The sequence below is a fragment of the Melozone crissalis genome, unplaced genomic scaffold (genome assembly GCF_028551555.1).
Source record: "Melozone crissalis strain CALT ecotype California unplaced genomic scaffold, PUWL_Pcris_2 ptg000018l_1, whole genome shotgun sequence".
Taxonomy (NCBI): domain Eukaryota; kingdom Metazoa; phylum Chordata; class Aves; order Passeriformes; family Passerellidae; genus Melozone; species Melozone crissalis.
Window position 1 is genome coordinate 29,416,538 of NW_026535796.1, and position 144,179 is coordinate 29,560,716.

At 36.4% G+C, this 144,179-nt stretch overlaps 1 protein-coding gene across 2 annotated transcripts; it reads right to left on the minus strand.

Moving 5' to 3' along the window:
* Positions 1–2,428: 2,428 nt before the first annotated feature.
* On the minus strand, positions 2,429–118,549 carry PRKD1 (protein kinase D1). 2 transcript variants are annotated; one of them, XM_054275348.1, is made up of 19 exons: positions 118,253–118,549; positions 61,022–61,160; positions 45,260–45,391; positions 44,410–44,570; positions 41,667–41,690; positions 32,247–32,457; positions 30,527–30,604; positions 27,428–27,632; positions 24,844–24,967; positions 23,993–24,070; positions 23,146–23,425; positions 20,789–20,841; positions 19,639–19,711; positions 18,567–18,673; positions 17,984–18,145; positions 16,557–16,655; positions 15,255–15,522; positions 5,600–5,685; positions 2,429–3,392 (listed from the first exon to the last, which is right to left on the minus strand). In XM_054275348.1, the coding sequence occupies exons 1-19, from the start codon at positions 118,439–118,441 to the stop codon at positions 3,174–3,176; spliced, it is 2,688 nt and encodes an 895-aa protein (XP_054131323.1). In that variant the 5' UTR covers positions 118,442–118,549; the 3' UTR covers positions 2,429–3,173. The 2 variants fall into 2 exon arrangements, with proteins under 2 accessions (XP_054131323.1, XP_054131324.1); XM_054275349.1 differs by lacking the exon at positions 41,667–41,690.
* Between the last annotated feature and the right edge of the window lie 25,630 nt (positions 118,550–144,179).

Sequence of the window (144,179 nt, forward strand, 5' to 3'; positions counted from 1 at the left end):
ATAACCACTGTTGGTCTTGCTTCCATGATGCATGTGCAGGAACTGTTGGCCTAATGGAAAATGGTAAAGGCCATGGAAATATTGCCACAGAGTAGCTCACCATTCCTTTTTCCTGAGTAAAAAACAAAAAAACCAACCAAAAAAAAAAAAAGGAAAATAATACAGAACAACACAACCCCAGATTTGCTTCAGTACACTTTGATGCTGATGTGTCTGTTCCATTTAGGCTACGAGTTAGGAATCAGTGAATTCATCTGTCTGGCTCAAATGCAAAGAAATCAAATTTCACAGTGTAATATTTTTGAACAACAGCAGGGAAAAAATTAATGTATTATATTGGCTAAAGGCAGATTATTTTTGAAAAGCAATGAATATTGCACAAGTTTCTTAAAGTGATGAAGCAAGCTTCAGCACTCAAAAACCTTAACAAAAATAAAACAGGGATGGAGAGGAAAAAAAGTGAAATGTGTCCCTAGCAATAAGAGTTTCTTGGAAGCCATGTTTAGTGACTACTCAGAAAGTTTCTTAGGAAAGAAATTTATTTATACTTTTGTCTCTGCTCCACTGGCAAACAGTTTATTGAAAGTGCTCCATGAGATTGAAAAAGTTGATTAACATAGGTCTGTGCTGAGCAAAGACACGTGCATGACAACCTTTGTTATGGAAGAAATCAGCAGACACTGGGATTTAGTGGAAGTACTCAATGTTCTCCATTTTTCACTGAAAGTTGCAGTTTTTGTCACCCACCTTGTTAGACATGCTATTGAAAGTTATAGTGTTTTGCTTTCTCACCTAATTTCTACACTACTGTCCATGATTAAGAACAGAGTGCCAGTATGTTATTTCATATTTCTGAGAATATTTTGTTGAAAACCACCTTTGCTCAAGAGTTAGTACATTAATTGTAAATTAAGCCAAGTCAACTACTAAAATCCCAATTCATCTAAATTGATCAATATGAAAGCAGAACTTTAAATCTGTTAATGGTTAATACCAAGGGAATGATACAACACAATTAATGCACTTCTATGATATGTGGGCTCCTTATGAGCAGTCATGATAACAGCATCTGAAAAAAGTTTATATAACTCTGGTAATTCTCCTGATTTCCTCTTAGAAAAGTTAGTTTCTTTGACTTGACCCCTGGAGTACTCATAGAATGGAACAGATATAATCTTCCTACATCCATGAGTCCACCAGTGCACCTGTAAGTGGACTTACTTTTAAATATACTCAAGCACATGCACTTTTACTAACAGAAAATTTGATGCTTAGCCCAACTCTATTTTCATGTTTACTTTACTGTCAATTGACGATTAAGCTTAAGGCTGAAAGAAAAATAAACAATGGCCAACGATTAGCCAATACTTAGTCTTGTAAGAACATCCTGACAGAAAATATAGATATGGTAAAAAATGCAGCATGGCAGAATAGTCGACACGTTTGACCTTGCCCAACAAGAACTTCATCAGAACATGTCAAAAGGCCATGATTATGAGAGACCTTAAGCAGAAAAGGATTTTGGCTTTTTTGGAAGTGGAAGTAGCGAAAGAAAGTGGGGAGGAAGGAGAAGATATTTATAAATAATTTTTCACAGTACTTTTTAATTTTCTAGAATATAATTTTTTCTGTTTGAACAGAGGTACCTTTTCTTCATTTCCTCTATAGTACATACTAAACGTCCAGCAGAGGTGTAAAATACAGAGGAAAAATTCTTCTGGTTTTAGTGATGTTGGGTATCTGGCAAAAATTTTCTCAGGACAAAGCTCTTCTTCAATGAAAGAATGAATTTATCTAATGAAGAGCTCATGACTAACATAAAGCCAATATTTGAGCAGTGGAGCTTTACCATATGTGGCTATTAGCTCTTATCTTTGCGTACTTCCACCTCTAGCCCAATGCATCTTTACATTTTTAACCTCAGTCATACATTACAACCTATACATTAACCGGTTTTTTTTCCAAGACAGAAAACGGCGTAGAATAAATTTCAGCTTTTCAGTGAATTCCTCTGTCACGTGTTTTTATAGTGCAGCCAGAATATCTCTCACTGTTAAAACTAAATAGCTTAGCATTGGTAGTCTAAGTAATAGTTAGAAATGAAAATTAGCATCTTTAAAGTTTTCAGGGGAAGAAGAGCAAGATCTGCAGTTCAGCGGAACTCAGTGGAAAAGCACAAGCAGCGCATTTCTCAAAAAACTATAATTCTTTTAATGCATAAACTTCCCCACTCCCTCAGTGTGTTTCAAAACTGAACAAAATCAGACCCATTAGGTTCTCATAAAATATGTGTGAAAGGAACAGAGGTTGTCCAGCAGCATTTTCCCACCTACCTCCACGCTGTCTTCTTAATGATGAATTAATTTATTCTATATACTTCTGATGCCACTCCAGGGTTATTTTAAACAAAAAGTTTCATCAATGAACCTATTTTAACAAGACTTTTATTGAAAACATACACAAAGTCAACACGTTATTTAGTTTTTGAATGTACATATTAGAGAATATTCATAATAGAGAAGAATATTTTAAGAAAAGGGGAAATACAACTGACATGCTGCAGTTTATATTTTACTAAGGCATTTAGGCTTAAGAACAAGTTATACTGTGTGTATGTGTATCTATATACATTAACATACAAATACACAGGTTATCTGAAACTGTACAATTCTATGCAATTCATTATTTTTTGCCTTTTCTATTTTTAGAACACTAAATAAAGCTTTTCTCCAAATGGTAGAAGTTGTTCACAGAACAGCAGTTATAATCTACTCTTCAAGAGTTTGCTTACAATTACAATACTAACGATGCACAAAATACCCCCGAGATCTTCCCGGGAAAGTTCTCTCTTACCAAAATGAGGCTCAAGTAAGAAAAACACTAGTTTGCAAAGGCACCGTGGAGACAGGTTTTAATACATTAAATACAACATGAATCATTCACAATAACAAGTTTAGTGTTTCTGGGAACTTTTGTAAATACAACACAGTTGGTCACACAAAAATGTTTCTGTTGATTTGTCTTGGCAACTCAGATATATCAACAGTGTAACAGCATAACAGCTTTGTTCCCATCTGACAGAAAATAATGGCAGTTCTGCAAGGCAAACGTTAAACCTGACCGTATGTATTTATTAATTCCACAGTGTTTTGACAGATTATAGGGGATGTAACTTAAAGGATGCTGACACGCTCACTGAGGGCTTTCATTTCTGTTTCTTCTAGCTTGGTGTTTTCGTTATGGTTAGCACTTGGACTGATAAGGTGTGCTGGATACTGCAATCCATGTTCTTCTGAATACTGTTCCCACCGGGAGTCATCACTTTCATGGGTGATGTAACGTTCCCCCATTTTACATTCCAGTTCCCTTAAATCTAACCAGGTTTGGTAGTCCTGGAAAAGAATAACAGTATTACTTTTAGATTTCCTGAAATAAAGTATACTCCCTTTGCTATCAATAACACTCAAAGTGCTATTAACTCAGCTATCAAAGGATCATCCCTATTGCTCTAGAATGGAAAAAATCTTATATAAATGTGAAATCTGCCTAAAGATATACGTTTCATCTCTAGAGGATTTTTTAATAAATTAATTTAATTGAATTGTCACAATTATAGCATTGAGCTTTACAGAATTACAGGTTGTTTTGCGAAATGTACAGATATGTATAGATTGCCATAATATCTAACTGAGGCATGGTGGTAAAGCAATTCCTCCTTCTAGTCACAAGATGAATAAGGAAGAATAAACATCTTTAAATCATACAAATACATTCTAGTGATCTGTATCAGTCAAGACAGCTAAGTCTGTATCTCAGTATAATAATGCAGAACACAAATTCAGCTTGGGCTAGAAAAATCTCCTTTTCTGAACTTGGGCAATTACTGGTTTCCTCAAAGAAATGGATACATCTAAACATTAAGGTAGTTTGGAACTCCATGTTGACAGTCAAATGTAAGGATGGAAGTCAGTGTGAGTCTCATGCTGTTTAAACCATTATGCACTGCAGCCTCTCATCTGTCCAAAGTATGCAAGTTTAATAATTTCTTTTCTTATTCCCACCTAAAGAACACATGAAGCTGCAGTAACAGAGCCAATCCTAGCCCCGTGCAGAGTAACCCCTCCTCATGATCCTATATCCAGTTTTCTTTTTTCTCCTTCCCCTTGTCTCAGCCTAAGACACAGCCCTAACCACATAGCCAAATCATCAGAAAGCCTAAACAAAGTAAATGCATAAAGCTTTCATCTTTAGTATCACATATACTTTGGCCCATTTCTTAGTGTCATCCTCTCAGAGAACACCGCTAAGTGTCACTGCCCTGTAAGGAAAAATAACCACTGTTATACTTCCTTAGCCTGCAAGGCAGGACTCTTCTAGACAGAGGACTCATCCCATGCCTGGGGCTAGAGCTGCTGCTGAACTGCCCCATCCTAGTTCACCTCCACTCACTAGTACACAAGCAATAAAAGTGGATCTAGAGGAGAAGGACCCTGTCCTGTCACATGAGACAGCCAGCATCCTTGCTGTAGACCTCAGCCCAGACACTTCAGGCCCCCACAGACTCAAGCAAATGCGTTCTGTGATGGCTGCCAGGCAGAGGAGTGGTCTTGGAGGAAAAAACTAGTGAGGGACAGGAAATCTGAGGGTAAGAAAGCAAGCTCCAGATAAACATCCCTGAGAAAGGTGGGGTGCAGCATGGGCAGTTACAGCCCTTTTCCTCCTATACCAGAAGGTCATCATCTACTTTGAGACACAGTATCAGCTATAACATACTGAAGTAGGACTTAGTTTTCTGGTTTGATAAAGATTCCTTTGGGATTGGGGATTATGCATCTGGTCTATGCCATGCCTGTGCCATGATTACTTTCCTAGACACAAACAAAGCTCCCTTGGGAGATCCGACAGGCTGATGCATCTGTCTGGCCTCAGCCTGTCCTCATCTCCAGGGAGGGACACAGTGCCCTGGCCTGGGCTGCCCCCAGCCCTCCCTGCTCCTCGGCTGGGGATGCTGGCCCTGGCTCCTCACTGCTTTGTCTTGGGCCTTGAACTTGCAGTGATTTGGCTGCTGCCAGGATAAAAACAATAGTACCATATCATATGGTGAGCACAAGACAGAGACTGCTAGCATCTTAAAAATTCCTTACATCTCAGTTTTTACTTGAAAAATTCAGTTGAATGTGGTTAATGTATTTTCCTGGCAAGAACACAATTTCATTAGCTTTTGTGATGACTGTAAAGTGAAAAACCATTGAATAATTTTAATAAGAAGTGAATTAGAGTAAACCACAGGCAATGAAATAATGTAAGTCAAATGACTACAAGGAATTTTTTAATATACGTAATTTTCTAAGCAGACAAAAATGATAAAATATTTTTTGATGTATTCTGACAGCATGAGGCTGTTTAGTATTGAATCTAATACTTCAGAAATTAATGAGAAACCATAGGTAAATTGGTGAACAAGCATGAGCTTCTAAGGACTTAAAATCATATTCAGGTTAGTAGATTTTTTTAGATTCTACTGTGCTTAAAGATGAAGATTTTTTTATATGTTTAGAGTCCAAATGCAAAAGTAAAAACATGGAATTTGGAGAAGTACCTGTAACCATGGGTGGCTTAACGTCTTGTCCACACTGTAGCGCTTTCTCATTTTCACTTGCAATAAATTATTTATGAGATCAATAGCTGAAAAGAAATAATATTGGAAAATGTTAGTTCAAATGTATTTGTCCCAACTAGGACATGCAAACAGAGAGCTACACAGACATGGTGCTTGTAAAAAGAGGGCAGTTATCCCTTGTCACTCCAGCTTTTTACAAATTGCAGTCAATGCCGATGTACCTGCAGGCACCCATGCAACCCTTCCTAATGGGATTAAAACTGTTTTACTAAACAGTTGCCTGAAAATAATTCTCACAAGTATCCTGCTCAAGAGAAAAAAAAAAAAAAACTCATGTGAGGTCTACAGTTGTGTGATTTGACACATGGAGGCAACCAAGGCAACCAAGGCAACCACCAAGCCACAGGTGAAATGCAAGGAGAAGGTTTATTCCATTGCACAGGCACGGAGACACCAGCTCTGCTGGGCTCAGCTCATCCTGGCAGAAGGGGGGCACTGCCTGCCCCGATGTATCACAGGGCTGTGGCACCCCCATTCCATCTCAAGGCTGTGCTTCTGTGATCTCTCTCCAGCACGAGGCTCAAGCCTGTCTGTGAGAGTGTGCTGTCTCTACATGTGAATTCTACTTCTCAAAAGAGGCAGAGGATGAGCAACACTAGGCATAATAAATGGAGCTTTCCTACACCAACATTTTTAGCAGCAAGGTGCAAGGTCACTTCGAGTAAAAATATTCCCTCGTTGCCAAATCTTCCAGCTTTAACATTTTCCTCCCAAGAATAGCATTATTCAGGTATCACAGTAAACAATATATATGTATTTATTTTTCGGAGACTTTCAGTGTCACAACTGACAGCAACGCCTTCCCAGTCCCTGAGTGGAGAAATTAGGTTTTGTAAGTCATCAAGTCTTGCAATACTATTCTTTTGAATTGAGCATTGCTTCTACTTGCTAATCAACAGTTGGCAGTGTCAGAAAAGTGAGAAGGGCATCTTTAACAATTTCATGACTTCTGTGGTTTTGGAGTCAATGATTCACTGAGGTTCACAGAATCACAGAATAGTTTAGGTTGGAAAGGTCCTTAAAGATCCAACTCTACTACCAAGGGTAGGGAGACCTTCTACTAGACTGGATTGCTCAATTGGTCTTGAACACTTCCACAGATGGGGCATGCACAACCTCTCTGAACAACCTGTCCCACTGTATCATCACCGTCAGAGTCAAGAAATTGCGCCTAATAACCAACCTAAACCTGCCCTCTTTCAGTTAAAAGCAATTACCCCATCACTACATGCCCTTGTAAAAGGTCTCTTGCAGCCTCCTTTAGGTAGTTCAAGGTGCTCTATGGACTCCTCTGGAAACTGATCTCCTCCAGGCTGAACAAAGCCAACTCTTTCACCCTGTAGGTATGTGTGCTGTGGTGCCTGAAGGGATGAGACCCATGAGCCAATGACCAATGCATGGCACTGCAATGAGTGACCCGTTTGGAAAAATCTCTGTAATGAGACTGCTGAGCTTTGAATGCAATTAAAGAAAAACATTAAAAAAAAAAAAAAGAGGCTATAATGAAAGGTTAAATCATATTAGGTGGTGCTAAATGTTCAGCATGAGTTCTGGTGGAAAGTTATTGCTATTCCAGAATAACTGACTAGCCACAAGGAATGACAATATTCCTGCAATTTTTCCATTTCATCACATTATCCCTTGGCTTGTCCAAAGTATGCTGGTTTACATCTTTATTTCTCTGTTTATATCATGGTGACAGGGAAAGATGGTCTCGAAAGTAACACAGACCCATGGCACCACTAAGGGGCACTGGGTCTGAAACACGCCAGATGAATATTGTTGCCAGCTGGGTATTAAAGGAGCTGAATAATCATCTTGTCTGTTTTAAGAGTATGAGATGGGACAGAATTCTTTAAACCAATTATCTCTGAGGTTGTATTTTGTACAACAATATGGAAAAGCTTTTCTTTTTCAACAGAGACTTCCTCTCTGCAGGCTCGATTTGCCATCTAGGGCTTTATGTGTGCTTCTGTCAAGGGGCAGAAAACAATGAAAACAATATCCAGGAAAATGGGAATGCACATGGCAGTCCATCTGAATTTATGCAGTTAATTTGATAGACAAACCTATTCTTGGCAATGGGAGACTATCACTAAAGCAGCCCTGACTTCCTGGTGATGAATACTGTCTTGGAAATCAAAGCAATCATGGGAATGACAGAAAATAAATCTCAAGACTTTTGACAAAGAAAGCATTGCCAGAGGCTCTGAGCCATTCTTTTCCTGGAACAGATGGTCCTAATTTTACTTTTCTATTGTGGACAAACAGATTGTTATCTACTGACTCTTTTAGCATCAAGTACAGTTAATGCTAAATTTTCTAACTCGTGTTTATTTTGTTCCCTCTCAAAATGCTGGTGAACTGTATGTAGGATAAGAAAGTCAGTGGATATCCAGTAGGACCATTACTGACAGATGGCATCATTCTTAAAACTCAGTTGTTTTCCAAAATAGTGGGGTAATCCTCTTCCTCTTTATTCATATGAGACATTCTGAGGTTTCAAGCTGTGGGGAAGAGATGGGGAAGTCAGTCATACACAATGGTTTTGATACCACCATTCAGAAAGTAGAGATCATTGTTTTTATCTGATGTTTCAAGGAGGAAAACATAGTCCCTTACCCACTGCAGAAGATCTGGGTATCAACAAACATCAGCATCTTCTGCAACACTGTCCAACTTACCCTTAAATTCAGCAGTATTCAAGTAAGACTTCAGTCTGTCTTTTGATATATAAACCAGTGCTGAATATGAATTTAGGAGACTAACATTTCTTTATTATTTTCAGTGGTGTTTGGGTGTGTATGATCTTCAGGGTTCATTTTTCAATAATTTACTATGAATCTCAGTTTGGAAAATAGGTCAAGAATGGCTCAACCCTTGATGAGAGGTTGATTGTCCTGGTAACTGTTGTGATGTAGGTGCACATATCCCAGCATGTGCCTCGGTAACTGTCAAGCACCCACTGAGGGTTGATAATGTCTCTATTACATTCCTTCTGTGCAACCCACTGGAAGCAGATATGACTGTGAGCCTCACAAGTGAGGATATCATATTTAGCTATTCAACTTCCCTCAAGTTACAACAGGACGAGGGGCCCCTTTTTTCACTTCAGGACAAGGATATATAACGTGTAATAACATATTTCTTTGTATTCTTGGGGGAAATTACCAATGGCTTGTTGAACAGACCAGAAAGGCACTGGTCTAGAAAAAAATCACTAGAGAAGATGCACAAAAAAGAGAAAGGGAAGAAAACTATGACGAGGGGGAAAAGGCAGTTTCCCTGGATGGTTACAACTGTCAGCACCAAGCACTTGAAAACAGTTTACACAGACAGGCTGCTTGTTTCACCACTGCAATATTGCCATCTCTGTAACCAGTTTTGCCGTTTTGTTTTGTTTTTTATCTAGAGTTGTTTTTGCCAGGAAAGTTTTGTCTATCCCTTGCCTCTTAAGAAATAAGCCCAAATAAATAAATAAGCGGAAATTCAACATGCCTACTAGAAGTACACCTGAAGTAGAAACTCAAACTATTTGATACAATTTTATTTGCTTTATTACTCAAAGTTTTCAAACTTAGGTGGAAGAAGAAAATATGAGCTTCAACAGCAAAGAGTCTTTGCCACTTTTTATCAGGAAATCATGCAATTCAAGAAATGCCACTTGTTGAAACCTGTAAGAGTTCTGTCTGAGTAACAGTAGCCAAGATGCAAGTGATAGATACAGGCAGGGCAACAAAAGAACAGGGCAGGGTAAAGCAAAGAAGAATCTAGGAAGTCTAATAACGACATTGTGAGTGCTGGAATTAAAATGCTTAAAAGACTTGTGAAAAGTTCACTGTTTTTCTCTGTGTTTAAACTCACAAAACCCCCATCCTGTTCTGACAGCATCCTGACAGCCACTATCTTACAAAGCTTAGTCTGGCTGCAATTCATGTAAAATGAATGAACAATAAGATGCATGTTCACTCAATTTCTGAATTAAAAAAAAATACACATAATTGTTTGATGATTAAGTTTTGAGTTGTACTGCTTAAAAACAATGAAGATAAAAATTTGAAAGGCATTAACATTAATTTTCAATATACAACTTCAGGGAGCAAAATTTGGGCATCATCTGTTACAAAATTAAATACTCTGTCTAGAAAGATGAAGCAGTTTTGAGGAGAGGGTAGTAACTATATAGTATTTTTAAGTATTTTCATTAATTTTCACTGATTTTTTATTTTAAATCAGGTTTTAAAGTAATCCTTACCAGACATTTTAGGAGCTTTATAAAATTTTATAGTATTCCTCTGTAAAATCTATAATTAAGTAAATTGAGAGCATTAAGAAAGACACCTCTGCTCTACACACAATCTAGGAGAATGCACCAGGTTATCACCAAGAAGGCAACCTGAGTGAAAGTTCTGAGAGGATTATGGAAGTGCTTTTTCTAACACTTTTATGGACTCCTGTTTACCTTTTTATGGGCTCCTGGCTTACCTTCCATAATAGTGCAAACAGTCAGTTGAAGACTTATAAAGTTCTAGGAGCTGGAGACTTTGTTAAAGGGAATAAACTAGCCAACTTCTCCAGCAGAATGAGTACTGGCCTTTTAAACAGGTGATCATTCAGCAGAATCCCCGACAGAAAAATTCAAATGCAAACTTTAGAAAGCTCTGTATCCCTTTGATTTTAAGAAAGATAGCTCTTTCAATTCACTGGAAAGAACCTCCACAGTCAGGAGGTTCATGGCTCTATACTGCTTATGCAAGTTTATTAATATGCCAAAGAATTAATTGTAGTACAGACAAAGTCACAATTTTCACTCTAAGTATCAAATAAACAGAATAATTGCTTTTCACAGGAATGACTGCTTTAACTCAGCTAGGACGTGCCCTGCACATAAATGCAAAAGTTTACAAAATATCTTAAAAACCCTATTACAAACATATCATTAATTTAGTCCTTCCCTACAGATTGAAACTTTTTACGTAAGTTATAAACAAGAAATCACCTGAAGGATATTAAAAAAAAGCAGTCCTAAATTAATGATAAATTTATAATTGATTAAGAATTTTAAAATACACCTAGAATACTACCTACTCTTCCTGCCATCATTTGTACAAATTTAAGCTGCTTCCACTAATACAGGATGTCCAGGACTTCCCAGATCCTGGATTTTTCTAAGAATAGGTTAATTGATTAGAGGTCATCATTATTATAATTTTTTCATACACACACATCCCTTTCCTGCTGCTAGTCAATACAGCTTTGTTGACAAATGCTACAGCGTACATGCAGTTATTTTAGCATACAATGATCTTCAGTTGGCTGAGATTTTCAGGCACACAGATTCAGCTGTACTCTCAAAAGAAATCCTTATCAATTCTAAGCTGTACCCTACAAGTGAGGTTTCCTAATACTACTTTATCCAAGCAAATGTGTAAGAAGAGCCAAGACCTCCTTTTCAACAGCTAGCTAAACATTTACAGAGGCAGAGAGCATCTTTGACCTATAACATGCATTGACCTCCTGATACTCAATGCTCATTCATTCATGTGACTTTCTCATTAATGTGTGAAGCACTCAGAGTTTCTATTCGCATTATGCTGGAAGAAGTATAAATAAATACTGACTCAAAGGCAGCCATGGTATTTATATATGACTACAAAGCATTGTAACAGGGACACCATGACCAAATTTAATGCATGATAGGAATGGCATTGTTTCTTCCCAAGTTATTTTAATAATATTAAGTAATACGAAGCACCTAATTAACGAAGCGTGATGTACATCACACAGCCCATCAGGTTGGTAGCAATAGCTGTGCTGGTGGTAGCTGATGAAAAAAGAATTATGAATACAATGTTTTATGAAAATAGGACAGCAGAATGAAACACATTATGAATAATTCCAGTCTTGATACAGCACATTTTAGGACCATACAGTTCAAAAGAATAGCTACCACAGAGAAGTCATAGTACATAAAATATACTAACAGATAGAGAGAAAAACTCCATCATGGAGTTCTATTTTTATATTTACCAGTATTTATTTCTTGTGTCATGTAGTGAAGTAAAAATAAATCTCTTGAGATGATGCAAATTTGGTAGACTGGAAGGTTAAAACTGGAAACAAACAGCAAAGCTGTTGAAAACAGGTTCCATGTTTGAGACATGTGAAATTTCAAGCTATAAAATAGACAGGAATTCTGCAAGTAGAGTCCTCTATATCAGCATCTAGCAAAATGCCACAATGAGGACTGAATTAAGTTCAAATTCTCATATAGCAATTCAGTGAATTTGGAAATGCAGCCTGGCTTGACAAACATTGAAAAGAGAGCAGAAATAGACTGGGCAATGAATTGCTGAATGGCTCTGACAAAACCTGGTTTTCTAAAACATACCAAACATCTACCACAAAAACTACCTATCTCCAGTAATGTGTTACAATCTTATTTAGACATCCCAAAGCAGGATCAGATTTTGGGATGTGTTCTTTTGAAAGAGTGAAGTTAATGGAAAAATATGGAAAAATGCAGCCACTTAGGCAAAAATCAGAACTCCCTATGGAGAAACCTACAAAACTGAAAAGTCTTCATTTTCTTAAGTAGGATAAAAGGATATCTTAAATGGATAAAAGGAAGGACAAAGCATTACACAAAAAAGCTAAATTTCTCATCAGGAAGAGTTGATGAAATTAATCTAGGGGCTATGACATCAGACAGACACATTATGGAAAGAGAGGACTCAATGAATGACTAGACCATATAAATGACTGGCAGAGAAGACAACTGTTGATGGTGACTTAAAAATATTAAGCATTCAGAAAATATTATCTTCAAATAAGTTCTGTCTTTTTTCTTGGCTTGTGACTGCAGATTTTAAGAATTGCTATAAAATGCTACAGAAAAAGTTACTATCAAGAAAATTAACGCTGACCAGAATATTACCCAATATGGGTAATATTGGGTAATATGGGTAATATTGGGTAATAAACACTTTTCCTCCAAGACACAACTTAGTTCCATGTGCTTTTCCTCTGAATCCATTAGACATTAAGTACATTATTTATATTACCATGCAGTTTAAATTGTTATTGGTCATGTGGTTTTTATTAATCTATCACCTCATCAGTGCAATTTAAAATCTGAAAAGCCAATTTTACTTAAAGACCAGTAATTGACTAAGAAACATATATTGGGAATATTAAGGCTACTTTATCATTGCTGTTACTTTTCCAGACACATTGTTTACATATGATGAGTCTCATTTTTTTTTCGTTTAAAGTTTTGCTACCCTCTGCCTTCTAGCTCACAAATTAATATGCTGTTGTTTAGGAAGTATCAGGAAAAGCATGTGGTGTGCACTAAAGCCAAAGTGGTGCTAAACACAGCATAATTCACTCTAACTGCTGTGCTATCTTTTGAATTCAAAGAAATAAACGCTTTTCCCTCTCTGATTACAATAAAAATAGAAGATGGGAATAATGAAGTTTAGCCATTCTTAAACTTTTTACTGAAGAGAGCAGTGGAATAGCTACAGTTGCAGGAGGTTTTAGGCATTTGGCTCTCTGAGTCACAGTAATAATCATGGACATGACACAAAAGGTTTAACTGCTGTTCGCCTTTCCTTAGCACCAATCTCCGCAATAGGCATGCAGAAGTTCCTTCATAAAACCTTTAAAATAATCTGTGTTTGTCCCCTAAATGATCCAATCATTTGTGGCATTAATTAACATGGCACAGTTCAGAACTGCAATCAGATCAGATGCATTAGGACACCAGGACAGGTTTGCATTTTAACCATGCCGCACTGTCAGAGGTAACAGAAACTGGATGGAGCCAGCAGGTCCACAGGGGCAGCTCCTGCCCTCTCACAATCTGTGCAGGAGAGTGAAGCAGGACCTGAGAAAAACATTCCTTTATTTTCCCTAAGTAATATGGAATCTGAGTTCAAAATTGAGCTCTAAAACTCAGCCTTATTGAGTAATATTTGTACAGAGATCTAGACTTTAACTCGCTCTGTTAGACATAATGGAATCTCTTCAGACATTTTCCAGGTTTTCATTTAGCACAATAGAGTGGTTAATCACTGAGCAATCCAAAATATGTAATAAAATCACAATGTATAAGCAGATTTTAATTTAGTAATTAGTTAAAGTGCGTTTCCCTCCCTTCTGCATGCTTGCAGCCTGCTATCCATCAACCCTTAATGAAGGCTGCGATTCTACAAATGGAGAGATAACACCCAAGTAGGTGAGTTTTCTGTAGGTGCTCTACTGAATCTTCACCTCTGAGTGCAAAAATTGATCTTCTGTCTACCACAGCAGAAACTTGTGGGAGACAATTTCTTGCAGCTTCCCCTGTGTTGATTGCTGTTTGCTTATCTCTAGCGACAGATAAAGCATTGCTGCCAACAGATTCTGTCAGCTTACATATCAAAGTGTGTGGAGGTTCAGGAGAACTTCAGTGTGTAATTGTGCAGATTTATAGCTTTTTTTTTTTCCAACAGATTTCAAACTTCATCTGCCACTGAGATAAAATAACAAACAATGCTCTCAGAGCATTTTCAGAAGAGAATCTCACATGGCTGCAATATTTAGTAAGCATTAGGCACACTACTCTAAACTGTGCTTAACCAGTATGTTAAACACATCACCTGAAAAGCAGAAAAACGGTACTGTAAATACCAGAAATTATAAAGGCTAGTATTGTAATTCAATTTGGCACATATTACAGTTCAGAAAAGGATATAAGATCTGATGCTTATAATGTTTCTTTGCTTTAAGACTTACAATCCTGTAGAACTCTGGACTAAAAAAAAAAAAAAATCCCCCAAAAAAATCAAATTGCCTGAAAACGCTGCTTACGTGAAAATGTTAGTGAAACCAGAAGTGCCTGTTTTTTTAAATGGCCTACTTAGTTGTGTTTGGACACATTTTTAATAGAACTAATTTACTTTCTTTAAAGATGTTCCCAGTGAATTAGTCACATTGTTCTTTTGTTTTTTATCAAAAGCCTTTGATGTCATTGACCAGAACTTGAGTTTCAAAGGTCTCACAGTTATCTCCAAGCCTTTTCCCCCTGCATAAAGTCTCTTGTATGACATTTTCTCACACTGTTCCTGAAATCTCGTCTACGGAATTGTTCACTGTTATCTTCCCCACACAAAGATATCAGAGTGCAGCATCCAATTGAAACCAAACTCAATTACTGGAACAAGTAGAACAAGAAACAGACTGCAGATGCAATAGAGCTGAATGATGAGGCACATAAATGAATATACACAAGACCAATTACAGCAGCTTAAGCTCCCCACAGATTCTATAGCAATCTCATCTGTAGGTGGTTATGTGCCTCCTTCAACACCTCCTGGAGCGATCCCATGCTAGGAGATTATGCCATATGCAGTCTACACGTGCTCCGTAGGAAATGCCTATAGCAGCTGATAGCACATAACAGACACATTACATTACTGGAATTGTTTTTTTCTTTTTTAAATTCTATTATGAAAAGGAAAAAATATAAAAGCAAAATACATTTACTCTTTTGAGCACTTAAATAAGAGCAATCACAAACAGGTATTACCTTCAAGGGAAATTTCCTTCCATGGATTAGGTGGATACATGAAAGCAGCATTCTGGATTTGGTCATGTATGTCTTCATCTTCATTGAATGGAAAGGTACCACTGAGGCTTACATAAATGATGACACCCACTGACCACATATCCAGAGATCTGTTATAGCCTTTGTTTCTCAGAACCTCTGGAGCAAGGTAGGCTGGTGTTCCCACAACTGAACGCCTAAATGATTTCTCTCCAATGATTCGGGCAAAGCCAAAGTCACAAAGTTTTACCTGTTTAATGAAAAATCCTACAGTAAGACATACATTAATTTTATTATCAAATACACAGTTGGGGAATCATCAGTTAGTTGCAAGATGCATCTCTACTGCTCCTTCAAGGGTACTTTTTTTTAAACTCCTCTTTGAGAGGAATATTCTTATTCCACTGAAACAGTAGACTGGAATACCAGTCCATTGTATCTCTTCTGTTCCTTCATTCCATGAATAAAACACTGTTGTGGATAGGCTCAACAGCTCAGGTTTGTGATAAAAGTAGTAATAAATAGTAATACTTTTCATTCATAGCATAAGAACACAGCAAACAGAAAAAATGTTTTACCTATGGCTTTCTCTTAAAACAAGTAACAAAAGTTAGTTCTTAAACTTCCACTTTTATTTTATTATGGATCTAGCCATACTCTGCTTCTCTGCAAACTTCCTTGTCTGAGTTCTACAAAGTAACAGATTAGGCAGCTTGAAAATTCTCACTTAAAACAACTCAGTACAGATCCTTCCCTTCCAATTATTGATACTGACATTATCTAAAAATTATCAATAGTACTCATTTTGAAAATGGGTGATAGATGAACTCTGTAGACTGAAGGTAACAGAAGCTGATAAAAACACCTTTTAATGAGAAATATAAACCAGTCAGAATGTGTATTTAAATATCCATGATCTACATGGCATTTAAACGTATAGAATTAAAGAAGAAGCTCTTGTTCTTCATGAGCCCTATTTGAACTTTCAGAAAAATAACTTTCTTTCTGGAGCAAATCAACCACCCAGGTAATTTGTGCTTAATGGTGAGCAAATTAGAAACGATCACACAAGTAGCTATGTCACACTTGAAAATCTAGTTCAATATTTTAATTATATCTAGTTAAACAAATGACAAGAATCAAGGATTTTCAAACATAACTTCTTTATGATGTAGCTTGAATAAGTGATCAACTTTTTCTTACCTAAAAATTCTGTGCAGACAGGTTACATAAATACTTATTAGTTACAACAATTTATCTTAAGAAAGGGTATTTTCTACTTGCCTGTGGGAAAGGATCAGCTGATGCCAATAATACATTTTCTGGTTTGAGATCACAGTGAACAATATTTTTGAAATGAAGATGTCTTAAAGCAACAAGGATCTGTGAATAAAGAAATCAAATTATGGTTGTTTTATATTGTTTGAACAGTATCAGTGACCAGAGAAGCAAGGACAGGTGTGAAGAAAAACAATTCAACAAGAATGTACCTTTTACAAGAATATCAACAATGAAAAAAAAACCCAAAAAACTTAAAACCAAAATGCTGTGCCTCAAGTTTTCTTGATGTTTCACTGCATCAAATATTTTTCCCTCTCCAAGAGCTTACAGTATAAACTTTTTTTAAAAACTGGGTTCTAAGTACTTGTTTGCTTTTTTGTGCATGAAATCTTTAAATGTATCAACATTTGCAGAATGACCTTTCATATCTAGATTAAACCAAAAACATTTCACAGAAATATTATATGATCCAACTGAAGTGTTTTTGATGGCAGAAAGAATGGAGAGTGTTGTATGTATTTCTGTTCTGTTACAAACACATAAATATAGTGATAGTGTGACATATCCATCTTTTTTGTGTGGCTTTAACTGAACTTCTGTTTGGTCAGGGGCTGACAGAATTTGCCACTGCATTAGAGCAGTGAACAGTGAGGAGGCTGAATGAACCTGTGAACGGAAGAAATCAAATTCTAAAGCTAGTGGCAGATTTGCCCATTAAAGCCTGGAAACTAGGAAACCTGTTAAGTTCTACAACAAATAAGGCATTTATAATATTAAACACCATAGTACAGTTGCTCCTGCTACTTTCCTTTTTCCTGACTGCTGAAACATGGGCTTCTCTGACTGTGAGGTGGCTCACTACCAATGTGTGTATCTAAATTTAAACCAGTATTTTGGGCAGCCAAAGAAACAGTACGATAATATTACAGGAAGCTCAAATCAATCCCATACCAAATTGTTAACAGAAGTAATAATGGAATCCAGACTCAGACACAGGTAGCACTGAGATCCAATCTCAGCACAGAAAATAGGTTTAACAGTGTATAGTATGAACTGCAGAGGTTTGATATCAGGCAGTTCAAGAGGCTCAAATTTCTTTTTGTAGTTCCCCAATGGTTTGCTTTTAGTGCTTTCCTTTCTTGTGCTTAATTCTTCCATCATATGAGAAACTGTAGGTTGATGTCCCCTCCATCCAGCAGCCAACAGCTCTATATGTGTCCAGTTTTAAGTCCTCTTAATGGGTTGCTATCTATAATGTAGATAGTGACATAAAGTCATGTAAAGAAAGCTGTTTTATCACCCCTGTTTTACTCAGATTTTCATCAACCAGCCAGGTAAATTATGTCAAAAGGAAAACAGAAGAAACATAATGTTGATAGTGATAATAATTGACCTCAAATGTCCTTCCAGGTCTATAATTAATTTCTTACCTGAGTAATTAAAAACTTAGTTATTCTCTCTGGCAATCTGCCCTTTTCACTTGACAAGATCATCTCCAGCATGTCTCCATGGAGTTTTTCCATAACAACAAAGACTCTCTCTGGTGTCTCAAACATACACTCCAGATTTACAACCCCAGGATGATGAAGATTCTATTAAAGACAAATACAGCACTGGATTTCTCAATATGATCAGTAGCTTTTATCATTGCATATTCAGACTTCACACTGCCACCAAAACCGGACAATGTTTCAGTATTCAGTAATTTAAACTGTGTGCCTAACCTGTAGGCCACAGGGACAAAATTCCTATGGGAAGTACAGGAGCATGTATGAATTTCAAATTAGTTTAACATACATTTTCCTTATTGCATCTGGTGCTTAAAACTGCAGATATTGTAACTCCTCGTGTGACATTGCTGACCCATTTGGCTTTTTATGGAAAATATACAGCAAAAATACTAATATTTTTGCAAAGGCAGTAGTGATTATAAATTAAAATCATTATATTACCATCTGGTATCTACAGAAATAAATAATGGACCTAATACAGTAAAAAAGAACAGAAAAGTACCTGTAAAATGGCAACTTCATTACGAAGTTGACTTTCCTGTTTAGTTGGAAATCTTAGTTTATCAATTATTTTAATGGCAACATCTCTTCCAGTTTTGCGATGCTTTCCTGCATTAATAAAAGAAAAGCTCTCTATCAATTAACATGATTAATTATGAAAAGCGTTCCCTTTTCATGGGTTGTACAAATGGCCATAACCAAGTAATCCTCAGACCTGTTTTGCAGATAAGACACTAAAAGTTTTCTGTCATTTCTCTTCTTTCTGCCCTTTGACAACAGAACTTGCTATCACCTGACAAAGCCATTTAAACATGTAAGAAACAAACATATGAGAAAGTTAGCTCTATATTTCAACAGTATAGATGGAAAGTTAATTTTCTCATATATGTGTAAGCTGCAGCTGCATTCTGTGCAACTGGCTCGTTGTAGGCTTAGTCCTTCACTGGTAGCTCCACACTAGCAAAAAATGAAATATGTGATAGCCTTCAGGCATGTTAGTGCCTGTCCCAGGTTTATCAGAGAGTCAGAGATACCTCAGTGAGAAATTTGTTGTTAGTTCTCACTTCACACTGTCTCAAACAACAGCTGTAACTAAATACATCCCCCAAAAAACTGCAGAAAAAAAGGAGAAAAGAAGAGAGGAAAAATTAATAAGAAAATAAAAAGATAAACAATTCTAACAAGCTACTGAAGAAACAAAAAAATGCCTCACTGGAATATGTAAAAAAACACAGAGGGAGAAAAATGTTTTTTTCACGCATTACATTTCTCAAAAAGAACAGCTTTATTAGAACTTACAGAGAATATGAAGCTATTATAGACATTGACCCACCACTGGGCAGAAAACGTCAATCTACAAAATTACTTCATCAACACAAAATATAAACACATAAAATATAAACATATATGCAATTTCTGCAGTATAGCTAAACATATATTCTGTTGAATGTACATGTCTTAAATGAAAAACAGACAGTTAGTTTCTGCAACAAAACATTTCAGAGTCCAAGTATTTTCCCCATTCAAGAAAATTTTTATCTTAAGCGCAATTGTACAACACACCAAAGCCTTACCTCCATAAACAATTCCAAACTGTCCTGATCCCAAAACTTCATCTGGGAAGATCTGGTATACAGTGCTAATATCCTGTTTATACAAACAACAGATATTAAGCCCTAAGAATACGGAAAGAAAAATTGCATTTCATTTGCTTTTTCTAGTGGGAAGTAGCATCCTTTTAGTACAGTACATTTAAAATATATCATCTGCCAAAAATTTCCGGTGTGTTTTCTTACAAGCCATAGTAACTGTAACTGCTCTAAAAGCTGATGAATCTTCAACAGGTTCACTGAGAGGGGTAAAATATTCCATTTGTGCCAGAGAGGCAGTCTCATGTCTCACTATTTCTCAGTGCTGTAACACAGGCTAAAGCACAAGCTGTTAGCAGATTCATTTGGGAGACTCAAACAAACATCAAATCTTGCAGCTCAGCTTTATTTTCCTGATAATTAACCAGCAGCATATACAACAGAGTAAAAGAGGGTCTAGTTCATAATTAAAGGCTGTCTTACTTTTTAGGAAACAAATGGACACATCCCTAGCAGGCAATCTTTTTGCAATCTTTTTCTGACAACTATCAGAGCTGTCCCAAAGCTTTAGCTGGCTGCAGGGAGAATCTATTTTTTCCATCTGCCATGAGATAGAAAGCAAGCAGTGTGACTGCTTAACTTGACTACATGACCTATGTCTAACTGTCCTAGAGTAAAAGAAACCCAGAATTCTCTGTGTTTTGATATTTGTATGCAACTCTTCCTTTGCATACAGAGAGTTTCATCTTTGTACAACAAAGAATATCTGATCTCTCAGTTATGACAGGAAATGGTATATTTATCAAGTTTTGTGGTCAGTTTTACAAAGTTCAGTTGACAAATTCCATGAACCAGTATTTCTACACCTCGCTTTTCCATTTGGTAATTAACATCCTACACAGACCCACAGTTAAAGCCTGTGAAATTACCCACACATAATTCTTGCATCTCGAGAAAAGGTGCCGCGAAGATGGTTTTTGTCAAAAGTTAAAAAAGCTAATTGTTTGTTAATTTCTTCAAAGTAAATGAGAAATGGCTGATGGGAGCTCCCCTAACACTCCTCTTGAAAATCAGATCAATGACTTTGCCAGCTTAATAGTAGCATGTCTAGCACCAGCATCAAGAGAACACTCACCACATTTTCTTGGACTTGGCAGTTTGACACAGAAATACTGATGGATATATCCCCTGGGGAAGAAAGCAAAGTATACTTTAGATTGCTGTGCTTTTAGTTCAAACATGTAGTAATAGGAAATGACATTCATATTACATCAGTATCTGCTGACAGCTCTAGAAATTGGACCAATTAGGTCAGATCATTCGTCTACCAGCTAATATAAAATTATACCAGCCCACAAACACGTGAATTTAACAACAGCTTTGCAGTGTGGGGAAAAAACCAGAATCATACAGTCCATTAATAAGTTTTTTAATAGTGGAGCCTCATAATAAGCTTCTTATTGCTTTTTCCTATTTTATTTTGAGGCTTTGAATTGCACCCAAGTAACAACTGCAATTAAACTGGTTTTATTTAATGATTTAATTTAGGGATTTAATAATAATTTTGATTTATTTAGTCACCTACAACATATTTGATGATATTGAGATGAAGGCAAATACAAATTCAAATTAAACTGCATACTGTTACAAGTAATACACATTTCAACTGGCTTAACAGACATTATTAAAACTTAAAAATTAAAACAGACATAATGGAAACAAAACCTTGTACCTGCATTGTAATACAAGAAACACCAGATCCAACTTCTATCCAACTTCTGTCAATGTGGAGCTTAGGATGCTATAAGCATGTCATAAGCATTTGAACTGCAAACTTACTGAGGCAAAATTCAGCATATGCCTACTGCTAACTGCATTACACAAGGACAATACTTTGGGAAGGAAAGCATGCTTCTGTGGAGCATGGTCACTTATGTCTCCTACTTCTGTGTAGAATCCCATTCATGCTGAATTTCCATTTGTTTAAGTAAAAATTTCAAAACAGTGTCCCCTACTATAAGGCCTATACTACACACTGAAGACACTTGCTACTTCCCATCAGCACTAATCCTAGTTGTTGTAAGTAACATGAGTAACACGGCCTATTCCCTTTCCTTGGGAGGAGTGCTTTTGGCATAGAATGTTTCAGTTATGGAGAGGCTTTTAATCATTGCCAATTTGTCTTCAAATATATGTACTGCTGTGTTTACATGAAAAAAAGCATGGACAAGGACAAGTCTTAGAGTTTGAGCAAAAGAAAGAAGGTTGCTATCATTCTCATTGTCCACAAGAAATTGCTCTAAAGGTCTCAAACAACCTTAATTTTTGCACATATAACCCAAAGATAGCTACTAACTTGTAAAGAAATTTTTCAAACTTCCCAAGAGGGAGATAAGACAGCTGTCATGCCCAGTACAGCATTTTTGGTGATTTGTTTAGCTATAGTGGATTCAAACCAGGGGCACTAAGCAACTAGTCTGACAGAAATGGCATCCAGAATTTGACACTATTTTTACAAGATCCCATTTGAGAAAGCAAAGGACATTGCTGATCTAATCTGATGTGTGAGCTTTTGTGCCTGGAGAAGCAATGCCACAGCCTGTTGTATTACTTGGTTCCTGAAGGGCTTGTGGTCTCATTAGCATTTGTGCTGCATTAATAGCATCCAGATGTCAAGTGCTAAAGTGGGTGCATATTGCAACAAAAGGTCTAATCCAAATTATGTAGACATATCCAAATTCTCTTTACACTCACTAGGCTGAACAGAAGTACAGAGCAGCCACAGCAACACACAGCTAGTGGTGAGGAATTGTTTCCTCTGTGCTACTTTATTATCAGTACCCAAGACAAATTTAAACAGGTCTCATATTTGGTTTACATAAAGTGTCACCATTGCTAGAGAATTACACTAAGGTATGTAAATTGGAAACTAAGATATATTCAATTCTTTTGGTCCTGGATAACACACATGCCTTGTGCCTAGAATAGCTTTCTTCACACTTGAGCTCTTTCCATCTCAGCCTGGGACAATGTTTGAGGCAGCTGTACAGCCAAATATGATGAAAGGGAGCATATCATCTGTGCTGCAGTGACCTAAAGACTGAAGAGCTGCTTCTGCAGACAGCTAGAAACATTTATTACAGTCAGGATGAGAAAAAAAAATCTATCAGCTCTGAAGTGGAGCTCAGAAAATTTCATCCCTCGGAGGCTATTCCTCACACCAACAACATAAACTTGAATTAGAAGTCTTGCTAATTCCGTAACTATTTGCTTACTAAAATATCTATATCTTGTATATCAATACAGATGTCCTACTGAAAACACATGGATGAGAAACCGTGGTGTTTAAAATACGGAAGACAAGTGACAACCCATGACAGAACAGCCTTTACCAGCTGCGCAATACATCCTTTCAAGGTGTGCAGAGGACTGAGCCATGCCATTCGAGAGGTGGTTCTCCTTATGAGAAAGGGAGGAAATGAGCAGACTTACTGTGCAGGCTGGCTCCTGACCCAGAGGATGCCCCTTTGGGGATGACAGGCATCAGGGCATGCTGTATGGCCATCTCCCACATTCGCGCCACATCGACGCCCACACCGCTGCTGATAACGCTGTTATTCAGCGGAACGCTTGAGAGGTTGTCTACGTTTTCTCCAACATAATAGACTATATTTGCTGTGCTTATTTCAAAACAATGAGGATTGGCTCCTTGAGGCAGCAAAGTGAAAGTTTTTGCAGGATCCAGAGACAAAATTTCAGACAATGGGATTTCCTAAAATGAAAAAAATATTTTACTTTCTGTGCAAAGATTATCAACATAAAGAACTTCAGCATGAGCTTTACTTGATTAGTTTATGGTATCAGTTGCTGCTTTTTGCCACATGCTTCTTGTACAAACAAAAAGCCTCTTGTAACCTGAAACTCTGTGACACACACAACTGTTGATGGTAAAATACTAAATGTTTCTTTCCAAGACTAAATAGAACTTTAATTATTTAACTGAACTTATCAAAGACAGTAGAGAGGTACCTTCAGAGAAAGAGCAGGGCCATCCATATATTAAGAAAACTCCTTTAGAAAATAAAACCTTGTTGACTTCTCAAACAAAAACTTTTCATTTCCACAACACTCACATAGGTCCTTGTGAGCTGATACCTTTCTGATCAGACTTGTTTTCGAAAAGCAAAACACACGTACACAGCTTAAATAATAAAAAAAAACCAAAGAACCAAAACCTAGATAGAAGTTACACTATTATTGTACTTTTAGTAAGCATCAATTTAGCAATTTAGTCCTTATATTTTGCTGGTATGAAAAGAGGTTGAAAAATATTTCTTACTTTGTAATATTTGCTTCCAGTATCATTTTGAAAAAGTGTAATGCATTTGCTGTCCAGCCTCCAGTAGTGTCGCTTTCTCTGCAGTGAAAAACAAGTAAATTAATGAAATGTTCATTTTGCAAAAGCACCACTGCCAAAATGTTTCCTTAGTTTGAAGAGATGTCCTGTGAACGATAAAAGACCCAATTACTATTACAAGATTTTAATGAAAACTTCCTAATTGAATTTAGAATTTATAGACCTCTTCTTATGCTCTGCTATTTCAGGAATAGCTGTGTTAAAATTATACAAGTTTTAAAAATTTAAAATGTCGTTCTGTTGTCTGCATTACATTCAGCACAATTTGCTGATATGCATGATACTAATGCAACTGAAATTTCTTCTTGTATCCCTTCTAACACCCCAGTTCAATTTTGAAGGTCACATACTGAAGCCTTTATTCATTTTTTAGCAGGTTAGAATGAAAATAGGCTTTTTCTACACTAAACCTACTTTACAAAAGTCTCAATTCAACTGGAAGTAAGGTATCAGAGAAAGTGCAACTGGAAAGTAAAGCTACTTTACAGAACCCCTTAACATTAGGTTTCACTTCCTTAAGAATGATTTTACATTTGGCTGCCTATGATAATGCAACGGATTTATTTAGATGGTTTTTGCATGTTTTAACTGTCTCCTGTTCTTACAAGCAGTGCCAGTCCCAGTTATGGTACGTATTGGGACTTTGGGAATCATAAAAATTGCAAAAAATGCCTTACATGAGTGACTGTAAATTGTCTGAGTATTGTTAGAATTTGATTCCATACTACAGCATAACATTTACTGGAAGACAGGTCTTCTGTAACATTTCTTACCAGTGTGTCCTTGCTTGTATAGTGAACCATCCAACCCTCCTTCATTACTGTGCTACTTCTCCTTTTTGTGTGCTTCACAGACTGTACCACTCTCATTAATGGAATATTGTTGCTGGTTGAAGGGCTTAAGAATAAATCATTAAAGGCTTTTAAAAAGAAGATAACTTTGGACAGAAAGAAAAAAAACCTTTAAAATCAGAATACACGTATACACACACATAGAAAACATCCACATTTATTTTTATCATTGTTAGCCAACCTGGCTTGTACACTATTTTGTTTTGTCATTCAAATTATCTTGATATTACAAAGAAAAAAGGCTGTAATGCTACACCAAGGGAACATCAGAGACCTTCTGAAGGCTTACATACAGTATTCCAAAATATTTCTAAAGATGAGCTAAGAAAATGGGCAAATGACTAGGGCCTTAGCTAGGCTGTGGGAGCACTGATCAAGCTTGTGCTGTGCATGATTCAGAGCAGTACTTGATCTTGAATCTCTCACAACCTACACAGACACTGTCCATCAGATTACTGTCCTGTGATCTTGCCTGGGCTCAAACACACAATGGAGTGATGCCACCTTACAGAGCAGAAAACATGTCAGCTGCCCAGCTGCACACACCCTGGCCAGGCACAGCAACGAATCTGCTGGAACCTCTCAGAGAAAGAGATTTAAGCTACTCTACGGCCAAAGACTTAAGGTGAAACCTTACTGCCTGGTAGGGTGTGCACACTGCAACTTTCTACCATTCAGCCAACACACAAACAGCAAGCTGGGAAGCCATGGGAATGTGACAGCATGCCTGATAGCACCAGCAGATAAAATCTGGTAGTAACCAGAGGCAACCTAGCCCATCATCCTTGCTGTTAGAGTTAGCAACTCCTAAAGCAGATTCTGTGTAATGGAATATGGACTCAATCTGCTCAGTCCTAGACATGAATACTTGGCTGTTTCTGGCAGAAATTTACACAGTGATGCTGCATTGTGAAAACAGAGCACAGCGCTGCTTCTGTATTATGCCCTGCTAGCAAAGCTATTGGTGCAACAACGCCAACAAAAAAGAGCTGATAGTGGTTAGGAAAAGAATAATATGCTAAGTTCCCAAAGTTGTTGTGACTGTAGATGTCTGCAGGTGGCCCTGCTTCGCTGTAATGCATCCTGGAAATAAGCTTTATGAATTGGTAGTTTCCCATCAAAATACAGAAAGCACTGTCTGAAAGTTTAATTAGGTATATAACATATACTTAATATCTCTTTTCTGCCTAAAAATGATTTAACCATCTGCAGTTTCTATTCAGCTATTCTTGTCTGTGCTGACAAGAGGTTTATTTTTTATTTGTCTTATATAGATCGCTTAAAAAATATCCATGGATACAGAAACTACCCTTAGAAATAAGTGCAGAGAGGTATTACTGGAGGAATCTCTCTTACATAAGTAAAACATGGACCTTAGTCATAAATGCTTTATTAGCACAATTGGGTATTTTAATTTTGAAAACTTGCAATGCTGTCTGCTTCATAAAACTTGGAACTTTACGATGTTCTGTAACAATGATTTAGTGATCTAAGCACAGGCTCATATTCCAATGCTACAAGGTGTCTATACATCATACATATATCATACCTATCTATGCAGATAAATATGGAAGTAGTTTACTGCTGCATGAAGTAAAACTGCATATTGTTGAAATGGATTGCCTTCTATTAGTGCTACAGGTGTATGACAGCAACACAGAAATAAGGAAACAAAAATAAGAAATAAGAACATATTACTGAGAGAGACTCCCAACAAGCAAAATAAAAGAGGAAATTGCAAGTCAGACATGTTAAAGAAAAATTTTTTATAAGTTATAGATCATTTGCATCAAGGAAATTACAGTTGAAATTTCCTTAATTCATTTTAGGTTCCCTAAATTTCCTCATTTATGTTCCTAATTTAGGTTCCTCATTAATTATAAGGAATAATCCCTATTTTTTCCATACTATTTGGACAGTTCCAATAAGTCAATGTTTCTTCTTAATTCACTTCTGAGGTACATTGCACAACTCAGTTCCTGTTTTCTTTCCTGAACAGTCATTTCAAAGCACTAATCTATTTTTTAAGTTGCTTCAAATTACTACTTTAAGTTTGTCAAACTTTCCTTTTTAATAAAGGCATCTAAAAATACAAAAATCTAGATCCAATTATACCATAGCCATTTATACTTTTTGTTTGTTTATCTAAATTTCAAGGTACTGCACTGTTAAACCAGGGAAAGAATGCCTTGGAAATTAAGTAAACAATAAATAAATATTTTACTAGTAATTATGTACAAATAGTTTCACATCATTTTCATATGAGAACAGACCTGTAAGAACTACTTTTGCATAAGTTTTCAAATGCTACTTCAACTTGACAATAAAGCTTCACTTAAATTACAAATGCATATAATCAGTGAAGCAGTCTCACTACATTTCACCAGCATTTGCCATTCTAAATGAGTGAGAACAGTGACTGTGTACATTCTCCCTTGAGCCCTAGACATGATTTGCACGAATAAATACAAAGGAAGATGGAAGGAACACTCACTGCCCAGCTCACCTGATCATCCTGTTAGATTCATCGTGATCCAGATCAGCATCCTGCATTTCTCCATTGTCACTATGGCATCCTGTCATTGACATCTCTGAATCATGAGCCATAGATTCTTCCATGTCATCTATAAAGCCACTGTTTCTTTCACTGTCATTGTCATCACTCCCTTCTTCCATGACCACATCAGACTCAGCCCCAGGACTAAGAAGGTCTGGAATACCATTTCTCAAGTTATTATCTAAAAACATGTGATACTCCAACTATGACATCCTGGCACATTTTAAGCTTCCAAAAAACTCAAGGTCTCTTTGCAAGTCTATTGCCTGCATCTAGACAATATAGGTAGACAATTACTTATCACGTGAACCGTATATTCCTTTGCACAGAAACAGTGTTTTCTGTGAAGCCTGCACAAAACAGCACAATCATCAATATCACTGAAACACTGTTCCCTGCCATTAGAAAAGAAATACTAAACAAGCACCAAAACTAAAGTATTAGGGTTTAGCTGATTTGACTATGACATAGCATTAATAGCACCATCCATCTTACATTTAAATTATATTTAACTTTCCTGTTTCCAAATTAAATATGCCCAAGCAAGATCAGAGTAAGAAACAATTTTTTGTTGCATTGTTGCTTATGAATGGATTTATTTGGAATATAAAATCATTAGTCCAGTCAGAAGGTAAAGACAGCATTACTTTCTCTGGGATGTTGCAATGTTTCAGAAATTTGAATTTAGGTTAAAATCACATGGAACACATCAAATAGTTTCTCCTAGCAACTTTTGCCTAATTGTGTGGAGGAAGGTTCTTGACAGCCAGTGTAGGCAATGTAACACAGGAAGAAGCACATTGAATTGTCTGACAGAAAAATGATGGGAATTGATGGCATTTCACTGAAATTAGAAGGGCACATCAGAAAAGTTTGTTTTCATGTACAGTAGTCTTAAGATATTTGGATATAAACTACTGATGTGTGATTAAGAGACACATACTTCATCTCTAGCAGAACCAGTCATTCAGTCATAAATGATACTCCACAGTGCAAAGCTCTCTCTCTGTCATTCCTACAACACTTTTAAAATACTTATTTTTAATAAACCTACAATCAGTTAAAAATGACTCCTTACATTTTGTACATAATGCATTTACTAAAGAGACCACACTTGAAATTTCATTACTCAACTCTTCTTTCACTTACTATTTTAGGGAAGATGCATCACACAGCAGATGGACAAAATGACAGATACTGTATTTTGTTTATTAAGTTTGAAAATAATGTGAACCCAATTACTGAGGAAATACTAATGGGATACAAGATAAAATTGCCTTTGCTAATCACAGGGACCCTCTATCAATCATTCAGGACACAATTCAGAGTTCTATGAAGATTCTATGTATACCATACTAAGAATATTATTTGGTGTATAAAAGCCAAGTTCTATAAATTTTAAGATTGCAATCTTCAAGGAATATACTTGGAATAAGCCCAGAATATGTGTTCTCAGCCCAAGTGACTCTGCACAGGCTGTCCTGAGACAAACTATCACTTCCCATCAGCTCAGCATCAGATTCACGTGTCAGGAGGAAAGTTCAAACAAAAGTAGTGTGCTGCTTGTGAAGCAAAGGTGGGGAGAGGGCAGAGGGGGTGTGTTGTAGGGATGAAATACACCTGCCTCAGATGGAAAGGGGGAATTTGGAGGAGTAATTCAGAAACAAATGTAAATTTTGTTCATTTAGTTCCATTGTGCAGAAACAAAATTTATGTTCCTTCCTGTATTTTCACAGCACTTTAGATCAATCGCTCCTCTCTAAAACTGCATCTATGTGGAAAAATGTTTATCATTTATGAGCAGATTTAGTTACTTTCTCTGACTGCAAATCTCAGGGCAAACTTTACACTCCTATCAATGGAATTAACATTTCATAGTGTATATTTTAGATTTGAAAACCAAACCACAAATTTCCATTAGCAACATTACTTGCACTCCTGAAGAAATAGTTGTGTTGTGGGATGGTTGATGGTTAAGTGAGGTATAAATGGTGCAAGACTAAAAAAAAAAAAAAGTGACTCCAAGAGTCCAATGAGAGGTGCACCAGAAAGGACATTCAATAGGAAGACATCATCTACTTTCCAGAAAATCATGCACTTTGTCACATCTCAAGTGGAATACTTAGTACCTGTAGGAATTTTCCTATTAAACATAAAAACTTCACAGTAATACAGTAACCCTACTATGAGAAATATGGTGAAAAATATTAGTTAATGTTCCTAATTTTGGAATTTCTTGATATGTCTTCAATAAAGTAGACCACGGATTTAAAGGAAAAAGAAGGCATCATAAGGTAATAGTTAACCTCAGAAGCAGTTTAGGCTGACATTACAGTAATATACATTAGAAAGTGAGCACTTCACCACACTTCTCATTCCCTTATCACACAGGAAAGTGACATTTTCAAGGCAATGAAAACCTCATCTACAGCCACTCCTTTTTCTCCAGTACTGTCTGTCAAGCCTATCCATACACCCTTATACTTAACTCAAACACCAGCAGCACATGCATGGGAAAATTAGCAGACAGTCAAGACCTGATTTGTGGCAACTGGTATGATTAGTTTTATGCCACCAGAGAATGGTAGATTTTTTTTCTGAAGGGCATTCCTAGTTCTTCTAGGAATGTTCTTCCTTCTCAGGAAGATCATCCATAACCACTTTTTTCTCACCTCACAATAAAAGAAAATGTTGTGCTTCTAGCTGACAGGTGAGCGCCAACTTCTCACATGCTTGGCTTTCCTCTGGCATTCTGCATTTACCAGTGTTATCACGGGGCCATTTTGCTGCTGACACCACCTCTGTGGCAGAGCTTAGCCTGTCTGCCAGTGCTCCCTATTTGGAAGAAACCCTCCTAAAGGATGGTGTATGAGCTACTCACAGCATTCCTCCCACACTTCATCTTCAACATACAACAGAAATATTGCAGAGGAAAGGCCACTCCCAAGCAATGGAAAAAATGTGTGTTTGTACACATCACAGTTTTACATTTCTTTTGTTTAACTGATGGTTTAAACAATGACAGGAACAATTGTCAATGCAACTTACCTCCATTTATGGCAACTTCCCCCAGGCAGTTATTTGGCACTTTCGGAGCACAGCGTTTGTGACAGTTGAATCTACAGTCTGATAAGTGAAAAAGGGAAACAGCCAAATTATTTCTTTTTCTGTGACACAATTATATTTCCCCTGCTACCCAGCCTGTAGCTATTAGGGCCTATCATTTCACTAATACAAGTCGTATGTTCAGAGAGTGTGCACTAGCCCAGCTCCATGCTGCCTGTCAGTGGAAGGGGCAGGATGAAGATGCTAGAAACACATTTCTGAGGGGAAACAATGCCTTTCCAAGGGTAGCTGGGTGCAGCAGCACTACAGCAGCCGAAGTGGTGCTCAGCTCATCTAGGAAAGTGATGAGGAGACACAAGTGCTTGGCTCCAAAGCCAGAGCTGCCTTTCCAGTGAAAGAAGCAGAATGGGCTGCAGTGTATCAGCTGCAGTTTAAGGAACTGACTACATAGGAAATACTGATGACTAAAAATTGAACCAGGAGAACCCTAGCCAACAATTTTAAGTGAGAAAATATTTGGTTTTTACATCACAAGGCAGCTTCTGAACAGTTTCCAACTATGTGTTCCTTCAGTCCTTTCCTTATTTTTCAATTTTTTTTTTTTACTTCTTTCATATGTGTAAGTAGCACTTCATTATATGTCATGGGAATTGTTTTCTTTCAGCTTATGAACACATTTTACTTAAACTAAGAGGTGTAAGTTACTAACACACCAGGAAAATCAAAGACAGAAAGAAAAAAATATTCTAAGGCTGTCCATACCTTGCAATTATTTAAGATTGATCCAAACACCAACTAGAGGTACAGGAGTGCCAAACTACAGATAAATATTAATTTTTTTTTAATTAGGTTAATATTTGCTTTGATCACCAGGATTCAAAATGAACTGAAATAGGTGATGCTTTGATAGATATTTTATTTTAGTTAAATTGCATCAGAATCACACCTTAAGTTAAATTAATGCAACGTTGAATTTTGCAGGGTTTAAAGAAGTAACACAAAGTATACTGATTAATTTTATGATAGTTATTATTTATTGTAATAGAAGGAAGGTGATTTTAAGCCTCCATTAGCCACCATTCCAACCCCATAGCATGCACAATGCTTTGTATTTACAGGCTAAGGCTGGCTAAGGTGAGTCAGCAATCTAGGCTACAATCCAAGGGGCCTGACTCACTTCAGCACCTACTAAGGTGTACAATGCCATGACACTTGAGAGCACATTAGTCACACTGAAAAAATGTGGGTTTAAATTCTCATATAACCCCATCCTATTTTACTTCCATTACAACCTCCCCAAAGCACTGAGCTGCTGAGGCTCAGGCACATGCTTCTTCAATTTACACACAGGACTTGGTAGATCAACAACAATGAAGATAAGAATATAGTCCAGTCTGTTAACTATTCTCCTGTGAGCACAGGTTCCCCTATGCCAAATACAAGATCATTTACACCTGAATGAAAAATGAGAGCTACTGCACATACACCAAAGGGTAAGAATGAACAGCCACGCAGCCAGCTCCTACAGAACACCAATTACTGTAATTTTGACTGCAGCTTAATCCAGTGTAATTGTACATGTGCCTACACACAGACAGTTTAGTGAGGAAATGATGAATAAAGCTACAGAGTAACCACTCAAACACTAATTCATTAATTTTATTATGCTTAGCTTTTATGTTCCTAAAGGACATTTACTTACCTTTGCACTGCAAACCCTGTCTAAAAAGCCCTTTGAGAAGCTTCTTGCAGTACTGGCAAACTGTTGGACGTGTGTAGGAGTGGATGACAAAAGTATGAGGCACTTTAACTTTAGACAGTAAAATCTTGTCTAGTTGAATAGGCCGTCCAATGTAGGACTGTGAATTCGACCTCTTCTCTCGCCCCGTGTATGATTCTGATGGTGTCTTTTGCTGTAAAATACATAAAAAAGAGGTTTTGTATTAATTTTTAAAGAATATAATATTAATAAATTATCTCTCTTCAATAATACTGTCATATGTCATAAAAAGTCATCTAAGTGTCTTTAAACACTAATAGAACTAATAGAACTAATGCATCATGCCCCTCTCAGACTGCTTTTGAAAAATGTGAATGGCACTGAACAACCCTTTTGCCAACACTACTATCATATACTTTGTGTTGTGACTGAAACAGGTTTTTATAAAAAAAAATTAAAATGCTCATCAAAATTTCTCAGAAAAGAATTTTACATTCTGATAAAAACCATTTTTACCTCTTATTTTCTATTTTACATCACAAGTAACTTTTAAAGGCTGCATTTTTGTATAAACATTAAAAAATTATTACGTTATTCTGTGTGCATGAAGGATGTAGGTTAATGATAGAAAAACAATTTCTTCATAATTTTTGCTATTTCTAACCTTACTACCTTACTACATTTAGATTATGCACAATAGATCACAACAGGTATTTAAAGGTGTGTGTGTATATATACACACACCCCCTTTTAAATACCTATTATGTATATATATATACGTGTGTATCTGTGTGTATATACATATATGTGTATATATATATATATATATATATATTTGTGAGACACACAGTTTAAGGCATGAAATCCAAAGAATTTCTGGAATAAATGAGTTACCATATTTTCCCTATTAAATTTAGATGTACTTATGATAATTAACCCAGAAAACAACTCGCCTAGAAAACTGCTTTCTTCTAATACATGCTGTTGAGAAACAACCAAACTACACCCACAATTAACACTGAAAGGAGAAAAAAAAAAGAGAAAATGTAGCTTGATTATTTAAAACACCTTCTCATTATCATCCACAAATAATCAGATAACTGAACACCAGAAAACAAATCACTCAGAGTGAGCCTGCACTGTTCAAAAACTGTAGTAGGTGAAGCTTCATGTAGACATTAACTTGAAACACTGCTCAGATTCAAACACATAATGCTACAGAAATTCCTCCATCTGATTACGATTTCCCAGTCATGAAAATATAGAAAAATACATTTTTGTATGCTTCTTTCTTTTGGAGTAAAGAGGAATTGAGAAGCCATTTTAATGGTAGAATCACTTAAGGAATTAGTTTCCGGCTTTGCCTGCACAGTGTATTTGCCATGGGGGGAAAAAAATTTCTTCCTTACAAAGTTCATAAAGATTTCTTGCTGCAAAGATGAATTCTTTGATTATACTGTAGAATTAGGTGTCTTTTCCAAGAGGCATAAAGATCCACTGTACTAACCCAGTCCTTTCAAATAAAGGAAAAATATGCAAAATACATTGTATGAGCCAGGTACATATGGCCACCACAAAGAAACTAGATTGAAAGAAGAAAGCATCTGTCTTTTCTTTATCACAAATAAAATTGGAAAAATTCTGAGTACATAGTCTGATATTATGGGTTTATTACTTCCTGAGGTTTAAATCTTCATGCTCTGCAAAGCACTTGTGCATATTAAAAAAATCCAAACAATTAATTAGTCTCAATTTGAGACAACATTTCTTCCATATTTATTACCTACTAATAAAATTTGCCTAATATTTCTAAGGCAGGTTGCACTAAGTTTTATGAAGTCAACATGGACAGGCTGCAAAATGGAAGGCAGAAGACCATCAGGACAGAAGAATGAGCCACATATTCTGCACAAACTGCATTGCTCAGCTAGTAGGAGCTGCCTGGAAATTACAGCCCTCAGTGTCTGTGGATGGGGCAAAGCTCACAAGGAGCAGTGAGAAACAGAAATGCAGTTCTGACAGTTTTACGCCTGTGTAGAATAGAAACAATTTTGGTCCAGACTGATGCTACCTCATAGTCCTACTTCAGTGCCTTACAAGTTACAGCCTCAACCCTACCCGATGACCAGAAAGTTAGCCCTGAGTTTGCTCTTCAGTGTCCACAAGAAGAGTTTTACTTGTGACATACTACAATTTAATGTACATAATTTCTTTTTGAATTAAAAAAATCCTAAAGGGCTCTTACTTCTAATCACTACTTGCAATGGACATTTGGTCGACATGTAGTGATGCTAGTCTCTTAAAATGAAGCTTAACTGAAAAGGAGTGAGACAATGAAAGCAATCATTAGAACTCTTTTCCTTACATAATGTCACTGCAACAAACTAATATTTCAGTTTGCCATTCTTATCACTAGAGCTATTTCTTGACAAACTTACCCTTGCCTGCAGTAAAAGTGATCCAAATATCTCCTAATGCTATAATCTCTCTTAGAATCCCGACTAATATAATCTAAATTAAACCTATTTTCTATGATCACTCTTTGTCTTAATTCTCCAAATTACTGCCTAATCAAAAACTATTTTGGCAACCGAATACTGCAAAGTCCAAATTATTTATACCTAGGTGACTTCATGCTTAAAGGATTTTAGAAAACTGGTTTGGCTGTTTTCCTCACCAAATGCCTTGCAGACTTTAGAAATTTCAACAGTGTTGCTGAAATGTACTGAGACTAATCTTGGGCAGTTATGATTAACAGAGAGAGACCGTCTTCCCTAAAGCTTTGGCTCTGACCTAGATGTCTGACCAAATCTCAGGTGTGGTACAATACAAGTATGGGACAAACTATTTGCTTTTTTTGCTCAGATTGATGGCAAATTTTTCAGTTTTAATGTGCTTATGTATGTTTCTGAGAAAATGTCAGGTTGAACAAAAAGTGAATTCTAGATGCTCTACATTGAGTTGATTGTTTCTGAGATTACTCTGAAACAATTACTCATCATGTCATCAGCCTTGATCAAATAGAGTTATGATTAATAAAGCTTTTGTTGTGTTGCTTGGTAGGGTTTTTTTCTCCAAATTTGTATTAGTCAATGCACAGTTATAATTTCTGAAATAATTACTTCAAGTCTCATTTCACATGTCTGCAAAGTTGTGTTCCTGAACAGACAAATAACTAAGCTTTTGTTAGTAATTCATAAGAGTTCTCTACAGCTCAAGCAGCAATGCATACTAAACAAAATATAAAACTCTGGAAAACCTACTGCTAGATGTCAGTCTTCAAGTCAAATTTATAGAGAAAAGCGTTTCAGCTTTTCTTTGCCATTCCACAAGTGCTGGGCTGCTACGTGCCAGCACTGTAGCACACCATGTAAGGCACCAGCAATTCTCAACTTACAGTGACTTAAGGTCAAGAGGTAAAGCCAAGTTTCACCTTCTCCCATGCCAGAAAAGACATCAGAATTCATGGATCTGGTCTCACTCCTGTATGCCCAGTCCTGATATGCCTGACTCCATTCCCTCCCTCCTGCAGCCAGAGGCAATGTGCCCCCTGGGTCCCACTCAAAGGTAGCAGGGGAAGGGAAGCTGCTGACAGATAACTCATGGCAGCAGCAGCTGGAGCATTCCCACACCCTCTGATGACTGATTGATTAGGTGGAGCATCTCCTCTCTCTTGCCAGATAAGCTTCTCCTCCCAATACTGTCCAAAAGTCCTGTCAAGATCCCTCAACTCCTAACTTCCAGCACTCCCAGCATCAGATGCCACAATGTTAAGCCCCTGAAAGCATAGGAAACCAGGAACTATACTATTTTCACTGGAAAAGCAAGAATCTCCTCCACAAAGCACCTCCTTCTTCAGCTGGTGTGCCTGGTTTGTCAGAAAGATAAATGAGTTTTTCCTGGTAGCCAGCCAGACTACTGACTCAGCAAGTCTGGAAACTTCCCAGGAAATGATTGCTTAACCAGATTACACCATGGAAACTAACAGCCTGCACAGTTCCAAATACTAAATAGTCCTTTAGAACAATCATCCCAGCAAGGTAATCTATACTTTAAGAGCTCAAGAGTATGATTTTTCAAGTGACAACAAACACCAAGAAATGTGTGCATATACTGAATACTGGATTGTCCGACTAAGCCAGTGACACTGATCACATCCAGACACTTCAGTAATGTTTTAACTGTGACAGTATCTGATAGAATCCAGTTTGCTTACTCTTACTTTGGGGGAAAAAAAAGAAAACGTTTAGGTTTTTTTTGGTTTTTTAATTCCAAGAAGGCAGATGCGCCAATCTTTTCCCCAACATGGGGCATTCCCCATGACTTTTATGTAACTGATGGCTTGCTTCTTCATCTTCTTGTTCAATTTCTTTGAATTTTTGGAATATATTGAAACCCCTCATGTGAGTTCTGGTGAGCTTTGTTGAAAGCTACTAGAAGGCACAACAATTTGTCGAATTAGCCAGAAGCACAAAATCATTGTACAGTCATTGCAGGAAGAAGACAATCCCCCAAAGGTAAAAATAGCTCAGCAGATCTTTCCTGTCTTTTCTACCACGTCCAAGTACACTGCAAAATTACACTGCAATTAAGAAACTGAAATAAATACTGATTTCCCCACAAATGGATTAAGCTGTTCCTATTACCTGGATGAGTTTGACCATCATGCAGCATTCACATCTATTCCTTCCAGGCACAGAAGTGAAAGAAACTGCAGGGAGATGCTGAAGGGACTAATGGGAAGCAATAAAAGCTGACTGCTTTTATTGCTCTTGGGAGGCTCTTGGGAACAAAGACAAGGACCAGCTCTGCAATCCAGCTGCATGGACTAGTCTAAAACATAAGAGAGACTGCTGTTTGCCTCACCCCTTTTAAAAGGTTTTGACAGTCCCACTAAATACATCCCAGGGATTCTGAAAAGCTTCACCAAAACATTCATGTTCTGTAAGAGTCAGAAAGCAACTACTTCCATCTTGGCAATCATGCTTGTGGAAACATGCTCAAGTCAGTAACCTTCACTCAGAAGAGAGCAGGCCACACAACCTATACTCTACTAAATATTTGGTTTTTTTCCAAAACTTACACAAAGAAGTGCTAACCTTTTGCAGGCTCAACATCTAAGACGTGTTGCAACATTATTCCTGTAGTTTACACTGAGATATTCAATCAGAAATAACAAAAGTATTCCTACAATATTGAAACGTTTGCCTCAACAAAAGAATAAATTTTTACAATCTAGGGATTTTTATTTACTTGGACAACAGAGAAAACTGATGTCTATTTTAAAAAAAACAAACAGCAGTAACTGTTTGGATGAAGTTTCATTTTACGTGTTGAAACAGACTTGTTGAAACATGCATTTCCTTCCCATATTAAAGGCAGAGGATAAAGCCTTAATATGTTCACACACAATTTCCTCACAGGAAGCTACTGTCAAGTGAGATGCTAGATATCTATGTAACCACAGGAACTCTGTTTTTAATGCCATGCAAATGTTGACTTTCTTTTACAAATTAAACTATGTGACTGCAATTAAGTGAATTCAAAGAAACAAATCTTCAGTTAAATATACTGAAATACCACACTTAGACTGCAATCAACTGTGTTGTCTTTCAAGGCTTCTTGCACTCCTCTCCAAGTCAAGTGTATGATTTAATCCCACAAGCACCACAGTTAGATAGCTATGGTCTGAAAAACATTTCACTTTCCCATGTGTAAACACATCAAAGAACTGACTTCAGTACAAGCTGTTTAATATTAAACTATCCACAGATGGCTATTATTATACACACCATTCTTCTACTCAGACATCAAGAGCAGCAGACAGTGGTTTGAATGCTCTGTCTGTAACCTGCCTTATTTTGGAAAGTACCAATAGAAGATTACTGGGTTTTAGGAGGCATTGTAGGACCATGCTGACTCCTCAGAACAAGGGGGTTCCCAAAACAAAAGCCCTTTCTTTTTGGATTTGCTAGTACCAGCAGCCATAGTAAGACTTACATAGCACAAAGCTTTTTTCCCAGCATCTTACAGACACAAGTTCATTAAAAAATATTAGGTTTAGTTTGATCTTGTATCATGTACTTCATAATTTTAAGTATATTAATTAATAAGTTATTTCCATGGAAGTATCATGCAGTATTAGAAGGCCCACATCAGAAGCCAGACCTGGCAGCTTCGTTATGCTTGCTGAATAAAGCTAATAAAAAGGGGAGACAAAGCACACATGATGACTCAAAGGTATCACTGCCAAATTATAGTTCAATACAAAACCCTTAAGATAGTCTTTGCACCATTCTGATTTGTCCTACCATATAAAATCTTGGGGTTTTTCCCCCCCCAATGCCTGTATAAATGTGACCCATCTGTCACTGTCTACATACCATCCTTACCAAATCGGGGATAACTGACATGTCTTTAGGCTTAACCATAGACACTGGTTTGGAAAGTTTTGGGTCTCGACAGAGGAGATATAGACAAACCTACTAGATGAGGCCTGCAGTAAGTCTGGGGGCAGTACTATGTTACCAAAACAAAATAACAAGATAATATATTAGAAGGGAGGGCAAGCACCATTGAACACACCTAGACCAGGTAATGGCAGATAAAAGGTTGTGCTGATTCCAATTATTCCTCAAAATAATGTTTTGAGATCTTTTACCAATCCACAATAACCCCAATAATCATGAATGATGTCTCAGAGATACAACAGGGAAGTGAAATGTGTGCTGCAGCATTTGGCAATTTTCAATATTGCTAGTACTTAGAAACTACAAGAACCTAGCTCCTAATTTTCCTTAGATGTACCACTTTGAATATCATAGATATGCACCACTTCAAGAGAATTACATTTGAAATACTTCTTGATTTTGACTTTTAATTTGTTTAACTATTTTAAGTTATTGTAAAAAGGCAAGAAAATTTAAAAATACATAAAAGATTGTGGAATTAATCAAAATTCCTATATTCAATTTTCAGTGACCGATTCACTGAGTTCTCGATTCTTAGTTCTGTTTAGTGCATGACCCTGCATTCACCTGATGCATCTGACACTAATCAGTTTAATTACTCAAAGCCTCTATTTCACCTTCTATTATATTTAAATAAACTCTAGATTTTGGAGCAAACTCCAGGAGCTCTATCTTTAGGGGTTTTTATTAAACATATGGGCACAATGAAAGCAAATTCCCATTCAGACACAGAGGAATGTGCAGTGTGTATCACTGGAGCATGGAAAGATAACTTGAGGGTGAAAAGAATAAACATAACAGAACAGTATTAATTCACAGTTAACTCAAGTGCCTTCAAAAGAAAATATTAATTTTGCCTTTGAGGATCTTTGGTCTAATGAACTCTACTTCAGCCATTAGAAAAGGACTTATAATTAGAAGTGGTTTAAGGCACCAAGATGCCCTCAGCTGCAACACCCCAGCTCTTTCTTATTCCCTCCCTCAAGGGCCTTTTTTTTCCAGTTCAGTGAGCTGGGGAGGGAGTCCCTGCACAAGACTGTAGGGGCTGAACTTGGAAAAGGAGATGCATCTTCTGCAGGAGAGTGGAAAACAAAGGCTTCTTAGAGTGGCTATTTCTGAGTCACTGGCAACAAGGACTCCTTATTTCAGTGGGCCAAGACAAAAGGGCATCTCTATTAAGTGTTGTGTGTGAGGGAAGAAAGAGAAAATGGCTACCCACGACTCAAGAAAATTCCCTCCCAGAGCATCTTCTGTCCTAGTTCTGCAGAATCACTCTTCTATATATAGCCAAAAAGCCTCAAGCCAGCTCTGCTTATAACAAATCTACAGAGGCAAGCTGCACCTGGTGCTTTGTATTCTGTCAGTGATACAAAAGTAGCCTTTTCAACTAAAACTATATACATTTTAAATTTTAAATTATTTAGCAAAAAAGAACTGTAAATCCTGATTCTTCATCAAAAAGCAAAGATAATATGTAACATTCCACTTACCTATGCCCCATGAGACACATCACTCCTATTTTAAAAACAAAGCTCAGCTAGACTTTTTCTGAAAAATCACTTCAAGTGTGTTTATAAAATGACCTTACTATGTTTGTTACTTCTAGAACAGAAAACTTCCCAAAATAATGGAAACATATATTAAAAAATAGAAATAAAATACTATTGTGTCATATAAATATAGTTTGAAGCAAAACCATAGATAGCTAACATCTTTTCACAAGAAGAATACAATTTTGTTTTTCCTCCAAATACCTTTTTTTTTCCACGCCTATCTTTAATTACTGCTACTTTAGGGTAAACCACCATCATCCAGATTGGTGGACTCATCATTTATCAGACTGTATTTAGAACACAATTATCTTAGATGTTACAAAAACTGGTTTATATATACATGCTTGTATTGCTTTATGGATATTCTGTGGAGCTGGAATTCTGGGCCACACAGTAAGAATGTATGTGTTTTAGGAAGAAATAGAAACCTCATCCCTGCAAGTGTTCAGTCGGGCTTTGAGCAATTGCTCTAGTGGAAGATGATCCTAACCATTGTAGAGAGTTGGAAACATAGGATCTGTAAGGTCCCTTCCAACCTAAGCCATCCTATCATTACAGGAAATAAAGTTATTTACTTCAAAGAAATAGTTGTTTGGCCACGGAAATCTTCATTTTAGCACAACAAAACATTCCTCAGACTAACTATGTTGTATTTCTAAAATGTAGTGTTTTTAACATGTGCATCCCAAATACATGCTGCAAGGGAAAGATGCCAACACTTCTTAGTTTCGAAAGCTTTTGAAACTTTAAACAAACCAAACTTCTTTAAAAAATCCAAACTGAAAGTCAAAGAGAGCAACCTTTGAAATGAATCACCCACTTAAATTTTTTTTTTTATTTAGACTTGATACTCTTTTTATATAGAGCTGTAACTTATTTGTACAATGTTCATGGCTATTTCCACAGAAATATAGAATCCCGCACTATTTGTGGTTTTTTTTAAATTAAAAAAAAAAAAAATTTAATTCCACCACAGTCTGAAAGAAAGAGCTGTCCCAGTGGTAGTATGCTGTATGCTGGTGAGCATTTGAATGTGAGGTTTGTTTCAGCTTAAAAATAAAATGTTTATTTTCTACTCCAGCAAATTACCAAGTCCCGAAAGTGAAGGCAATTTTTTTCCCCGTGTGTTACTACAATATAAAATAAGGCTTCAGTCTAACCAATGACCTCTTTGATGCCAACCAAATGCAAAATTCACTTTTCTATTGAAATATTTTAATGTTTACTAATTTTACTGTTTAGCATAAGAATTAAGATCTTCACTCTGGAATCTGGACTTAAGAAATCTGATTTAATTCCTGCATGCCTTCAAATTCATACTGATAATCATAAAAGAGGATGCTGCTAATAGCATGGTAGGGAGTAAATTCAGTACATACCTCATAGCCAGGGCTGACAGGAGACTGACAGGTAGTTGGAAAGAAGAAAAAAAACAGAACAAAGAAATAAGGGGGAGAAAAAGACAGAAAATAATGTTATTTTAGAAGCAAGCATGAATGTGGGAACATATTATACTCTCATTCTTTTTTATAGAATAAATGCTTAAAACAGCATTTGAGCTGAGACATAAAAATCTGGGTTGCATTGTATCCTCCTAGCTCTACTTTGTTTTTAGTATTTCTTTTGATGAGTATTATACTACTAAGTTAAGAATCAAAAGATTTTATTCTTTGGAGGTAGATTTTTAAAGCTGTACTAAAATATAGTCCCCATTCAATTTTCAGCTCAAATGAAACTTTTTTTGGCTAATGAAAACATTTATACCCAAACTTAAACTGTTTCTGTGGTTCCCTATGCAAGGATAATTAAAGTATAGGTACATTTTACATTATTCCACACTACCCTGCCTCAAAGATTTTTAGATTACAAAATTTCAAACAACAGGACATAACTTATTCACTTTATACATGCTATTTTTCCAGAAGGCAGGTTTACATGCTGTGTCTCCTATCAGGTGCACACAGCATGAACAAAAAAATAAGAAACAACTCAGTTTGATAATTACATCTTCTATCAAAGATCTCCAGAAATTATTCTTTCTCAACTGCTCTGACTCTACATGGTAATTAGGGGTAAAAATACATTTATTTTAGTCCTATTTGAAGAACTGATAGCTATAACAGAGATTATAGTTTGTTAGCAGTGATTCAAGTAACACATCAATATTATTAATGAATGGTACACTTTTATGAACAAAGCTGATGTTTTTCAGTATATTCACACAGACTGTAGAAAAATGAAAGACATTCCAAAGTGCATGGTTTGTTTGGCATCACCATATGAACTGCCATAAAACTTATAAGCACTGTAGAAGAAATGAGTCCAAAGGACAGACTTGGTACATGAGAACTGACAAAGCTTATGCCAATTAAAAAAAGCAGGGTGGGAGGACAGGAATGGAAATACATTTAAAGGAAAAAAACTAAACAGAAAAAAAGACATATAGAAGCCATGTGTTAGAGCATTTCCAAAAACCTGGTAAATGATACCAGGATTTCATGAAATAAAAGTGAGATAAGAAAACTACTTGATTTCTCCAGGCCCATCCCTTCACCTACTACAAATATATTTTCTTTGGGCATGCATGTGTGTGAGCACGTGTGATGTTCTGAATCATCAACACAGGGACTCCAATGTTTACAAGGTCTCAGAGAAGTACAGCCTGCAGTATGGACAATACTTACTGCATCTCTTCACTGGCAATTTTAATACTGTCAAACATTTTGAAACATATAGCTTTGCAAAACAGGTGTTTTGTATAAGAATGTGTCAGCAAACAAAACAGTCATACATCTTAAAATGTTTTCAAATTGAAAAATTTTTGCTACATTTTAACTGTACAGTGAAGTGAATATTTATAGACGGTATACCAGGATGCTCACTCATACAATTGTTAAGAAATTTTTTTTAAAGATGAGATCAGAATTAGGGCCAGTCTTCCTCAAAATTTTCTGTCTTGGCCTAAGTAATTTCTGACACAACCTGCTGAGAATTATGATTAATCCGTAAACATTTGTTGCTGTAGTTTGCAGAACTTAAGCACCTTACTCATTTATGCAGCTTTTCAATTAAAAATAAAGATTCATAATGTTAACCTTAATTTCCAAGTAGCTTTAGACTAATGATAATCAGTAGCATAAGTACATAATTATGGTTCATAGATGGTACTGCATCTAACACCATGTCTACATAATTTGCAATAGTGTCCTTTTAGTATGTCAAGTTTAATAAGTTTAATATTCTAATTGAGAGGAAAACATGATAATTGTTGTGTGTACTTATAAATTCTTTCCTCTCTTTTAAACCTTAAGGTTTTCAAAACCTTCACTTAGCAGTGGATTCATTTATATACTATGTAAAATCTTAACTATTCAAGTATATTATGACCATAAGTGCTAAAAAGAATAAACATGGTATAAATAAAAAATAGGTACCATTGTCATTTACTCCAATCAACATTTTGCTTTCCTTTCAGAAAACTAACATATAAATGAATATACAAGTACACCATATATTTATGTGCTTTTGTGTATACTGTATACCTATATATACCTCTACACATCTAAATACAGACATATAAATACATTCACCACAAAGAGCCATTTAAGGATCTAATGGAGATTTCTGCCACTTTCTTCTGAACACCCAGAAATATGCGAAATACACAGGCTCCAAGTAATTAATGACAGACCTGACTGTGACAGACACCCAGTTTAGTGCTGTGGTGTCTGGGTCACAGTGCTCTAATGAGGCAAACCTTTCCTATTCAATAAGCCAAGGGAAATAATGGCCCGATACAGAAGAAATTCAACAACTAGTTCCAGAAGAGATTCTTCAAGATCCAGCTACTTATTTAGCATGGGTGGCAGCTTTAGGCCTTTAAAAATAACCTAATTCTTGACAAGTGAGGAGACTCCTGGGAGTATCAGAAGTGACACATACCTTAAACCCACATACCTTAAGGTGGTGACCTCCCTTTTACGTCAAGATGCCTTCCCTTAATTTATAATTTACATACCACCCTCCTCTGTAGTCTGTAACAGGCAAAACCAGATTCTACAGCACCAAATATCATTGTTTCTCAGCTCCTCCCATGGCCTCTACAGCTAGGGAATCCCATACCAGAAGGGGTTCATCTGAGGCGCTGAGTGAGGGCTCTGCAGACACTGTCCGAATGGTGCTGGCCCCTGTCAGGGACACATTTGACAGGCGTCTTTTCCGTACACCACTGCAGTTGTTGGGGATTTTAAATGCACATCTCTTATGGTAGTTCAGACCACATCCTGAAAAGAGAAATTTAAAACCATCCCATTATGGTTTACTAATCAAAAAAGCAAGTAATTTTGGATTTTTCAAGAACAACACAAATTCAAAACCATTAGCCTTAAATTTGATGAAACTTTTCCCTCTACCCTGCTCTTTTATTCTACACATTGTTAGAGAGACAATCTTATCAGCTCCAAATAGATACATCTACAACCAGTGGTTTTTCTCTGATTTTTCAAAATCTATGGTCTCAAAGTGCAGGAAATTTCCATGACCAGCACTTGGAAGGTAAGGAAGTCTCACTGCAAATGGTATATTCTATTGGATTTAGTCTACCAGAAGTCAAACAGGTGTGGCAAAGTGAGAAAACTTAGCTATTACAACTTCATATGAATTGACAGTAATTTCAGTTAAATAATCTGAATTACTGCGAGACACAGGCTCATTAAAAATTGTAAGGAAAGAGTAAGACATGCAGCCTTTTCTTAAAACTACATATCAACCAAAGATTTTTACACTCAAGGTTACAGAGCCACATCTAAGATGCCTCAGAGCAGTCAAAAAGATAAGTTCTTTAATCAGTTAACTCCTTTGACAGGTCTTACTGTCTCCAACTAATTTAAAAGCAGCATTAGACACAACACAGAGAAGTAGAATGGAAAAGTCTCTTCTTTAGACTGAAAAATTACATCTCACTGCTGCTTACCTTCACATTTGAGTCCCTGACGCACCAGCCCCCAGAGCATCTCTCCACAATGGTCACAGAAGGCTGGAGCCCGGTAGGAATGAACAAACAGAGCATGGGGCCGGATTTGGAAGTCTTCAAATGTAGCAGAAGCTATAGCAGTAAGATCATACACAAAATTAACATAAATAAGAAGTAACATAACTACTCTTCTTCACTTATTAGGTACTTCACCACAGAACAATGCAAAACTCCTTTTGGCCACTATGATGCTGAACCTTGGATTTGGAATTGTTCACTGCATAATATTTTGAAGATAAAAAGAGTGAAGATATGCCTTCATACTACAATGACCACTGGAAAAAGCTTAAAGCTGCATTTACAAACCTGCAGCAATGACATCTCTGACAACATTTTTCCAATCAAACACAGGAGTATAACAGCATATCAACATTTACCAAAATTGTCACAGTTCAATCAAACGTCAGAAATTTTTCAAAATACTCTTTTACAGGCTTTACTCACTACACTTTCAAGGTGCATGTACATAAAATAAACTGAACACATCTAGTACAGAAATACTGCAAGGTTTTTTTGACAAATGGAAGTGCATCTAAAATAGTCTGTTTCTGCTGATCACTTGGTATAATTACTTCAGCAGGTTATGTTGGTATCAGTGAATTGATCACACAAGTTAAAAAACATATATTAGAGCTTAAGAACAAAACATGTAATGATATACCCAAATTTCAATAGAGAAAAAAAACCTTGCAGGGCAGCCTGGAAGATGGTTGTGCCTTTCTTACAAAGTGACATGAGCCTGCAACTCATGGTGTAACAGCTGCAAAAGTTAGAGGGGCTAGTTAAAGGCACTAGCAAAACTTTAAAAATAACCAAAATGTTTTTTAAACTATTTATAACACAGAGACAGTACCACAACACTTTTAAAAACAGACTTAAATGAAATATTTTCCTTTTCTTATTATCTTAAACATATGTTAGATAGTCTAAAGAAATATCTGTCAAATGTTGTAAATACTAATCACATATGCAAACATTTGATCTCATTTAGATTGCCATTTAAACAAGTTATTTGTGTGCTTACTCTTCACTGATATCAGAGTGAATGCAATAGGCATGTAGGCATTTAACAGCAATACTTACTCTTTCAACAGAAATATATTCCTGATTTGCAATTGACAGAAAGAGAGAAAAAACCCCAACCAAACTAACAAAAAACAACAACAACAAAAAAACCCCACCCAAAAACCAAAACAACCCTTCCCCCACCCAGCCCTGGTTTTTAATGGTTCAATTCAGAGGAAATCCTAGAAGACACAAGTACCCTGGCTTCCTACTTTGTCTACTAATGAAAAGAGAACCAAAAATCTGCATACTGATCAAGAAAACATTTTTAACTAACAAGAAGAGGGCATCAATAAAGACTTATATCCTGGTCTCAGTTGCTTCTCTGCAAAAACCTGCTACTCTTTTCCAAAAGTGTCCACAGAAAAATAAGTTTCTAGTCTCAACCAGTCTTGAGATCTATTAATAAAAGTATTCAGAATACCACCCCAAAAGTAGGATCCAATCATTCTAATCATATCAAACTTCACTTTTTCAAAATGTTTTTACTAGAACAATGCAAGTCATTTAACAGTTTGTTTGCTTCAGGATTTCCCTTTCTTCTCTCAGCATTATATCATAAAAAGCTATATTACAAAATTTTACCTAATTCATAACACTAGGACCTCATAAAATAGTCCAACATATTAGAAATATCCTGAAACGAAATTAAATAGTTTTGTATTTATCTAAAAATGTTAGGTAAGGCATATTTTCCACTCAAGGGCTTTCAAACATTTGTTCAAATATATTATTTTTCCATTTTTTTTTCCATACTACAGTGGTCTACTATAAAACACAGCTCCATCACAGAATGGGTTGGGTCTGGAATACACCACAGTAGGTCTTCTGGTCCAACTTCCCTGCTCAAGCAGGGTCATCCTAGAGCACATGGCACAGGATTGCTCCAGATGGTTCTTGAACATCTCTGGGGTGGGAGACTCCTCAGTCTCTCTGGGCAATCTGTTCCAGTGCTCGGTCACCTGCACAGTAAAGAAATTCCTCCTTATATTCAGGTGGAACTTCCCATGCATCGGTTTTTGTGCATCACCTCTTGTCCTAATGCTTGGTACCACCAAAAAGAGCCTGGTTCCAGCTTCTTGACACCCTCCTTTCAGAACACATTTTAGATGTTGAACAGATTTCTTGTGATTTGACTTTAGGACTTAAGAGTGAATCATCTTTTTGTGGACAATGACAGATATTTTTTTGCACTCCAACCAAATCAAAGAATATTTTGGAAGGGTCAAGCACTCAAAGGTTCAAAATATATTTCGATGCTATTAAAATACAAACATACATTTGCATATTTCACTTGTACAAAGAAAACAAAATACAGGCATATTAACTTCCTTCTTTAATTTCATATTGAAGATAGGAATTCAGACAACACCTTCCCAGTAGATCACTGATCCATAAGGCTCAAGAAGGATTTCTTTTTCAGGGCCTCTATTACCACCAGCATGCAGCCACAGGAGGAAAAGTTGTTCCAGTCAGGCAGCAGACACCTCTCTGGTCCTACCACGTACGGGTACCAACTGAGCTGTGAGAGGTCAGCAGGTGGGTAAGATCAAACTATAGATGCAAATCATACTGACCCTTGATAATTCACTTCCTCTTCTCTAGTCTGGTCTATGAAATCATGATATATATGAGATGAAGACATGGTCTTCATAATTTTGGAAACTCCTGTCACACAACACACTACAACACGCTACGACATCTGCTCAGGAACTCAACTATAAACATATCACTAAGCCTTCCCATCTCTCCACTTATCTCCTTCAGACTTTCCATCTGGAGTTTCGAGCCTCATCTCTTCTGTTCCAGGCTTTTGTTCATGGATTTTGCATAGCATATTTACCTACAGCTTTATGAACAATATTGTGATTTACATCTCTGATTCTTTGCAAATGAAATGATCATGGAAAAAATATGTACACATGTACATAGGAGCCTTTTCAAGGATACAGACCAAAACTGGAACACAATGCACTACCACCTTCCAATACAACTGCAATGCACCCTTCTTTGCTACTGTGTCTCTATCTTAAATTTATATGTGGAAATATAAAATCAAGAAGCTGATGGAAACAAGATACTCAGTGAGTATGCACTGCTCTCCTAGGAGAAGACAAGGAAGACTCTACTATTAACACCCTCAAGACATGATAGCCATGAATTTTGATAACATTTATGTGCATTTTAGAGATGTACACTTTTTGCTCATAAAAACAGATTTTCCTGAGGTTGTTTCTATAAACATACAAGTAACAACCAAACCACTATTAAAACAAGAGATATGTACAATGAAAATAGTCCACATTTCAAACTAGCAAAGGAGTTACGTATCTAAGCTCATGACAATTGCATTGAATAACCTAACATTATGCCTGTATTCAAGTTCTATTTTGAATCAACAGTGCTTACTAAATTGGAAGACTGGAGAGGAGTTGTACATTGATTTACTGGGTGGTTTTACAAATAGTATGAACAGTGCACCAAAACCACAAAAAGCCTGATAAAAATCAGTAACTCAGTTAACTTCAATTAGTTTAATAATTTAGATAATGGATTAAAAACATATTATCTTGAAACAGCTTTAAAAAACTGGAGATTGTGAGAAGTATATATTCTTTCCCCTGTAGAAGCAAACCTGAAATCAAAATCTCCCATGAGTAGTTTTGCCCTAGAAAGTGATTTATAAATTAAGTCCTCCTTTCAAACTTCTTCCTATCATCTAGTCAGTCAACTTTTTTAAAATTACATATCTAGGAAACCTTTCATATAGCCATTAATGTTCAAAGCTTCAAACTTCAGAATATTCCTGTTATTCACTGAAAAAAAACCCTAAAACAAAAGCCCTGCTGATGAAGAGAAAGATATGGGGTTTTTTTTGCAAATTAAATTGAGGCTTTTATTGGTAAAAACCTTCTGTAATCAGGCTACCCTTTTGCTTTGACAGTGTATTGATGGGGTGAAGACAATATTGTGGCTGTATGTAAAATTGTGCTGTAAAAAAAGGGAGGCCTCCAAATATGGCTATAAGCACATCCTAAAAAACTTAATTACTCTGCAGAAAAGTTTTCAATTTTATGTCCTTAATATGACACTGTTGCACTGTTAACTCTCAGATTACCTTATCATCATTGATTTAAGCTTTCCTAGTATCACCAAAACACAGGCATTGAAACTGCAGCAGTTGTGACAAGACTATTTCATCAGGTCTGTTAATGACCTGGCTGTTAATGGCTAGTACTCCTTGTTCTGGGCTCGGTAGCAGACCCATCATTCAGCACAGCTGGAAAGTAAAACACTGCAAGTCAGAGAGGCAAGGTCTTGCATTCAGAAAGAGGCAAATGATTTACTTCACCATTCTGTGCTCCAAGTCCAAAAGCACTCTGAACTATAAGCAGAGGTGAGATCCTGCTATTATCAGTAACAGAGCTTCACATAATGGCCACTGTCATCTTGCATCCCTGCCTCTCATGGCAGAAGAAACCATCAATAACAAGACTAGCAATATCTTGCAGCTAGAAAAAGCAGGCATTCTCCTGCTACCTTCTCCCATTTGGAATGCATTTAAGAGTAATGTATTCTGTTGAGTTCCTGCAGGCATTTGTAACTTGAGTCCTTACTTACAAGAAGTGCTGGCATCCATCACTTAAAAAATTAATATAACTCACAACTATACACTACTAAACTTCAGGCACTGGTTAAACAATAACAATTAATGACTGAGTATACAGCTCAGCTGGACTAAGAGAAAGGAAACCATTTTATTTTTTTCAATGTTCCAATCCTGGCAATCAAATACAGTTTGAGTTTCCAGAGTCTCATTTAAGTTAGCAGAGTTCTGGCAGTTCATACAGACCAAAGACTCCATATCTGATCTTCATCCTAAAATGTGAATTAAAAACTAAACTAACTACTTTCTAAATTATATACATGTGTACATTTATAATAATTCTGTTTCTTTATTTGTTCTGCTTTGAAGTAGGGCAACTTTAATATGGAAAATTTGAATCCTTTCTGGATACAAATGTGAGTTTTTTACCACTCTAGATCTTACATACAGGGAAAATCCTTCTAATACAATAAATTTCATTTTGTTTTCTTTACCTATTATTGCTTTATCCCAATGCTTTAGGTAAAAACAGTTCTAATTATGAATGGTAAATTGACATGCAGATAGGAAGTGGGGACAGAGGTACATTTTCAGAACTGAATTTGGAGCTCTTGAGCAGAAGCCTGCTACTTTCTATATGCAACTAGTACAGGCTGCCTGCAATTTTTTCATAATACCCAGACTAACAAAAAGCTGCATGTCCTCAATCCTCCAGTGACAGAGATGCAAGAAACAGAATCACCTGCTACAAGGCTGATAACATGCTGTGCTGCTGCACCTGGACCATTTAAGTTGGAAACATGAGGGGTGCCCAGAAAGCCATGGAAAAGGAAAATAAAGGTCCCAAAAAGAAACAGTAATGACAGAAAGAAGGGGAAGATGCTGGAAATAGGGGAAGATCCCAGAGATCAGAGAGAGATGGAAGCCAGAGAACCTCCACAATAGTTTTGATCAATGATGCCCAAGGTTGGTAGCTGCAAGTGGTGGCTCAGCACGAACAAACAAGACTTTGTGCCCAGCCTTCCCTGGCCAGCAGCCACCTCCTTACTGAGGGGCAGTGGGAAGCTGGCAAATGTAAGGCTGAGAAGGGAGCAAATGAGCCAGCATGGGAGGCATCCAACTAAAGCTCTCATCTCCTTCCTTCTTAAGTCCCAGTATCCAGATTCACTATGGGCTGTTGTTTACACTGTCTTATCAGTGACGTGAGATTTAACTAATAAACTGAAGGGGACAATAAAAAATTTGCAAGCATTTGTCCAGTGCTAGCTGAGAATTTAAAGGAATGATAATAAAAGATTAATATTTATGAGTCAATGTGATTCATCTGTACACTCTGAATTTTTGAAGTTCGATTTTTATGTACTTTTATTTGTTTGTGAATGATTTCACAGTTTCAAATCTACAAACTATATAGCTCACTAGGTTTAAGTTCATTTGAAATCTCATCACACAATTCTTTCATTATGGATTTACCCATTTCTCATCCAAGTGGAAAAAACAGCAATACCTTACTTCACAGCTTCAGGCCCTGTTAATCACAAAACACTGCAAAGGTATCAATTTAGCATAGGAAACAAAATTAAATACTCTGCAGGTTTACTAGAGCTACTGATGCAGTGTTAAAAAATGATTCTGACTACTGGCATTAAGGAGCAACCCCAACTGAAAAAAAATTAAAAAGGCTCTTGCTCCTTTTCCATGCTCTGACTAATCTATTATCTTAAAGTAAATGCTGTGAGTCTCTTACATTTTTATTTGCTCTGACTTTTTTTAAATGATCTTCACAGTTATTTTCCAAGGATTCTGAAAAAAAGCTCAAAAAGAAGAGGTGCTCAAAAAGAATTAACAGAACTTGTAAAACATATTTAATTCCCACAAGTTTCTTCCATAAAAGGTTAAGATTTTTTTTGTTATATGGTGAATAAATGCTACTGGCTAAAAGCATAGCAGAATTTAAAGTACAATCAGTACAATCTTATGTTGAACTCAGTAAGGAATGAAAGAACCACCTCTGCATATATTAAGTTATTTTTAACTATACTGTTACCTATCTGCAAAGGTTTAGATATCTTTTAGAATTACCCCAAGAATTTATAAACATATCCCATTACAGAACAAATACAAGTGGGTTGTTTTGGGTTTTGGTTTTTTTTGCATAGTTCTATTGGATGTCCTGATGGGATGCACCCAGCAGTACTGAGGGAAGTGGTTGATGCCCTTGTGAGGCCAATCTCAACAACCTTTGAATGATCATGGAGATTGGGAGAAATGCCCAAATCCTGGAAGAAAGCAAATGTCATTTCCACCTTCAAGAAGGGAGAGAAAGAAGACCCAAGGGAACTAAATGCCAGACAGCCTCACCTGAAGCCTCTGAAAGGTGATGAAACAACAAATCCTAGTATGATCATTTCTGGAATATGCTTTAGTGTGTGTCTGATTAATAATGCTTTCTTAAGGTCTCAGATCTTTGATGAGACCATCAGAGGTATGGAACAGAAGCATGACTGTATATAACAATCCAATTTTCTCAGCCCCACTTGAATTTTTCTAGGATAACACTAGAAAAGGAAAAAGGGAAATTAAAAATTATAAAGAAATGCACAAAACAACATAACCTGGAAGAAATAAATTAATTATTTTTCTGAATTGTGGTTGATTTTTTAAAATTGTTTACAAAACTTCAATAATGAATCATCCTAGAAACACCTCCAGTGCCTAGCCAGGTAGATCAGAAGGTCAAAATTACATAAGTAAAATGTTTAGTTCCTCACTAAAGACAACAGAAGTGTTCGACTCACAACATGTTTACTCAATATTTCACCCATGCACATAAATAACTAGAAATTAACACTAGGAAATGGTGATACTAACACTCCCCATATGACATTCTGTGTTCAGTTGCTTTAAACAGCTGTGACAGATGAGGAAAACCTTTAGAGGCATGGAAGAGACTAACATATAAAGGGAGATTAAAAGACTGGAAGACTGGAATTGTTTTGTTTGGAGAGGAAATGAGTAAGAGTTTACTGGACTCAAGAAGCAGAGGAAGCAAAAAAAAAAAATCCAAAAAAACCACCAAAGAAAAAACCCCAAAACAAAAAAAAAAACCAACAAACCAGGAAACAAGCATAACTGCTGCGGAATAACCTTCTGCACTACCAAACTACAGTGAGAGGAGTCTTCATGTCCTAAGAAGCAGGAAAAGACTTCCAATCTTCTTTTTGGCAACAAGTCACATCTTAGCTATGTTAACAGAAACATTCTTGGGGCCTCTTTAAAAGTCAGAGCGAGCCAGATTTCAGCTGGAATGACAATATCTCCAGGCTTGAGTCACAGCTATCATCGAGATACAAAAACCAGCAGATTGCAATCTGTGGCAGTTACTGAGTTCCTACTCCTTGGTTGCCATTTCAAATTGTTATATTCCCCAGGGGAAGGAGGATTGGTTGTTTGTACTCAGGCCACTTTTAGCTACAAACCTCAAGCACTTCCTAGAAGATGTGTATCTTAGCACAAAGTGCTGCAAACACAATTTTTTGGAAATTACTATGAGACTGTATATTTCTATTTGCTCTTTCAAAATCAAAGCCAGCAGTCAGCCAAAGGAAATAAATTCAATTAGTTTAGCAGTGATATTGAAAGATATATTTTTTACATAAGCCATATTTGATTTGAAGCCTAGTGAAGTACTGAGTTATTGAGACAACAACTTCATAAAAACTAAAAAAAGCAGAGAGATCCCCCAAACACTAGATTTTTTTTCCTGACGTACATCTGAGCAGCGTAGAATACAATGTTGACCATGTATATAAGTTGTCTGATGCTATTCCAAGAGGGCAAGTTATTCCAAGTGGGTTACCCATTATTTTTCAATGTATTGAAGCATTTATAGCTACTCTCTCTGCAGGACCACTACTGTCATTTAACAAACACACTGATAGAAATGTTTCATCAAGCACATACTGGTCAAACAAACTATTGAATAAATCAATCTAACAAAGCCCTTTATGATAAATCAAAGAGTTTTCTGCTTAGCTGAGGAAAAGCTTGCTCCCCATTAAATTAGTAGCTAGCAAGAATTACCTACTGGGGAGGTAATTATTTGATGAAAGGGGATGGCGGCTGGTGAGGAAAAGAGAATTCTTTGAATAGTGGCAGTTTTATAATTAAAATCTGTGTTAGTAGCAAAAACAACTGGCAGAATATGAAGAACTGTGAAAAGGAGAAAAAAAGCTTATTGAAGGTTTCTTACCCAAATAGTTTAAAATATTTCAAAAAGAGATGATTTTTTTTTCCTTACATAAAACTTCAACTGAACATATAGCAGTGGTCTCCAAAGCAAGGTGCACACACCTCTGGGTGTGCAAAAGACAACCCATTAGGGTACAGAAAGAAAATCTTATAACTTCAGCTACATATATAAACTTTAAATAAATAAACACACACATATTGAAGGTATGTGCTTGAAGATTTTTAGTGATGACGTGCACAAAAAGAAATTTGGACTTTGCCACTGTATCTTTAAGAAAAGGTCAAATGCTATTAAAGACATATCCAGTGAAATAATTTATAGCTATATGCAAGTTTCACATACCATAGATGTGACGAAAGACTAAATAGTAAATAAATTTATAAAACAATAAACAGAGTCCTTCTATGAAAATATGGCTTTTATTACCATGCACTTTTTTCCACCAATGCCTTTTTAATTATGAGCCTTCCATTTGATTCCGAATGCTAATCAGATTATAGGATTGCATTGTAAATCTAAATGAGCACACAAATATCCATTAAAACATTGGACAACTTTTGCAGACTCCAGGTTTCATTCATCACCTGAAGTCTTTTGAGAAAGGATCAGCTGACATGGGGGCTTCAGCTGCTGAAGTATTAATCATGAATAACATATTGAGCTACTGTTACTAAGTGGATTGTGCTAAACTCAGTCAAAATTATAGTATCTAAAATCTTTTTTAAAAGGGTAAATGTGATATATATCATATTAAGAAAACTGAGAAAAAATTAATAAGAAAGGCAAAAAAATTGCCTCACTGAACTAAGAATACTTTAAGGAGAATAAAGGGTTTTTTTAAACTCCAGAGGCTTTGAAATAAAGACAGTATACAAATAAAATCAAGATTTTATTTGGTCCACTTTGGAAGTTGACAGGCTTATTTTTAAGACCTTAAGTGCAATTAATATAGCCAATCAGCTTCAATTACACCTTTCTTGAAAAGCCAGCTGTACAACTTATTGAGGTGAGGCCTGTTAAAGTGGGGTGACATGAATTATGTCTCTTTTCAGTGAAATCACATGACAGGAATACAAAAGGATAAGAATTACTGGATCAGACAAAAATGCAGTAAGCCTGGAATCCTATTTTGAAAGGGGAGTTCTCAAAGCAACATCAGCATTCTCTGAAGCAGAGAAGGTGACAAAGGTAGATGACACAAGGGCAGTGACATTACAAGCCATTTTCTGTTCCATTGCTACACCTGACACTTTACTCGTAATGCTTTCCAGATCATTCATTAATGTATTTAACAGCACAGACTTAAGTGCCTTGCTGGTAACCTACTTCCACTGTGAAAATAGCATGCACATCTACCCTTTGCTTCCTAAGTCATAAACAGTTATTTATCCATTTGAGCATTCACCCCGTTCTCTCATGAAAACATCATTTCTTTATGAGCATTTGGACTGAAAGTGTTTGCATTAAATCTGGAAAACCAAGTGAAATATCTCAAATGAACCAACAATTTAATTAAAGACCACACAAACCAAAAGTGTATTCTCTCAAAAGACCAGACAATTAGAGATGTATGAGGTTGGATGTTTGATCTATTAGGTAGCAGTGGAACAGTGACCTCTCATATACAGGCATTGTCCAGAAACTAACAATTAACACAGTTATATATGGAAAAAAAGACAATGACACCAACATAAACAAAAAAAGGAAACAATCTTTCAACTTCTGACAACTTCAAACAGTCATCTATCTGAAATTCATGACCCAAGAACAGTATTAGACTAATGAACAGTGAGGGAAACAAAATCAATCAACTTTAACCTAATCACGAATGAGCCTTACCTCTACAGAAATAACAAAAATGACATATAGAGAAAATTGAAAGGACACAAAGGAAGAATAATTGCTAAAGATTTAATCGCAGACAGAATAAAGATATTTGTATTTCTCAAGACACCAAAAAACTGCATGCTAAGATAGCCATGAAGGCACCAAGAGAATGATGCTCTCCAATCACAACAAAGCAAAATCACAAACTGCGACCAACTATATAAGTACTATAACATTATGTTCAGAGATACAATATCACAGTGTTTCATCTCAAGTTGAACTAACACTACTATCAACACCATGTGTTGATAAATGGCATTTTCTGTAATTCTACAGCTATAAACAGCTTTTATTCAGCCCAGTATATTTTATCATAGACAGTATATACTGTACTGAATCGAAATAAAAGGTCCACATCTAACAACCAGGTGATCTACCATCTATGTGGTATTAAAACAGAAACAGCTTCTTAACAAAAGCACTGGATCAATTCCTGCCCTCATCAGCTCAGCAAGGGAACGTAAAATAGCTGCTATTTGACTTTCTTGCTTCAGGAATCCTGCCAAGTTGAGCACAACTGGTCACAGCAAGCAGATGAAGTACATTCCACTAATTCACACAAGATGCTAACGTTTCCCTGTCTGCTTCCCAGCAGCAGACAAAAACCTCTTACATCTCAATGGAACTTTGCCCAGTAAAAACAAGATAGAATTTTTATAAACAAACCCATCTTAAAACTGTAAATATACAATTTTTTCCCTCTATGTCATGAATAGACTTGGCAAATTTACACAGCAGTTTTTAATAAACTTCATGAACAAGGTACAGAAGAGGACATACTATGTTGATAAAAACAAGTCTAAAGACATCTAAAGTAATTGTGTCCTTGAAGCCCTCAAAATCAAAACTCAAAAAGAGAATACAGATGTACAGAAGCACAGCAATCCTCATCTGTCAGCTTCTCCTACAGAGTCTGTGCCTCCATTTAAAAAAACAACAAATACAGTTATTCTGAAAAAAGTCACAGATACACAGATGGAGGGTGGCAATTGCATCTACAAACAGCTTTAAATAATATCTTCAACACCTCATTCATTTAAGAAAGGGGCTAACTGATCTACTTTCCAGATCTCATGTAACAAATTAAAAACTTGTTAACTATTTACCTTCTCTGCAAAGAAAGGGTACATAGGGCAGCACCTATCATTAATATCAATTCATTGGCATCAACAAATTGCAGTTGAAATAAGTTATTTTTATAAGCTAGTCAAAACAACACTGAAGATCTCCAAAAACCAAGGAGTTAAATTAAAGAAGTGAGTTTATCACAGCAAAAATAATCTGTTCTGTTCAAATTTATTGCGAATTTTACATTATGCTGTTTTGGTAATTAATGTTTGCATCCTTTATTTCATGAATGGAACATGAAAGTTAACCTCTCAGAGGTCCAGCTGAAGATTTCAGCAAATACTACTTGATCACATCAAGACTGAAGGACATTTTTCAGCTTAAACTCACTTTACATAAATATGTTTCCTTCTCTTGAGCAAACAGGAAAACTACATTTGAGAGAGAGAGAGATCTAGAAAGATGTAACTTCCGGTTTCTATTCCTTTAAGTGTTTTTTAATGACTGACAACTCATTTCCAGCCATCTTTTGACTGTAACTTAAACTGCCACTTCTGTACCTTGCTTCCTACTAATTTTTGATGGTATTCTAATAAAAGGAACCCTTCCTACAAATACACTTGGATAAAATCCTTTCTCCATAGATTCAGATCCTTTTCATCTGAAATGCGGAGAACTAAGTATATATTGGATTGAATGAACACATTAGCGGAGATTTCCACAGAAGTAGTAAAGAATTTTCTGCCTTTGGGCATTCTGAAGACAAGATGAACTTTCCAATATTTTGAAGAAAAAATAATATAGAAAATACACAGCTAAGAAAACAGAAACATGGTGAGTTATATATTACAGCCAGAAGGGTATTAGTGATACTGTTTAATGAACGCCCAGGAGTGCTGCCTAATAAACCAAATGTATTCAACATTTCCAGTTCTAATACATTCTAAAGTGTTCCCATATTCCTATACAAACTATCAGAATCCCATAATAAAGTGTTCAAACAGATATTTTTAAAAATACATAAAATTAAAGGAAAAAATAATAGAAGTAAAACTATTTATTTATTAAGGTTACTACATTCATAATAAAATTTCCATTTTCCTCTTTTAGTGTGCAGCTAACCAAATCTCATACACTCAACGCACACTTTTGCTTCCACCCTTATAATAATGTTTGACCTTTCAGTTCCAAAATGCCAGAATCTATATTGGCACTGAACCACAATTCATCTGGCTGACTGCAACAGCCTGTGCTCATCTCCTCTGGAGGAGTCAGCAGACAGACACACAACATTTGTTCAGCACATTACACGATTCTTGCAGTCCATTAAAATACTACATTGTATTGCACCAATGCAAATAATGATTTTCATTAGGAATAAAAAAGCACAGCAGGTGCTGCAATATGAGCTGAGTAAATTTCTTGTGTTTCACCAGAATTTTTTTGCTCTAACACAAACTGTTTCAGTTACATTGCATGACATCTACAGGTACAATTTTCTTCACTAAAACAGACTAAGGTGCTTCAGCTACAGTGAGCAACACCTCTAAGTTTCTGCAGATAAATTTCAGCTCTTTCAAGAACTTTTAATATAAGCTCTAAACCAGCAAACAATCATGTTTACTAATCCTTAAACTGCCAAGAACATATGCAGTAGGAAAAAAGTCATGGGTGGTCCAGCTTTATTAATAAAGTTTTAAGTAAACTACAATGAAAAAAAGAAAATGCATACTAATGAATGTATAATCCTGAATACAAGGACTGACAGTTCAGCTTTCTGTACTCTGAACAGTATTGACCCGAGCAATAAAAAATGAATGCATGGATCAGTACAGCTTTTGACATCAGATACCAGTGCCTCAGGGGATGCTGACCCAAAGCACAAGGAGTTTTAAGCAGAAAGCCATAGCAGCAACAATGTGTTCTACTGCCTCTTTTGGACGTGATACTCAGAAACAATTACCATAATATACTTTGAATTGACAAAACTTTAGAGTATATATTCTGTTTAGTTCTCTATAATGAAGGCTAGAAATGAAACACTTCGATCAGTTCAGCATATGCATCTGTACACATATTGTATTTCATTTGTCCTTCCACCACTCAAACACTCAATATCAAACACTGTAGTGCTGAAGGCCAATCTCTTCTGTTTCCAGAAGGTTTTTTTTAATCCCTTCAAAATAAATTTTCAGTACATATTATTAAACATCCTGAAAAAGACTTCTTATGGCCCTGTATTTAGATAGACTTTGTCCTTTAATTGAAAAGGAGATAAACCATTACAGCTACTTTCATATGCACTATTGTCAAAATCCATAATAATTTTAAACTATTTTAACTGAATATTTTTCAATATAAAACTGCCTGCATTAGTTTGAATAATTCCTTAAACATTACAGATTGTTTGTACATTTGTTTCTCATTTTCAGTGTTGCAGAACTGGGAATACTTCCCCTGCTTTACATGACACAGGAGTTGTCTGCAAAAATGAATTGCTGCATTTAGTTTAATTTGAGGGAAGTATCTTCATTTGAGGGAAGACACTAATGCTTTCAAGTGTTTATTGAGGAAATGTGTTTAATTTGAGACATCTAACTGAAGGTTTTAATTTGTAATAGTGCCATCAGTCAGGCCATGACATATTAGAAGTTTCACTTGCTGTCCTTTGCTCCTAAAGATTTAAACAGTTACTTGCCTGATTTTGGCAAACTAGAAGGTGTGTGATCTACACTTCATATAAACAATATATCAAATAAAGCACTAAAACCCTTGTTAACTTTTTTCACTGTATCACAATTACTGAAGTAGAGTGATTATGTTCTGTGGAAAATATTAAGTTCAAATTACTGGTATCTTTTTGAAAGTGAAAAGCTCATTTCCTGATATGGAAAAGGTGAATGACGACTTACAGGAATGACAGGCATTACTCCTTATTTCATTCTTTCCTATTCTAAACAAAGAATATGGAATAGGGTCCTACACAAGAAATCTACGTTTAAAAGCTCAGTTGGCTTAGATTATATGACCTAACTTCCACTCTTTTCAGCATCCATTAGGACTTGGCCTTTCTCTTCACTATCCTACACCCTTCTACAGTTGCAATTTTTACTTTCATATGGCATAGATGTCTCTGTACTTAAGCATCTTTCCAGATGCTCTAACTGCATGTTCCAACTGCAGAAATTCAGCCCTTAAATCATCTTCCAAGTTTTACTTGCCAAATAGCAGCTTTACATCTTTAAGGTTCCAGCATTCACTCTACTGCACACCCATGCAAACTCTGCACCATTCCAAGTCACAAAGCTCATATCTTACATCTAAGCTTTTGACAAGTCCTGTTGACACCTAAGGACACCCTCTGACTTCTTCTGTATTTGAGTCACATTATTGTGCTCTCCCCTTACTCTCATAATTCCAAAAAAGAGATCATGTAAAGAGTCGGAGCAGTCTTGGCAAGCAAAACTACACAGGGCTTTGAAAAAGTAATTCCAGTGGACACTTGCATGGCACTCTAGCAAAAAGCTTATTAATGTTAATATTAACTAGTTAACTAGCTTATTAACACTATTAACTAGTTAACCTGTTGCTTAACTAGTAATATGGGTGAAAGGAGTTGTTACAAAATACACAGGGCAACAGAAAAAAAAAAAGTAAAAGGCATAATATGTCTAATATACATCTGAGAAAGGAATCAAGAAAAAGGAAATTTTGGTTGTATGGACTCTCACCTATGCTGGGTTAAAATCCAACTGGGAGAAAACTACTCTGGATATTTTCATTTGCAAAAGAATGACAGTAATTTTCATTGGTTTTTAGTTACCTGATAAGACAACTTCAACTAGGTCTCCTTCTTGGATATCTGCAGCTGATTTCACCAACTGGAGAATGTTTTCAGAGGTAGGGTCATGGCGGAAGAGCAAGATTTTGTCGTACATTCCATAAAAACCACATTCGGGAAACTGCAAACACAAACCCATGAGAATTCACTATGCTGTAAAACAAATAACTGTAAAATACAAAACTGCAAAACACAATGAATGTATAACAAAATTTTGAGGGCAGACCGGATCATTTCTCGGACTAGTATCAAATAGGATATATATTTTTTCATCTATGAAAATATATATCACTATATTCTGAAATGTTTTTACCACCAAGCAAGTAAGCTCATTTGCCTTTTTCTTCCTGTGAACAATGCAGTATCCACTAGGAAATGAGAGAAAAGCAAATGTATCTTGCAGCCACTACTGGTAACTTTTTCCTCACACGAGTTCCTGAGTAAGATAATTTGATTAGACCTGGAGCAGCTGTTTGGACTAGATGTTCTTTGGAGTGCCCTATATTATATTATTCCATGATTCTATGATCTCTCCCCAGATGTCTGCCCAAAAGATGCCTTGAAGCCAAAAGAAATATATTTTAGCTCTGCTTAAGATGCAATGCTTAAATGACAACTCAATGTGAAATATCTGTTTTTTTACACTGAAGTTACCAGGCACATAAAACAATGTTTCAAAACAATATTTCAAAACGTAATCATAATCTTTTGTTTCGATGCAGAGAAACTGGAGCTTCAAAATCGTATTAAATCATATTTAAACTAAAAAAGGTTTTTTTAAAACTTCCGAGATTATACACTGGAGATTATCATCTAGGTAACTGTTTTCCTTTTCTTTTTTTGTTTTCTGAAGCAAAAAAAACTGTGCTTTTTTCATACTTCCAGCCTAAAGAACTAAGACTTTGTTCTGAAAACACAACCAAGAAACTCTTTCTATGTTACAAGAGAATCCACTCAATTTTACATTAATGCACTACTCCATGTTTGGGCAACATACAATGAAAAAAACACAATGACAAGTACAGCCAGAGAAATAAACTGGTATGTTTTGAGGTTATACACAAACACAGTGGCATTCCTAAGAATTTTCTTTGTAGAGGCAGTGAAATATTATTCTCAAAATGGGAACTGCTGATCCTTTTCAAAAACTGCAAAAATTTTCTCATTTCGCTGGATTTCAGAAATACCAGAGGCATTTCCCTCTAAATTCATTATGATTTAAATTGCTTGCTCTCTCTTTACATTCCCATTCCATTTGCTTTTTTCAAATAGCTCTACTTTTTCTACCCAAAATAATATTTGCAATATTCCACATTCCATGTATGTATGTAGAAATATGTGTATCATGAGGTACAAGTCATTATATTCTGTAGAAAAAAGTAAATTCAACCACAGCATTTTTTGATAAATTACATACAAGAAATCTTCTGTTTGAATTAGTTTTCCCCAGACACACTACTCTCATGTCAAAACAGTAATTTTGATGGTGTGATTCTCAAACATTGTATAAGGACCAACTGTTGCAACAGTGACAAAAATTCCCTCAGCTGAACTTATTCTTGCCAACAATAATGCTGATATGCACAGACCAAAGTAAACACAAAGAAGCCACGATGCTTGGTATTACACCACCACAAACAGCATTCGGTTCTGCTGAACAGCAGACAAAGCAGGGAATTTATGGTATTGGAGCTGAATTCCCCAATACCAACAGAAGGCCTTGTTTCAGTATAACAGCTGCTTAAAGCAGAATTACCAGAGCTAAATGGTCATTATAATGGCCATAGTGAGGAAATATAGTGAATGCGTAAGAAGCAGGAGTGAAGACTTGCTTACAGGTTCAGAAACACGATGTATTCCTGGCTGCTTAACAAGTCATCGGTAGCAATTAAGACATCAAAGCTGTCCATAAACACCTTGTTTGCCTACTCCAAGTGAGAAGCAAAATGCATCACTTTAATGGCCTTTCAGTGTGCTTCAGTCAAAGGTGCTTCAGTTTACAAGTGGAACTGGGTAAATGACCTTTACAGCACAATAACTTGCTTAAACTGCCACAGTTTAGCTGTGTATTTCAAACGTCTCCTGCCTCCCCCTTTTTAGAAACAAAAACATTAGATTTTAAACGTGATCACTGACCAGAAATTCTAGGTTCCAGATTTAAAATTTAGCAAAATTTCTAAGTCAACTCAAGTCTATCCCCAGTGTTATTTATTAGATACCTTCCTGTCTTGGTTTGAGAAAATGTGAAGGGAAACACTCTAAAATGAGTTCTCCCCCTTTGTTTTAACCAATCCCTTTCCACCAATAAGCAGAAACAAAATATGAACAGATATAAGTGAAAAAATAAATTTACTAACAAGTAAAACTGCAACAGGCAAATACCAGACTTCTATTCCAAACATTGAGCATTAAAATAAATGCTGTCTAAACACCTCTATAGAAAATATATGATATTGTAGTAGCTTTTATGGTAAAAAGAGGAAGTGCTACTATCATTTGAAGTCACCTGTATGCTATAAGCACACTGAAACTGTGTGCTTCTTCCATTTTCTAAAAATATTACATCACGATTATCTACCCATAAGATTTTAAAGAAATACAAAATAAAATTATGTTTTCAGATGAAAAAGACTGCTGACCAGGATCTCAAGTTACTTTAAGTCCATTTTTTATTGCCCAGATTGTGGGCACTTTGGCAGCAGATCATCCATAAAACAGGGTAAAAGGAGCCTCAGCACTAATCTTTCCTCAGCAGATACAAGCAATGAAGCAAGCAATGAAGTGTTTTTACCCTTAGCAACTGTAAATCTCAAGACAATCCACCAAAATATTTTACCAATAACCAAGTAGAAGACAAGTGATTATGTAAATACTGGATTTTCAATTAAAAAGCCTTCAAGTGTTACTACAAAAAAAACCAAAAAGTACACTCAAATTTCAATAACTAGAATATCTAATTTTAAAGATTCATTAATTCATTTAATCCACTATCCATCACATCAGTCAGTAATTTCAATGGCATTGGTCCCTCCACATGCAAATATGAGCTGAATTATGTACAGGCATAACTGTGCTGTTATTGACAGTTTTCCTCAAAATAAGGATCAAAGAGGGGCTGACAGAAGAAAATGCTGGTTATTTTTAAAACTCTATTTATTGTGACAATCAAATGGTTTTATTATTAGAGACAGAAACTTTACAAGACCTGATATATCTTAATGCTAACACATTTCCAAATTGAACTGTTAAGCTTTCAAAAATTAATTAATAATAACAAATCATATACACGGTTATCTGAATGGAAACCTACTCTGCCTCCTTCTTTTCTGGTAAACCACAATTTAGAATGGAAATTAACTTCAAAGAAAGATAAGACTCTCTAAGGTGAGACAACACTTCACCAGTTTGGTTTAATAAATATGTATTAGAAAGATTAGCATAGTAGCTATGTCAAATGAAAACCACATGAAAAATAAATTTCTTCCACTGAAGAACTTAACCTAGAAGAACTGGAAAACATATACTCTAAGCAATGATGATGCTTCATTTCAATTAATAATGTGGTCCAATAGTCAAAAAAGTCTGTTGCTGTCATAATTTTGCAAAAATACTTCTTTTGACATAATAAAATTGAAACATACAGGCAGACAGTTTCTCACTGCTAAGAGTGAAAAAAAAGTCACCTTCCTGTTTTTGTCTTTTTATATGTTACTACAATTTTGCACATCTTCTGTAAGGGTTAGTTTCTGTTGCTTTATTCTAGGAAGTCATGACAGTTGTTTATTTACTTTTTTCAGTCATCATTGAACTTTTCCTTAAAATTAAATGTAACTGTCTCTTTTAGTGATTACTATTTTTTTCTTCTAGATTGGTTAGATTTTTAGAAGCCCTTAGTGATTTTCATATCAGCACCTGCAACAAAAACTTTGATAAAACCTGGAAGCCTTTTACAGCACCAAGATATTGATCCAGCACACATAAGGGCTGTGGGCTGAACAAGGTCTTCACAGCATGTGGAGAAGCTGAGTCACACTGAATGTTTGTTAACTTAACTGGCTGAAACACAAGTAACCTTGATCTAACTTGAGCAAGAGTGTTGATCTGACCCTAACATACATAAATAAATAAGCAAATAAATAATCTTACATCAATATTCCTGTTTTAGTATAAAGATATACACATACAAAACTTCAACAATCATATCAATCAAACTGAAACATAAAAATAAAATAAGAGTGCATTTTATTTTTAGAAGTCAGAATTTCCTTTCTCTACAAAGGTCAGAACACAGCAAAATCATGACACTGAAAAGCCAATGTTTCATTAAGAGGACTGCCTAAATTTTCACTTGGTTGTGGCAGTCATTATTAACTCTATAGCAAAACTCAAGAGATTTTTAAAAGGCTCTATTTACCGATGCTATCACAAAAATACTAGTCTTATGCATAAAGAAATACCACAGACTACATGCTTTTGTTGCAAGAAACATCAGTTAGTGTTCAAAGACTTTCTCCACACTTACACCGCTACAGTTGCTAGAAAGGAACACAAACTCTGGAGTTTAAACAGAAGTTTACAGGACGTTATACATAATATATGTAGCAACATCTGAGTACAAACAGGAGGTGGAGCTTGTTCCAGCAGCAGTGGCATCTCCACCTCAATCCAGGATGTCACATTCCATGCTTAGGACATCTCAGAAATTACTCACCCTAGACCTTTCCAGTAACTTCATTTGCACTTGCCAGGCAGACAGACAGCAAGGACAGGCAACAAATTATTTCCTTATCTTTTTTTTCCTTCTTTTTTTATTTTTCCCAGGCAATCAGTCTTCAGTTATATAGGGAGGAAAAGGAAAATATAAGGAGTAGTACCAATCAACTTGATGCTGCCTATGTTGCAGTACTACCCAAGACAGGCTCAGGTCAAACCCATTTGTCACAGGTTCAGAAAAACAGACAAATGATACATCTATCCCTATGCCTTTCCAAATCAAGAACAAATATCTTGATTTGGAAAGGCAATGGGGCAACTGAAGAAATCTGGAAAGGTGAGGAAGAGATGACCAGAGCAAGGAAAATACACTTAGAAGAGAGACACAGGAAAGACCTTGATTGTCTCATGACCCTTGAGGATCGCCAAGATTCACAAGGGTTAAAGTAGTAAATGGGAAAAGAAATATAGGTCTTCAATCCCTTTTTGCCTTTGCTTTCCTAAAAATGTATTAGCAATTTCCTTCCAATCTAACTGCTAAGTGAAACAGACAAGTTACTAAGAATATACTGACTATACCAGCCAGGAACCATTCTCTGGATGCACAGCTAAGTGGCATGGAAGTGGCTCACTGCCACACAGATGACCTCTTTCCCCAGAAGCAGGGAGATGACATTGCCACTCCCTATTTTCAACAGTCTCTTACACATGCTAGGACCCAAGCTGTCTGATCATCTGAAGGAATGCGATTTGGCACAGATCAAACCGTATCAGGAAGCATGCAATTAAACAACTGAAAAGTTTACGTGATTTTGGGCCAATGCTTGAGCCTGTATTCTCATTTCAGTTTATTTATAAATATATTTTTAGATATAACCTCAGAGAGCTATCACCATGTGGTACATTCCAAACATCAGTTAAGCTTCCTAATGCTTTACTGTGGGCAGCATCATTCCTTACTTACAGTATTCATTATTCCTTTTATATTTTTACTACAATGATTGATGTACAAACATGTTTTATAAAGGACTCATCACCTGCAGAACACCAGTTAGTAAGCAGCTTCCAAATGGGCCATCTGAAAACACCAAACTTCTTATTGACTGCTTTATGGTGTAAACAGTATTTTAGATAACAAATACATACATACATACAAACATTTTTCTATCTCTGCAGCAGTAATCTGCTGCAGAAATCAGATTCTTTCATCTCTCTTACAGCAGGAAGAGAATATGTTGCCCACACACACTGACTTGGACTGGCTGTGGAACAATGAAGATCCACAGAGCTAAAACACAGCTGAGCTCCTTGACAGAACTACTCATGAAAAAGAAAAATATGGCAATGGTGAAACATAAAAATATGGCTTTTCTGGAGAGAGCCTGAACTCTGAACAATCTATTTGTCAGCCTTTTTTAGTACAGGTTGTTTCCTACCCTGCCCATTCAGGGTAGGAGTTATTTCCTTTGCATTTCTTCAAACAAACAGGTTCTCTTGCTACCTATGCTTCCTGTCACTGTATGTCAGTTTGCCTTCTGTCACGCAAATTGTTCACTGCCAAAATTACAGAGTATACCCCACACTCATGCTACTTCCGTGCAGATTTAAGAACTCCCAGTTCAGGGCAACCAGACCTGACTGAGTCTCTTCTCACTGCTCCTGAACTGTGTCTGGCAAGTGGCTGCTGGCTGGGGTCAATCCACCATGGCAACTGAACATGAAAAATCTAAAATAATAACACTTTTCTTTCAAACAAAGAGAACTTTAGCATAATTAGTGTTACTCTATTTGTTCTATCCCAAAATACAAATACATCTCCATTTCCATTGAAAATATTGGTTATATTTTTCACTGAAACTTCTATGGAAGTACTTTATTCTGCATTACCACATGCAATAGATTACCAAAAATATGTCGATTATTGTCAGAAGTTGATTTTCATTGACAGCATACAAAGGCTACCTTAATTTAAAATAGCCTTTGTCTCTCAGATATAATGTGTCTTCTCTAAGACTAATAATTTTTATTATTATTTCCTCAGCATTTTGTGAATATTCTATTAAAACTCCCAATGTAATGGAGACAATGCAGAATAAGTTCAATAACTGAGATATTGAGAAAACACTCAATTTTGTCACATTAAAATCCTATAAGTCAATGTGCCATGCAAATCAAAACACACTTGCATAGCTGACTGCTCTGTTACGTAGATTAAGAGGGTAATTCAATATAAATATTTAGTGAAATAATAGTAATTAAATCACAAAGAGACTCAGAATATAAACTGGTCTTTGCATCCTGTTGGTGGCAAAAATATTATCACATCTACCACACCTGTATTTACAGCATTATTGAATGGAAAAATTTCATGGGCAGAAGCACTGAGGGAGACCACTCTGAGTTTGTGTCTTCTCAGTTGTTTCGTGCTGAGAGTTTGAGATCTACGCTGATCTATTAATCCACATTTCTCTAAGACAACGGGGACCTCAGCAGAAAGGCTCTCACAGTTCCTGTACACATTCTCTGTGCAGCTCAACACTGTCCACCCCAGTGCAGAATCATGGAGCTTCCTGTGAAATGTTTAGGAGAAGAACGTGACAACAAGTGCCAGATTGTTGACAGGCATCCATTTATGTAGACACTTCACGAACAGATTGCATTTCTCACCAAGGAGGTTGAGAAATGGAGCAGAAACTTTCATGCCCTTCAGCAAACAGGCAGAAAAAGGATGATGAATCACTAAAAAAATCAAGTGTTTTTTTCTACTTCCATTAACATGAAAACATCTAAAGAGCCCCTTGCTCACAAGTACTGACTGCTTCTGAACCTGCAGTCTTACTAGTTCTATGCCATATACTACATCTGGGATTTGTAATTTAAGAAAGATTAAGAAAACAATTCAAAAGCCAATTCCATACACTATTAATAAAATAACCAAACCAAACCAAAACAAACCCCAAACCCCCCATTTCTGTGAGAGCCTACCACCAGATGTGTTCCAGCATCATTGATGCATTACATCAATTCAGGAGACTCAGACACCAGTCACGTACCTCACTCAACAGACTACACAGATGCAGAACAAGTGTCTTTGATCTTTTTACAGATTGCACAACACAAGCTGCTTACATGCAGTCAAAGCTTCTGTTTCTGAGGTAAGAGATCTCAAAAGATCTAATGAAGGTAAGAGACCTTTCACTTCCTTATACCTCTGCTGTACTTTCAAAATCAACTTCATTTCCTTCCAGATAGATGCCAGTCCACATAACTGCTTAAAAATAATTTTTTGTTTTGCACAGTAACAGAAAACAAAATATCTCTGATCAAGAGTACTATTTTAAATAAGGTATTCCCAAGTATGTGGTTTACCCCTGAAAGAGTAGAATTCCCACACACTTTAAATAAAATATTAAGAGAGAATCTGAAAATTAGTTACTCTTTCATCCACTCCCAATATTAATTCTGTATTTCAGGAAATACACTAATAGTCATTTGAAAAATACTTGTAAAGGGCACTCTCATACTGAATGTGACAGAAACATGAACGCTTAATGATTATATTGGTTCAGTTTTTAATACTAATAATTTGTTTCCTCCTTAGTTGTCAGTTTGGCTTCCATTTATTACTAATTATTAGGATCCTTATTAATAAAGGAAAAAACTTCCATTTATCAGTAACTAGTATCCTTTTTAATAAACCATAAAGTGACATCACCAAGAAACAGGATTACTGGGCTCCCTAATTCTCTAAGACTATAGTCAAGAGGGAATTCTAGCAAAAGAAAAGGCTGAGGGCACTCATGTTGGACACCAGTTTAAGCATGAGCACACATACCTAGAACCAGGTCTGTATTGGGCATCAGATGACTGACTTAAAAAAACAACTCCTAATGCCAGGTTATACACACTAATTCCCCATTCCAAAACATTACAAGGAAGGTGTCCATAAGAGCTAGGAAAAAACATTGGGACAAAAGTGCCTGTAAATTATTGTTTTATGCAGATTTAGCATTGCTTTGCAGCACTGAGTAAGCCATGTCATAGGACTTTTGAGTTTCATTGTCTCCAACACCCAAAAGGATTTCCCTTGCCAAACACCTGTTTAGGGATAGGAAAACAACATGAAGTTTCTATCTTTTTTTAACGTGACAAGAAATAGCAGCTTTTATATAGTAATACAAAATCTATATCCAAGCTTCTAGAGAGTGAATCACTTGGGAAGAGGCCATTTGGGTTCCACACCTTCCTACCTTAACGTTTCAAAGGTGGAATGTACAACTTTTTGAATGGACTCCCAATCATGATACCAGGACACTGTCAGTCAAGAAGTGGAAACCACTGAAAGGAGAATGGATCACAAGCAGATCACAACGAAGTTTCTCTCTCTGTAATTGGACCAGTCACACCCAGTGCTTCCTTTAGTTGTATGTATTCATTGCAGGAACACACAGCACAAAGAGGCATAAAGATTCAACATATGTTTAAGCCTTCTGTTAATCTCGAAACACACAAAAGATAAGTATATGAATGAACATTAAGGATAATTTTCTGGGTTTTTTTATTGCTTTCAAAAAAATAACTGCATTAAACACAGAAATTGCCAGGTCACAAAAAGGAGCTTTTAAGGTATGTCCTCCATATATCTATACACATATATAGAACTATAATGTTCAAAACAGAAACTTGATAGCAACAGATATAAATAAAAAACGTTAAGAGTTTAGAAAACCAAGGAAGAGGCCCAAAGTAATGTGGAAATATAACTGTCAGCACACTTAAAGGACACTAAAAATTTTGCTAATACTTTAGGAACAAAAAAAACTTTAACAATTCTACCATCCACATAGATTTATCAATCACTTTCCCATTTGGGGAAAAGGTATTACTGAATATTAATGATTAAACACTTTGTACCCTAACATCAGTTGATATGGATGCTGAAGAGGACTCACAAAAGCTGCACGCATATTTTCAAGTCCAAAGAGGCAAAACTGAAATAGCTGAGAAGTCAGTGATTGGGTTCTAGAGTAATCAAAACGAAGAAAACAAAAAAAAGGACTTATTTGGTCCTCTTCATAAAGGGGCACAGAGCTGTAGGCTCCTCAAAATAATAGAACAAATGAAAATATGACAGACACTATTACTATTTAACTACCTTTCCTTTCGGTTATGTAATGAAGAAAATGTAAGCAGAACTTTACACTGACACAGATTCAGTCTTTCCAAAATATTATTTCAGACACATGGAAACATGGAATATAAACTGCTCTGATGTAAAAGGGACTCTATTCTAAAAAGCAACAATGAAATTTAGTCAGTGTAATAGATCATTAGGTGAACATGCACTTGAACACATGTAGTGAACATAGTTTTTGCCATAAATTGGGGAATATCAAAAGCATATGGATTTACTAACTCTGCTTTTGGCAGTGATACAAATGCAATCAGAAATCTTCTCAAACCTAGCATTTAAAATTTAAAAAAATTTGGCCATTGGCAAAAGGATTCAGGAAGGACTAATAGAATAATTAAGGAACTGAAAGACATGCTCTCCTGTCCATGGCAGCAGGGGATTAAACTGTTTAATTTCTAAAGGCAGGTCAGGATTTGATCATCTTTGATAAGCATCAGTCCTAGAAAGTGAAATCTGATTTTCTATTGATTCATCTGCCTAGCAGACAAAGAAACTGCAAGTTCCAATTTCTAGCAGCTGAAGCTATGTAGAATTACATTACACAACAATTATTTTGCTGGTCCAACTTTTCTTGCTTAATTTAAGTATCTAAAACAAATGCTCACTGAAAACAAATATGGCTGTGCTATTTCTACATTATAGGATTATTGCTTCTAATAGAGACACTCTATTTAAAAAGGAGTTAATTTAGATAACTCCTATGGCTTTCTTATACAAAAAGGTATTGGAACAAATTACTATAATGTCTATATTTCTACTAATTACTATATTCTGCAACAACACTCAGTGTAAGGCTAAATTGGAGAGATTGGCTAACAGATTTCTTGGGACTCTTCTCAAAACATCCTTTGCTTTCAGTCTCGGGGCATAAAAAGAGGCATTTAATACAACAGGTACCTGAAATTATCCTGACACTCATTTTGGCATTGATGACACCTCAAATGTCATCAGTCTAGTTCTGTGTGTCCAAAGACAGTCCACGGATCAGCAGAAAAAAATTTGCAGAATGTGCTACAAAAGGCAAGACGTAAAGGTGAGGTGAAAGAAGACAGACAGAAGGAAACTTTGACAGTCCTTATTTCTGCCTCTAGATAGGCAGCAATACAGGCACATAAGGTGAATTAAAGTTCAATATTAAGAGAAAAGGATAGTTTAAACACCAGCAATATCTTTTGGAGGGTGTGTGTGATATTTCCATCCCTGGATGTTCCCAGAACAGGTCAGACAAAGATAGGTGCAGACAGAGCTTAATCTGACTTGAAATAGGAAGAAATCCTTTTGGATCTTTGAAAGTCTATATCTCTCCTGTAAGACATAAAAAAACTCCCAACTTTCAGTGCAAAGTAAGGAAACAATGCAATATACATTCCTACAGTTTAATGTTCCTTTCTGTGAATCACATTCCTGTGACTTTCCTTTCTGATTATCTAAAATTCCCATTGTAAGTTCAACTGGATAAATACTTCCCCATTTTTCACTCTGAACCGTTGTGCAGAGCTGCCACATTTCACAAGGGAAGTATTTGCATCTCAGCGTGGGTGAATACATGTCCACCCCCATCCACTAGTACTGACAGATTATTTGACAGTTTAGTTTCAGTCAGACCTATCTGCCTCAAGAATATTTTTAAACATCAAGACAAAAGTTGTCTTGGAGTTTAATGTGTCTGGGACGTGCATCTTTGAAAACATGTATCTAACACATTAAATGAGCACACTGTCAACCCTAAACTCCTGCATGGGTTTGGTTGCTCAAATATCCACTTCCATATTGCCCTACTTAAGTACTTAATTTTTCCAGTACAGAATTTCACACTCATTAAATTTCACTTCTTTTGCTACCATAAAGAAGATATTTGACACTATTGTTCTCAGGCACAACAGGGGACCTGAACTTCTCTCGTGGCTCTTCCCCTCTAATTTTAGACTTTAGGGAGCTTCCTCCCTATTGTTTCTGAAGAGATGGAAGTTCTGCTGCTAAAAAAATTATAAGTGCCTTTGTGAAAAGACATTGACTTAATCATGTCTCTGAACATTTAACTTGAACTGTTGGCTCCTGCCTTCCTGAAAACTATTTTATAAAAGTCTTTTTTAATGCACTATGCATTCATTGAGCAGTGTTACAATTTTCAGTTGTGGAACTGTGTTCCACAACTGATGCTAGAACTTTTTAAGAAAGCTTCTTTTTTCTTCCCTTATAGTCATCTTCCTAACAATTTTTTGAACAAGGCCATAAAATAAAGATTTTCTTTTCTTACTTAAAATCAGAACAGCTAACTTATAAATGATGCAGAGAAGAAATTTAAACTGAGAACAAAAAGGTGAATCAGCTCCTTGAAGCATCTTGTTCACAGGGTATTTTCATACATTAAAAATATATCACTTAGAGCAAGGAAATTATGGCTTCCTTCCTTTCATAGAGAAATTGAAGTCTTTGGCATTAACCACAATATTTGAAGAGCACTACAAGCAAAGTCAAAATTCTATTCCTGCCAGGGAAAAAGCAGCTGTCACAAAATAAGAAAACTTTTTAGACCTTCATTTAACATATAAAGAAACCCTTCTAAGTTCTAAAAACAAACGAGTCATTGTAAAATAATCTTATTTGCTTGAAGTCCCGGCCATTTGGCACCCAGCCAGCCAGGGTGAAAAGACAGACACTTAATATACAAAGATCCTAGCAACTAGTAGTCTGCAGGGAGCAGGGGATTGTATTGCCAGCAGCTGAGTGATCAAGATCTCATACACTGAGAGGGAATATACAAAATTATGTGTTCATGGGCCACCTTTGTCTTTTGGAATAGATCAGAGGCAGGAAGATGGGCAGTAAAGTTCATAGTCAAAGGGGGCAGACACCCATATGTCCCATAAGCTGTGTGACCCTACAAATGTGAGTAAAAACATTAGGAGTTTAACTTCTGATGAAAGGAAAACAGAGGGACCAACACAGCTAGCCTCTTTCACCACCATTTTAAAATCTAGTAACTCAGATAAGATGCTTGAATTTTCCTCTCATAGCTGAGACACACATCTTTCCTGGCAAGACAAAAAAAAACATTGAGAAGGGGCAACAAGTAAAGTGACTAGTTAAAAAAAAAAAAAGTGCCATTTTTTAATTCAAAACCAATGGTGGTTAATCCATTTAGTACTGACCACATGCATTTTACTTGTGTGGCAGCAAGCCACAAATTCTCAGTGCCCCTCACAAGGAGACTCCTGGCCCACAGATTCTGACAATATGCCAGAGTCCAAACCAAGCCAGCCTGGCTGCAGCTGGGTGCTTCTGCTCTACACTCTGTGTGTGTGAAACCCAGCAGTGTTTCACAAAACTGAATTCAAGGTGCTCCATACAAAAACACCTACTGCCACATGCTACCTAACACCCTCCATGCCAACCAGCTCCAACACTTTACTCTCTCCACAAGCACTGAAAAGGTCACTATTATCACAAAAACATTTTAATAATCATTTGGAAGTATAAAGCTACGTAGTTTCCCATGACTAGTTCAACAGTTTTGATTCTCTGTAAGTGGCAGTAATCTTACTATGCACAATCAAAGCATGAAATAATGGATGGATGTGTTATTATGACAAACAGATCTGTTTAGCTGCATCAGATCCTCTGTACCTGAATAAACAAAATTTGGGGGGTGTGGGGGGGTTTGTCCTTGCAATGTTTACCAAAGTACTGTGGAGGTAATATTTGTGCTTCGTGAATGGCTTCTCTTTTTTTCCCTTCACACCAACAAGTACTTTTACTCAACTAATAACATATTATCAGCAGGCAATTTTGCCTCAATTATTTTTTGCCTTTAAACCCAGCAAGTGCACAACTGTGTGAGAACAAAGCTATAAACATTTCAAATAAGCACTGATCTGACTGCAGTGATCCAGCACGCTGAGCTGAACTGCCAACATGTACAGCTGCAGCAACAACAAATGACATTTCAAAACCCCAAAGCAGTCACTGAAGAATGTTTCATGGGATATGTCACCTTTGATTCACTTTATGCAATGTACCATTAGAAACATACAGTGGTCATTAATTACTATGCTCCAATAAGGTAAATGAGCAGTTGAAACTGGATACAATGCACTGACATACCAATTTGAATTTCTGGAATTTTCAGCAAGATAAAATAACAGCTGAGGCCATGATTTTTTAAAGCATCTGGTCATTGCTCCTATGTATGTAAGTGGAAATTGATCTTTAGGAAATAGATTAATTTGGTTTCATTTATTTCTTATTGCTGTGCTGAGCATTTGTAACCTGTACCACACTAAAACTTAAAATGTAATAAGAAAGTTAAAAAAAGTCAAACCTGTCCATTAAATGGATGCATATAAGCAAAGGTTCTATGTATATTGGATCACATTTTCCACACCAAAAGATTCACCAGCATCATCATTTCTCCCATTGATAATTATGCATGGAAGGAGAAAGGGATTTTAATTATTCACATTCAAAACCCAGTAAAAATGAACAAAAATTAACAAGTACCAAAAAGAAGTCACGTAAAGCCAAAGCTGAATATAGGCCAATTTCTAGGGCCAGGAATAATTTTGCATGCACAGACGTGGCACCATGGCCAGGTGCATATTTAAATTACAGGCACATGAACATTGTGCTTCTTGTTTTCTGACCACTCCCTCCCTTCCTGCCCACTGCTCCCACTTTGGAGTGATCTGATTAGAGACTGAAGATCATCTCAGCCCACAGCCACAAACCTGGCTGCAGCAAAAAGTTCTGTTTGCAGCCTACGGAAGTCTGTGCAGATAATCTCCCTCAACATGCAAAAAATACACCACAGAAAAAGGAAAATTACAGAGAAAACTCTAATAACTGGATGCTTACAATGATACAGCTGAAAATATAGATATAAAAAGGTTTGAGTAGTCTAGAAATAATCTAGACATATTCTTCGCAACTGTGTATTTTTATTTACTTGTAAAAGGAAGAAGACAAAATGTTTTATGTTCTTTAGTGCAATAATACATCTGTCATACCTCACCACCACTCAGGATGTTTCCAATTTGCAAACTTACCTATATTTTGCTAAATCCTATCCAAAATACAGTTCAGTTTCTTTTTTGTTCTAAAGTTTTTATAACCATGTAAGCGGAGGAAAGTGACCACTTTGCAGTGGTTGTCTCATGAAAAAAAAAAAAAGCTGGCCAAATCACTCATAGCTACTCTGCCCACTCAGTATAACAACCAAAGAGTCCATGCCAACTTCCCCACATCACATCAGCCCCCTCCTCCCTTCCCCTGAACTACAGCTGGATCCAAGAGAAAAGCATTTAATTTCACCCAAAAGCCCACACAACCAAAACAATGGAATCATCCAATCCTGAACGGAACTGGTTGTGTTTATGAAAACGCAGAAGCTAAAAAAAAAAAAATCTATGCTGTTAAGATTAATTATGAAACAGAAAGAGAAGTCTTCACACTGGTATATGAAAAAGTAAAAAAAAAAATAAAATAAAATTTGCCAACGATTACTTCTGCCAAGCTAGAAAAAAATTCCTTTTTGTTTAAAATGAAATATGCATAAATATACAGGAGTGACAAAAGACTATTTTTTTGCTTTCAGAGCACTATAATTTTACTTAAATGGTAGGTGTTCTTTCAAAACAGAATGGCATTTCAAAGAGACACCCAATCCTGTATTTTAAATGCAGCAGTCATCTCTGAAACAGGTTCCTGAAGAAAATTTCAAAATAGCAAGAAGCAAATTAGTAAAAAAATAAAACTTATCAACTCTTTTTGAATAAAAACATAATCATAAGGAAACAAATGAACCTTTCCCTCCCTCCCTTCTCCTTCCTCCAAAGTCTGTGCCTGCACAAAGATATAAGAAGCCACTAAACCACAGGGTGCCATGTCTGCCAACCACAATGGCTGAACAGCTCGCCATGTATCAGCTGCATTTTACACAAATGTACTCCCCTGAGATTTTGAAATAAATAAAAATGCATACAGCAAAATGATGACTGAAATTATATGAGAAAATTTTAAATTCTTTTAACAACTAATTGTTCTTTACTAAAAAAGGTGAGTTGGTGTCGTCATACAAGCATACAATGCATCTCTTTACAGTGGCTTGAGTAGGTAATCAGCTCAAAAAGCTTTTTCCATAATAAAAAGCAAAATTGCTACATAGATTAATTTCACTAATTGATTCTGATGTTTAACCTCTACAACTATGATTAGAGGAAGAAGAAAAACAAAGGAATATTGAAGATTCATTTAAACAGCAAGAGCATTAGGTTTGGTCAATGCCAGTAAATGAGTGTGATACAAGGAGAACAGCGCACAAAATTCCTTGACCACAGATTTCAGAATTACAATGAAGAAAGATCTTAATCTCATATTCTACAACCATCCCTCTCCTACCCCTAAAGAAAAGTAGAAAGAAACATTTCAAACTCTGTCATCTGACTGGGGTTGTTTGCAGGGCCTGACAATGTAAAACAGCATGTATTTCACATTTCTATCCACAATTATATTCTATCAAAGGCCACTGATAGTTCAAATTCAAAAACTTCTAAGGTTGATACTTTTGTTTAGCTGTTCCTTTTATGCCATGCTTACTCTTTTTAATATATTAGTGATTTCCTTTACACTTTGCTACCTACTATATGAGCCAGTCTATCCTTTCAGCAATAAGACACAAAAATACTATTTGACTGTTTGTTAATAAGACTGATAAAATCCCAGCACACCAGACCTGATGAGGCAGTGGTATCTTTTGTATGGCTACTAGCAGCTACAAGGTGTAGCAAATATTCTAGGAATGAAGGAGACACAAAAAGTACATAAAGTGAGACATAAAAGTACAAAACAATCTACTACTGTTATGGACTGCTCAAAGGAAGCAAAATGCTAGGCTAGAAACTGGGACAGACATATGTATGGACTAAATCCAAAGACTTCCAGCACCTGTACCCTGACTTCTGACACATGCCAATTATAATTTTTATTTCTACCATTAGGGTTTTGTAAGTTTCATAATTTGTATAATTTGTGAAATGCATTGGAAAGCTCTGCTTCACCATATTCTTGTTGTCATCTCATATATTGCACGTGTTACCAGTACATTGCAGAGACACTGTTGCCTCCACTATCAGGAAAAACAGAAGTTATAAAATTCTGATTTAGACTGGCAAATCAAAAAAGAGTCAGGTCATGTCAAGTAACCTCTTTAACCCCCTTTTGAACACATCATAAACTCCTTCAGAAACAACTTTTGTGTTCACAATCTCTTACTAAATTAGACATCAGCATTCAGCCTAGTATCCAGCAGAAATTTATTCTTAAACAATGGCCAGCTGATCTCACCTTCAACAGAAGCTAAGTATGAGAATGGAGATGTGCCTCTAGACATGTAAATCTGCACCTTTGACTATAAGTATATTCAGTAGAGAGATCTGTTCATGCTTTAGTAAAAAGCACTGGTAGAATTCAATGTAGGTATGATGCATCATCCCTAAACTCCTCTGCAAATAAATAAATAAATAAATAAATAAATAAATATCAAATAGATTATTTGGAAATAAGGTAAAATTACAGAATTAATGAAATACATAATGTATCTTACGGGGTGAGAAAAAGTTTTGCTTGGTTAATCTGTCTGAATTAACTTAAAAGTAAGACAAGTTTCCAGAGGTAGCGATCTAGAAAAGATGAAAAATAACAACAAAACCCAAGATACAGTCAACAAAAGTGACTATCAGGTGACCAGGAAGAGAATCATGCTGCATATTTAAAAATAATTGCATAGCCCCAAAGAAATTTATCTTTCGGATAAATTTTTCCAAGTAAAGCCCCAGGACAGAAACCCAAATCTTAAAAGTCAAGTTTGACAATTTTATGACAAAGTTAAATGATACAACTGTCTGCAATGGCAGACACTAACATAGGAGATCCTTGCCAGTTCTAGAATCCTATTTAGAGTTTAAGAAGGAGAAAAACTCAAAAAACTCCAAGACATCCACATTGCCATTAATCTTACCAAAATGCTAAATTATTACTAATCTGTTAATCAGTTTTATCCTCTTAGAAGTAGGCATAAAGAATAAGCTGCTGAAACAATGTAAAATCTTTTGAACCATGCCAATACTAAAGCTGAAATCTCCCAGAGCTAAATTTACACGTTTTATACTGGCTTATGACAAAGAAATAATGTAGAAAGCATTAACTTTTGCTAAGTTTTAATATGTACAATAATAAATCAAATAATGCAGCTTTTCTCCAGAAAGTTCTTGAAGATTAATAGAAATATAAAACCAAACTCATTAATTCTACTTTCATCAGTCCAGAGACTCTTTCCTACTGACCTGAGAACTTTTGTAACCTTTTTCTATATACCTAGCTGCATTACATCATAGTAATATAAAATATATATAAAATATGTCTATTATATTCTCTCTGTTGTTTCACTGTCTAGATACTAAATTAAAATTTTGTTTAGGTATTTTTACAGCAAGCTACTTCTTTCAATAGTAATGCTCAAGTGAGTTTTTTGTACACAGATGATTTATGTCTGAGGTGCCATCTCACCAGATGAACTGGAATCCCAAACTGGACTGACTTATCAGTCAGCTGGCAAATGAGCTACTGGCAGGAAGAAGCGAAGAAAAATAAATTAGTGCTGCAGCTGTGATGATGTAGAACTTCAAACAGTTCTTAGTGTTGTACAAGCAATAATTACTTGTCTTGCTACCTTTTTTTACACAGGCTGACAAACTTACTGCCACTCCCTTTGCTAATATTGCTCTCTGCCCACAGGTTCCAAGCTTCTTTTCACTGAAAACTGGATTAACATAACTAACAAAAGTTCAGAGCAGATGTCAGTTCTACTTAGCTGTACAGCCACTTAGACGTAACATCATGCCAACCCTAATGAAGGGTTGGCATGATGCTACCAAATATATCAATTAATGCACGCACAAAAATGTTACCACTTCCTACCACAGAAGTCAAAGATCATAGCTTTCTGACCTTTTTTTAATTTCATAATGAAACAACATAAATCTTCTCTCGTTTACAACAGAGGTGCTATCTTCACCAGGCTTAAGTAGTTACTTTCAATAAAGCTCCATTGCTACCACTGACATCCATTCCTTCTGTGGTATCTCAAATATCATTCAAATTGTCATTACTTCTTGCTTTAAGATTTATTCTCTTCTAGTGTGATAGTATGGCTTTTTCAATGGGCTGGATATTGCAACTTCCCATACCAATGGGCAACTGTTACAAAATTCTGATTAATGTTTTCTGCATTCTTCATATGAGAATTATTAAATCTGCTTATACAATTTTCATGGTTTTATAGTTTCTTTTGATTTTATTATAACTGTAGTAATTTTCAATTCCATAACATGCATTTATTTAGTATTTTAAAATAATTCATTCCTATCGTATTTTTCATAACCTCATATCTTTCATCTCCATCAAGTCTACTGACAACTCCCCACACATGCTTATCAATTTTAATCTAAAGAGACTCAAAGTAAATATGAAGCAAATTAATTGGGACTCAGAGTTGACAGAGCTGCATCATTGCATTTAGTTTCATGTATCTGGTCTTAACTTTATACTTGAAAAAAGTATACAGTGCTAAAGAATGATCTACTGTTTACTTTTTTAAAGGCAGTTTTCCGCATTAACACCATCTTAGTCATACCTCTGAAAACAGTCAAATCAAACTTAAAGAAAGAAGCTACAGTAGCACAACCACATCCTGTATTTATACCATAATGAATGCAGACATGCTTAGCAATACCACAGCACAGAAACAACAAGCAGCATTTTGTCACAGCTTGAGAAACAATAAGGGGTTTCAATCAGTCTTTGAGGGGTTTACACTTCTCTATAGGAATTCAGTTAACACTTCTGCGTTTTAAGCACCTCAAGCTAAAGAGGCTACAGTAACACCACACTACTTTTGATTGCCCTCTGAATAAACAGTGTATTCCTTTGCCTTCTAAAGCTACCTGACACAATACCTAATCACTTACTGCCAGAAATTCCTCCCTGTGGGAACTTCAGCCTGGAAGCAAACAAAAGGCAAAGAAACGTTGCATTTCAGTCTAAGAGACTAAAACCAAAATCGAGTTTGAATTTCTATTAAGTCAAATTCCCATTTCTCTTTTAAATGAATATGATCTCTAAAACATCCATGGTGGTTTAAGGAATATTCATTTTGCTCTGGCATTTGTACATAGTCAGCATCACAAGGAAACCATGGTTATACAAAGTTCTCCCTGTTCATTCTCCTGCTCCTCAGAACAGCAACAAGTGAACATCTATCCAGCAGCTAACACCATCAGTGGATGGGTGCCATTGCAGAGCAGAGTTCGCTGACACTACATCAAATACTTTAAGTACCATCAGACACCAAGAGTTACAGGAAAAGTAAAAATAATTTAGTAAGAACTTTAGCTGATTGACTACATGATTTCACCCAAGAGACTTTCTAACAGCAATCATTCCCAGCGGAATGTATGTGACCAGTTTTGCCATCATTCTCCCCAGCCCTCTCTAGCGGATGACAAAAGTTTAAACATTGTTTTATGCACATATAGACACATATGCATGTATTTACATCTGAATGCATGCTCGTATACACAAAATAAAATATGTTTAGGCTTAGTATTTGTAAGCATGAAGAGAGGGATGAAAGAGATCCCATTAGCACAGGACTAGAATTTTCCTTTGGCAAACCACTACAAACCAGAACACAATGCACAGTCCAACCTCCCCAAGACACTGACGTCTTTCTGGTATGCCAACACTTAGGTTTTACTTCACACACCACCATAAAAATTTACAGTGAATAGAAATATTAATGCCAAGAAGTCCAAGCCAGAAAGTTCACACAAGTTTCCTTAAGAGCAGAAGGATGGAGCAGTAGCAGAGTCCTGTCTAGGAGACAGGCTGCAGCCTGCAGCTGAAGCTTGACAAAAAGGAAATGTAACACTTCTTTAGTCACAGAATACTAGAGGAAAGCACCAACTCTGGTCATTCTGTCTCTGCTGTATAAAAACACCACAATGAAGGCACTTTCTGAAGTGTCTTGCTTGCCACATCTTTGTAACAAAAATGGACCAGCACTCTCACACCTCATCAAAGACTGCAGGAAGGAGAAGGGTAAAGGTCATGGGAAAGCACTTGTGTTATCTGGGCAGAATATTTTGCTGATGACCCATCTACCAGCTTCTGAGAGACCATAGTATCAGTCAGTATGCATCTTGGTAGTCCAGTCCTTTCTCTCCTATCCCACCCACCCTGTGCACACCATAAAGACCCACTGAAGTTATGCTTTACACACAATGATAAATACTTGGACAGTCAGATCACCTGTTTTTCAAGTTATTATATGAAAATAGATTGTCCTTCAACTCTATTACATGAAAATACAGAGTCTTTCAAATCTAAAGCCATACAAGAGCTCATGATCCAAGCTAATAATGTCCACAACCTCACATCATAACCTTCTGTAATATATCTAAGTCTCCACAGAGGATTATCAGACACTTATCCACAGGCACTTATCAGAGGCATCTTTCAACAGCGTGACAGAGATACAAAAAAAGAACACTAAGCATGATGGAATGGACAAACAAATTTAATTACCTGTTGGACCACCTGGTCCAAAACCAGTGCAGCAAAATTTTAAAATAAAAATCTATCACTATCACCTTTTTAAGATTCATTCTGCTAAGACAAGACAAAGACATTTTTGCACAATACTAGATTTCACTGTAAGTCATCATTGCACTATAACATTTCTGTTTGTATTGGTAGCTGGGGAAAGCATTCATCTCTCATTTTTTGTGTCAATGACACAGGTTACACACCTCACCTGTAAAACAGATTTTGAGTCTCACAACAGTACAAAATAGCTTGGAAGAATAAAGTCAGTTCTACTAGCCAAGAGCAGAAAACATGGACTGCCAAAGCACAACATTTTAAAGCTGAATACACAGGCAACACAATGTAATTACTCTGGAGGAGGAAAAGAAAAATTCTTATTTCCTTTACTTACCAAAGTCCCCTCTCAATGGTCTGACAAATACTAAAGTATTATCTTTTTGTTTTCAAAAACACAGTCCAAGATAAATTATGCATTATATTGACTACTTCTCCTGTAAGCTCTTCCTCTGTATTCCTTGCTTACAAGTTTTAACCTAGTATTCTTGCAAAATCAAATGCCTAAAGGTATCAGAAAGATGTTTACTCCAAAGTAATGGACATAAATCGAAATATATATTTTCTCTGTGGCAGTCTTGGAAAAAATTATAGTATATTAGTGATTACATTACATTACCAAATCTAGAACTTGTCTAAATTTTCAGGTTTATTAAATTTAAGGGGGCCATTAAACAGGAATGTTTTATAATCAATCATCCCCCTTCTTAGATATCTCTTATTGAAAAATTAGAGGCAATTTTTGAGTACTTTTATGCAAAGACAGGGTACACCTGAAGAACATACATTCAAAATCCCCATGAGTATATGCCATTAAATGTCTCTTGTAATGAAAAGTACTGGAAATTGAAAGGCTAAATACTACTGACTTGAAGGTGTGAATACGTGATGTGTTATCCAGTTATATAACAAAAAAATCCCAGATGCTTTCAAGGCACGTGATCTGACATCTACTAAAAAAACTATGCATGTAATCTATAAACATTAAAAAAAAAAAAACAAAGCAAACAAAAAACCCAAGCACATAACTTCACATTGCTTTCTCAAGGGGGACAAGGAATAAACTCTTTGCTCAATTTCAGTATCTTAACAAAAATCTCTTCTTGCATTCCTGCTCTAAAACTGATATGGGAAAAACAAACTGCTAAAAGAAGCACTAATAAAGAAGCACTGTGTAAAATGTTACAAAAAAATTGAAAAGCTATAATAAATATTCATGTTGGACTATCCCTTGCCACAACAAAAAGAAAAAATATAAATATGCTTTCAGCATAAAACAATCATTAATTTCAAGTGGTACTTAATTAGTGAGTCTGGAACAAATCTACATGAATTCTCATTACAATATAAAGCACATGTATTTCCACCTTCTAAGTAAAGCTAACTGTGAGTAAATTAAGGGTTTGACCTTCCTATGTCAGCATGGTGGTTAATGCTTCATCTCCTGTTTTCCAAAGTTTCAGTTTCCTGACACTCCACTTTCTGCAACAACTCACAATTTTATCTAGCAAAACCAGCTACATTTTGACAAAAAAAGTGTCACTGAATTCCACATCTCTTAATAGAAACAGTAATTTTAGAAACTAATGATGATTCTATTAGTTACAATTTTCACAAGTTTGCATTTAAAAGCTACGTGATGCTATGCAATTCTACATTACTCCTCCATCCAGGATAATTTAACACAATAGATGTGTATTTATAGTCCCACCATGCAACATTCATTTTTCACTTGCTAATGTTACCAGACAGAGGATTCACAGACATGCCTTGTATTTTAATATCTGAAGCATTTTATTGCACAATTTTAACAATTTTACATCTGTGATAGGAACCTGTGCCTCGCCTTGCACCGTCCAAACTGCAGCTTCAGGCTACTTCCATATTCCCCAACATTTTCATTCTTATTACTCCATTAACAATTCATTAGCAATTAGACAGAGCTGCTCCTTCCACGTGTAATGACAGAGTTTACCAGAACAGCATTCCTCTACACAGCTTCCATCACATGCTGAGCATTGGCTGCATCTGCCTCCCCACTGGGATGGGCCGGGACCGTGCTGCCATCTGCCCTGACCCACCAGCTGCTCTGTCAAAGTTCCTACTACACTATACTCCAGTAACAGCATAAACCATGTATATACACATAAAATAATGTTTCATTTCTTGGTTTCCTGGGGTTTAAATTTCAGTTATCTCCATGACACCAACCCATATTGTGAGTATCATTGGGATATTTCAGGATATAAACTAATATTAAAGGGTAGCATCTTCCCAAATGCAAGTAGAGAAGGAGCACTAAAATCCAGAGCGTGGCTCTTCCATCTTTGCTGATCCTCGTGGAGCAAATTACAGCTGGAAAGGGAACACACTGCCTGTGATTTGGCATATCATGGAAGTTGCCCTTTAACTCCTCTACTGCAAAGAGGGATGCAACATTTCAGATGTCCTCAACTTTTTTGTCCTGATGTATTATATTACAAAAGAAACTTATATACAAGTAAGCACAAAGAGCTCATAGCACTAAACTTTATTTTGAGGCACATGTGTTGCTAATAGACTCATTTATCTGTGCATGTGACAGAAATCCAAATTTCGTCTTTAGAGAAAGTATCTCAAAACAGAAAAAAAAACCCACCAAAAAACTCACAAAACTAAACATACACAACAGAAAAAAAACCCAAACACCAAAACAAAAATCAACGCCATTAGTCTGATCCTCATGTTACATAGAATTGTTTGGGATTTCTCACTTGCTTTATTTTTATCTTTTTTGAGCATTTCAACAACTATATCAAGATATCAAACCCTAAAATAAAGCCAAAGCTTTGAAGGAAAGCATGGTCACCTTGAAAAATAGCTGGCCTCTGAAAGAGAATTATAAATAAGCAACATATTCTAGGCAGTGATTAATATCCGTGTACTGTGTGCTTTCAATACTTGAGCGGCTAGTTTACTTTTGTACTTTGGCCTATAATAAACCAATACAAAATTTTGTCATTTGTTTCCTCATAAAATTTTCCGTTTCTCATCCGGCACCAAGGACAGCTCAAAATTTGATAAACTGTTTTGCCAGATTTTGTACACAAAATCCCATCTTCACTGACACAGGTTTATATCGACTGATTTTCACCTCCTGTACAGCTATGCAGATTCTGCTATATATGTAAATGCATCTTGTGACAGTTTTACACTTTGGCAGATTGCAAATGCTGTCAGATTAGAGTTGGTGTCTTTGGTAAAGTAAATAAGTTACAGGGAATTACTACAGCAAGGGGCAGTGGGTATGAATGCCCACATTAGTACCTAGTGCTGAAGCTCTCAGCAGCTGAACATTCATGCCTAAAGGCTAGGTGTTGCTGTTCATCATACTAAAACTCTGGTTTACATAAAGCACCAACATATTTGACACTTGCTTTTATCACTTTTTTAATCCCTGTACAAAGGTTCCAGTAGTCCCCCAGAAGGTATATAAAACAGAGAAGAAAAAAAAAACAACCCACAGTATAAAAAAAACCCATGCATGCATGCAAGGGTAGGAAGTGATACTAGATCACAAACAAGCTATTTCTGGAGCTCATTCTTTATTCTTTTAATACCAAACTCATTGTTAGCCCATAAATGTAGCTCTGAGAACACTTCTGCAAACTGGCGAATTTTGTATCATTACAGATTGTTGTTAAGATTATGACAGAAATATTTATAGCAACAGACAGGAGACAAAGCAACCTCCTGTGACAGATCTAAGCATTAGATCTTCAATGGGTTAAAAGCAATAAAAACACAAAGAGAAAAACTATATATATGTATATTTATGCACGTGTGTATGAAACTAAACATTTGGGTGACAGTTTTGTACTAAAATTTCAGGAAATGCATCTAGCAATTTCAAATACTGCTTAAAGGTGGCTGCTATGAACACATTCCATGCAGCTGTCACTGATACACACTAACATTTACCTTCAGGAAATGCTGAGGAAAACCCCTAAAACCCACTGGGAGTAAGCAAAGCTGCAGACTTAGAATATGGACAGACGGATTGGTGTAGTAAGAAATTAGTTTTCTGCACTTTTGAATACCAGAAATGGTTCTACTAACACACAGAAGGGCCTGAGGAGAGGTCTGCATATAAACAACTTTGGACTAGCAATTATACAAGAAGGCCACATTGGGGAAGAAGAGTTGTGAGCATGTGCAGTATGAAGTAATGGTGACAACTCAGTATTCCCAAATGGTCTGTCTTCGTGCCTCTTATCTCCCTCTACTTCTGGGGCTCCTTTGTGGGCTTTGTCTCTTCTCCACAATACCTAATATGGCTTGTTTCATAGACAAAAATAAAACATTTCAGAGCTCAGTTTTTTGTACTTCCTGTAGCTGTACACCAGCTTAACATTCCTTACCATCTTATTCTCAACTTACATGACTCTTCCTTTCTGCTTCTACTTCTCCTCTCAGATTTCTTTCAAACAGTTGGCTCCCTGACCTGGACCCTATCATTTTACCTCACTTAAATGTCTCTTAAGATCAACTTTCTTCTATTCTCCACAAAAAAACCCCATTTCAGGTAGAAACACCAAGCTCCAGATTTAGGTAGACCCTCAGATTATCAGTAGGTTCTTTAATTCCACCATCATTTCACCCAAGAGCCACAGCAACACCACAGCTTCCACAGCCAACACAGCTTCCTGTATTTCTACTTTGCAGAAGTAACATTTAGAAGAAAACCTTGCTGACAGCGAGGCTGAAGATGTTTCAAATCAGTCACTTAAATTCTTCTCATAGGAGAATTCTGCTGTAATTAACACCAGTAAAGGATCTATGGAAATTTTATGGTGTGGTAGAAATACAGTTCTACTGCTCACATTGTCTTTTTATCCATCAACAGTTAAGACATGAGCCAAAAACATCATCAGATTAATCTGTCCAAGGAGCACAATGGAAGTTACAAAACTCTCTGTAATAGAACATAATTGCAAACCATGTGGGTTTTTATAGAGCTCCCCAAAAAGCAACACCCTCCACTGAAACACAGCAATATTCATAACAGGCCAGCAAACCCTAACCTGCAAATCCACCTCCCTAATAACTGCAATGCTTTTCTATATTACAAACATCTGGTCACTGATGTTCTCAAGCAATGAACTGTAAATGCTGATTTTCAACCAAGAAAATTTAAATTTAGTTTTAAAGTATACAATTTAATGTTCTGAGAAAATTCAAGTGGAAACTACACCAAATTGGAGAAATCTATTTTTGGTCCTGACACTAGTTTTGAAATGGAACACCTAAGGAAAACAAGATGTGCCCTGTATGAAAACAAGAACTTTCTAAGAACACATTAATTTTAATGCCAGTGTTTGCCAGTGTTCAGGCAGAGCTACAATTAGCATTTGTTCACTCCAAGTAAATAACTGGACAGGGGGGAAGAACTGGATGAAGTCACTTTAACAGTCGACTTTGTCACTGCTTTAGCAAAATGAGCCTGCCAAGGAACTAGAAACAAATCAGTTTTTCTTTTATCCAGCTTTATAAATTCTCAAGTAGTTTTTCCTCTCTGCAGGAAAATAAATTTCAGATGTTAGAGAGTTTTACAGAAAGAAAAAAATATATTTCAAACTAGAACACCCAGCTATTCACCAGAACTTTTAGGAGGGTTCAGAGTGTGTTTCAGCCTTTGTGCTCCCCAGCTCAAATAACAAATTCCAATTTGTTACTATATGCCCCCAATTTTTTTTACAGTGCAATTCCTTCTTGCTGAGTACCATTAATTCGTGGGGTTTGTGTCTGCTGCGTTAGGGGGAAAAAAAGAACAAAACAAAAAAAATCATACCCTCCCACAACAAAAACAAAACAAGACCAACAAAAACCAACACACAAAAACACTCAAAACCCCCACAACCCGCAACACAACTCTGTCTAAATCAGTGTAAAAATATCCTTAAAAACAGATATTAGAGTGCAAAACCATCTGTCAATTATGGCAAAATAACAGTTTGTATTGATAACTGCAAATAACAGCTCTGCATTTGGGTCACTTCTCACACATTTTGATGCCTTCTATCACACACACTGGCAGGCTCGAAAGTTGAAAGGTACGACAGCAAAGCTTCAGTGAAATAAGAGCCATCTTTCATTCTGCAGTTTTAGGCCTACTGGAGACAGTACTAAATGGTGATCTCCAAAAAGTTCATCTACCAATAAGGAAACTGCAAGCAATTTTATTGAACTGCTGCTAGTCTCAAACCCATTTTTAAGTACATGAATTTTAAGTCATATATGATCATTATAGGAGAAATCTGGGGCTTCAATTTCATTACTAGCTTTATTTGAAATCTAATTTCCTTAAGAATTAATAAAGAAAGTGGAACTATTACTGCCAGCCATTTGCTAGCAAGAGGGTTGGTAAACAGTTCTTGAATAGAATATTAATTTTAACTACTTTAATTTCAATGTTAAATTCACATAGAAGTAAAAATAAAGTCATGGAACAGTTACCAGATTTTTGATTGTAAGTTTACTATTCATTCAGCATTAACACTGAGAAGCTTATTTAAGTGAAAAATCCAACCCAGTGTTGGTGAGAAATCGTTCACATTTCAAAACAGTGATTCTAGCCAATAGCGAGATTTTCTAAAAGAAAAAAGCCTATTTAGTTTGCATAACAATTCTTTCTTTGTGGGGCAACATCTGAAATATGTCTGTACTATAAAAAATAAGCCAGAAAATTCTTAGCTGGAACCAAACCACATGTACAAACAAAAAAAACATACCATAAAATAAAGGACCACCCTTAGCTTTCTTCACTCACATCTCACACCAATTTATTGTCAGAATCAGTACTTACACAAGTATATACTTGTAATCAATTACTGTGAACTAGCGCTGAAAACTCAGTGAATCCAATTCTCTGTGTATTTAAGGATATTTATTCCTTGCCTCTGCTTCTAGTATCTAGCTCATGGATTACACTCACAGTCACTCTTCTCCCATCAGCCCAGAAAATGATCTAGTTTTCTGGATGAAAGATTTGAATAAATAATACATAGTTGCTTCATGCTAAGTATTCATTACGTTCAAGATGAAGAGCTCAGTCACCAACAGATCAAATTTAGAAACTCCAACAATTAACACAATGGCTTCACTACAGTCTTTTTGACCTCCTAAGTCTCACAATGTGATGATCTGGTATCACTGATAGTCACCTGCCCATCTTAAATACCAGCAACATAGTTTGCACCTTAATAATAAAATATGATAATCTATAACAGGATTCCTTCTGTAATTTCCAATTTCATAGTAATGATTAATACTAAAAAATAACTAATATTCCTCCTTCAGAAACTGCTGTCATGTTGCCTTCAGTATTTATCAGTAAACAAGAATGCAAATAAGATCAGTCCAGTAAAAATAAAAAAAAAAATCTCACAAGATCTTACAAAAAATTAGCCTTGACAGGCAAAATTGTGGAAAAATTCCACTATGACAACAGGATTCAGTAAACCATCTAGTCTGTGCTCTAAGTTATACAGCTAGCATTTATATATAGAAAGTACATGAAAATTCAACATCTCCACACTGATTTATGTGGTAATGCCAGGTTTTTCCTTTTCTTTCAGAAGGCCATTCATACCTGAGGACATTAAGCCCATTTTTCCCCATTCCCAGTTTTATTACACAGCGAGTATTGAGCAGGGTTAGGCCAAATGCCTGCCAGTTCTCCATGAGCAGGGCTCCCAGCACACACGGTGAGCAGCAATCAGAACGAGCACAGCTGGGAGTCAGCGCTCAGGGCACTTCAGCACTTCAATCAATCCACGCGCATTTCAAGTGAGTTATCTGCAGCAAGAGCAGTCCTATAGTCCCAGCAGCGCTTGCAGTGATATTCTGAGCAAACAACAGAGAGCAAAAAATGTTTTCATATTAGAGAATGTGAGGTATGGAAAAAATGACACAATCTTTTTTTTTAAAATACTCTTCAGATGGTTATCAGTACTCCACTGATAGCTGACACTTCAGTGCCTCCAACTCCTCTGTGCATTTAACCCATGGTCAGTACTGGATGTGAGATACAGTTGGTTGCAAGACCAGCTTATAGGCTGACAAGACAAATCTGATGTATTTGAACTATTGTTTTCAGCAACTGCAGCTGGACTGCTCAACAAACACTGAAGCTTAGCTTTCAGCATGCTGATATTACATAATCTTAAATTCAGAACTGCAAAAAATGTCTTAATTATCATCCTCTTTTTTGCTTGGAGATACATTTTTTAATTTCTATTTTGCAGTGTCCCAGATACTTGGGCAAAAATTCCCCAATAGAGGCAAAAACATCAACAGTACTAACCCACAAATACCCATACTTGAGTACTTAAAGGGTGGGAACAATGAGGACACAAACTCCCCTCTTCACAAGGAGCCATGCAGAAAAACATGGGCAACAGGTAGAAGCTGCATGAGGAAATGTTCTGCCTCAATCTAAGTGCTCTCATGGTCTGCTTTTTGGAGCTGGGGGGATACAGCGGTGGCTTCTGTGAGAAGCTGCCAAAGCTCCCTCCGTGTCCGGCAGAGCCAATCCCGGATGGCTCCGAAGATGGACACGCCGCTGGCCAAGGCTGGCCAGTCAGAGATGGTGGTGACACCTCCGTGATAACACATTTAGGAAGAAATCATAACAAGTTTTGCACAGTTTTAATTCCAGTCAGAGAAGAGTAGAGTGAGAATATGTGAGCAGAACAACATGCAGACACCCAGATCAGTGGAAGAGGAGCAGAGATTCATTCCTCTGCAGCCCGTAGTGCAGACCATGGTGAAGCTGGCAGTTCCCAGAGAGGTCCACATTGATGCAGGGATCAGCCTGCAGCCTGTGGAGGAGAAGCCCCATGCTGGAGTGAGTGGATGCTTGGGAGGAAGCTGTCACCCCATGAGATTTTTTCAATCTAAATATTTTAAGAAGCAGAGCTTCAAACTTGATTTGCCTTAAGTTGACTAAATCAGGTAGCCCAGCAAGACACAGATCCAGCAAGTACGGTTTGTTAGTAAGAAAAACATTTAAAGCAAATTATCTTAAATTAAATAAACATATGTTATCATTAATTTTAAGGATTAAAAATTACATGCTACAAACTATTCAATGAAAAGATATTTTTGCAAGAGTTACAATTACTAAATTAATGCAAATTAAAAGTACTGTATTTCACTTTTCAGTAAAATAACCTATCTGCCAAAACTGTAAAATTCTGAGCATCTAAACAAACAGAAAGAAGCTCTACTTAAAATTTAACTATGTTCATTATTGTCCAAAATTTGCTAATCAGTCTTTGGTGATCACAACTTGTACTGCCCTCCTAGTGAAATAAACAAACAAAACCGGCCTCTCATTTGGATACTCTTTGTTGTTGACAGAATACACATAAAGGTTTTATTTATAGATACACACATATGTATCTAAAATATTAATGAAGTACCAGTGTTACATGCAGACACAGCCTACTTTGTCTCTTTCCCTGATAAATACATTTTAAATGAGCTAATGGAGACAACACATTTGCAACTGCAACTGCTGTTGCTTTTTCTCAGCTTTTAGTCACAATTCAAATCTTAAAATAGCTAATCTGCAGCATTCTGGGGATAATCTATGGATACTGTACTTAAGAGTGCATTGTTTGAGCATCTGGAAAGCTAAAAATCTGCTAAATAGCCAACCCTCTAAACATATGATTAGAGAATAAAAATCTGTCTTAGTCTGTTCATAGAAATTGTTTGAAACAGTATTTTTGTTGCAAATTGCACTTATTTCTGCTGAACACATTTTTTTTTAAAGTATTGATTTCACTTAGTCTTATTTGAAATGTGGTCTGGAAAAGGCATTCACCTCATCAAATCTACTTATTGAAGGCTACCAAACTATTCCTGTTAAGAAACTATTTAAAATACGTGATTTTTAAATATTAACTTAGCTCCAAGAGATTGTACGGTATCAGTCTGCCTTTGTAATCTTTTTGCAACAAGGGGCACCAATTATTAATTTAAGGGGCACCAAAATATCCATTTCCAGACATCAGCCTATAGTCAAGGTTCAACTAGTTCTCAGTAAAATAGTAACAGTGCTTAATACATATTATAGATAGATTGTTTAAAGGTTGGAGTACATTTTAAAGAAAAAGCATATAATTAATGTTTTATTCCTTTGAAACAACAATGTTACTGGAATTACTATGGTGAATTGGGTTAACATTGAAACACAGCTGAAGAGAAAAATCTCTTCATAGAGATCATAATGACAAGACAATATACATTTTATTTAAATTTTTCTTATTGGGATAGCCTCATGAGATGCATATCTCATTTAAATGAGGACATTTGAATGACGATTGTAAAATTTGACTACGAAATGCAATGAATAAGCTCTAAACTGCATGAATTTACAGACATAATTATTCAGCATTTACCATACAGTATAAGAAAATTAAGTCAGGAGACATATTAATCAAGTTTAAATACAATGATAATGTGGCACAAATGATATCCAGCAAGTTAGTAATAATATTCTGCAAGCAGTTCAAATTAAACTGTTCTGTGATATAATATCATCGAAAAAATTCTCAATATATTTAAAAGAGCCCCCAGTCATTCGACAGGACTTGGTCCCACCACTGCCAGCTGCCCAGGAGGGTGACTCTGTTAGAGGTGATACAGGCCATAAGTGCAAATCCTAACAGAGGTACTCTAAACTGTTTTCTGAAACTTACTTACCCCCATCACTAGGCACAAGAGCCCAATGTATTTTAGGTGTATCTCAAATATCCTCCCAACCCTACAGTGGCCCTGCTTACAGTGCTACCAGGACAGCAAACCTGTTAATTGTACCACTATTTTAAGGTATTTTAGCTTATTGCACCTTAACATTACAGTCTTATCTCTGCAGACATGGAAGGGATTAACTTCATGCTAAGCAAAAAACTGAGTTAGCCTCATAAGAGAAGCTTTGAAAGTCTTACCAAAACCTTTTTCGTTTTCCCAATGTATACTAATTCTAAAGCATTGCTTCTTGGCTCTCATCATGCTAACTCCATTTTACAACAGACAAAAGCATTGAAGTCCTTATCCATCTAATCACAACTGAATGTAAAGAAGGTACCTATATTTACTATGTGTACAAACATATTTTTGAAGAACATACACAAAAAAGATTGGAAGACCTGTTGACTGACTTGCTGACTGAACATTTGCTTAACTGTTTACATAAACCATAGCTAAAAGGCAGAGGAATCAGCCAGCCCAGAACCAGCCCAAATCTTACAGCTAACGTCAGCTTCAGTGATAGCTGGTTCTAGGCCCTATGGGGACAAGCTCCCTGCAGCAGTCACAACTTTCAATTGACCTGCAGCATAATTTTATGAAGCAATGTTGGCAGTTTACCTCATTTCTTTTTAGACATACAAATAAATATCTTCATGATTAAGGAATCTGCTGCTAAGAAGCTGTGAAATTAGCATATTTAGTCTCCACTGAAAACATTAACATGCAAATTGATGAATATCAAATGAGAGGAATAATGGAGTTCACCTTTGTATAATCAAGCATTCTGGGAAAGACATTCTTTTTCTCCTCAAAAATTGGAAAAATAAAAGGAAAGGCAAATAGGAACAAAGCTACCAGTCCTCCAATAAAAGTAGAAACTGTAAATCAAATAAGTATACTAGTGATCACCTTCAGCTATATGTTACATGCAAATGATAATATCAAATATGTGCAAGATTGCAGTTCTGTAAGATAATTTTAATGGCAAAATCTGTGAAAGCAGTTAAGATTTTGAATACCAGATTTGAAATCCAGTACAGTTACAAAGCAAGCCATCAGTAAACAACATACTCAACGGTTCCTAGTCCAAACAGCACAAGCAATGACAGCTCATACTCAGAAATTCTGAAACTGTTCCTTCTAGAAAACCAGGAAAAACAAGACAAGGTAGTCAGAACACACCACCACATAAAAACCTAGCAATACATAAGCAGAGAAGTCCACACAGTGGGGGGAAATCTCAGACATTCTTTTCACTATGCAAGTAAAATTAATACTTAAAATTAAAGTTATTGCTCAGAAAATAAAAATGAAGTTGATCAAACATCTTTGAATATATCTCCATCCTGAGTTTTGCCTTTAGTGATAGCTCAGGCAAGAAAACGTGCCCTTTACTTCCAATTTTTCTCAGCTCTGTTGACTATGAGTTGTTTTTCAATTCAGTTGACTATTGAGGTTTCCCTCCTCAATTCTCTCACCAGAATCTAATTTGCTATATATGAATGTAAAATGCCATACACCATAAGCTCTAGTTATAAGAAATACTGTCTCTCTCTTTACACACACACACATTTTGTATCATGTTCTACCATTTACACTTCAGGAATCTAGAAAAGCACAATAAAATGTCTTCAGTAATATCAAAAATAAACGCATCTATAATTTACCCATACCTTGTACAGGTACAATATAACAGGTGTGTACATGAGAACAACAGTATTCCAAAACTATTTTCTTCAGTGAATATGGCTGAGGATGTGTAAAAATATCCTAATGAGTCATTACTTCCAGAAGAAAAAAAGAAAGGTGATTGCAAGGAAAATAAAGTAATTGCTGGGAATGTGATCAATGTTTAAGTAGTGAAACTGAAGAGCATCCAACATCCAAAATCCTCACTATCTACTGCATCTTTCATTTTTCACAGACTACAAACTAAAACTACTGTTTTGCCTGACAAGGTAATACATACCTTTCAAACTTTTATCAGTATTTAGTGAAGTGGGGGGCTGAAGGGGAACAGTGAAAAGATAAAATGAAAGCAAAGACTGTTGTTTGTACACATGTTGCTTAGCAATACACCATGGGAAACAAGCAAAAACCGTGACATTGGCGCCCATATCTTTACATAAACGCTCAATTGTGTGTCACTGAAAGAGGTGTGAATGCAAGGAGCCAAGTACATGACCTATGACAGAAAGAGACACCATAGCACAAAGACACATGTTAGCATTCCAAAATCCTAACAGAAATGTCACTTCTTTATAGTAAAGTCTAAAGCATCAGTCATTGTCTTTTATGATTTCAGAACTGATATGAACTAAAATTCAAAGCTTTTTTTCTTGATATGCACTATAACAAATTAATTGTATTCCTCCAAGAATGATTAAACATACACCTATAAAACACCCATATTCCACATATAAACTTTGTCCTCAGAGCACTAGTTGTTTCTATACCCTTTATTAATCACCCATTCTTATTCTGAATATAAATAATTTTTAATAGCTAATTACTAGTACTATTAGCTACTACTAATAGCTAATAGTACTAATAGCTACTAATAGTACTAATAGCTACTACTAGTACTACTAATAATACTATTACTAGTATTATTACCAGTAATGCTCCAGTAAGCTTTGCTCATTGATCTCAAAATGCACAACTGAAAAAAGACTGAAATATAAGTGTCCTTTCCCAACAAGGCACAGAGTGATGTAATGACTCTGTCACTTATATGAAAGCATCAAAGACTAAAATTTTCACAACAGAGACAAAATATTGAAAGTAATAGTAACTTAATGTCAGCACTTTCATGCCACATTTGACATCACAGTCCATATGTAAGGCCAGTTCTATCTACAGCAGTATGTCAAAACAGAGAGATCAAAGACTTAGGGAAGAAAGGCTTATGTTTTAAAATTTTTACAGTTTTTAGACACACTTTGAAACACATTAGCTAGATACATATAAAACAAGTGTATGTACATTCTCTTCTTTGTTTACGTGCAATCTTTAGAAGACAGTTAAGGAAATTTCCTAAGGAGTTTTGTAAAACACAGTATATGAAATAAATATTTTTTACCAAAAGAGAGAAGAGATAAAGAATCAGAAACCAAAACATTTTTAAGAGATTTGATATAAAATAGTATATGTTTTGACCTCATTTAAGTGCAACAGCCAAAAAAAAGAAACCAACCAAACAAAATACAGTCATTTTATATTGAGATGCCTTGTTGCTACATAGCCAAACTTCTTAGGAATAATTATTTTTCAAGCAAGTAATGATGACCTTTCAGTTTTTGAATCACACGACAATAATTCCACTTTAAATATACAAAGAAAGAATGTAATCTACACCATAAAAAAAAAAAATACCACTCTATCAGTAGTTAAAATCTTTTTTTTTGTTGTTGGTGTTTTTTCTAAAAAACAATGTTTGAGTAGGGGCTTTTATTTCAGGATAATGAAAATTCATATGTTGTACTTCTATTTCCCCTTACTGTTTTTTACATACACAGCAATTAGTCAAACAGCTGAAAACCAAAACAACCTGCCAGATTGTCTTTTTCAGCTGTGGAACCATATCTGTACAGCGCCATGTCACAAAGTATTCAGTCTGATGAGACAGATGTCAAAATTAATTGGTGACCTTTTTTGGGAGATAAGGGGAAAGAAAAATGCAAAAAATCTTGACAGCCTGTCCATTGCCACTTAGAGTGTACAGTCATCCTACCACCTTGTGAGCACCATATATCCTCACTGGCCTTCAGGAGGCAAATCTCTACATGACTGCAGTGCAGACATTCCCTCTAATTCCTCATCTGGAAAAGCTGTAATTGTCCAAGTCACTGGTTTTTTAACAGCAGATCATCTGAGTTGCAAAAATAATGCAAACATCAAATACATCAGGACACAAAAAATGCTGCAGATCATTGCTTCATCCAGAAACTTTTCTATCTGAACTATTCAGTCTCCATTCTTTACCTACATTGATAACTATAATTTTAAAGCAAGCATGTTTTCTAGTGTATACATTCAGTTATATCTCTTTCTACATCTTTTTCTGAATTAGAATGCCTTAGATATGCATAAGCAAACTCCAAAATTTAAAGAAACATTTAATATACAGCCAGGAGAAATGCAAATGAAAAGGAAGAACAAACCTTAGAAAAAAACGCACGACAAATTTCAAATTGAAAACTGTTGTTTTCCTGTATGATACCCTCACCTAGCCAAAAACGTAAGGTGACTTGTCATAATTTGTTCAGAAGCAACAATTATGGTAAATATACAGGAGGCTTCTATATAGATTATCACAGTGAGGCATTACATGTATTGAGTTTTTCATGCTTCCTGGGATAAAAAAAAAAACCAAAGCACTGAAAAATCTATTATTCTTGCAATATTCAATTCAGGACCAAAGAACCCAAGTCATGATGAATTTTGATTGATGGAGAAACAAATTTTCATTGATGCTTACATTATGGCTAAAACATGTTTTACTTTGAAACTGAGATGAGCCAAAAAGAAACAATTACAGCATCAAATGTGGCTGTAAGATAATTCAGCCATGCTTCATTAACTCTCCAGTTAGCTCATAACAAATGAACCTAAGCAGATTATCCATCACAAGGCAGAGGATGACTGCTCTTTTCCTCACATTAAAACTGCACACACAACTCTTGAATACCTGCAAGGAACTCATGAAACAGGGGCAAGGCACAGTTGTGACACAACAGACCAACTGATTTGGCTGCATCGATCATTCACTTTATTCAGGCCCATAGTTCCAAAACCTTCTACTGTATTCCCAGAATACAGTGCAAAATACTTAAGAGGAATATGAGAAATGAGAAAATGGGAGGAAAAGATTTACACACACTGCTCTCAGAATGTTCCATCTAACAAGTACGGATATGTCTTTCCCTCTAACTGGAAATACCACTCTAGCAAGAAAGGTTCAGTTCCTCACACAGAGAGCACACAAGACTTATTGAAAATTTCTAAGCTCTTTTTTTACAGATCACATAGGGATCTTCAGGAAATCATATGAAAAAAGTGTGGAAGCAGAAGTATCAACAGAATCAAGAACACATTACACAAATAAATGGACCACAGGTCCAAAGCTGAAATAAATATGGATATGCTCCTTAAAATCCTTAATAAATGACAGGAATCTTGGGGGCAGCATGAGAAATAACCTTATAAGAGGGGGCCAGGCATGAGACAACTCTTTAATGATCTAATTATTACTGCTGGGAACTAATGTACTAGGGTAGACAAACAGCCACTCTGACTCCTGAGATCTTTGATGTACTGAAAAACTTAGATCCAAGAGGCAAATTGGTGCAGCATGGAGACGAGAAGAAAAAAAAAGTATCATTTAATAAAATTTAAAAACCCAAAAGAAACATTTCAATTGTTCATCACAAGAGCAACATATGCGATGGTCACTTGAATCCATTTCCTGTGCTCCTCCCTTGAGCAAAAATAAACTGAGGAGAAAGGAAGCAGAATTCCTGCTGCAGATGTTCTAAGTAGAAGAATGTCGGTAATAGCATCCACACTTAACGTCCTTCACAAGGCAGGCAATTCTTTAAACCTTATTCCTAGTACAGAAAGTAGTTGCCTCAGGGTATCCATTCTGAAGGACCCTTGAAGGCCTGCACAGATTTGCAGAAGGGACAGCTGACACATCTAATCTCCTAGAAGAAGCAATGTTAACTGCACCATGCAGTTCCAAGTCATTGGAATGAGTGATGGGAGGACTTGATCTAAGATGATGAGGCTGGATTCAATTTACTATGCCACTCATCAGCATTGGATACCACGTACTGGGAGAAAATTCTATATAAAATACATTCATTTAAGATACTAGTGCTCTTAAACCAAATGCATACAATATACTTTTTTATTAGAGAACCTAAGTACAAATTAGAATTGTTTATGAGTATGAATCTGTCTAATGTACAAACAGTGCAATTCATAAGAACCACATGACTTGATCAAAGAGTCTTTTTTTCTGGCACTGATTTTCTTCTGCTATACTGTTCATAAAGTGATTGTAAGGGAGAAACAAAGTTTGACCACCTGAACTACTTACCCAAAACCAATTTGGCAAAAGTATTTAACTACAACACTATCTCAGAATTTCTCTAAATGTGAAGCATTTACAGATATTTTCTAAACATAGAATATTTCATCACTGAATGTGATGATATGACCAGTTGCAGGAGGAAAACAAAAACATTACACATATTTCTCTGGATTATTAGGTCAATTGGCAAACTGTAAGAAGCATTTCAGTTTTTCAAACCCAGTGATAAAGCACATGAACATTGGTACAAATAAATTCCATTCTCTTTGTATGTTTCTGAATCAGTATAACAGTATATATATCTCAATATACACAAAAAGATGTTTAAGTTTGCAAAGCCAGACATTCAAAAATTCAAAGTGCCAAAATTAAGGCTGTCTATGAAAACTCCATCTGCTCTGCAGGACCATACTACTGAGTCACTACACTTATAATTATACTACTCGTGATGCCTCCATCAATCCATGCCTGGAATTAATTGGTTTGTTTTCCCTTTACTGTTTGGATACAGTATGGAGCAACTTATTTGAAGATGCTGATCATTTTTGTAAATAACAATTGAGAAAAATTTTCTTAACTGCTTTTTTATGATACTGTTTGCTAGAGTATATCAATATTTTTTCAAAATATTGTTGTGTTAACAGGCACATGAAATGAGAAATATGATTAGGTCTGTGAATTGTCAGGAACTTAGTCCAAGGAAGAGAAAGCCAAAAGTAGCTGCCTGTGCCTGGTTTGATCTTACATGTTTGTCTGCCTTCCAAAGTACTTCCCATTATATGCAGCAAATACAAACCAAGAAATGAAGGTGGCACACCCTCTGTGTCACAAAATCTAAGGAAGGGATGTGGTTAAAGCCACAGCATGAACACTAAGGGAAAACACTTTTTTATACATTTATATAAATGTACACAGTTATATATACAGTTATAAAAATACATACAGGTATATAAATATATATGGCTATAGACATGAAGGGTGATGGAAGGTAATTGAGAAGATAAAGCCCCAATACCTTCTTCCCTTTTGCTCCTTCCCTACACCCAAAATCAGTCTGTATTTGTTATATCATGTTTAATTCATTCAAAATGAAGCACTTCTTGAAGTAGCAGTTGCAGGCTCTGATGCTTTAGCAAGTCAGGTCTCATGGACTGAGCAGACACAAAGCAACAGAGCAGTATTAGTTACTTGACTTGCTCCACAAAGCAATTTGGCAGCAGGTATGGGAAGAAATACAAACACAAAAAATGGCACATAACTTTATAAACCATGCCATTATCTCTTTTCTTTTACCAGTTTTCTCCCTGCCTTATTCACTAGATACACTTCAAAATCTGCAACAAATTAGACTGGAAAAGAGAAAGTTGCATGGAGAGCTCACAGCAACCTTTCAGTATCTCAACGGGACCTACAGTAAAGCTGGAGAGGACTCTCCATCAGGAACTCTACTGATAGGACAAGGAGCAATGGGCACACATTGAAAGAGGGGAAACTTGAGTGTGATACTAGAAAGACTTTTCACTGTGAGGGTGGTTAGACAACCCACAGTAGTGTTAGACAATCCTGGCAGTGCTCAAGGCCAGAGAGGACAAGGATCTAGTGATCTTGGTGTCCCTGCCCATGGCAGCAGGGTGGGACTGGATGATGATGATGATCTTTAAGTTCCCTTCTAATCCCTTAACATTCTATGATTCTATACTTTCATGTTGGCCTTCTCTAGCATGGACCTATCACTTTAAATCTACTAGATATTCACTACTTCAATGTATTTGTGCAGTGAGCTGTACAAACATGATTTCCTGCTCTACTATTGCAAATAACTTAGAACATAGCATGTAAGTGGTTCCAGATAGAGATGTTGCATAAATAAACAGATGTCAACAGTTTTACAGCTCTGCCCTAATTGTCTTCTACTTTTTCAAAGGTCAACCTCAGTTTGAACATTTTATAGAGCATCTTATTCTCAGGTTTAAAAAAAAAAAATAGATATTGTTAATTTTTTTAAATGGGTACACTTCTTCCATTATTTCAGTCAGTAAATTCCACTATGTTTTTGCTCCCTAGTTTTCATTCCAAAAATCCTATTCACTCATGTAATGTTGGGGAGAGGCCCTGAAAATTTGTTTCTTCCAAGGGCCGTTTCTTGCAGCTAGAGTAGCACATGCACTGACTAGTAAGAACTCACTCATCACTTGTGTCTCCTAAAACTGGTATCTAAGTATTTCTACAGCTCTGAAAGAATTGTTGGGCTTGCACAAAAAGAATTCAAAATCTAAAAGAAGAAAAACCTTCAGGTTCCCCAGGAAACAGATTCCTTTTGTAGATACACAATCTCAAGTGCCCTCAAGTGCTGGCTGACATTCAGGGAGCTATGCAAGAAGCATGCATGTGCAAACAGTTGATGGAAAAACAAACACAAAACAACCTAACACTGGAAGTGTATGGCAAATTCAAAAGTTCACACGCAACTATTTCTCAAGGCTTTTAGATCAGATCTAAATGACCACTTCCATCCAGGCTCAAGTATTTATTTTACTGTTGCTTAATTTACTTGAAGGAATGCAGGTGACTATCCTCATCTTGACAGAAAGAGAAAATCTGTGGCAGCTACAGAGAGCATTAAGGACATTACTACCTTAATATTCAGTAAAGGCCTTGCTTTAAATATAATTATATTCTTAAGATGTAAAGTCAAATCACATTAAAGTTTTACAGCTTCAAACTCTAAACAAAGTAAAAGTGCAGTGTTTTTCCAAGTCAGTTTAAATCAAATTTGTTCTCCTTGGAAGAACACAGTCAAGATTAAAACACAAGATTCATTCTGGGCTAAAACTGTGCACAGCATTTCCTTGTATGTTTTTTAGCATATTATTCCTGAGTTTAATTATACATTGTCCATTGCATAAAATGTAATATTTATGCTTGTCTGTGGGAATAAATTACATTCTCTTAACAAAAAGCTGGAAATAAAAATGTAACTGATACTTGTCAGTTATGCTCGTCAGATTAAGTTGTAAAGGCTTTTTGAACTAAATTAATTTGGCAAGCCAAATCTTCTGTTTTGTTAAAGAATTCTTCCTCTACAATCCCCTCTGGAGAGGGGACAAAGACAAACCAAAATGTTCCAAAACACTACATATCTCACCTAGACCTGTATTTTTGTAGTTTCTGTAGTTCAAAACAAATTGCCCTTGCTCTCAGTCAAATATTCCCAAAACATAAACACATTTCCAGCTATTTTTTCTCACCTTGCCCCCGACTTTTCAAATTGATTTACCTATTCTAATTGCATTGGTCATTGCTTACTCAACTGATTTCCTACATCATAACATCACAGCAGATTAAATCGGGAATCTGCTTCACGATTATCCCAAGCAGGTCACACAAAATGTAATTCCATTTTTAATTGGAGAGAGAGGAAAAAAATGGATGCAATCAACAAGTATTAGAACTCCAGTTCGGATTTCCTCCACATTTCATGAGACAAAGACCAAACAAATTGGGTTTAGTGTATGATGAGCAAGAGCACACCCATTCAGCAGATCACCCCTTTTCATAAGCATTCACGCATACTAATATCATAACAACAAAATGCTCAAATTGAAGATAACTTCAGAGGATCTAGTTTTTGCTCAGATTTATGGCTGTAAGCAGAAATAATATGACCAAAGGTTTTAAATGTACATTTTACTGCTATATCATAAAGTTCCCAATATATGTGAAGCATGAACAAATTTATCCTATTAAAGCATCGCAATTTTCTACAAGTTTTTAGATATGCTGGTCAGTTTAGACCACAAGATTCTGGAAAATCACTCCAGCTTGCTGCTTTCAACCAGAAGGATTTTCCAACCTTTTAAGAAGCAACTTCACAAATACAAAAAACTTAAATCAGTTTACAACTGAAATACAGTATGTCTTCCCATATGCAACATATCTGCACCTGCTACCGTATTGCAAAGTCTAATTGATCTTGGAGACATCCTAAATATTTTAGCAAAAGTCAAGGCTGCACTTTTCTGAATCTCGTCCAATATGAAAGAGGAGACCACTTAGGATACTGAGAGACAGATTTGATAGTTTTAGGCTGTAGATGTTAAGCTGACTGAATAGGCATTGTTCAACAACCATCCCTTTACTTAACTCCTACAGAGAATATTAGAGATGGATAAGAAGTCACTGAAATGTCTTCATGTAGCCCTCAGGTTCATTAAACTGATTTTCACTGTCTTGATTTTGGGGAGGAGAGATCACATTATAATTTTCGTATGTATGGCTGGATTTCTGTTGATAAATCCTAATTACGCTACATCTATTTTTAAAAGGCCTCTAGAGAGATTGCACAAAATATCATTGAGAAAGCCTGTAAAATTAGCACATTTTCAAATTTCATCAGTATGCATAATCTTTTTTACAAAAAAACCTGTAAGGTAGAGGCATTCTTCAGGGAAAATACAACTGATTTCCACATAACCCAGACAAGATAAACTACTGTCTCAGATGATCCATAACTTCACTCAAATCCTTATATAAAACCAAGTACTGGAAACACATAAAGAAAAATACAGAATTCATCATCTTTTCTTAACTCTCTCAGGCTCTTTTCTTGGTCAGTTACAGTGAAATTGAGACTTTCTTGATTATTTTTTATCAAGAAACGGGGTCAGCATAGCCATAATGACACTTGAAAAAAATTGCAACATATATTCAGTAGGAAAAATAACACAAGATAAACTAGCCATTTATTTCCTACCTGCAGCAAGCTGGTACTTGCTGGTAAGAGATAAAAATACATAATTAATTTAAAAATCTTTAAGTAGGACCAAAAAAATGTGGAAAATTAGAACATTTTGCTTTGAAAACCATGATGCTACACAGCTTTACAAACACTTCAAAATTCAAAATTTGAATTTCAAAAATTTTTGAATACTCTAACACAACTACATCCAATATGCCTTCAGATTTATGAGTCACATTTGATTCACTTGTAGTAATACATTTTAAAAATGGGTTGAAAAATAAATTGAGGAGCTGTAAGAACTTTTAACAAAATACAGCAGTGTACACACTTCTAAGTCTTAAGCTTTTTTATGTACTATTAATTTATGTGTTTGACTATTTTTCTTCTCTTTGGATAAAGTGATTACATGCAGATCACTCTTTCATTCCCCCAGAAATGGTCTGATTAATTTTTAAAGCACCATTTTGTCATTAGTTAGGGATTTGGCAGAAGAAAACACAGCTGAGACACATCAATGTAGTTTCAGAAAGCAGAGGGTAGAAGATAAACAGTGTTTGAAACTGTGTGACATAAGCACGTCTGCACACAAGGAAATAGAAATGTGAAAATAAATACAGGTAAAGTGCTGGAAAGATCTTTTTTTCCCCCTCCTGTCAGAAGAAAACAAATACCTACTAAGACAAACAACCCCTTTCAAATCATGCCTGTTTCTAGAGCTGCTAGCTGAAATTTTGTTTGTAGCAATAGCAGCTTGCTTACCTGGCTGTAGCACAACCTGGCACACAACTGAAGACGCAGAGCAGATATACACATATTACACAAAGAACAAGTGTGCTTCACTTTTTTTCCTGAATAAAAATTCAACCAAAAATTTTAAAAACTTCCTCCCCTCACAACAATTTACTTCAACGTATGTATTTAAAGGCTTTTTGGTTTCTGTTTTGTAATTAACAAACATTATAAGTTGATCATTACCTAAAATCAGGAAGAATTGCCAAAAGACTGTTCACTGACAGTATAACACCTAACCAGGGAAATCTCCAATGGCCATTTATCCACCTTTCTGCACACAATTGCTACCCAGAGCCTTCTTGGGCTGAGCACTCAGACCTCATTTGCACCTGGCAGCCCTGTAAATGACTTCAACACTACTCAGAAATCCATGACATCATACATAACCCAAGTAATAAAAACTGAAAACATAAGAATGTAGGTACCAAATACACCAGGGACCAGATGGGGAAAGAGGGAAGTCTAAAAGTAAGACAGTAAAAACTCAGAATATTGCCTAGAACAGATCACTAACTTAGATCTTTATTAGAACTTTTAGATTGTTTATTAACTTGAAAGACTACTCTAATTGGTCCAAATTGATTTCAGAATTAAACTTTTGAACACTGCAGGCACCACAGGAAAGCTCAAATGCTATCAAAACCTGCAAGAAGTTAAATTTCATCTCCATATCAGTGTGCTCCCCATTGAGCCAGCCCTGTAAGCTGAGTAAACATGCAGTGTTGGCTACAACAGCAGCACAGCTCCTCTGCAGTGCAGGGATGAAAAGCCTTTATAATAAACAACTAATTTAGGAAAGCATATTAATATTCTACCAATATTTCAGAAATTACACATAACTAGAGAGCCCAGTAACAATCTTCTTTAGCGTTATCTGCTGAGGCAAGCTAGAAGGCAAAACTAAATCCAAGGATGCCCAATGATTTGCATCTATTTAATCTGGTAATAATAAAGCTTGATTTCCAAAGTATTTGTCTCACAATAGTTTGTGAATTCTGACACACATTTTTCTATGCTTAAGCCTATTGAAATGTTTGCATCCCATATGAATTCTCTCCTAACTAAAACCCTGAAGTCCAAGGCAGCCTCCCTTCAGTAACATCACTTGGCCCCTTGTTCTACCCAAATGACAGCCTCTCTGAAAAAAACAGAACTAAGTTTTCTTTGCTATTACTAGTTTTTCATCAAATGTAACTAAATTTGATAAATATGAAAAAAAACCCAAAAAACAAAAAAAAACTGGGCATGAGAGAGCAGGGATGAAAAAGTAAAAAGCAACTTAATTCTCAGAAAAAAACCAAGATCTAGTTATTTTGATAGTAACCACTCAATTCACCTGTTATTTGTTCCCATTCCCCCACTGACATCCAGAGAAAGAACAAAAATACAGATTATTCTAATTTAAAGCTTCATGCATTTTCAAACTGTCACAGAGCTGGTTGGTTATCATTTCATAAGAATCTAAATGCAAACTCTAGAATCAAAAACAGCATCATTCTTGGATTAAAAGAAAATAATTATAAATGTAGTTATCATAAGGTGCAGATTCAAATTTTTTTAAACTTTTATCCTATAGTTTATCTATACTCATTTAAGCATGTTCTCAACAATGGCAAGTGACATTCAACATCTTTTTGTTTGAAACACATAAGGAAAAGAAGAGGATAACAATCAAGCCACACTAGTGAAAGATTTTTATGCATTCCTATTCAAAAGATGGAAGTTAAGCTTTGACTTGCTCTTTGGAAAGCCCCTCTTGTTACGTAACGATTTTTTGGCGTTTTCAGAAACTCTTGTACTGCTAAATAGAGGGGGGAAACAGTGACATTATTACTCAAAAATTTAGTTAACAGAATAAAAATATTCTTTCTAAATTAAACAGGGCAGCTTCACTCACCAGCAATTGATGGAGACATGCTCTGTATCAGTTGATGGAGACACTCTGTACATCACTGAGACAAGTTATTTTTCCCTTCAGATCTTTTTCTGAGGCAAGTTTTTACATAGGGATTATTGACCTCTCAAACAAGGAAGCAGACATTTGCTGACCTTTTAAATTGATGTGATGAAGTTTTTTGTTCTTAGGCCACCTTTGAACAAACAGGTGTGATATTCAGTAGCTTTTAAAAAAGTTTAGAAATTCTTGTTTCACATATCAGTCTTCACAAGGACTGTACTCTCCTCACTATATTATACCCAAGAAAATGAGACTTGCTCAACTGTTAGTAAAACTGACACAAATTTATTTTTCCCTTTTTAAACAACATGAATTATTTACTTCTGGGTAGACTAAGGTATTAAACAAAATTATGTGACTGCAGTATGAAACAGTGCTCTGAATGCTACCAAGTGTTGTTAACATTCTTCACTTTAAACAAACAATTGCACATATGCGCTAACTGGGAATGCACAGCATATAAAAATATGTTGAAAAATCAGCAGCCAAGTTTTAAGTTGAACTGCATGCCCTTAGTTTACTCAACTGTCTACCAACCCAGGACATTAATTTTAGATGCCTAGATTACATAATGTCACCAGTCAATAAGAGCCTGTTAAGAAGCACAGGAAAAATAAGCACAGGTGAAAGAGGAATTAAAACAAGAAGCAATACAACAATCACCAATTTTAGCTGGGCTGTTACCTTGGTCTTCCCACCAAGCCCTAATAAATAACCTGCCCTGCATCTTCTGCCCTGCAAAACACCTCTAACACGCACGTGTCCTCCCTGCAAAGACAGATAAACCAAACATGTACTGCTCAGTTCACTTCTCAAGCACTGTATCATCTTCCTTCCTTGAAAAGTTGCACATTGTTCCATTTGAAATGAATTTGCAACAGATGGGTGTGTTACTTTACTGTATCAATCCTTCCTTTCATCTCTGCACAGACCAACCCACCACCATTCCATAACAATAGATAACTCAGCAGACCATTCATCTAACTACTCTTTATGTCTAATCTGTAAAATTTGAGGTCTTTATTTCATATGGAAAGGATTGGTGTAGTTTTTATTAATAATTTTACTTAAGGAATTACTGTGCTTTTGCCCACCACGCAAGATGGATTTCTCATAGGAGTTTTTTTCAAAGGTACTGCCAATAAACTGCTGGCTTTATATGCTGAGATATCATTCAATGCAGTTTAAGATGTGGTGTAATCACCACCTGTCCACTACACCCTGACTGCAAAGTACTGAAAGGAGGGACTTGTTCCCTGTACACAAAATACAGCAATATATAATAAGGTTCTATTATATTACAGGCCACCTAATATCTATTAGGCATTAATGTAACAAATAGACAAATATAAACAAAGATTCACTGCATGCTCTGAGAATCACAGAAACATCAGAACCTCTGAAAGTTATCTAGTCTGACTTCTCTCTTATAGCTGAATTATCATCGACACAAGGTTTTGTTTTCCCAAGTGCAAAAACGGAGGATGAAATCTCCACCATCTCTCTGGGTACCTGTTGCAATATTGCACTGTTCTCCTATCAAAGAAATTTTAACCTAGTGTCCAATCTGAATCTCTCCCAAACCATAACTCTCAGTTCTTGGTTTCAGCCTCTGTCACCAGCTGGAAGAGCTTAGCTGTATCAGCTTTGTAAACTCCTCTTCAGGGGTCACATGAAGAACCAATTTAGCACCAAAAGACAGCTCAGAGCCTCCCCAGTTTTGTGAGAGTTGCTAAATAAAAGTAATCAAATGAAAGAAAGAAAGAGGTTTACATTGGATGTTCATTTATACTAGTTTAAGAACTGAAAGTCAGGACACTGGCATTTCTTTGTAAGGTTTGAAAAACATGTCAATCCCAGGATCAAGTCCACATGGCATGATACATGACCAGAAACATAGATTAAAGATATACCAGAGAGACATTTCTAGATGTAGAGGACAAGAATTTTTATTTTCTGAATTATTTGATTTGACTATATTTTCTGCCTGACAATCTGTTACAGTTACCTGAACTCTTGATGCTATGACAATGTGCCTTGTGACAAAATGGCCTGTAGGTATATTGTTACATGAGAAGGATAACATACAGACAGCAATGTTTAATTTTCCTCCAGAAATCAGGAAATCACATAGTCTAAAATCAAGAGATCTTTTTCCCTAACTTAATTCCCTCCATCCATATAAGTGCACACATGCTTTGACCAGATTGTTTCAATTTTCACTCACCTTTTTTTTAAGTGTAGGACAGCCAACTCTTTAGGAAAAAATGCAGTGAAAACCATGTGGGTTTGGAATTGAACAGACTCCTACTCATATTCTACATATCTTGCTGCATTCCTTCTATTTAGAGGTAAGTATAATAAATATAACAGAGCAAAGGCAAGAATTCAACCTTTCAGCTATCTACAGTAAGTATGTTTTTATTATTCTGGTATTTTCACATTTTCCTAGATGTACTTGATTTTGGGTGGCAACACAACCCTCAGAGAGATAAGAACAGCACTTACAATATTAGACAGCATGATCAGCACACCTGGAGTCCTGTCACATAGACAGCAAACCTGTAATCCAGCCCTTAAAAGCTGATCCAAAAGGGGGCTGAACTTCAGAGCAAAATGGGAAAATTATTACAGCTTAACAGAAAACATCGGCTCATACTGTCATCTCCTTATCAGTGAGGTTTCCTTCATGGCACAGACCCTCACTCCATGGATTAATAACACAATTTAAGAAGTTTAACTCTTTGTGGCCCAAGGTTCTAAGGGGCTTTAAGAAATGTTTCAGCCTGAATCAGACCCTAGGCTAGGACCCATAAATCACAAAAGGACATGTTCTGATTCAGCTCTTTTAAAATGTGCAAGGTAGAGGCTTAGAGCTGGCAACCATGGTCATGGTTTGCAGCTTCTGTTAATGGATCTTTAGTATAGATCTTTATTTAGATCTTAGTATACACCTTGGGACTAAAGTCACATTGGGAAGACCTTTTTATGCCAACCAGTAATCAAAGTCTTTAAATGCCTATTTTTCTCTCTTAGAAAACAGCCAAGAACTAGATGTACATTCATGCTTCTTAATTAAAAAAAAAATGATATTTTTTTATCAAAATAATTACCTATGCATTATCTTGAATGTCATAACACTGTTTCTGATGTGGTTCTGACTCCAGAAGAGGCACACAAAACAGGTTACATAAGAGTTACAATCACAACATGAATATAAACGTATAGTTGGAGAAGTGAAAGCTTACCTCTTCACAAAATTTTCCTCAGCTGAAGAAGAAAACACATACAAGGAACAAGAAAAAGGAAGCCACAAATAGGTGGAGGAAGAGAAAGCAGACGACAGATATACTCTTTAATTTATGCCTAATTTTATGTCTATGCACAAATCACTGCAATATATCCACAGTACTACCTCAACATAGTGTGATGCACTACACTAACCTGCCAACCTTACATGTTGTTTCAGCAGATAAAATAGAAGAGCATTTAGAAAGCAAAAATCTGCTTCATGAAGTAGCTTACTTTCATGAAGTGCATATATCAATATTCTACACTTTCAATGATCAAAAGCTGATAATCACAATTTATTTTAATCATAAACATAGTTTTTGAGTGACAACAAGTCTGCCATCATTTTAGACCATCTCCTGGATAGAAATATTTAAAAAGAAAAAAAAGGTATCAAAAAGCAAGAGCTCATTTACCAGTACTAAAAGTGCATGAAGAAGGAAAAAGCTGAAAGCCTGTGAAAGAAATCTGTTTTGGTCTGCAAAATCCTGGATGTTCATGCCAAAACCACAAGCAAGGAAACTGTAAACAAAAGAGATGCCAGAGCAGAGCAGGTTATTTTGTAGCAAGTGAGTCAGGATTACAAAATTGAGGCAGCCTTTCTAGCAGAAACTAGAATTTAGCATCAACCCTGCAAAAGTGACACCCAAGTCTGATATGGAAAAATGAAACAACTATTTTCTCACCTCAGTGCCCGGCAAAATCATGGAGCAGCTCCTCTTGGACACCATGCTAAAGCATATGGAAAATAATAAGGTGACTGGGGACAACTACCATGGCCTCACTAAAGGCAAATCACACCTGAGAAATTTGGTGGCCTTCTGCAATGGGGTTACAGCAGCAGGGCATTATATACATGGACTTGTGCAAAGCAGTTGGCGCTGTCCTGCAGGACATCCTCTTCTGTAAGGTGAAGAGATGTGGATTTAATGGATGGACCCTTCAGTAGATAAAATTTGGCTCTATGGTAGGACTCGAGTTGTGGTGACCAGCTCAATATCCAACAGAAAGCAGTGAGGAGTGTATTCTCCTCAGGCGGTGGTACTGAAATGGGAATTTTTAACATCTTTACTGATGTTAGGACTGAGAGCACCCTCAGCAAGCTTGCTGCTGACACCACGCTGTGTGGTGCAATTGATGAGCTGGAGGGAAGGAAAGCCATCCAGAGGGTCCCTGACAGGCTTTAAATGGGGGCTTGTGCAAACCTCAGGAAGTTCAAAGAGGCCAAGCGCAAGGTCCTGCACCTGGATCGAGGCAATCCCTGCATAAATACAGCCTGGGTGGAGAAGGGATCAAGACTAGCCCTGGGGAGAGACTTCAGGGTGTCTGTGGATCAAAAAGCTCAACATGAGCTGTCAATGTACACTGGCTGCCCAGAGGCCAACTCTGAGCAACCTTACCCATTGTGTGATTCTGTGATCATTAAAGTGCCTTCCAACCACTAATCCTTCCATGATTTTAGCAGAACACACCAAAGAAAGAGTTTACAAATGACAATTTGGCAGTATGCAAAAGGCATGTAATAGCTCCAGAAGAAAGGGAAGTCTTCCTCCAAGCAGCAAGAAACATGTACAAGTCAACTGCTAGCACTGACTAAAGATATACAAAAAGATACACCACATATACAGGGTGTATCTACAGGTAAGTTCTACGGAGAAGATTAATCAACTATTTTAGAGGACAGTTCACCTGCACTTCAGATAAACACTTGAAAGAGACATTTTAATTATATACTTGATTGCAACTATGTAACCACCACCAGATTACATAACATCAACATAAACATGTCTGATGTCAACCAGTCAAGAAGCCAGAGATGATCTACACAACTGTAATTTAAAAAAATCCACAAACAATGCATGTGCTTATCACAGGTTGCTTGAGATATACACTGAGTACATTGAGACCAAGAATTGTCTCTAATTTTTAATTTTACATTTTTGTATCTTAAAAATAATTGCTAGCATAATCACCAGAAAAAAGCAAACACATATTTGGCAGAAGATTTTAACTGAAAGAGTTGCATATACAAAATACAGTAAAATTAAGACACCAAAAGTAACAATATGCAGATTTCACTAAGTGTGTTTGTTTCCTTGCAAGTAAACACAGTATGAACATATGGTAATAACCATACAGGCAGATTTCTCCAAACACAGAGGAGGGAAAAGAAAATCTAGGTAAAAGAACAAGTTAATTTCAGATGTTTGTGAAAGACTTCCAGAAATGACAGGAAAACACCTATAGTCAAAGTCCAAGCAAATCCTTACAGGGATTTGACACATGCCAGGGTGTTTCCCACGATCCACAGCAGAGATCTCATAAACCCACCACACTTTCAGGACACACTGGGCTTTCTGTGCATTCTCAGGTCATCATGTGGTTTACACTCAGTAGGTCTTCTATGGAACAGTCAGACCTTGGGTATTTCAAATTCATTAAGCACATGCCATACTATTTCCACATGGCACCTCTGTCTGGGAAATGTGGCAACTTCATTGAATAAATTCCACCCTTTCTCCAACAACAGAGCTGAATCTCACCAGCAGTGAGAGAAGTATCTCAAATGCCTATTCATCTTCTACTTCCTTTAAATCATTATGGAAATTATGTATTTCCTGGGGAAAGCATCAGTGCTTTCCCCAGCAGCATCAGTAACCCAAGATCAACACATTCCTTCTGTAATTCCTTTAAAAATTAAGATGTAAAGTGCTTGGGTTACAAGGCTGTCCTCTATCCAAAGCTACATCTTATTTTTTATTCTATGACAATGCATTCAATAGTCTTTAATCATTAGCTAGGAAGTTCTCAAATGCTCTACACAGTTTGTAGTATTAAACCCATTTTCCTTATCTGTATGCATGATGGATTACATAACAGAGTTAACATTTCTTAAAAACTCCAGTTCCTTTGAAGTAACTCAGACTGACTCCCTTTCACTGAAGTTATATTTTACTAGCATCTTCTCAGATATGGTAACTATAAAAGTAACTATAACTAAGCTATAAACTAATGTTACATACAGCGACTTACAGTTTTCAGGGTGGAGAAAAATAAATGTGAAGTCAATAAAGGATTAAACTCTAAACATCAAAAGTCTCCCTTGAGTTTGGAGGATGTTTATGTGCACAGTAACAAAGCACCTTGCATTTTTAAATTCAGTTTAACAACTTGATACTTCCACAACACAGGCGGAGGAAAACATTAGGTGCCAAGAAAACCTCACTTCATGGGAAAAAAAAATTAACACTTTGTTACCAGTGTACACCAGTAAAGACACCATGAGAATTGAACTTCCACAAATAAACACCACACCTGGAATAACTTTTCTAGAACATAGACAACATTATTGTGAATACATGAAATGTTTACATTGGCATGTTTGGATGAAGATACATGACTCTTGGTCAGCATGGCAAAAACCTGTCAGTTTCTTTGTTTATCGTGAAGCTAAAAATCTCCGTAGCACCTCATGTATGCTGAGCCCCCATCCGACTCTAAGGGAATTGTTTTCATTACCACCAGGCTTTTGTTTATTTTAGGAGAATGTGTAGGTTTGGGGGGAAAACAAACAAAAAAGCCCACCCAAACAAAAACACCCACAAACAAACAAATCCCCATCATTCATACAAACAAACCCCATAAGTTTTCCATGACTGCTTAAAAACATTGCAGAAAAAGACAAATATATTTTCACATCAACCTTTGGAAGAGGTTTTATTCTTTCTCTGCTCAGGCTACAAGAGATTCCAGCCTGAGAAAACAAAACTGAGTTAATTTTTGTTTTCCTTTTTTATTTATTTAAGAATAAGTTAGATTTTTCTTATAATGACAACTAGAAGCAAAAGTGAACACATACCTACTCCTGAATGTATTTGGTTCAATTCTCAGGAATACTCTTAAAATGGTTTGTGATTTGATATGTAGCAATTCTCCTAATTTAACACCAGATAACCTTACATAAAGATGAATCTGGGCACAGTATTCCAGTTGCAGTATGCTACTTGAACCAACTACTTTTCTTTTTGTCCTTTCCCTTTCCCAAAATAGCCTCTCTCCTTATTACTTTTTTTTCCCCACTGTAAAATTGCAGAATTATTCAAACCACTGAAAACCATCCACAACACCTTTAATAAATCAGTCTGAACTATACAGCCTATCAGCTCAAATTTTATTTCCTCTGTTTCTGATCACATTTTTTTCTTGTATTTATAATTTTTGTATTCCTGATAACTTCTAAGTCTTCAAGCGCTGAAGGCCTAAGCCAGCATATCATCTTAACAGCTGACCTAAGAGCTATTTTATAAAATACACATTCTCCAGTAATATAACACTGCCTTAAGTATTTACTTGAGAAGTCAAAGTTTCCAAAACTTGGCAATGCCACTACAGTACCCCAACTCATAATACGTGAGCTATAACGATGACAAAGAACCTCAAGAAACACAAAACACAAATAATATCTCCTTCAAATTAAACTTGCATGAATTTGTATTAAAAAGTTGCATAAAGATTACTCTCTTTGTCTTTTTAGAATAAAAAGTCTTTGGTAACACGGTAATTCCATATAGTTAAAGTGCACTTTGCATTACACTTTTGTCCTGGAGAAGTGGTTTTACTGCAGGCAGCTAACACAAAAAGGGCAATAATTCACACTAATTGTCTTCAGAAAACAAAGATTGTATTTTACAATATCCTCCCACTGTTCTTGTGGGACGCCAGCCTAGAAGTCAAACACTGGCATATATTTTAAAGTTGATCCTCATTTCTTGTCAACTACATCGTCATTTAAATGCTAAAGATCCATTTTAACTGAAGAAAAAATAATCCCACATTGACAAGTCTCAAGGTTTTCATGTCACTGGTTCTAAGCAAGACAAGCAAAACACACAAACCCAAAGGAATCAAATTTTGTTGTCTTCAGAACACTTCTTAACAGATTGAAATGTGTTTGAATTTATGCCAGAAATCAGTATGTACCATTTCATCTTCAGATCTGTAGAGGAAGTTTCTTTACAGTTATCTCAGGATAAAACTTCTGAAGCAATGTCTCTCACTGAAAATAGAGGAAAAGCCACACTTCGCTCATTCCGTTTTACACGTCATGTACATGACATCATCAATACAATTATACTCTCTTCCAAAATTAAAAACAAGAGAGCATTTATGCATGTGAACTCACATGTATATTATTTATATACAAAAACACCATATAAAGACATAGGAATAGAGTGTCTATTTGTATATACACCCATAAATGTATCTATACACACACACACAGTATTAACATCCTACTCAGGCCTACATATGCTCCATTCTGCACACTTTGAGAGGTTTATTTCAATTTAACAAAAATTTTGAACTGGAGTAAATTAAATGGGTGCATAAACCTGAGCAGAGTAAGGGTCATAATCACCTGAAATCAGGTATGCCCACATCACCATGGAAGAGGCTCCCTATAAGCAGATCATCTGACTCCGATACTGAAGAAAAGTCAGCACAATCCTAAAATAAAGCCGTGTGCAAGAAGACTGCTTGAATATTTAACAGCACACTACAGACACAGTGTTGATTTTAGCAGTCTAAGATGACAACCATCGAGAAAAACAAAACCACAATTTCTCATCCTTATATATTGTTTCAACTGTCCAGACCAAATAGGAAGTTTCGAAGGAAATTGTTGCCTAGTTGACCACTACTCTACAGACCCAGAAAAAACTTCCAAAATAACATGAGATTTCAATATAAAATTCTTCACAGTATAGTCTCCTGCTTGATTGTGATAAGCAAATACATCTTTGTTATAAAATCAAGAGTAGACACCATTGCAAATCATTTCAGGAAAAGATAAAATCATGAACCTACAACACACAAATAGTTATCTCATAACAGTTTTAGATATCACATAACTTTTTTAAAGTCTCTGCCAGTATGCCAAGTAACTTTGAATATCCAAAAAATCCCATCAGGATTAGTGAAACAATAAAATCATGTATATGGTGTATACACACTTGCAGTCTTAAGCTGAAAATGGAGGCTCTAAGGACTAAATAACATATGAATTGCTCTAGAGGGTGGAGGAGGTAGAGGCCACAATTTAACAAGAAAAGAAAATAAAAACAAACAAACCAAAGCCTTTCTTCCAGTTTTCCCTTTCTTTGAGCCACTTCCCTCTCGACTGCTTTGGGAAAGCAGATATTTCAGCTATGAGAAACTGGCTAGAAGAAAGTTTCTCATTCAAATGTGCCCTGCAGAGAAGCAGCTACATGATGCTCTCTTTTATACAATTATGAAACTGCAACAAACTAGTGATCAATATTTTTATGTCAGTACTTACTCAAGTAAGTTTGACTGTTTGAGCACAGGCCAGCAGTTTTAATTTTCTTTACACAATGGCACATTGTTAGGAAATTAGGTTTAAAATCAAGCTTACAGTAAGCCCATTAATTAATTAACTATTCAAGAACAGTAAATAGAAACAATGAAACAACAATCTTAGCTTTTCCACTATTGCTAGCACAATAACTTCTGAATAGTGAAACATGGAATACATTTAAGCTATTTCAGATGTATATGTAACCAAGCGGCAAGGGTTGGTCTAGCTTTAAAAACAAATATAGTAAAGTGAAAAGGTGCACCTTTCTCCAAAATTTAATTTTAAAAAGCAGGTCGCCATTTCTTAAACTATAAAGAATGCAGAATTTAGAAAAATGGATGCATATTTCACACTTTTTTGAAAACGCTTCGTTAGTTGCTCTTCAACAAAAAAGGAGTTCCACTATTCAGTGAAGTTCACGTTGATGATCTACAGAGAGATGTAAGGCAAAGCTATCAACTTAAAGAACTAAAAAAAAAAAAATACCAAATCAATCCTAGTCTGATTTTTTTTTTATCTCGGTAAAAACAAAGGGGGAAGAGAAAGAATTTTTTTCCATTATGATAATACTGAATATTTAGGCTGGCTTTTTTCTCCTTTGCAATCACTATACTTTTATCTATGGGCCTTTCACACAACAAACACGTATAAAGTAAAACTTCATGACACAACAGGATCGTTAAAACAGAGGAATCGGAGAAGACAAAGGCAGCGGCGGCTCAGGCAGAAGCCGGGCGGATTTCAGCGCACAGCGCGAGTTTCCCGGAGCGCAGGTGAACGCGCCTGACGGCGGTGCCGCTCCGGAGGGCTGCGCTGAGCGCTCCCCGCGGGCAGCGGGGCTCCCCCCGCCGGCCCGGTGACCCAGAGCCGCCCGCCGGGGCTGACTCGGCGCCCCCCGCGCCAAGGCCACCTGCCAGCGGCGGGGCTGCCCCGGCGCCACCCGCACCGCGCAGCGCCCGCCCCAGCCGGGCAGGGCAGCACCGCGGGGCCCCCGGCACAAGGAAAGGCTGCGCGCCGCTTTGAATCCTGGGCTCTCGGGGTTGGCTTTTCCTTGTTGCTGTTTGGTTTTTTTTTTTTTTTTTTAATTGGAAACTTTCCTTTCCCAGGAGAGGCCGGGACAGTGTGAACTGCCCCGGGGCGCCGCGCTGCCATCACAGCTGACAGCTTTCTGCCCCCCGCGCCCCCCCTTCCGCAGCATTAAAAAGCAGCGGATAGATCCGGCCGGAGTTTGTTTTTAATAACGGCTTCTAGTTCGCACAGGCACCTCCATCCCCTGGCAGCACAATAAAAGTCAAGCTCGCATGTGAGCATCCTGCACAGCGCCTCCTCCGCACCGGGGTCGCGGAGGGCACGGCAGAGAGACAAGTGGGGCGCCGGGGGCAAGGAAGTGGGGCCGGCGGCGGGGAGCTTGGGATGGGTTTCGTTTATCCCCGGAGCAGAGCCGCCGGGAAAGGAAAGTTCACAGCCAACAACAGCGGCCGCGGGCAGCGGGTCCGGGCTGGCGGGGAGGGGGCTCGCTTTGGGGCCTTCTTCTTACCTTCTGGTCTACGATGGAGCAAGCCATTTCCCGGACATGGGCGAGGCTGAAGTCCCCCGAGGAGTCCTGCAGCAGCAGCACGGGCTCCCGGCTCAGCCCGATCTGGAGGTGGAAGGCGACGCCGCCGCCGGCAGCAGCGCCCGGCGGCGGCAGCGGGCTGGGCGGCCGGATCAGCGGAGGGGCACTCATCGGAAACTTCCCGCCGGAGCCGCCGCCGGAGCCGAGGAGTCACGGACGGAGGGGCAGAGTCGGGCACCGCCGCGAAAAGTTTGCGGCCGCCCCGGAGGCGCCGGGCGAGTTTCCCCGCGAAGTTTCAGGAAAGTCCCGCCGAGCTCCTCCCGGGTGAAAATGGCGGGGGGGGGAGGGGGGGAGGACCGGGGAGGATGCAGACAGGAAAAGGCGGCGAGAAAGACGCGCGGGGGGAGCCCAGCCCAGCGCCGCCGAGGTGGTGCCGCCGCTCGGGCCGCTGGCGCCGTGCGCGGCGCGGGGGCGGGACGGGCCGCGCCCTCCGCCGGGACGGGCCCGCGCCCCGCTGGGCCGTGCTGGGCCGGGCTGGGCCGCGCCGGGCCGCGCCGCGCCGCTCCGCCGCCAAACGGCGGCCGGACACTGCCGGGCGGCCGGGCAGCAGCGAGCGCGGCAGTGTTGGCTGGTTCCCCGCGGCAGAGCTCGGCTGAGCCGGCTCTGTGTCCCCACCTGGCCAGGCTGCGGTGCGGGCGGGGCTGAGAGCCTCCTCCTGCCCCGCGATCCCCGTTGGGCAGTACCTCGAGGGGCAGGTGGAGGCAGAGCCCGGGGAGAGTCGGAGATTTCCTCGCTGGCAGGCACCTTTCCCGGGCCGGGCAGGGTGGCAGCTGCCCCCGAGGACGGAAAGCAGTGCCAGGGAAGCGGGAGCTCGCGTCTGAGTCCGGCTCTCCTGCCCGGCCTCGGCCAGCGTCTCCGGTAGCATCGTGCCGCCTCTTCCAGCAGTCCCCGCGCCTTTTGGGAAGAAGCAAGGGACAGGTTGCACCCGTCCCTTTTCTAAACCAGCTTCCACTTTTAAATACATTGTGTGTTAAGGAGGAGCGCCCTGCCGTCCAAAACCAGGATGAGTTACTCTTCCCAGCTTTTGGGACCGATGCAAGCCCCACCGTTTGCACAAGCAGCATTCATAGCAGGGCGATATTTAGTCTTAAAAACCTCCTCTTGAAGATGTGCAAAGGCAGTGGAAATGTGAGCTGTAAATGTTTGAAACACCAACGGAAAGACTCTTAAGCTAGGTATACGTGGTACCTGTAGGTTTGTTTGAACTACTACAGGTAGCGTGAAAGTAATACATGTATGTTTGAAAATTCAGCAGTTGATCTGATTTACAACTTGTTTCATTGCAAATTGCTTTTTTTTTGGCCAAAATTTACATCTGCAGCGTTGTTTTATTTTGATCCTGTTAGTAGGACCCATTTTAATGTTGTCAGCTTATTTCCAGCCTGGGAAGTACTGCAAACTTCCCGTGACCTCATGGCCTAGCCAGCTTTTCTATACAGGAGTCAACGTGGGAGAAACATACTAAGAGATCTGCAGCCCTGCTTCATCAGTGAATCTGAGGTTCAGAGTGGACCCCCTTACTTCCTAAACTCCCAGTGACAGCTTAGAGGTGGCTAGTTCAAATCTTTGACTCAGACATAGTAAACAACTCATTTCTTAAAGGATATAAAAATAATACCTAAAGCACTCAGTGGGAGGGTCTTCCTTACACTTATGTCATGTTTTCTAGGCAGGCTTAATTAGAAATAGATTTTCTTTTGTGTATTTCATCCATATTGAATATAAGTAATATAAGTAATATAGTGAACCTTGCCATCAGACTTAAAGTTGTGCTTTTACAAATTCATATCAAACCTACTTTCACTGATGTATTTGATGGCAATTCTTTGAGCAACCTAAACCACTCATTCACAACACAGCTCATTTGCAATTCCTCAGATAACCAAAGCAGAGGTAGCAATATCAATATTGAGAATTACAGGTCCTTGGTTTTCTCATTTATGTGAAATCAAGTGATAGAGCTCATATGTCATGACTTACCTGCAGCTCCACATCATCATCTAATAAATACAACTATTTTTTCAAAAAGAAAGGTTACAGTATTTTTTAAAAGCTCTAGGTTGCTGAGCTGTTTGTTTAGTGGGTCAGCTGTGTTGAATACACCTTTGTAATGAGAATAGATGAGGACAGGATTTCTCCAGCGCTGTGTCAGCCAGTCATATACAAATGCCATTTATAAAAGGATTCAGTGGAACTGCATGATGTGATCCTGAGTACAACCTGACCTGTTGTACTTACTGAAATGTCATCTATTTCATGATCCCTCCAGACTGGGGAATTGTGCTGATGCCAGGGAAGGGAAAAAGCATTCACAGCAGTGTCTGACCTCATAGAGAGTGCATGCCTGGTTGCTAATCTGTACATGCACAGGTGAAAAAACATTGGAAGCTTAGGTTTTACTGCACCTGTACAAACCAATTCAGCAGTACATGAACCGCTCAAGCTTGCAGGGGAAAAATGAATTTGCCAGACACAGCTACACGGTTCATGCAACTGGCTATGTAAAGGAACAGGGCAGTTAGCAGAGGATGTCACTGTAACATCACATTATGAAAGCATCTCCAAGCTGCCCTCAAGGTACAGTGGCTGTAATATTACTTCTAATTGCTGTACCTTGCCAGACTATGATGGGTGAATAGTGGTCCCTGTATGTTTTCATGCACTGTATAGTTGACCCTCCACTTTGATGTGTTCCTGAACCTGTGATCTTCTCTTCTTTCAGCTTTCTGCATTGCACTGATGGTATGCTGTTCTATTCATCAGGAGTGAGTAACATCTCCTTCATAAAGTTTTTATTTCTTTCTACTTTTCTCTGTCTGTGATGTAACTGGTCATTTTTTGAACAGTCCCTTTATCTTTCATCTTTTCAACAGAAGAAATTTTATGGCACATATGTTTTAATTTCTAAAAAATATCAAACAGCCAGCAAAGATTAATGCAAAATACGCCTAAACAATGGAGAATATTCTGTAAGTCTATTTGACTTAGATAGTGGTAGTTTCTAGTTTAAAGTTGTTGACCTAAAATTTAGTTCCTGTATATTTATAAAGAGAGTTGAACACAGGTGATTACAATGAGATGTTTACTGCTGGTTTTGTGAGGCAGGTAGTGGAATATCATATCTCATTCTGTGATCAGTATTTTGAAAAATAGATTGCTTGGCAACATGCTCGATAGTATAGTGTATCTTGACAAGGAGAAAAGAATAGAAAAAAGAAAAAAAGGAGTAAAAAGAAGTAGTCACTGGATAGCACTACTGAAAATAAAGTTCAAATTTTCACTGTGAAACCAAGTAGTCATTAGAATAAATAGACCATGAAAGTGACAGGTAACCTTTAATGATGTTTGCAAGTTTAGACTGAATGTTTACTCACAAGCTAACTTCTTTGGTTTCCCAAGGTCAGGAAGATATTTGCCTTTAGCTGTTTGTTATGTTCCTAATGGGATGCAGAAAAGACAGACAACATGAATTCAAGGATGTAAAGTTAGTAATTTTTCTTTCTCCCTTGTAAGAAATGTATCTTTTCTCAGAAGGAAATCATCACCTGTCTAGGAAGAAAGTGATTTGGCATAAATCCTTTGTGCCTCAGGTCACTTTCACTTGTGCACTTCTGCAGGACTCCATATGCAGTTCAACGCAGAGCAGGAGCCTGTGGAAGAGTTTACTTTCCAAGCCACTACTGAAGATAACCATTTTGCATCCTTGAAAATTTATCTCTTCAGCATTAAACAACAGATCAAATGTTTAAGTGGGCAAAGACACTTCATTGCTGAATCAGGCCAATACCCATTTTTGCATTCTGCCCCTAAATTTTTTCACTTCATTCATTTTACTTATTCCCAAGCTACTCAAACACCTCTATGCTAGAGCAGAAACCTCAAATTTAACGAGGAGTAGCTTTCATGTCTAGAGGTGGGTTACGTGTTCTTTATATTGACTAAGATTTTAACATCGAATATGCAGCCAAATCTGTTTAGATTAAGTGAATATATCCTGTTTGTACAGTTTAATACAAACTGTGTTATTTGCATTCTTACTAAGCAGCAAAATGTGCTTTATTAAAGACAGGTCTACAAAAGTGAAAACATTTTTTCTTTTTGCTGTTTTGAGATGCTGAAATGATGTTTAAAGTGAACTGCATGCTCCTATAATTTCTCTCCTGAAACAAAAGCAAAGCATTGAAAACTAATTAACCAAGGAAGAAAGAGAAAAACTGACTGGTAAATACAATGGAATGAAATTTGGGAAGAACTGTGTAGGCTGTGATGGAAAGTAAAAGGATTCTGGGGTTGGAAATGCAAATGTCACTGAATCTGGGACTGGTATTGTGTTAGGGCTGAACTGGTAAGTAAAATGGAGCTGATATCTGAAATAGTGACAGCATAGTTTCACAGATAAGCTCCTGGGTATTTATTTGGACAGAAGCAGATGTTAGCTGTACAACTGGTTAGGGATTTTCCGATAAGCTACTTATGTCCATGAGAAAATGATAACATTTCAGGATCTAAGTGGTTGTTGTGAATACAGTAAATCTTCCAAAATTTTTGTTTGTTGTTTTGGTTCTGTTGGTTTTTTTTAAAAAGAATGTTTCCAATTGTTGAAAATGCTTCTTCATTTCTTAAAGCAAAGGAGCATTATCTTCCATGGCTTTCTAGTAAATGTTGCAGATAATTGGTAACAAAACATTTAAAAACAGTAAGCCTAATAATTTAGAATTCAAGTTCAATAATCTGATACAACTCAGTGTAGTGTTTTTTATAAATGGATCACAAAACATTCTGATTTTTTTCTCTTTTTATATCTTGGAATTGGAAGTTAAACTCTGCCCCGGTGATAGGCTTCCATAGTCAGCAAACAGTTTTGCCAGCCTGAACCAAACTGAGCATGGACATAAAAGGTAGATAAAATTAATATAGAATCTGAAATATTGCAGGATAAAGCATTTTTATGCCAAATATCTGCATACTCTGGGGTTTTTTTGAGCAAAAAGTGTGCTGCTTTGAGAGGGAAAAGGTTTCTTTGGTTTTATTTGCTCTCTGTGTACCAAACTGATCTCACAATACTTGAAAAATTTTGACATATGGCAGGCTCTGTTTATCCCAAAGTATGAACTGACTATGTTTGTTATGGCTTAATGATAGAAAAACTGATGCATTCAGATAAAAATTAGTATCTTGGCATTGTTTGTGCATATTTGTACAAATTGTGCTCACTGGCTCTCTGGTTCTGAGGAGCACAGCATGGCTGGAACAAGATGGTCACTGCTGCTTGAAACTGCTGAGGCACTTTTCCCACTCTGGGGATACTGAAGTGAGGTAGTCATCGTGCCTAAAGGAAGACAAAGCACCGGTTTAATTCAGTAATTTCTTAATGCTACTTCTTAGGTGATTTCTGAACAGAGTATCCTGTGTGAAGGACACTGTCACTTGCATACTGCCATTTCACTAAACAGTCCTGAATAGTACCATCTTACAATTCTACAGTGACTTGAAATCTCTGGGTCCAAGAGCTATATACTTTCTAATAATACATAATATGTATTCCCTCTTCGGAAATCATTGCATGATTTTCACTTTTTTAGCTGGGCATAATTTTCAATAAGCAGCTAGTGTGTTTGCTGCATTTTGGTGATTTTCTTGAAACTAGATTGATAACCCCATTAGTAAAAGATGTATGCAATTATCAATTATACAGAATTTTAGTTATTTTTAAATTATAATAGCAGATTTCTTGAAGCACTAATCTCTAATTAGTACATACGAACATAACAAATTTACAAACTTTGTTCTTTTATACATCAAGTTGTCCTGTTACTCAACACTAGTATTTTTGTGACTACTGTCCAGATCTCCTTCTCATTATCTTTGAAGTTCTTCATCAGTTCAAAAGGGACCTTTATGAGGTCCTGGGAATGAAAATACTGCCACTCCAGAATCAGATATGTGTGCTATAATTGATCCATGATTTTGACCTGTAGGGATAGGTGTCATTGTCCTAGTATTTCTGTGAGTGGTTACAGCCTGAAAAAAGAGTCTGTTAACTGTCCATCAACAGCTGTGTCCAAAGCTTATGGAGACAAAGTAGAGAACAAGCAGGGTTGCCAAGAGAAAGTAAGGATTACAGAGCCTTATTTGTGAGCTGAGCAATGTCTGATAGTACAGAAAGGACATAGGTTTACAAGCAGTTTTAAAACTGAGATAGAAATTTATCTAACTGCTAGATATGCCTGAAATGTTTACTGAATTTCTGCTCTGATATTTAAAAATATGCTAACTGATCTTGCTAGGTTGATTAGTCTCTCTATGATCAGTTTTAACATACTTTTATGTGGTTTGATATCTTTATTTTATACTTATATATTTATAACAACAACGTTGTTGTCCAATATAATTTGAATAAATAAAACTGTGGTTACCCTAAATTATATAATGATTGTTGCATGAATAATAAGACCACATACAGGTCCAGGCAAAACAGGTGGGATTGTTGAGACAAAGATACAATACAGTCAATAAACTCTGCTCCTGTGTTCTTAAGTGCAAGTTTCCTCACCTATGATGATTTAATGACTTAAGGGAGACTGTGTATAGGAACAGAGAATCAATAGCTTTCTTACCTAAATTATCATTGATCTTTTAATATTTATTGATGTTGGTTACTGCTGCTACTTTGGTTTCACTGCATGACACTGAAAAGCCAGAGCTAAGAACAACATTATGGGGAAACCTGGTATTTTACACAGGAGGAGAGAGGATGAAGGAATGGAATGATGCAGGAGATCACAAGGAAACTGCAGAAAAGGGGAAGGTAAAAATGGAAAAATGGAAAGAGAGAGGATTCACAGAAAAGAAAAGTTCATTGCAAGGAGTACTACAGTCATACATCATAGTTTCTTATTTGAAAATATTCCCATTTTAAAATTTGACCCTAACACTTGAGCAGACTCTGTTTTATGATAACTAAAACAATAGTTTCCCTTCATTTACAGTCATTGCCTTGCAGTATTAACTTTACCTTATTGTAGCTTTTCAATTTGGGGTTCAAATTAAGAAACATTTCATTTCATTTTCAACTAATAAAAGACTGATAAACACACTATATACTGTATGAACACTAAAAGTTGTTCCATACAAGTCTTGTAAATAATAAAAGTTTACTCTTACACCAATTGCATCACATGTTTATTTAGGATAACCGCATAGAACTAAATACACTCAGAAAAAAAAACCTCTTGTGTCTAACTCCAACATAAAAAACACAAAATTAGTGTAAAAAAGACTTAGTTGGTGAACTTCTTCAAGTAATAAAGGGCCCTTTCATTTAAACCATAATTTAGGCTTAATCACAGGGAGAAAAACGTGTATCTTTTCCCTGCCGTAATAGACAAACATCTCAACATGAAACTCTAAACAATGCTGCAGCATTGTCACCAAGGGTTAACTAAACAAGGAAATCATAAGATACAGTAGAAAGACATTTCAAATAGATTTCTAACTGTGTTTGATTATGCTTAAATGTAATGGATCTTGACACAAGGAAGCATGTGAAGAGAGTCTTAAAAGTAACTTGATTAGAATAATGGTTTTTGGGGATACAAAAGAATGTAGCAGTGCGAAATTAGAAGAAAAGATAGACAAACAGAAGAATATAAAAAAAATTACATAATTAATCTGATCTTGATCATGGTTTATATTATCCAGAATAAAGGATTTTTTAGGAAAAAAAAATTCAAAAATTGCACATGGAAATCAAACATAGAAACAAGTCACATTTTTTTTTGGTTCTCCCTTTGAATTTCACAAAGTGGACAAATATGTATGTGAATGTCTTCCAAACATGTGTTCTATATGTTCATCCTAAGACATGTCAATATACCACTGTTTCTGAACTATATTTTTACAGCAGCTTTGCAAAGCAGAGCAAGACTATTATTTCCATATTGAGTGCCATGGAATGGAGCATATTTTTAATTCACGATACTTTGTGAAAACAAAAGTATGCAGTCTTGATTAAAACATTGTATACATGTAAGAGTTATACTTTTGCAATTAGCCAGCTACAGAGATGCAAATTAATTTATTTAAAGCTAATCTCCTATGAATGGTCTGTGCTCTACAGCTGAGAAAATTTCTCATGAATTATGGACCCCATTGTTCTGTAATAGAGCAGGCAATTGAATTTAGGTATGACCGGTGTCAAATTAACTCAATAACCACGTGCCCCCCACCTGCCTCCTACCTAGAAAGAAAGAAAATGCTCTCCTCTGAGGAGGAGAGTGTGCATGTCTGTGTGTTGGGGCAAAACTTTAGCTGCTGCTTTCCATTCAGGCTTGAGCACGCAGCATTGCAGAGAGCTCTTTACTAATGTCTGAATGCATGTGTTACAAGTTGGCATTTTATAATAAACCTGATTAAAGAAATATGGTGAAATAATAGTTTTAGATAATTTGTGTCTTCTTTCTTTAAGACACTGAGATGGGAAAGTCCTCACAGACCTAGCAAAGAGCAGGCATTTGTCTAAGGCTTGGTTCATTAGGGTTCTAGGTGGTCCTGTCTGGCTGGTCCATTTTAATTGCAGCAATGATGTTTGGGGTCAGGGGATCATGAAACAGCTGGTCAGTATTACTTTGACCTAATCTCAAGTGATATGGTGTAGGAAATAGTTAATTATATTTTTTTAGTGACTCACATCTTTAATATTAGGATAGTTCATCTTTGTGCACTGTAGACCCTTGCAGCTGTTTGCCATCATAGGGTTCCTTCTCTGTATTCACCACAACACCTAAATACATTCAGTTACATTTCATAAATTATGTGAATCCTCAACCAGCAACATGGTATCTCAAAGTAAACAAATACAAAGCATACAGATACGAAGCTCTGCTGGAAACTCTAGGGACCTTGAAGGAAAAAGAGAGAAGCAAATTATCAGAAAATATTTTTTTTCATTTCCATCAACTCAAATCCCCTTACCTCATGGGTTTCAATAAAATTTTAGAATACACTACCTTTTAAGGCATTTTGCAATAGACAACCCATACAAACCAGGAACCAAAAATATCAGCTATTAATGTAAAGATTTGAAGTACATTTAGTATATAGCACCTCGTTAAATTTAGTCAGTAGTTGGTAGATTACAGAGGTACTTTCCAATGAAAAATTATCTTTTTTCCAAAAGCCAAAATAATTCAGTGTGGAATGCCATATATTATATTCATTACAAATATTTATGTTAATTCAAGAGGATATGGAAAGTGTGGGGAAGCTGGGAACTTGAATGTTATGTTTTTCACAGCACCTGTCACTTAACTGCATTGAAGCCAGCAGCATATCCTTATAACATTGATCTAATAAAATTCAGTGCCTCTGCAAAGGGGCTCAATGCCAATGGCTGTAAGAACCTCAATTTTATATTTCCTGAGTCTGGCATATTTAAATTTTCATCTATAACACCAGATTAAATTAAATCTTTATGTTGAATATATGGTAATAAACTGGATTAAGCTCTGAATTCTCTAGTTAACACTCACAAAGTGCTTCTTGTAATAATATCACTTGGATTATTTATCCTGTATGCTGTTCATGAAGATAGATGTTCAACATTTCCGCCAGAGCTCTTCGTCAAAAGTTTATTCTGCCTGGGATAAAGTTCAGCTGTTGTCACAGAAGTGTTTCATTGCAAAGGTCTGAGACCACTTCCCTTATTCCCTTCATGAGTACAATAACAAATGTTTGGAGGGATAGGAATCACATGATGTTCATGAACATTATCCAACAGATTGTTATTTGCAGAAGAGAGACAGGGTTTTCTTACCGTGTTGAAAATGTAATTTCAAAGTTTTAGCTGGGTCTATAGAACTATATTTTATTTTGAAGTCCCACTACCTTGAAAGCTTTACATAAATTTTAAACAGGGATTTCAAAAATATTTCTTAAATTTATTTTAAACTTTAAATAAATTTTCATTGATATGCATACCTATTCTGTTCTTTTTCCACAGTGCTATGTATTTTAATGACAAAAATATTTGCAAACAGTCAATAATTTTCAACAACTACAGTCACATGTGCTTGTAATAAAGCCTACAATAAATTCATCCAGTTAGAATTTATCTTAGGTATCACTCTTAAGCAAGAAGTATGGATAGCAAATTTTAATGTCTGTTCATGATAAACAGATGTTTAAAAAGTAGTTTGAAAAGAACCATTAGATGATCTTGGCTAAAGAATAGATTGGACTTTACTGTGGTCTAGAATGTTAAAGACATTTCTACAGACAAAAATCTTTCTGCAAAGGAAAAAAAATTTCATACTTCTTTGAGATCCTGTAAATATTCTAAACTTGAAAACTGTAGCTTTTATACCAATATGACTCTTCTTATATGAGATTCTGGTGTTTATGCACATTGTACACTTTTGATACTAAAGATTTCAAAAGTTCTAAGCATTCTTTCTGGATGCAGTTGACCTTTCTAATTCAAATATACATATTGCAAAGAACAGCCTACTCAGGGTAGCATTTGTCTGGCAGTTTGTTCTATAAATTCACCACTTCACTTGCAGTGAATGAAACTGTAGAGATACAGAATAAGATTAAGAACCACCATATTTCATGATCAAAGGTTAGTACATGGGTTGCTTTGCATGAAAAACCTCCATAATACTGGTATTGTTCTGCCTTGGGGGAAGTGGTGGTTAGAAATAAGAATAAATTATAATGGAGGCATGTCAATTATTTGTTTTGCAACACTCACTCATATAATTTTAACATGCAGTTCTTAACTAAATGAGCAGAGATATATTTAATTCTTTTTTACTACACCCTGAACAAAACAGACAATTGTGATCTGGCCCAGTTCTGAAGCACAATTTAAAAAACAGCATTGAAACATGTGGACTGAAAAATCATTGTAATAGAAATATTCAACTATGTCACATTCCAGCCTGTGACACTTGAGACTCTATAATAGACACAGGAAAAATTGTTAGCATGGCTTACAGCGAGAATTGCCGTAATGTAATGGCAGCTGGATATAGTTATCCTGGAAAATTTGAAAATTTAATTAGTTACAGTGAGGTGAAGACAAAATTAATAGGTTAGTTTATGTGCAAAACCTGCAGATTCCAGGTTTATGCAAGAGTACTATGACCTACAGACAATTAACTACATTTTAATGTAAGAAGAGAAATAGTTTCATTGACTATTGTTTCCAAGCAATTAATTCAAAATTAAGACTATTACCTTCTCTTTCATTTGCTCCAAACCATTTTAACACAATCACTTCCCCAAGTTACTCACTGCTGGAGAGACAGTTAAACCAATGTGTGTTTCACAGCAAAATCCATGGTAATGTGGCGATTAAGGCAAATAGGCTTTATAATCTCAAAGAATAAATGCATGGCCAGGATCATCTGTGGCGATGGTAACCTTGTGCCTTCATATTGGGTTAGTGTGGCAAGGTTCTGGTGGTGAGGGGTCTGCAGGCATTGCTCCTTTGGGAAGTTCCTGGAGGAAGGGACACCAGGTGGCTCCAGGCCAGAGCCACGGCTGGCCAAGGCCAAGCCCTGCTGTGATGGTGGAAACACCTCTCTGAAAATGTAGTTAAGAAGGGAGGGCAAAACCTGCACAGACCAACAGAAGTCAGAAGAGAGGAGTGAGAATATTTGACAAGAACAGCTCTGCAGGACCCAGATGAGTGAAGGAGAGGAGAAGGCGCCCCAAGTGCCGAAGCAGTGACTCCCCTGCAGCCCATGGTGAGGACTGTGGTGAGTCAGGCTGGGCCTCTGCAGCCCGTGGGGGCCACAGGGAGTAGAAATCCACCTGTTGGTCATGGAGGACCCCACTCTGAAACAGGGGGATGTGGCCAAAGTAGGCACTAATTTCCCCAAGTCAAGCCTGTTTTGCCTGGGATAGTAGGAGACAGTAGAGCTGTCTCTCACTGTCCTTATCATGACACACAAGCCTTCCTTTATATTCTCTCTTCTCAGCTGAGGAGGGAAGTGACAGAGAAGCTTTGGTGGACATCTGGTGTCTAGCTAGAGTCAGTTCACCACACCCTTCAAATGCCTCTTTTCTTCATTCAGCTATCTTTTTTTCACATCAAAAAAAAAAAAAAACATTGAAACCTTTCAGGACTGAAAATATTTGTCCTCATTTGTTGTTCATATATAAAATTTCCATCTTTGTAATATCAAGAAAAGTAGTATTTCTCTTTACTCCCTCTTAATAGTATCTTTGTTCTGGAAAAGTTTGACAGTGACTTCAGAAACAATTGAATTAATAAGACCCCAGATATCTAAGGCCATGCACATTAAGTTAGTTTATATCTGATTTCTTGCTTCAGTGCTCCTTCTCTGTTTCAGTGCTACTGAAAAGTTATCCAAAATCCTGTATCTGGCCCACACTACTACTGAACAACTTTATATACTTCCCCTTTAATTTTTTGAACTCATCAAATTAGAGATTCATTTGTCCATTAGTTCAGATGAATACCATGTTTTTTAATGCACTTAGCAAAGGCTCCTGTAAGTGAATTATTTTAGGTGTCTTATATAGTCAGTGGTGAGAGAGGCACTCTGTTTTATGAACTAACTCAGCCTCTGGGGCTTCTTGTCTCTCTCCATTGTCTATACAGGCACATTGAATAAACATGTTCTCCAGTCCTGTATTCCACTATCATTGTTTGGGGAAATTCTGCCAGCATTCATTCATGGTTTTTTAAAAGAATTTTAGTGTTTTCAAAATGGGCTTGTTAGTCTGGTCACACTCTAGTTTCAGAGAGAGCTAGCTTCTATTTTTTAAATAATGATTTTGAAAATCCCAGTAAATGTCTACTTCAGAACCTTTTTTCCTTATAATTCAATGACCTAATTTCCTAATACTGATGGCTACCACTTCCATGCATGTGTTTGTGATTAGATTTTTGGCCTAAACCTCTAGAGAACAGGAAACTTGGTTTTGACATCTACATGTAAACAAGAAGCCCTGGGCTGCCTGACAGCTCTGTCTGGGCAGAACTTGTAGAGGCTGTGATACTCTCTGCTGCATTTGTCACAGGGCAGGGAGGAAAAATTATTAGGCCAGGCCCATTTCCACCACACATATGTAGCAGCCTGGAACATTTCAGTTAAAGACCTTTATTTGGAGGGGAAAAAATATCCTTATTATGCCCTGCTGACAGAACAGGTGACAAAAGACTGAGCTTAATATTTCAGGAGAACGAAGGTAGTAAAACTGTTGGTGTGGTTTTCCAGTGAAAGGACTCAAAGTCCTGACCACGGTTTGTGGGTTACTTAAGGTTTGGCTTTTGCATCTGTTTGTGTGGGGGTTGTGGTTGTTTGGGGTTTTTTTATCCTTATATTGCTAGTAACACTGAACAGTATCCCATTGCAGTTTATTGAAACTACACAAACAAGATAATTTCTGGGTTTTTTCATTGTTGGGTGGAGGGTTTTTTTAATTTTTAGGACTTTTAAAATCTCATAATATTTACTGAAAATTTACATGGCAGTATATTCACATTGAAGTACACAGGATATTACATAAATTAATTTGGCTTCAGATATTGTTCTCTTTTGCATTAGTCTTTGTCATGTGTTACTGTGCATCTTCTGTGGGGCTTACTGCTTTATATGCTTGTGACATATTGAAGATTTGCATTACAGGAGAATTTTGTAATTTTCTGTGGTTTTGTGCTGCTGTATCGTAATACAAAAAAGAAGGAAAATGTGATGGAAATTAATTCCTCAGAAATATTTTGCAGTTGATAATCAAACAAAGGCAAAGCATTCAGGATACATTCACTGCTACCGTGCTGCAAGAGCAGTGTAAAAAAAAAGCTATTGTTGTATGGTGCTATCCCTAAATACGCATTCAAAGCTTTAGTTCTAGATATGTTTGACATATTTAGAGCATGTGACAAGATCTTCAAAAATTTTCCACTTTCTCAACTAGCCTTCAACACTTGTGAAATAAACTGACTACAGAGTGCCATGTTAAAGCTCCATTCTCTCTTTTTTTAACAGTAATATGTTCACAGGGAATAGATTCAAGGCTCTGGACTGAATCAGGCTGACAAAGTCTTGCAATATTATTAGGTAGTGAACATTGTTTGTTTCGGCCTACTTCCTGAAGTCTTTTGTTCTTTTATTTCTCATCTTTTCTTTCTATATTTTCAGGGACAGATTATTTTTTCCAAGGGAAGTCAAGTGACCAAAAAACCTGGAAGATGGCTGAGGTTAATACTGCTACTTAGTTCTAATGAAAAATCCTGTCCTTTCATCATCATTGGGCAACTTTATTATCTAAAAAGAAAATTGTCCTTTTCACATTTGAACAGTGTCCTTTTGTTATTTTGCATAGCCTGTATGTAACATGTATATGCTGTAACACATTTAAATAAAAAATGATTAGCTAGAATTTTTTTATGATATGTGCAAACTCACAATTTTTCATTTAAAGAAGTTCCACTTTTAAAAAGCTAGTATTGATTTCACATTCTTGTAGAAGTGGCTACTGTCTGAGGACTTAAGCAGTTGCAGTGGATGTATAATTGGTACCTATATTTTTATGGTATTTATAATTAGAGGAAACCTCTCAGTGTTTTTTAAAAATTGTATCTGAATGTGGATTAATTAAGTGATTATATTGCATGTTATATCTATGTGCGTGAGAGGACAGCAAAATATCTGTCAAAAAATGAATGAAATGCTGCAGGATTTCAAGCTTGGAAGAAGCTTTTTGTTCTGATTGTTAACTGGGGCATGGCAGCCCAGACAAACATTGTAACTCCTAACTACAAAGGAGAAAATTTTTGTACTCTTGATAAATAAATAAGATTTTAATAAAGTCATAATTGTCTTCACTAGAAATCACTCTCCTACTCAAATCAAAGCTACTCTTGTGATCCAAGTTATGACCTCAGTGCAATGGCCAAGGCAGGAAGCAGGCAGAGTGCAGACGGAACACTGGGAAGGGTATGAGCACTGGGGGTTTTTGTAAGCTGTGGCTACCTTGTGCTTTCTGTGAACACATATTAAATAAAGACCTGGTTATCATCAAGGTTTTCTACTTTTTACTAAGGTTACTTCTCTGTTATTTGTGTCACACAACTTTATTTAATTTATTTGTTTCACTGAAGTCTTTCATGTTTGGCATCTGCATGAGAATTTATTTTGTAATTCAACCAAAATTAATTGCATGGTTTCCAAGAATGAAGCCAAGGAAAAAAACTTTCCTGATCTTTTCCTTGAAAAACTTTGCAACTCACATATTTATAAACAGGAGATTTTATTGCTAAAAAAATTCTTCCCATTTCTTTTAAATAGGAAAATTGTTAAAGTAACAGGATTTTAGGGGATGTCACTTTGTGCATGCTCACTAGATGTTTCATAATTGTTGATGCCATCATTGCTTATGTCTCTCACACCTCTTATTACTGACAAGACGGAGCTTTTGCCATCTTCACCCTGGAACTGAGCAGGCAAACTTTAGAGTACATGACAAAAGCCAGGTTTCCTTGCATGAGTTTCTTCATTTAGAAAGTCAATATTAGGCTCTGGGCTGAAGAGTATTACAAGTGTTGATGTGTTCATGATCCTCTGTTACTGGTTTATTTCATTATACGGTGTTTTGTGGTTTTCAACAAAAGTAAGGAAGGCATCTCATGCAAGTCTGGCATCTTAAAACTGAAGTGAAGGGACTCAGAGCTCCTGAATCCAGAAGAAACAGTATAGGCAGGAGAAAGGACACAGGTGTCCAAACTGTGGAACATTAAAGACGGGCAATGAATTGCTGAAACAAAATGGAAGTCAAAATCAAAGTCAAAATTGATTACATAGGAATATTGAAACAAGATAGCAGTACATTGTTTTCAGGGAAGGTAGGGGGAGGGATAAGAACTACGGAAGATGATTTGGCCTGGCACAGAATGTGGGGGAAGAAGTGAAATAGTCTAGCAGATAGCTGGGCTTAAGAAGCCAGGGAGAAGGTTGTATGGAAAGAAAACGAAGAGGAAAAACAATGAATGCCAATATTGGTTAGAGGACAGAAGAGTTTACCAAGTACAAAGATAAACTATCTGAATTTCAGGAGAGGTGGCTGGAGGACATGAGGTCCAAAACAGGAAATAGCATAATGAATATTCACATGGTGAGTCTGAGATGAGAAACCAAGAGCACTAAACATGCTGCTGTTATTACTCTGCTCCTTCTTTCAGTGCTGTGTGACCAAACAGTGGACAACTACAGAAAATTACTAAAAAGGAGGTGCTGTTCTCTTTTGTGCAGAAGGTAGAATGAGGCATGGAATAGAAAGAACACAAGATATGGTTTCATTATGATAATGGGGAGATCTGCCTGAAAATTTCTGTTTAGGTGATTTTTATGGCAGTTTGTGTGTTATATTAGTCTTTTCCTTTAAACCATCCATCTCATAAATTCTCACTAGGTGTACAATTATCTTGGCTTGCATTCAAGTTGCAAGCATGACTGAAAAAAGTTAATAAAATATCTTTTTGACATATTTGTGCTATTATAATGTGTAACATGTACCACCACTACCAAAAACCATCAGACAATCCAAGGAAGATTTCCAAATACTTTTGATCTTAATTTCAAAGTATGTCTGTTTCCCCCTTTCTAAAACAGAGATGATATCAGAAAGCCAACCAACTAAAACTTAGTCAAGAAAAAGTGGCATTGAGGGCATTCTTAAGTTGAATAGTACACAGAAAAGCACCTGCTTGATAGACTTCAGAGTAGTTTGAAGTTGTAGCAATGTGCAATGAACAAGGCATGCAGTCGTATACTGAACAATGGAAAGAAAATTAAAGGTTTTTTCCCTAATCTGTAACTTAATACTAGCTGTTCTGTGTTCTGAGAGAGGAGGAACTCCTCTGCTTCAAGCACAGTTTTATAACTCGATCTTGCAGTTAAAAAAGTCATCATTTCTTGTGTATGTTTATCTTGGTTTAACCAACAACCTTACTGCTTGAATCACTGAATTTATAAATGCTTGACTGTCATAACATGGTTCTTAGTTTTGCGGTGACACATAACAGAAAATTGAAAGTTCCGTTATGGAAAAAGATACAACCATTGCTTTAGAAAGGGGCAAATTTATGAAAAATAAAAATAAAAACAAAGGCTTTGAAGTTCCTGTTTAAATTTGCCATTTGTGGCTTTTATTTTATTGTGAATATTATTCTGAACATTCCAGTTCTCTATGCATGTTGTCCAGTGCATTCTTTCTATTTTGTATTAATTTATAATTTGTTTTCAGTACTTAATGTGTTTGTATTAAACATTTATTTTCATCTTGGCATATCTTCCATAATGATATTAAATGAAAAAATACATGCATATGGAAAGGATTGTATTATAAGTAAAATTTCCCAGATAATAGTATATTATTGTTTTAAAAAGTTTGAGTTTTATGACTTTTTAAAAGTTTGAAGTACTATACCTGCCATCTACTGGAAGTACAAGGACAATGCATTTAAGTTTTATCATGCTAACTGTTCAGCCAATGCATGTATCATTCTACCAATCTATTACTTGACTTTTTTCAGTAAAAAAAAATTGTAACTTCAACATGCATTATTTAATTCATTGGGTTTTTTTTAGAAATAGAAGTCTTCAAATTTAACATGGATTTTCAACTCCTAAAATTTCAGATTGTTAATTAATTAATTATAAATTAATCTAAGCAAGTATTAAGAATTAAGTGTAAGAAAAACCTTTGCCAGCTTTCCTGACCCATTCCACATGAACATCCATTTCACGATATGTACAATGTGTACCACTGAAGGCAGGAAAATAATTTTCAGGTCTTTTTTTTTATACTTTAAAAAAGAATAGTTACAGTATTTTAAAATTACGCTTACATAAACTAGTGGTCTTGTTGTTATTAAAGTGATTTTATTCTGATGGAGGTCTCATCTTTAAGACACTGGTAAATTACATTAGGTCCATTTTCATCTCTTCTTGCCTTTTACTTCTGGTCCCATATATCACAGTAATTTCTTTCCAGTACGGTCACTCGGGTAGCTTAAAATCAGAAAAAGTCATTAAAATGTAAAGATGTGAATTAGTCCTTTGTTGCCCCTGGATCTGGGACAGTCTGATTAAAACACCGTTTGATTTGGTTAACTTATTCCAAAGTACTTGGAACAGAAAGAAAAAGGAATTAATTGCAGCTTCCAGGAAATAGGACTTCCCAAGGTCCATTTTGATATGAGAAGCAGTATTTTGCCTGCATACCAACAAGAAAGTCTAATATCAATTGCTCAGCAAGCTGAGTTTCCATCAGATCAAACTGCAAAAAGGAAGAGAAATAATTATTTGTCTATTTACCTTTTTAAAATCTATAGTTAAACAAACCGTGACAGGCCTGAAAGGGAAACAAAGAAGGTCACCAGTTGTCATTGAGGAAGTTTTGCTGAATTCCTAAAAGATTATTATGGAATAAAATTTTCAGCCCTGGGAAGGGTAGTGGTATTCGGACTATAGTACTGAATACCATTTAATTTGGGGTAATAATACTCACTTTTATTGCCCATTATTAAGGTACTCTGAGAGTACTACATTCTGAATAATTTATGTCTAAAATTGTAATGCTTTTCTAGGCTCTGTTGCTTAGGTAGAAATTATATATGTTTATTCTTCTATGTTTTCTTTCTTTTAGTGTAATTACCTATAACAGTGTAATTTATTACTTTACCAGAGAAACTATGAATAAGCAGTAAAATTATTTTGTCTCTTGAAAATTAAATTTCTTCTTTCTCACATTGGGATAGGAAATATTTGAAATTTCTATGCCACTAACAGATAGAGTTGGACAATAGTTAATCTCACTGGAAAATATAAATGCTTTAGGCAAAGAAGATCTTGAACTTTTGCCTTCTGTTTGAACTGTATATATGCTAGTTTAATTTTGGAAGCATACACAGGGCATGGATTCTATATTAGTTATTTTCTTATTGAAGTAATATTTATTTGTTTATTAAAATAAATGAATCTATTGTGAATTATAAATGCACTTTAATTGTGTCATTTATTGATAAAATATGCAAACCCCCTTTTGAATAGTGGCAATCTCCCTTCATGTGAGAGATGCAGTTGGGCCCTGTGCTGAGGCTGGGATTGCTCTGTGCAAAGCTAACCACATGCACCTGAACATCTGCAAACCACAGACATCCAAGATACCTTTTGCTTGAATGCTTTGTGTGTGCTCCCCTGATGACCTCTGACTCCAGGCTCCATTGGAAGGTATTCCTTACAATTTCAGTACAGGTAACCCTAAGGCTGCTAGGCTTCTCTGTATGAGCAATCCACTTTTTAAATTTTTTCTCTGCACAATCAGGGAGAAACACAGATCACATAAGCAATCTTTATATTTTCCAGAAATGTTTCTCTCTCTCTCTCTCTCTCTCTCTCTCTTTGACTTTGGAGAAGTAAAAACTGAAGGGTGGTAGAAGAGATTTTGTTTATGGATGTTTCCCTCAGTTCTCCATAGCTCCAGGCCACACCTGGTTAACCATTACCAGTTTAAATTTAACACTTCACATGCATAATGAAAAACAGGTCTCTTGTGTTGCTGCTGAAACAGAATGGTTCTTTTATTCTTTATGTGCTTTGATAGCATTCCAAATTCATCTTTCTGCATTTAGATAGGTTAAATGCTGCCTGAAGGATGTTTTGCACATTATTCCAAGCAGTGATGAGGGTAGTCCACAGCAAAAGAGGAAATATTAAAATGCTTTCTTTTTTAAGGCAAATATCATCCCAAGCTTAATATCAATGTGGAGCAGGCATTTGCTTGTTCTAGACTTCCCAATCAGAACTGCTCTTTTACTTTATGTCAGGCAGATTTCTGTGCTATTGGCTTCCCCACAGATGTGCATCTTCTGCTAGAAAAAGGGATCACCATGATCTATTCAAGCGATTCCCCACAAATACTGTGTAAAGGTTCTGTAATCACTTTGTTCTATAAATGTCTGAAGTTACTTTTTCGTCATGGAGATCTACTGTGTGAGATGTTTCCAAGCATGCAAGGAAGCATGCAAGCATGCAGTTAGATTTATTGAAATCAGAGGAAAAGCAAAATAAAATGCTTCCATTACCTTCGTGCATGCAAATATTTATTTCTTCTGAACTAAAATAAACTGAACTAAGTTAAGCTGTGTGTCTTTTCATGGAGTGAATAGTTTTTTTCCCTTTCTTTTCAGTATTCTAGGTTGTCCTTTGGGGTTGGATTCCAGGAAAAAAAATCAGTAGAAAAAAGCACAATTTTGGTTTTGTGCTGTCTACCTATAAGACTGTTATTCTCAATGGGTTTTGCTAAGTTATTTAGCCTATTAATTAAAAAGAAAAAAAAAATTGATTTCTTGAGGTTGCCATAGATGAACTCTTTTTAAAAATTTATTTTTGTTTCAAGGAGATGTCTAATAATATTTCCTAAATAAATATTATTATTACTTAATGTGCTATCGAAACAGTATGAAGATCTTCAATGTTTATCTTGTTTTCTTGAGAAAGAATTTGGGTCAGTGTGACAGTTGCCTACAACCACGTCAGTTAGTAATAATCTACCTCTTTTTTTTTTCTTTTTTGCAGAGGTTTTCTGTGACAAACCTTCCCAGGAGAGAAAGAAGAGATTATTAGTATCTTTTTTAACAGAGGAAGTTTAAAATTTAAAATTGATTTATTCATCAAGGTGTTCTACTGGAATGAACTCTGTATTTGCTGGGATGTATGATGGCACTATTTTATAAATTGAAATGCCTGGATGAGCCTTAAGCACACAGCTGAGAAATCTGCTACCTACACTGCATGACTTCTTCCCTCACCCTTGGCTGAAGATCTGAAAACTCCTGTAAAAGTTAAGAAAATACAAAAAGCTACTTAAAACAGAGATTGGTCAAATTAAAAAGAAAAAGAAAACACAATCCAACAAAACTCCAAAAAAGAAATGCTACTTCTAAAATATTGCCTAAACAATTTGGTAAGCATTCCAAAGTCATAAATTGGTGAGAAATTTGTTTGTTACAGATGTGATAAAGAGATTAAAGGATGCTATAGTAGATTAAGTCAGATTTTAGCCTCACAATGATGCCTGTAGAACAAGCATTCTGGAGTGGCTCTACAGAAAAGATCTTTCTTGAGGTACCCAGCAGAATGTAATCAGCCTTGTCTTTGATTTCCTGCAGTTGAGGCCATTCAGAACCAGATGCACTTTTGTCTGATATGTGTTATCAATAAGGTGATAAAAGGGTAAAATCATACTGACTACATGCACACATTTCACCAACTGGAGTAGTTGATAAAGGATCTAAGAAAATTAATGACTGCTATAAAATTTTTGGAATTAGCAATGTCATCCTGGAATAGCTGCATTTACCTGGTTAATAAAAGGGCACAGGAAGAGAAATCAGAAGAAGTCAGGTGGTTATGGTTGATCACAGCATGAAGCCTGCATGCCCCAACTTTGAGCACACCCAGGTCTTTTGTAAGCTCCAGCTTTGTACTATCAGTGATGATGATATTTTTCCTATCTCTCTGGAGTTCCTGGGAGAAGTTTGTAGTAGAAAGTTCTATATTGAAATTACCAAAAAAAAAAAAAATTAAAAATTCTTTGTATCTTCAACCTATTAATAAGTAGTGATCTTTTATCTTATACATTTCATTTCTGTCTAAAGTTTTGGGGTTTTTTAATTAAGCATAAAAATATTAACTGGATAATAATGTTTTGAGTAAATAATTTGCCTGTCTATACTCTTATTAATCACCACGTTAATTGCTAGCCAAAATTTCTGTTGCAACTGAGTTGATAATTCATTTCAGGTATTTAGTAATAAGTAGTAGTAATAAGTGTGTCACTTACTACCAAAAAATAAAGAGGAACCTAATGCTTCTCTGCAAGTTGTATCTGGGATCCTAGAAAACCAACTCCTTCTTCAAAAAATTTTTTTCATACAGAAATAAGATTTCTTTCAGCAGTACTGTATCTGAAATGAAGGACACTTTCCATCTCTGTATTTTGTTGGGTACCTGGGAATAATACAGACACCCAGCATCTGAGCTACATGTGAGCTTTTTACAGAGAAACACCTTAACAGAGTGAAAAGATCATTAACAGCCCAGACTCAATCTTCTTTATGCAGCTCAGGTATCACTTGAGTAATTTGCTGTCCATAGCTTTGAGAAGCACAAATATAAAAGCTACAAGAGACAGGATAATGGTGTCTTGGTGATTACACTGTTTTTCTAACTACTTCCAAGGCTTTTGCTTTCACTTCTCCCTTAAGAAAAAGATGAGCCTGAAAACAAGCCAGGTCCTTATTAAAAGCATAACATTTCCTAGCATGTCTAGCAAAAAAAAAAAAAAAAAAGGTTTTGCTGTTCAGATGCATGCCTTCTGGCAGATTTACAAGGTGTTTATGTATAGTAGATTTGATCCCATGGACAAATGCTGAATTCTTTGCTTAATTCCCTAAGTGCTAAGAAATTATGACTAAAAGAAGTTCTTGGTAATAATAAAATTGAATTGTCAGTAACAATGCTTTTCAGGATCAAAAAAGGTGGAGCTTTTACCTTGTAACAGTAAGCATGTTTCACAACCACAGCTGGAAGGGCCAGCCAGTGAGGAAAAGAAGTGTCATGTGCCACATCACTCCAAACTTTGACACACTATTGCTCTAGTGAACATATAATACATCACAACTTTTTATTCTGACATGTGCTCAGTAGGCAATGGGATCAGATCATGAATTCCAGACAAGTAGCTGCTATAACTAGCTTTGTTATATGCAGGGATTTATTATAAGTGTCTGTTGAAATTATTTTAGATCATGGTAATTAAACCAGGATCAGCTCTAAATGTTTCATCCAGATCCTTGTAGCTGAGATGAACAATACTTCAGGGACTTACATTCTAAGCAATCTGGATTTCAGTAAGTGTATGTGTGTTCAAGTGAAATGATTCAGAAGGGAAGGACATGTGAAATGTATTAATCCTGGAATGTACTGCATTTGCTCATTTGCCATAGGGGAACTGTTTCAGAAGTATCTTTGGTAAAGGCTGTAGAAACCTTGGCCTAATGACATGGTTAAATGGGTACTTGGCACCAGGGATACTCAGAATGACATAACAGAGAGGTTATAACGTAACTTGCACTAAAGATTTGCTTCAGTTCTAAATTGCAGGGTTAATAGTTTCCATGTTTTAATGTTTATTATTCTGTAAAGACCAAAAAAATGCTTTTAGATATTACTGTTCTCATATAGTGACCCAAGTCACTGCTTTTCATCTGTTTGGTAAACTTGAAGTTCTAGTGCAGTACTGCAAATAATGAAATGGAGAATCCTCTCTGGAATACCCAATTTTTTTAAAAAACACATATATTAATCTGAATTTTCAGATTCAGATGTCTTTTTTACAGTATTACTTTCTTCTTATTGTTGTCTATATGTCTAAAAATAATGATGTAAACCATTAACAACTTTGATATGCAACCTTTAAATCTTAATAGTTCTAGCACCACTTAGAAAAAGATGTGGGGAAAAAAGCATTAAATGCCTTCATTGTAAGACAGTTTTACTATTTCAAATAAATTTCACAGAGAAATGCACAATAGAGATGTCCACTAAGGCAACATGATTTTGCCACAGTTTTATTCCATTATGTTTCTGTCAAAAACTAGTGTCTTTTATCACGAAAACAAATCAACACCCTCTTACTGTATATAATTAAATGTTTGTAGAGATATTTATTTTTTCTGTTTACTTCTATTGACAAAAAACAAATGGCTGCAAAAGAAATGGAAGACAGAAGGGGTTCTGGCTAACAAGCATATGTAAGACTCAAACAATAGTAGCTTCATAAATCTTCCCTTTACAGTTTTTACTGAAAAAAGCATATCAGTAAATTATATCTAAAATATTGTAAACTATTCTGCGCTTCCCTTCCTCTGATGACCCTAAACTTCTCTAGATTCAGTCCTTGTGGTTGATAGAAAACATTCCTACTCCTCTCTCCTCTAACACCATTCCTTGACATCCATCATATATCGATGTAAATAGACATACAGTAATGGTTTCAGCTTACTATTCTGTACTCTACCATGATAAGAATCCACAGAAAGCCCAAAGCCTTCCTAAAACAAAAAAAAAAAGTGCAATATCTCAGCTTAATCTAGTCCTCCCTGTGTGATTTCCCTGGTGTGATGCTGTGGATGGCTCTACCATTTTCTCAGTAAAGCCAGTTGATGGTTTAGAAGCAGCTGAAAATGTGCTCTGTTGAGAGAAGATAAGTGGGTATCTTACATAGGTCTTTCTGTTATTCCCTGGAAATTATTATTATTATCATTACTATTATTATTGTTGTTGTTTTGTCTGTTTATGGTTCTTTAAATGTCTCTACAGTGTTAGTGCAATTGTCTTGAGAAGCAGGAAGAAAATACCGACTCTGATCTCAGTGAATGAAATTGGAGTTTGGAGCTTTTGTGAAAATGCAGATCATGTTTCTCTTAAAAGGTACTTATATGGCAGGAAGAACATTGATAGTTGCTTGGTGGCAAGCTGTTGGCCTGAGAAGGCAAAGGTACAGTCAAAACAAATAAAGATGTGGAGTTAATTAAAAGTATACCCAATGACCATAACTCACAGGTGCTACTATTAAAATTATAGGATCTTCTGAAGTATTTTAAATCTTTTGAAAAGCTGATGTTTTAGATGACTGTTACAATCATTTTGATCCTTTCTAGATTGATATCATTTTAAACAGAGATATTTGTATTTGCGAGTTACAGTTATTGAGCATTAGAAATGATGAGGCTCATAATAAACCCAGACTTCAAAACCAGGGTTATTGATCTAGAGACATTCACCATAAACTCAGTCTCTTGGGAATTTTTCTTCTGTCCAATAACTGAATACTCATCAACAACTTTCTTATAAACTATACTAAGTAACAGAGGAGCAAAAGTTCAGGGACTAAACTGAGTTAACTTCCATTATGCTGTTGATGGTACCACTAAGAACACTTATTAATACCAATGTTGATTAGTTATAAAAATACTCAAAAAAATCCACCAGGCTTATATGTCACCAGCGTCTAATATTATAAAACTTACTTAATTGTACAATCACATTGAAATGCAATCTTAGTTTTTAAATATCAGTAAATATTTTGTCATAAACACTTTATATTTCAGCTAAAGCAATGTGCTATTTCTTTTCTTAAGCCGTGCAAGTCACAAAATTTACTGTGCATGTTCACTGTGAGTGGAAACAATTGGATTTACAATGAGAAATACATGCTGGAGTTAGCAAGTGAATTCCTTGAAATGTAAACTCTTTAATATATGGTAAACTAGGTCCCAACCTCTGTGTCAAATGTTGCTGTGAATTATAATAATTGCAATGTATGGTAAAGACTAGAGTAAGGTTTGAAACGTGTCAGCGCATATCATGAAGTAGAAATAAATTACAGCTTGTCAAAATTGACAGATTTCTGTTAGGTGCTTTCTTTCACTTTGACTGCATCAGACCTTTATACACCCAGCAATTAACTTTATTCCCATTAATATTCAGCAGTGTTGACAAGACTGACACAGTAAGACTCAGTTTGTATAAAAGTAAAGACAGTTTGATGTAGATTTATTATATTGTCTCATAATTCACTGTTGAGAGGTAGATCTCTATAAATGAAGAACAAAGCTATTGACTCTGGTGTTGACTTACTGTGCCAAAAAGGATTCTGATTTTCTGTTTCTCAAGGTACACAGATTTTTGTTTGGAAATAAACAGTAATTTTATCTAAAGCCTTGGTAAAAATAATATTAATAAAC

Excerpts from the sequence above, each read along its gene's own strand:
- PRKD1 (XM_054275348.1), bottom strand. The coding sequence starts at position 118,441 with ATGAGTGCCCCTCCGCTGATCCGGCCGCCCAGCCCGCTGCCGCCGCCG. Across the intron at positions 45,392-61,021 it reads AGTTGAAGTTGTCTTATCAG|CTTCTGCTACATTTGAAGAC; the intron begins GTAACTAAAAAC and ends TTACTGCTATAG. Across the intron at positions 44,571-45,259 it reads TCAGGGACTCAAATGTGAAG|GATGTGGTCTGAACTACCAT; the intron begins GTAAGCAGCAGT and ends TTCTCTTTTCAG.